This window comes from Chiroxiphia lanceolata, chromosome 10 (genome assembly GCF_009829145.1).
Source record: "Chiroxiphia lanceolata isolate bChiLan1 chromosome 10, bChiLan1.pri, whole genome shotgun sequence".
Classification (NCBI taxonomy): domain Eukaryota; kingdom Metazoa; phylum Chordata; class Aves; order Passeriformes; family Pipridae; genus Chiroxiphia; species Chiroxiphia lanceolata.
Window position 1 is genome coordinate 21208402 of NC_045646.1, and position 122501 is coordinate 21330902.

At 52.9% G+C, this 122501-nt stretch overlaps 7 protein-coding genes across 10 annotated transcripts; 4 read left to right on the top strand and 3 right to left on the bottom strand.

Annotated features, from left to right (window-relative positions):
* Positions 1-5695: 5695 nt before the first annotated feature.
* Positions 5696-22312, bottom strand: TRA2B (transformer 2 beta homolog). Of its 4 annotated transcripts, none has more exons than XM_032697849.1 (10): positions 22122-22246; positions 15534-15811; positions 15130-15263; positions 11727-11889; positions 11278-11466; positions 10366-10481; positions 9529-9612; positions 7120-7182; positions 6609-6682; positions 5696-6100 (listed from the first exon to the last, which is right to left on the bottom strand). In XM_032697849.1, the coding sequence occupies exons 4-10, from the start codon at positions 11757-11759 to the stop codon at positions 6090-6092; spliced, it is 570 nt and encodes a 189-aa protein (XP_032553740.1). In that variant the 5' UTR covers positions 11760-11889; positions 15130-15263; positions 15534-15811; positions 22122-22246; the 3' UTR covers positions 5696-6089. The 4 variants fall into 4 exon arrangements, with proteins under 4 accessions (XP_032553740.1, XP_032553741.1, XP_032553738.1 ...); XM_032697850.1 differs by having other exon boundaries at positions 15130-15318; XM_032697847.1 differs by lacking the exon at positions 15534-15811 and having other exon boundaries at positions 22122-22312.
* A 9897-nt stretch (positions 22313-32209) lies between these two features.
* On the top strand, positions 32210-39383 carry CFAP410 (cilia and flagella associated protein 410). Its single transcript, XM_032698375.1, has 7 exons — positions 32210-32345; positions 33874-33892; positions 34521-34567; positions 35267-35496; positions 36638-36809; positions 37183-37276; positions 38412-39383. The coding sequence occupies exons 1-7, from the start codon at positions 32269-32271 to the stop codon at positions 38535-38537; spliced, it is 765 nt and encodes a 254-aa protein (XP_032554266.1). The 5' UTR covers positions 32210-32268; the 3' UTR covers positions 38538-39383.
* A 3452-nt stretch (positions 39384-42835) lies between these two features.
* Positions 42836-49139, bottom strand: PFKL (phosphofructokinase, liver type). Its single transcript, XM_032698288.1, has 22 exons — positions 49001-49139; positions 48371-48444; positions 48199-48276; positions 47921-48110; positions 47569-47734; positions 47440-47484; positions 47250-47358; positions 46856-46951; positions 46672-46764; positions 46247-46372; positions 46094-46158; positions 45873-45936; positions 45640-45786; positions 45489-45559; positions 45312-45399; positions 45038-45190; positions 44782-44946; positions 44550-44611; positions 44116-44227; positions 43936-44035; positions 43722-43827; positions 42836-43636 (listed from the first exon to the last, which is right to left on the bottom strand). The coding sequence occupies exons 1-22, from the start codon at positions 49083-49085 to the stop codon at positions 43489-43491; spliced, it is 2343 nt and encodes a 780-aa protein (XP_032554179.1). The 5' UTR covers positions 49086-49139; the 3' UTR covers positions 42836-43488.
* A 1941-nt stretch (positions 49140-51080) lies between these two features.
* On the top strand, positions 51081-53543 carry PROCR (protein C receptor). Its single transcript, XM_032697891.1, has 4 exons — positions 51081-51219; positions 51345-51581; positions 52473-52739; positions 52821-53543. Exons 1-4 carry the CDS (start codon positions 51165-51167, stop codon positions 52931-52933), a joined length of 672 nt encoding a protein of 223 aa, XP_032553782.1. The 5' UTR covers positions 51081-51164; the 3' UTR covers positions 52934-53543.
* A 5423-nt stretch (positions 53544-58966) lies between these two features.
* Positions 58967-71377, bottom strand: DNAJB11 (DnaJ heat shock protein family (Hsp40) member B11). Its single transcript, XM_032698284.1, has 10 exons — positions 71246-71377; positions 70545-70701; positions 67433-67530; positions 66444-66576; positions 65435-65577; positions 64766-64848; positions 64207-64264; positions 63559-63670; positions 62909-63068; positions 58967-59833 (listed from the first exon to the last, which is right to left on the bottom strand). The coding sequence occupies exons 1-10, from the start codon at positions 71311-71313 to the stop codon at positions 59769-59771; spliced, it is 1077 nt and encodes a 358-aa protein (XP_032554175.1). The 5' UTR covers positions 71314-71377; the 3' UTR covers positions 58967-59768.
* Positions 71378-71600: 223 nt separating this feature from the next.
* On the top strand, positions 71601-81901 carry TBCCD1 (TBCC domain containing 1). The gene is made up of 7 exons (XM_032698047.1): positions 71601-72023; positions 72115-72264; positions 73491-73857; positions 75336-75522; positions 76456-76953; positions 80640-80803; positions 81384-81901. The coding sequence occupies exons 1-6, from the start codon at positions 71601-71603 to the stop codon at positions 80767-80769; spliced, it is 1755 nt and encodes a 584-aa protein (XP_032553938.1). The 3' UTR covers positions 80770-80803; positions 81384-81901.
* A 127-nt stretch (positions 81902-82028) lies between these two features.
* CRYGS (crystallin gamma S) lies at positions 82029-90396 on the top strand. The gene is made up of 3 exons (XM_032698170.1): positions 82029-83612; positions 87980-88222; positions 90083-90396. Exons 1-3 carry the CDS (start codon positions 83592-83594, stop codon positions 90353-90355), a joined length of 537 nt encoding a protein of 178 aa, XP_032554061.1. The 5' UTR covers positions 82029-83591; the 3' UTR covers positions 90356-90396.
* The last annotated feature ends 32105 nt before the right edge of the window (positions 90397-122501 follow it).

Here is a 122501-nt window from a genome sequence, read left to right on the forward strand (position 1 = left end):
AGTCCATCACTCCCAACCCCTCCCCTGCCCCAGGAACCCACCACGCCCCCAAACCGCACCCTGTCACCCCCGACCCCTCCCCTGCCCTGGAACTCACCTCACTCCAGCACCCCCTGACCCCTCTGCCCCAGAACCCACCGCACCCCAGCGCCCCCAACCCCTCTGTCCTGGAACCCAGCACATCCCAGCCCCCCGGACTCCATCACCTCCGATCCCATCACCTCCAAACCCAGCACCCCCAACCCCTCCTTTTGCTCTGGGACCCACCACACCCCAGCGCCCCCAACCCCTCTGCCCCAGAACCCACCACACCCTGTCATCACTCCAAACCCTCTGCCGTGCATCCCACCGCCCCCATCACCCCGACCCCATTACCTCCAAACCCTCTGCCCTGGAACTCACCACACCCCAACACCCCCAAACCCTCTCCCTTGGATCCCACCACACCCCATCACCCCGACCCCTCTGTCCTTGAACCCACTGCAGCCCATCACCCCCAAAACCTCCTCTGCCCTGGCACCCACCACATCCCAGCATCCCCAACTCACTCACCCCCCAACTCTCCTCTGCCCTAGAACCTGGTGACATCCCAGCACCCCCAACCCTCTGCACCCCATCACCCCTGACCCTTCAGGAGTTCCCTTCAGGGACAGGAGGGACAGGGAAATTGTTTTGCTCAGGAACCAAGGTAAAAAAATAAATAAGAAATAAATTCTAATATGTATATATATATATAAAATAAAATGTAATAAATTAATAAATAGAAGATATCATTAAATATTAATTTTTTAAAAAGTAAATAAATGCTCCTTTTAGGAAAAGCAGAGTGTGCAAACCCTTCCCAACCCAGATTCGACTGGGCATCGCTGTGTGTGAGCCCATTGTCTGAAAGGCTCCAGGAGACACCAAACCAGTGCCAGACACTGGAGCACCGAGCTGGGCACGTTCTCAGCCCGCTGGGAAACAGCTCCTGCGGCCTCTGGGGTGTGTGGCTCTGCTGGAGGGTGTCCTCAGGTGACCAGGAGCTGCTGTCGCCACCTGCCAGCAGGTTAAATGACATTTTCCTCTCTCCTTTTTAGAACAAAAGCCAAATCCCTATGGAAGCGCATCCGAGCTGTGACCAGAGACTGGAGTAAGGTGCACGATAATACTGGCTGGGGGGGGTGACAAGTGGCCTCGTGTCCCAGGGACAGTCATCCCTTGCTGGGGCGGGGGGGGGGGGGGGGGTGAAGGGCAGCAACCTGAATCCCCTGGATTTTAAGGCAATTAAAGGACAATTAAACCATCCCTCTGCCACTCTTCCCCTGGCACAGGGAGATGGATGGAGTAGGAATAGCGGTGACGGGAGCTCGATGCCATGCCTACAGCAAAAATAGATGTGGTTGGGCTGTGATGATGCAAAGCCAGAAGAATCCTTCTCCTCCGATTTCCCCGGCTTTGCTTTCAGGCGGCTCCTGCCTGGCTGTCATTTGTCACCGGCGCCAGGGGCTCCCCCAGCCCCAGCACGTTTTTGGGGGTGATTTTAGGCTGAAATGGGTCATTAATGTCCTTTTCAAAGATCTGACCCCCTCAATCAGGTCATTCCTTCCTCCTCAGGGATGAGCTATCGACAGGAACGGGGCAGGGAGCTGCCGGTTCATCGCGTGAGGTCACTGCCACTGGGAAGCAGCGGGAGAAACACGAGGCTTCAGGATTAATGAGTGCCCACGGGATCCAATACCTACTTATGACTCCTCACTCCAGCTTCTGGAGCTGGATGGATCGGAGGAGTCTCCTGCAGGCACCAGCATGAGCTCATCCCCCCCTGCCCCCGAGTTTTGGCCGTGCAGAAAGAGCTCAACAACCTTCCCCAGAGGTTTTCCCAAACCTACGGAGCTGGTGCTCTCTTCCCCAGAGTTTTGGGGGATCGCTCTTGCTCTGATTGTGATGCTCAAGGGGAGTTTGTGCTACAGGGAGGGAGATTTCAGAGCACTGCTACAAAATAGTTGGAGAGGCAGTAAATGGTCCTAAAAGCAGTGCAGGATCCAGCAGGAAAGGGAAAGGCATCTTCTGAGGGCAGCCCTGCAGGAGAGGACATTCCTCTCTGGAAAGGGACGCTGGCATGGAAAGAGTCCGGAATGTGGCAGCGAGACTGATAAAATGGGCAGAAAAACACAAGAGGTTGAAGGAGGATTTGTTTAGTCTGGAGAAGGGCAGGATAACCTGGTCCCTGTGAAGGGCTGCCTTGAAAAAAGAGAAACTAGGAAAAAAGCGGAGTGTTTGGTTGATTGAACATGGGATGAGAAGGAGGTGCCGTTCCTCAGCTGGAGGTTGGACAAACATCTGGGACTCCCACGTCCACCCCGGGGCTGCCCCGAGGGGTTCCTGAGCCTCCTCCAAGCTCTGGCTGGCCCACAGCTCCATTTTATCCCAAGCCTTTGGAAAGCCTGTCTCAGAGCAAGCAGGTTGGGATCCATGAGGTTTCATCCCCCTTTTCTGGTGGACTGGTCTTACTGGGACTCGCACTCAGGGCATTGGTTGGGCTCCTTTGATTTTGGGGAGGTCCTGGCTGGGGCACCTGTGTTGGATCCCTCCATGGATCCCACATCCACAGAGGATGTTGGGAACAGGACAGAGAAGGGTCAGAGTGGGGAGGGAGGATCCTGCCTGGAGCCAGCAGGAAGGATGTGGTGGCTCCAGAAGTTACCCCAGAAGGCTGTGGTTATCCAGCAGGAAAAGCTCAGTGACCTGGCTCAGGAGGAACCCGCCTCAGCTCTCTGATCTATTTTCCCTGAATCCTTAAGGATATTTTTCACTCATTCATCACACAGAGAATCTCAAGAGAGCTTCATCCCACCCTTGTCCTGTCAGGATAGGGAACAAGGTGGGATACAGCTGCTCATTGCTCCATGGGGCTGCAGAGACTACACAGGACAGGCAATGCCTAAAAAAACCTCCCAATAAACCCTGTCCTAAAAATTAACCCTTTTCCTTTCCAAAAGGGCTTGGTTTGTTTTCCCAAGTGTGTTCCAGAGGTGACTCCATGTGCCATGACACGGAGTGGGAGCGGAGCGTGCTGCCGGGGTGGCTCTTACCTGCCCTTCACCACCCTGGGCAAGGCACGAGGCAGATCCCAAATTCCCACTAATCTGGTGTGGATGAACTGTCTGGAATGTGTGTTTTGGCTTTTGGAAACCTCGCAGCGAGCGAGTGAACGGTGCAGCTGCTGCAGAGGTGAGGGAAGAGCATCAAGGACTGGGCTGGAAGGAGCCCACTTCGGCAGGTGGGGTTATCCCTCAGGAACAGCGAGGCTGGGAAAACAATTCACAGTTTGGTTGGAAAACACATCCATGATTTTCAAGCCCTTTGGGAATTGTTTTACTCACCCTTTGCTGGGACATGAGGGAAAATCTCCCAACTACTCACTGGATTTTGGAAGCTTCCAGGTCTGTAACAGTCGGGAATGCCGAGGTGGAGGCACTGCCGTGGCCGGGTCATTAAATTAAGGACTGGGACTGTGTTAATTACACCTGCACAGGGGCCGAGTGTGAGTGAGACAGAACTATGGGAATGATGGACAGGACCAGGAGCTCCTTCCCAACAGGCTCCAAGTTGTGCTGACTCTCTCAAGGGGACCTGCAAGGGACCAAGGTGGTGGAGCGAAGGTCAGAGATGGATACCTAGGAATGCCCTGTGGAGCTGGACCCTTTCTATCCGAGCAGGAAAATTAAAGGATCAGCTTCTCGCAGCTCCAAAGCAGCTCTGTTGGGATGGGAACACTTGCCTTGCCTGTGATGGATTTGCTGGAGCCAAAACAGGAGCTGCAAAATAAATCCCTTGAACCCAAATGAAGGAGCTGCAAGGAAAAATGGGATTTTTAGACCCACAACTGCCCTGATGCTCCGCAGCTCCCTCGAGCGGCACGATCCTGACAGGGATCCTTGTGTCCAGGGCAAGTGAGGAGGTGCCACAGGGCTGCACAGGGACAGGAGCATCTCTCATGCTGGGAGAGGCCCAAACTGCTCCAGAGGAAATTCCACCTGCACGTGTGGAGAGAGACCAGTGGCACAAACATCTCCTGGTTTCCTTTTTCCCCTCCACGTGCTCCGAAGGTTTGTATTTGTCCTGCTCCTGACGGGAAAGCGGGTCAGGAAAGGGCACAGCCTGTCACATCCAGCCAGCAGATGCTGCTCTGGCAGAGGACTCCTCCCCGCCCCGGGGGGATCCAGGCTGGGGGTCAGGATACACTTACCCCCCTCCCCAGGGATAATTCCTGCCTGGCTCCCGGCGGAGCCCCAGGACGCCCAGCCGTGGTTTCCAGCTCATCACATACCACAGCAGCCTGTCAGCCGCGTCACGGGGCAACACTACACCCAGGAGCGGCTGAGCGGGGCTCACCCTGCACACGGAGCCCTCGGAATGATTCAGCAGCAGGAAGCACCACACAAGAGGCTCTGCTGTGGCTGGGCTGCAGCAGCTGCTTCCCAAAGCCCAGGAACAGCTTTAACGTGGATTTTGGGGCTCACCTCGGCACTGCCTCCCATGGACACAACCACGAGTTCTTCTGGCTTGTCTGCATCCAGATCCAAGCCTTCCCTGGCCTTTATGACAAGGACATTGAGGGGCTGGAGTGTGCCCAGAGAAGGGGCTGGAGGAGCTGGGGGGACTCAGCCTGGAGAAAAGGAAGCTCAGGGGGGACCTTCTCATTCTCTCCAACTCCCTGACAGGAGGGGGGGGTCGGGCTCTGCTCCCAGGGAACAAAGGACAGGACAAGGGGAAACGGCCTCAGGCTGTGCCAGGGGAAGGTCAGGTTGGACATCAGGATGAATTTCTTCCTGGAAAGGGTTGTCAAGTATTGGCACAGCTGCCCAGGGCAGTGGTGGAGTCCCCATCCCTGGAGGGATTTAAGCCATGTGGCACTTGGGGACACGGGTCAGTGTGGCCTTGGCAGTGCTGGGGATGGCTGGACTCGATGGTCTTAGAGAGCTTTTCCAACCTAAATGATTCCATGATCCATAGAGCACCATGGCCTGCAATGTTCACACCATCTGGCACATGGATTAGGGACACTCTCAGCACAGGAACCATGTGACACATTCCAAGGAATGTGTCAACAGGAGCAACAACTCAGTCCTGGATGAGCCGTTATTGCTCAGACAGTTAAAAATAATCACTGCCCTGATCCCATTGTCCACTCAGGACAAGTAAAGACAGGGAAGTTTTTACAAATACCTGGATAATTTGTAAATCCCTGACACCTGGTGTGGTGTTGTTGGTCACCTCCTCTCCAGGCAGCTGCAGCAGGCAGGGCCTATTCCTTCAGTCCCCTGCTCCATGTGATTTATCAAACTCCTCGTGAGAGCAAACATAGAAAGGATTTTCTACCCTACATCCACAGGTAACATCATTTTTGAGTCCAGGAATGACTATAGTGTTATTTCTAGACAACAACCCCACATTCTCACGATGAACCAGTGTGGAAAGCTCCTCCAACACAAGATTAAAAAGTAATTAGCTCACAGATCCAACTGCACAGATTCCCAAGTGAGGGATTCAGGGCTGATTTTAGAAGTGAGAAATGGACTTGAGAAGCACTTTAAGTACAATTTTTTTTGTGGGACACCAAAGGACTGGCTGATCCTGAAAGGCATGGACAGCACTTGCCCTGGGATTACCTGAAGGATTTTGTTTTCTTGGCAAAAATAAGTAGGAAAAGAAAAAAACAAACTTGTTTTTGTTTTATTTGTCACTTTCGGAAAGCATTTTACACAGGTTTGGATCTTGGGAGTAACTTGGAATCAGTAGAAAAACCTAACTGCACAGTTTTTGTCTTTACAATAGAAACCCTTCAGGAGTCAAAATGGAGACTAAAAAAATACATGCAAAACATACTCCTTCCAAAACACAACTGAAAACAAAGCACCAACTACACAAATACGCAGGATGAAACAGCACTGAACACCACAGAAGTCATCCTCATAAAAGGTGTCAAAGTCACCTAATTCACTAGGCACTGTCACTTGGTTAAACAGAGGAGACAATAAAAAAATATTGTCCACAAACTTGCAATTTCAACTCAAAGGCTGTAGCTAGAAATTCCGTGTCATGCTTTAATAGCGACCTGGAAGAGAAAACAAACACAGTAAAACACACTGTCAGACTTCAAGGACTGAGAGATTTGGAACTAAAGCTCGCTGCCCCCCTTCAAACCTGCATCAAATTCCAGAGCCTCATGTCCTGCAGGTAACCAAACTCCTGCTTTAAGAGAGTTCTGGAGGAAGGAACAGGACCTCAGCCTCAAAACAAGTGCTGTTATCTTGTTTATTTTCTCCAAACTAAATATCTGCTCTGTGCTCAAGGCTGCCTGTTGCTCAGTTCCTTCAAAAGGAACTGTGGTTCAATAAAGGAACCAAGCTGAAGTCAATCCTTATGGACACAAAAGCTCAAAAGACCTTCAGGGAAAGGGGAAATTTGCTTTCGAGATGTGAACTCTGAGATTAGGCCAGGCCAGTTTGGACAGGGCTTGGAGCAACCTGGTCTATGGAAGGTGTCCCTGCCCATGGCAGGGATGAGCTTTAAGGTCCCTTCCAACCCAACCCAACCCACCGCAGGATTCCATGAGTACTTACGAGGTGAGTAGGATCGGGATCTGGACCGGGATCTGTAGCCCCCTCGGCTGTAGTATGGGGACGGTGACCTCCTCCTGGGAAAGGGGGGACAACAAACAATCCCTTTGTTAAACCCAGCTTTATGTGGACACCTCTAACCCCACCCTGGGCTTGGGAATGCACTTGGGAAAACTAATGAGCACAGGAAGAGTTGATCAACATTTCCAGTGGGTAACACAGCGAAGATGTGAATTGTCTAATACCACGTCTAATGTTATTTTTGACTCTTACAACAAATACAACCTCTTGCACTCACAATTTGCCCACATGTCACTTTAGTTTCAAGTCAGGAGCATCCTAAACAAGCAGGGCAAGACAAATCCACCTTAGCTTTTAATCTGAATTATTTGTCCAAGATGAAGATTTATTTGACTTGCAGTCGCTGCTACAGCCAACCCACCCCAAACCCCTCCAATCCAGGCACTCCCAAGTTTTGTGTTTCCTTGCCCAGTTCCACTAATCCAGTAAATACCTGTAAAACTGATCCCTGTCCTGAACAGCTCTCCAGCCTCCTCCTCCACCGCCGCCTCCTCCTCTGTGAAAACAAAAGCAGAACGACTCTTAAGAATTTGAAAAATAAACAAGAAGTTCATTGTACAAGCAAAAAACATCATCAAGGGTATGAAAATGATGTCAAGGCAAGAAAACATTGGTTCCTGCACCGGATGATGCTGAATTACTTCGCTGTGTTCATTTTTACCCATTTAAGGCAGGCCCCCTTTGAGTTAATGATTTTTTTTAAAAGTAGCAAGATCAACTCACTACCCCGAGGACAAATGTTGATTCCAAGGTGGAGGCAGGAACCCCCCCCCCCCCCCCCCCCCAATATTTTCACACTTCAGTCACATTTAAACAAGAGCTGAGGTACAATTTCTCCTTGTATAGAACACAAACAACTTATTATTGCATTTAATATTAAGTGGTTGGACTGGTACCTCCTCAGACTTAAAAGAGCAAAGCGTTACCAGAAGGAGACTAAATCAAGCTTAAAGTCTTCTCCAGTTGTGGTTTGGTAACTGGTTTTAAGGTTAGTCTTTAGCTTACAGATACTTTTCCAGGCAAAATTAAGCCTCCCATGGAAACGAGGAGAAGTTTTAACAGGACAATTCCCATCTGACACTGTATTTCCCTTAAGGTTTTATTTTCACAGAGGGCAGGGAAGGCAAAGGAATTGTTACTAATTGAATTTTCAGGGTGGGGTATGCTATGCTTCACTGCATCTTCAACAATTCCAAGCCTCCCTTCCTCAGGGAAGCACTCATGACACCCCAACACTTCTCTCTCCCTCATTCTCCCTCACACAACCAGGACAAGAGAACAGCAGATCCTGATATTTTTAAAGCAGCCACATGAGGCATTTGTGGCTCCATATTCCTGGAATCATGGAATGGTTTGGGCTGGAAGGGACCTTAAAGGCCACTTTGTTCCACCCCCTGCCACGGCAGAGACACCTTCCACAGAGCAGGTCACTGTCCCGGGCTGCAGCTCCTGACCCCGTGATGGCTTCTGGTGACACCTCACAAACATCTGACCACTGGTCAGGAATGAAAAGGAACCCCTTCAGCACTGAACATCTGGGCTCCTGCCACATCTAACCAAGGAAGAAATGACACTCGAAGAGCACACAAGCAACAGATCTCAAGGACAACCAGCACACCCCGACTGACCCTTCCTGAGACAATGACGAAATCTGAGCTTGGAAGAAGTGCAAGACAGATGGTGCAAAACTCTCACCAACCACTGCAGAGCCACATCTTTTGCTGTCCTTAGGTGTCTTTATTCTGATATTTACATCAGAATGCCACACAAAACCAAGGGAAGTGGGAGAAGTAAGCTGGAAGCACCATTTAACAGCCTGGGTAGCACCAGACTATGCTGTATGTCCTTCCTGTGCCCCAAGACCCTCGTGAGCTGCTCCAGTACTTTGGTTAATTACTTTTAGCACATTAAGTGAGGTGAAGTTTTAACTATCCCAAGCAAGTTTCTGCACCTCGTGCTCCAAAACAAACTAGATGACTGATCCAAGAGCCTTCTACCACATCTGAAAGCTACACACCAATGGTGGCAAAGAATCCAGCTATTTCCATGAATACATGGCTGCCATCAGGGAACAATCCTAAATCCACCTGTTGCAGAGGCATTAAAGCTTTGCAAACCACTGGGAAGCACTACTACACAATTCTGCAATTACAGGAATGCTTGCTGATTGCAGGCAGAAAAAATAAACTCTTGAATTTGTGTCCAGCTTAAGAGCGTCCCAGAAATTGTGAGGATTCCACAGGGAACATTCTGGAAAATGCAGAGGGCAAACTTCTCCATCACTAGCACCAATTACACCCCAAACTTGTTTACACACATATCCAACTTGAAGAGGTATGTTAAAAAAGCTTTGTAAATGCAATTGTCCAGTAGAAAACAGGTCTGTTACAATCCCCAACTCCTTATTTTTGGCAACATTTGAGGTACCGTAATTATCAGCGGGAGATACTGGGGAGCACTGCAATTTCTTTTTGTGTACCACACTCTGCTCTATATCTAAGCTGGCACTGTAATCCCAACTCAAATATCAGATCTGCACCGTCTCAGCGCTAACAGATGATCCAACCAAAGATTCTTCTAAAATCAGAGTACAGAAAACACACTTAATGCAGACCCAGAAGACATTAGGGACTGAATCACGGCACGAGTTAAACACCACAAAGTATTTCTCAGTGTGACCGACGTGATTTGTCATTTTGGTGACGATTTCACAGGAAGGTTCCAGAATGACAAGTGAGTGCAAAACTCTTCTGTCACACTTACGTAGGATGAACTGATGCCTGTGCAGGTAGCTGAGAAAGCAGAAGCTTCCAAAGCAGTGAAATCCCCCCGAGCCCCTCACCTGTATGACCTGCTGTAATAGTCCCTGTCGTCGTACCCTCGGTCGTACCCTCTGTCGTAGTAATCTCGTCGTCGGGAGCTGCCACTGAGGAGGGAGAGAGGGTTGTATTTTATCAGATATTAAACATTCACATGGTTTGCAGTCAGCTAAGTTCATATTATTTAAACTGGGTTGTGTTATTACCTCCCACCCTCACAGCTGAAAAGACCAATGTAGGTAGGAACAGAACTACTTAAACAATTGCTTTTTAAACGCTTGAACTTTCAGCCAGGTCCTTTCCTCTCTGGTCTGCAACCTCTTAACCTCACAGGCACAGGAGGAATTTCATTCTGTGACTGCTCTTCATTCACTCTGAACTCTGAGCAAGCTCCTTTTGAATGAACTTTCTGATTACAAAAATAACCTGCAGTCTCAACACAACATCAACATCACCACCAGTGAGCTGAAAGTCTTGGGAAATCAATTGGGGAATGACTTGGGAAAACAATTTACACTCTTGGCAACTGGAAGTCAAAAGTGTACTGTGTGGACAGGGGGAACTGCTAATCCCAAATATTAATGGAGCCACACAGCTGCTCCACCAGCATTTGTTCATTCACTCTTGAAAACCTGAGCTAACAAAGCTTAAAATAATTTAGAAATTAAAAAAAGACATGTACTGTAGACTTTTTGAATCTAAAGAGCTGGAAAGAGATGCAGTAGTGAGGCAAAAGGCTGATAAACCAAAAAAACCCACTCAGAACCAGGTGTCTTAAAGGGGAAACAGAACAATTCCTATAAAACACAAGGCAATTAATCCTGGTTTGCAAAACAAAAATCCCCACACAGGTCACTTACTAAGTGGGTCTTCCCATGTAGATTCCAGGGGTGGGTGTGTGAGGTCTTTTTGTTATGGAGAAGTCTACCCGGATCCTTCTTCCATCCAGCTCCATTCCATTGGCACGTTCCTTTGCCTAAGGAATGATAAAATACCATCCAGCTGTGGGCATGAACTTTGGTATCAACACAGATTTCTAACCATTGCTCTAAGTCCTAAAAAGACTCCGTTTGGAGCCAGGTCTGACTCACACTTTCTGCATAACACTGAACATAAGCCATAAGACCATCTGGACTTAAACATCAGTAACGACTGAAAATGTAATTTATGAGCCATTAAAAGCCTGAAAGGAACATAATTTAACAAGTGTTGCAGTGCCTCTTAATAAGATTAAGAAGAATCTTTGAACATGCTGATGTAGGGAGATGCAACTACTCCAGTACACAAGAAGCAGCAGTTAACAAAGAGCACTGTTATGCTGATTTAAGTGTTTTCTCTCCTCCAATACACCCCTAAAAATATCCATAACCATGAATATAATGATATCAGAGTCATAAGTAAATCTGAATTGAAGAACTCAAAACAATTGTGGTATTTTTCTGCCAAGTAGCAGGACCCACATCCAAAGCATCCACGTGGAAGCCTTCATGCCAGATGTGGAACAGAAGACACTGGAGAGTTTCAGGAGTGGGATTTATGCAGAATATAAGCCTGGTTCTAGCCCATAAGCACACAGCTCTGCAAGGCTGGCACCGGTGTAGGATTCTACACTGGGTGAGTACAGAATTCCCTGTTCATTCTGTAGCACTCACAAGCCCAAATTCCATGACTGTGAGATGCCAAGCATTTCACAGGTCCCGAGTTTGCCCAGGTGACAGAATAAACACCTGTGGAAGTGAGAGCCCACAAACATTCCCCAGCCCCCAACCTACTTCCTTGGCATCCTCCACGTTCTCGAAGTACACGAAGGCAAATCCCCTGGAGCGCCGGGACTGCTGATCGTACACGATGGAAACATCGGCAATGGGCCCGTACTTGGAGAACACTTCTCTCAGATCCCTTTCTGTGGTGTAGAGGCTCAGCCCAAACACCCCGAGACAACAGTTTGGGTCAGGATTTGCCTAAAGGGAGGGACAGACAGAGATCAGAATGAAACAGGCTGTATTTGCAGTGCAGGTTGTGACTGTCAGGGTTTCAAAATAAAACAAAGATGGGGCCAAGATCTGGGCTGGGCTAATGGAGACACCATCACAACAAAGCCAGAGGAACACAAGCCTCCTCTCACAGAAACCCTTTGTGTTCTCGGGGTACAGCACAAACCAGCAGGCTGGGGGGCTGCAGGCTGTGCCCAGCACTGGGAGTCACTCCTGAGCACACATACCCTGTTTCCAATGTGACGCCTCCGAGTCGACATGGGGGAGTGGCTGTGGCTGTGCCGGCGCCGATAGTCCCGACTGTACGACCGGCTCCTGGATCTCCTGTGGGAGCGCGACCGGGAGCGGGACCGCGTGTAGTGTCTGCGGGAACTCCTCCTCGATCTAGATCTGAGGGGACAAAGGTACACTGTTGGCTTGGTTTGGGGCTTTTAACCCTCCAAAAATACATCAGAGTCACAAACAGCTCATTTTCCCAAGTCCTGCAGCCCCACACGCTTCACTTATAAACAATTTAGTCACTACTCACAAAGACTGTTAAATATTCACTGTTAAGATTCCTGCAGGAGCCTCTCCTTGATTTTACTCAGCTTTTAACTTCCTTTAACAAGACTCTCTTGGTTTGACACAGTTATTAGAATAGTCAGAGTTTAGTTAAAGACAGGTGGGGGGGCTGTCTTTTAAAACTTATCAGATAAAGGGAACAGGAGTATGGTTTAACATTAAGCCTGCACCACTGCAGAGGGGGCACTGAAAAATAAATACACCTTTAAAGTCTGGCAAACAGCCCTGAAACAGAGCTCAACACAATCTGCAGGAATTAAGCTGCAGTAGCTCCTTTACCTGCTGGTATTTCAGCAGTTATTTATCACTAGTTGTTCATCAATGTTGACACGTTCACACTCCAAGTGTCTTCAGACAAAGGTGCAACTGCTCACTGATTTTCTTTTTCCCCCCAGGAATGTTTTCTGACAGCATAAGCTCCCTGGACATGAGGTTCTGGAACACTTCCATTCCTTCTCCCAGACCCTCAGCCCTCCCAAAACAGCCAATCCTAGGGGAAAAGCTGGGCAGGCACTTCCACTGGGATACTCTGCCTGCCCTTGCCCTGTGACACTGCACTGAATAACCTGCATTCCACACCACTCCCAAGAAAAATCCCTGCAAGGCTAAGAAGTGCAGTTAGCAGTTTAACAGCCAATGGATCTAAGTCATAAATTGTTGATTTTTAGGCCCTTGTGTCTTAGATGTCCTTCCTCCAGTTCCACAGCACCACCACACTGGCACGAATGAAGCTCTGAACCTGAACTGGTTTCTACTCCTGAGCATTTAACAGCTTCTTCCACAGCCAGGATTTCTCCCCACTTGTCACCAGACAGCCAAACTGCAGGATAGATCTCCTGAAAAAACACCTCCAACCTCACCAGCAGCGAGCCAGATAAGCTCAACTTGAAATATATATCCATGCCCAGGAGAAATTACTGCAGCATATCCCATTACAGCACTTCTAACTATGTATTTAGAACGAAAACATTATTTTTGGCAACAGAAAGTTTACCAAAAAAAAAAAAAAACCAGAGAACTTCCCTGAAGCTAGGAAGACAGTAAAAAAAAAAAAAAACCAACAAAAAACTGAAATAGTAATAATAATAAAAGAAGTTGCACACATGCACACAGCCACGTTTCAGCCAGATATAGGAAAAAAAAAATAATTAAGGCAAATACAGAGTCGATATTCCAGGTACCAGAACGGTCCAGCCAAAGATAACAAGCTGCACACTTCAATAAAAGTAGATTTTTAAATCAGATAGATCCACACCCCAACTGATAAAAACACCAGGACACAGGTTGGTTCCCAAATCAAAGTTTAATTTACCAAGCTGGTAACTCAAAAATACATTTGCAACAGAAACTACCAAGAAACATGAAAGTTCTCACAGGGTTATTTCTCTGGGGAGAGCCAGATTTAAATGATGTGCCCCTGACCACATCCCAAGGTGCGACAGCACTGAAGAGAGATTAAAATACAATGTTTCTAAATATGTGCCTTGACACAATTCCACCCAAACCTGCTAAAGAACACTAACCCTGCTCTACAATTCCAGTATTTCCAGCCATAGGCATCTTCAAGACAGCTGTTAAATGCTCAGGAAGCCATAGTAGTCATAAACTGCTACTTTTGGTCATCAGAAATTATAAAGTCAGTTGCCAGGGTATTTAAGACTGATTTCTTGTAAAAGTAAATGATTTGCCAGGTCTCTGGTGAATTCTAGATCTTGCATTTGCTTCTCCAGAATTTTATACAATTTGTGATTGCACTCTTACTCAGTGTGATGGTTATCCTGCAAGTGGGAAACATGGGTATGGACTCCCTGGGGTCACGGATTAAGGGGCAGAAGGACATGCTGGGTGGGCTCCTGACTTTATTTTAAAATCAGAAGGTTCCCCAGGTGTGTTTTGCAGCCTCCACCCCCGAGGTTTTCAAACCCCAGCTGGACAAAGGCCTGAGAGCACAGTCTGAGCCTAGAGTTGACTCTGCCTTGGGCAGGATCTGGGACTAGACCCTTCCTGACCTGCCCTATCCCTCTCTCACTGCTGGCACTTCCAGAGGTCCCTCCAATTCCATCCTCTCCAACGGTGCTACTCCACCAAGTGTTTATGAATTTAATTTGACACATTTGTTCCTGCACTCCAGGGACTGCCAAGTGCATGATTTCACATTTGTGACTGTGCCTGAATTGGACAATAAACCTCGTTCTTCTGCTGTCAAAACCTCCCAGCCATTTTCCTTCTCACAAAAGCCTTTCACTTTGATCTTGCAAGATCTAACACGGTATTTGTGATTGCTAACAGCACAAAATCTCCCAGTGTCACCATCCTTCCCCCAGGCTTTGGCAGTTCCCTGCTTGTTCACATAAAAAAGTAAGTTGTGAACAGCTCAAGTGGAACCCCCCTCTGCTAAACCCCACTTTATTTAACCTGAATGCCTACAAATGAGTAAAAAAACCATCAACACCTTCATTTCTGCAGTCAGCACTCAACCATCAGCTCTTTTAGGAGGAACTCTGCACCCTGGTGAGTGCAAGGAGAGGTGATACAGTGCAAAAGGCACGTTCACAGGGTGTGTTTGTGCTGCCATGTAACAAATACAATGAGCAGGTTACTTTCTCTGCAACTCTCTTGGGGAGCTTGGAAAGCTGTCTAATAAAGTTCCCTAGCCTGTTAATTTTCAAGTTAAATTAAAGTATCTAAAAGGTCAGACTGTTATCTCTGCAACTGTTTTTCATTACCCACTCCAGGAACACCATGAGAAAACGTAATGTGACCTAAACTGGGCAATTCTAAAAAGTTCCTACCACTCCCTGCTCAGAAACAACTCAATACTCCAAGAGGCACTTCCAAAGTGGGTCAGAAGGGATACAAACCTACAGAGCTGACTACCTCCTGTGCAGCTGACTCTTGGAAAAAGCTGCAAAAATACCAATCCTGAAACCACTGACGCCCCTCTGCATTCCACGGCCACAGATCCCTGGTAACTGCGGGAGCAGAACCGGCTGAGTTGGACGTCACCTCGGACTTATAACCACCTGAGTTGTGAAGAGGAGGAAGAGGTAAAAGAAGCCAACTCACCTGGATTCAGACCTGGATCTAGATTTTGACCTGGAGCGCCTGGAATCCTCCTTAGAGCGAGATCTTGCAGGGGTGTGTCTCCCCGACTTGCCAGACCCATGAGCACTTCCGCTTCTGGAAGCAGAGCGGGATTCCTGCACGCAGATATTGAAAGCCTAATTTGGACACAATTCCTCGTTTACCTCAGGGCTGCAAACAAGCTCCAGTGAAATCAATGGAAATATTCATTGCTACGTGTCCGGGCAGTTGGATTAGCACTGCCTAGATTGTTAAGGTGGTTTTTTTTTTTTTTTTTTTTTCCCTGGTAGACACTTCTTTACCCTGCATGTACTTTTGCTATTAAACAGATAATGCATGCATGTTTAGCAAAATATACAGGGACACATAAACAGACTAGTAATTACTTAGCGTAGTGCTTTCAGATTCCAGATTACTTCTTATCTTAACTTCATTTTTATTCCTTTTCTTCATTCTTCCGTTTCAAATTCTGACTTCTTTCATCTTCCCCACTTCACACAAATTGCTCAATATTCTACAAGTGGGACTTCTGGTCTGATAATTAGCATGCATTCACTTTCTTTTTTTTCAAATTTCAGCTTCACTTATTCCTGAGCTTCAAATAATTCTCATTTATAAAACTTGTCAAATGGCGACTTCCGCATTTTCCTTCTTCAACATTAACCTTAATAGAAAAAGAACAGGATGAAGAATATTTAAGAACTCCAGGATAAAATCTAGTGCCAAAACTGAAACTAGAAAAAAAAAAATGTGCTGTGGACTTTTACTATAAATGCAGTTTAAGGATTGAATCTACCAAAACCCTACGATTTTATCAACAGGTTCAGTCAACTCAGTTTAACTTAACACTAAGCAACTGAATTTGCTATTTATGCCTGTATTTAATATAGCAAGTGCAACTGCATCAGCTGAGTACCTCCTAAGGAATTGTAGCACCAGGAAACTCAAAATAGTTTGCACTGTCAGCCACATACTGAGACAAACTCCACAAGAAGTGAGCGCAGGAAGGTCCTGCTGCCCACTGCCCGCCGTGCTCTGGAATGCAGAAAGCACAGCGTGGGTGGGCCTTCAGTGAGCTACAACTGCCTGAACCCGGGGCCATCCTGCAGCTGAGGGGAAGGTTTGTGAGGACACACAGCCTCAGCCGCCTGCACAGCGGGGTCACACACCTGGGGTTACACCCGGGGGGTCACACACCCGAGGGTTATACACCTGGGGGGGTCACACAGCTGGGGGGGTCACACAGTTGGGGTTATACAACCGGGGTCACACACCCGAGGGTTACACACCTGGGGGGTCACACGCCCAGGGGGTCACACACGTCACACACCTGGGGGTCACACACCCGGGGGGGGGGGGGTCACACACCCGGGGGGGGGGGTCACACACCCGGGGGGGGGGGGTCACACACCCGGGGGGGGGGGGTCACACACCCGGGGGGGGGGGTCACACACCCGGGGGGGGGGGTCACACACCCGGGGGGGGGGGGTCACACACCCGGGGGGGGGGGGCACACACCCGGGGGGGGGGGTCACACACCCGGGGGGGGGGGGGTCACACACCCGGGGGGGGGGTCACACACCCGGGGGGGGGGGGTCACACACCCGGGGGGGGGGGGTCACACACCCGGGGGGGGGGGGTGTCACACCCAGGGTTAGACACCCGGGATTACACATTGGGGGGTTACACACCCAAGGTTACACACCTGGGAGGTCACACACCCGAGGGTTACACACCGGGGGGGGGTCACACACCCAGGGGGGGTCACACACCCGGGGGGGGTCACACACCCGGGGGGGTCACACACCCGGGCTTTGTGCTTCCATGGGAATCAGTTTTTTCCACCACCCAAAAACGTCCCACACTCCAACAGTGCTCTGGAACCACACCCCACCTGCTCTGTTATTTACTGGTAATCTTCTTTGGTACTGAGATAACCTAATTAGCAGTTTCAACTTATATATTTTTATCTTTAGATCAGTGTAATGCTTAGCTTCAGTCACATGCCTTGAGCACTTGAACAGACTAGGAGGCATTCTTAATTTCAAGGTATTAGAGAAAATTTAAAATTCAGCAAAAATTCTACTTCTTCCTAAAAAATAAGTCTACATTTAGAGTAAATTGTGATGAAAAACGATCATTAATGACACCACAGTATCAGATTTTTGTCAAAAATCCCTTGTTTTAGCTGTGCAACATCTCAAACTTGAGCAGTAATTTAACAGGAATCCTGGACTGAGCATTTAAAAATTCATTTGCTAACTCAAAATTAACCAGGCTTAAACCACTTCCATACAACTTAACCCAAATTTTAGCTCTTTACCATTCCCAACCATACAATATGGGGGGAAGGGGGAAGTGACTTACAGGATAAAGCAGATTTTCAATTAATTCCAAGAGCAATAGAAATTACCCAAAGTTGTCAAGGCCATACTCTTTGTTCAAATTTTTAAGGTTTTGTTCTAAACTACAGCTGCCCCATATACTGACCTGCAAAGGGCAAGGCAAACACTGAGAAGTAATTACAGTTACAATTTGCAGATTTAACCTAAATTCATTACTACCTTCAAAAGGAAACATTCCACAGAGATGAGTTCTGGGTTAATGAATTAATTTAGCCACAAGAAGCCATAACTCCTAAAAAGTTAGACAAAGCAAGATTCAAGAAGGGTTAAACCCCAAAACTAAGCAGTTCTTCCTGTGAGGAAAAATACTTCAATTCTCAAAAGGTAATCTGGGCAAGACAGAAGGAGCTGTGTCCAAATACAGGGGCACTTGAGGCTGGAAAGGACAGGAGAAATGCAGGATGAGAGGGAAGCAGGGAGCAGTTTGCCCACAAATACACCCCAAACCCTTTGCAGAACTTTTAGAAGTCAAAAGCTTTGAAGAATCAGGAGAGAATTGGTGAGTCTTCATTTATTTGGTAGTTTTTCAGGCAATATTCGCTGTATTATGTTAACATTGATGTGGGATCTGGACAGGGCAGCAGAAACTTGGGAAGAAAAATCCTTAGGACAACTCTCTCTCAAATCAGAAAACTGAACTGCTGGCTTATTTTCATCCAGCTCCTTTGGACTTCACAGCATTTCCCAGTTTTTAAACATCCACGTTTGGTTTCTAGATTCTCCCCAATCCACCACATTTTACAGGATTATGCCACTTCTTTATTCCAGCCTCGAAGGAATTCGTTGCACCTCACCTGCTCCGGACATCACTAGGACTGGTAAAACCCCCCAAAATTTCCCCAAGTTGTCACCCTTCCCACCCCCAAACCCCAGGAAATCCTCCCTACCCAAAATTCCATGAACCAGGAGTGTGCAGCACTCCAAACTTAGTTCACACCCCGTTACCCCTGAGGCTTCACACCAGTCACTCCCTCAGCTCACTGAAATTGGAGTTTCTCTTATCTGGTTTTGACGTCCTTCTTATTTTCTTTTCCTACTTTTTCCTCTTTCCCTCTGTGAATTTTAAGTTATTTAAAAATGCCAAATTGTCTCCTGTGATGCCATCTGAAAGAGGGAAGAAAGATCCCTCTTTATCCTGCCTATATTCCAGCACTGCTGGTCAGCAGATCGAGACTGGTGCCACTACTAAATGATCTTTTTTTTTTCTAACCTCAAGTCTGTCCAGTGTGAATTTAAAATCCCACCAAAACCCTCCATCTTTACCAACAGTTCTTCCCCTTCCTCAGGCATTCCTGGAATTCAGGTGGAAGCCCTGAAGTCCAGGCTTGGGGTTTCCAAGTGATTCTTTCCAGACTTTAGGCACATTAAAACCAAAGTGTGATACTGCAGGGATGGTATTTTGAGCAGCTCTAAGGACATTCATAAAGAATGTTACAGTGCTCCAGGAGCAGGGAATGTCACATAGCAGGATAATTTGGGGGGCAGGAGGCAGGAAAGGTTTCCATGGGCAGAAGCAGTTGGAAGGCCTGTGATGGCCATGAGTTCTTTGCACTTCTCAGATCCAGTTTTTCCTCACAGGGATGCAAGGTACAGATTTCAGTCAATAATATAAGATAGAGAAATAAAAGTATTAGGGCTTTTATAATCAAAGATCCCTATAAACTTATGTATTTCCACTTTCCTAGAGAAAGGTGCAGCCTCACATGTCACATCAGATCTGCAGCCCATTTCTCCAAGGTGTGTCTGTGCTGACTTCACATTCCTCAACCTCTCCACTATGGAATTTAGCAACTGAGCCAACAAAAAACCAACAGCTTTTGCCTCTCTTTCCCCCCTCCCCCCCCAAGGGACACAATCACCAGCTCAGATCTCTGCTGGGGGTGGCCTGGAGGGAAAAGCAGAACCATCCCTTTCCACAAGTTTCCAAGCTCCACAAAAAAAGACAAGAATGTGTTTTGCAAAATCAGGGTAGAGCTTCCTCCCACCACCTGTGCTGACCCTGGGGGCTCCTTCAGTGCCCCAGACTGGCAGGGAATTAACCCAGCAGCAAACCCCAAATGATTTTCTGACAGCTTTGGGTACTGAACCAGCCCCCCAAGAGGTCAGATCAAGTGCCAGCTGGTGAAGGAGGAACACAGGGAATGATCCATCCATCCTTTTGGAGGCATGGAGCTATCAGCCTGTCTCTAACTTTCTTGAACTGCCTCCCCAGACCTCCCTCTTCCACAATTCAGTAATAAAAGTCACCATTTTTTAAAAATATATGATTTAAATACCTTTTAAGTTATCTGCAAATCGAGCATTTACACCATGCACGTCACTCTGACAAAAAAAAAAATACACACAAATAAAGCCCTGACTCCTACTGAAGTTTCTGATCACAAATCAACCCATCACTATCAGAATTAACTAATTCATAAGAGACTCTATTTTTCCATTTAACTTGACTTTTCCCGACCCCTCCAAGCCTGAATCCCATGAAACTCTGTGAGAACAATTTCAATGAAAACAAAACAAACTTGGAAACCCCTGGCATTGCAGCACAGTGACAGTATCTGAAGCACATTCCAGCATTTGAAGTATTGGTGGCATTTAATAATTTAGTTTCTTCAGTCACAAAGTTTCCCACTATGGAGCATAAGCTGTAAAAGAGACTTCAAGTGGGGTCTTTTTTCCTTCTTTCATGTTTTTCTTTTTAAAACTGACATAGAAGCCAATTTAATTTTGTGTTGCTGCTGAAATACCAAATCCCCTTAGTGGCAAAAGCACCTGGAATTTCTCCTTCATCCCCATGAGGACTCAATCCAGTCAGGCCTGCAAACCAATGCAGCTGGAAATGGGATAAGAAAAGATCCAGCTGATTGAATCCCCAGATCTGACCAATTGCAGGAACACTACTGCAAGGGAGAGAGCAGGAACACATTTTTCAGGAGCACAATTCCTGGCCTGAAACAGCTTTACAGACACTTGTAAAGTCCCATCCCAGATTATTCACCCAAACACTGACTCTACTCTGCAGAGGCTTCAGCTTGGAAAAGTAGAAAAGCCACTGACTCAGTAAAATAAAAGCCTTAAATATGCAACAAAAATTCCTAAATAACAGTGGCAATAGCGTTAGGAAAGCCAATCCCTGCTCCAGTCTGGAACAGCAGGCCTGGAGCTCGTTGGTTTTAGGTTTACAAACATGTCCACTGCATACAATTCATCTATTTAAAAATCACAAAAGTTCAGACAAAACTAATTTTAAGCCTCGGCAAAAACTGCCTGCACAGGGTTTATGTATTTCTGTTTTAAATAAAAATATAGAAAAGCAGCAAGACAGCAGTTCCTGCCCCAAAACCCTGCACGGTGATGTTTCACAAAGACTTTGTGACAGAAGTTTTAACATTTCCACTCGTTCTGACCGAAAACACAATGCAGGTTATCCTGGCAAACTTTTTAAAGATTAAACTGGTTTCCAGTCCGACTCGCACAACAATTAAAAAAAGCAACTTTAAAAAAACCTGACACCCAAATACCCACCTTGAGCAAATACTCCTCCCTCACTAAAAACACACCAGTGACACGAACACATCAAGGGAGGAGAACACTGGGGGTAGCACAGCTCTGTTCCCTAATCCCTGTCTTTCACCATTCATTCCTATTTTTAACTTCCTAGAGACCAAATTTTTCCAACCTCACCTGCCTTGAAGTAGAAACACTCCTGTATCACACCTTATTATAGTGAATTAGTATGAAAAAGCCATATTCTAAGGAATCCTAATTGCTCAGAATTACTACATTCTTTAATATTTTTTGTCACCTCCAGTTTAGAATTTAACTCATCACCTCCACAGCTCCCTCCGATGCTGCAGCGAGTTAAGAAGTTAGAATTATGCTGAAAAAAACCCCAAAACAAAGTACTGACCCCAATTTAAAGGAAAACAAGGCTGATCCACTAAATAAAAAGCAACTAACTGTTAAAGAGGTCATCCGTACTGCAAATGTGCATCACAAACGTGAGGCTTAGCAACTCGTCTACTTCGGTATTAGTACAAAACCCATCCAGACAGTGAGATCTTAAGAGTAACTGTGAGGTCTGAAAGAATATCTGCTGCAGGTTTCACAAAGCGAGGGGGTTGCCTTCGACTATTAGGTTTAAATAAGAGCCCGAGCCACCCGGATGTGAGGCAGGAGCAGAGCTGTTGTTGTTACAGGCGACAGGCAGCAAAAGGCAGATAACTCAGAAAGTAGCTCCAAGAGCGGGCTGGAAGGCGACTCCGGAGAGAGGAGCGCAGGATTGCCGCTGCTCAGGGGCGGGACGGAAGGCGAGGGGCCCCTCAGGGCCCGGAGCCGCCATTTTGTCCCTCCCGGGTGCGCGGTCCCGGCCCAAGATGGCGCCGGGCGCCTCACGCGGGGCGCGCGGGGAGCGGCCCCCCCAGCACCGCCGCCGCCTCGCCCGCCCGCCAGCGGGATACGGGGGACACGAGGAGGGGGGGACGCGGGGGCGGCCATGCCGCCTGGAGGAAAGGGGTTAAAAGGGAAGGGATGGGGCCCGGCCGCGCAGCGCGCTCGGGCTCCGCGTATTACCCGCTCGCCGTAGTTCTGCTCCCCGCTGTCGCTCATCGTCCCGTCCCGCCGCTCGCGTTCCCACTCCCGCTCCCGCTCCCGCCGCCGCCGCCCCGACCGGACCGCACCGTCCGCGGCCACAACTCCGCCCGCACGGGAAGTGACGCGCACGCGGGGCCGCGCGCGCGCGCCCGACGGCACACAGGACACGCCCCCTCACGTAACGAGGCCACGCCCCCTACTGAGACCGCGCCCCCTCGATGAGAAGACCACGCCCCTGAGCTTTGGCCACACCCCCGTGACTGGGAGGCCGCGCCCCCCCGGTCTGAGACCCCGCCCCCGCGCTACCTCCCGTGGGGGAAAAACCACGCCCACGTATTGGGCTGCGACCACGCCCCCTATGAGGCCACGCCCCCACGCCGCTGACCTTGCGGTGAAGCCCCGTCCTCTCCGCCCTCAGGTGAGGCCTCCTCGCCCGTGAGGCGAAGGACACGCCCCCGAGTGCTCACCTGGAGGTGAAGGCCACGCCCTCAATGAACCCCCGCCCTCGATAAGGCCCCGCCCCCGGGGAAAGCCCCGCCCTCCGCTCCTCAGAGGGAGCTTCGACTGTGTCCCCTCGCCCTCCGTAGGCTGTGGAAACCGCTTAAAAACCTGACTACAAAGGGCTTTTTTTGAGTTTTAAGGCGGCAGTTCAGCGCAGGTGGGGAGAGGGGAGTGGGATGTTTCTAACGCGCCCGCTCGAGGGCAGCAGAGCCTCGCCAAGCTAGCGTTTTCCCTCGGCCCTTGGAGTTACTTCTGCATAAAACAGTCCAGTGAGGAGAGGCACAGACACCTTTTCTCCGTCACGGCTGTTTTCTGTCACAAACAGCACCAGTAAGGCACCGTCACCCTCAAAGGCTGTGCAGGGATTAACCCTGGACACCCACACACAGACGACTGCCAGGATTTAAAGCATACACCTCTGGTTTAACCAAAACACCGACTTATTCTGTGCTTCAAACCACAACACTGCACGAGGCTTGGAGTCTGGAGACAGGAGACATCCCAGCTGCTCCGCTCATCCCAGGGAATCCCTGGTTTGGGTTGGAAGGGGCATTAAAGCTCATCCCATGGGCAGGGACACCTTCCACTATCCCAGGTTGCTCCAAACCCTGTCCAGGCCTGGACTAGGCCTGACCTATCTTGGAGTTCTCATCTGTTTCCATCAGCTTTGACACTCATGAGAAGACACAACCCAGAGGCTGCTTGGCTGCCTTCCCTCTCTCTCCCAGCCCCAAGAATATGAAGGTGAATTTACCAGATAAAAGATGAAGGAGAAAGTATTTTTGCAGCTTTTGCTGGTTTAACCCCACATGGGGTTTTTAATACCACAGGGGTTTTTTTATGTCACTTTTCAAGGGTTTCATCTCAGTGCTTTACAGCATTACAGGGTGTTACAGCACAGTTAGTGACACAGTTAGTGATCCGGAGCCAGAAGGGACTCACTAGGAATATCTCCTGGTGGATGTGGTCCACCTCCTGGCTCTGCACAGCCCCAGCAATCCCACCCTATCCCTCAGAGGATCATACAAACCCTCCTGGAGCTCTGGCAGCCTTGGGGCTGTGCCCACTGCCCTGGGGAGCCTGGGCAGTGCCCAACCACCCTCTGGGGGCAGAACCTTTTCCTGAAATCCAACCTGACCCTGCCCTGACACAGCTCCAGCCATTCCCTGGGTCCTGTCCCTGGTCACAGAGGGCAGAGATTGGTGCTGTCCCTTCTGAGGAAGCTGCAGACCCCGGTGAGGTCTGACCTCAGTCTCCTCTTCTCCAGCTGATCAGACCAGGTGGCCTCAGCCTTTCCTTTTGTTGCAGGAAGTTTTTTAATGGCTATTTGTGTTCCAGCCCTTGGTCTGTGTTTACAAATCTAGGCAGTCCTTGACCCTCAGAGACTGTAAACCCAAAACTGCCCACCACCCTCACTGCAGAACAAGGCACTGCCCACCCCTCCTCGAGCTCTTCCCCCTCACCAGGGAGAGTGAGAAGACACTGGCAAGCATAAATCAGCTGGAATGTCCCAGGAATGAGGGCCCCTCCCCTGTCCCAGTGGTGGCAGGCATTCCAATGCTCATGAAAATGCACTGAGCAGAACAGGGCTCAGGGGAAGAGGGACAGCTGATCTGAGTGCTCAGATCATTCACATTTAAATTTGGGTAACCAAGAGCTAGAGAAGCCTCCCTCCCTACCTTTCAGGAACACCTGGGGCTCTGCAGCAGTGACACAGACCTGTGAGATGATGCCAAGGGGATTATCTCCCTGCTCCCAGCAGCACCCAGCCTTTCCTTTCCCTTCATGTTGGGACTGCAACTGGATTTAAGAGATATTTTTTGTTTGCTTAGGCCATTTCCAGCTTGTATTCCCACGTGAACGTGGATTTGGGGGCCTCCTGGCCGTGTTCTCCACAGCAATATTCCCATCAGAGTTTATAAAACCCCCTCGTGCAGTTACAGTCACAGTCTCTCCCTCAGTCAGTTCACAGATGACACCAGGTTGGGTGGGATGTGGATCTGCTGAGGGCAGGAAGGCTCTCAGAGGGATCAGGACAGGCTGGATCCATGGGCTGAGGGCAACGGTGTGAGGGTCAACAGGGCCAAGTGCCAGGTCCTGCCCTTGGGTCACAACAACTCCCTGGAAAGCTCCAGGCTGGGGTGGAGGGGCTGGAAAGCTGGGAAAGGCCCTGGGAGTGCTGGTGACAGCAGCTGGGCACGAGCCCAGGTGTGCCCAGGTGGGCAGGAGGCCAAGGGCACCTGGGCTGTGTCACACCCAGAGTGGGCACAGGCCCAGGGCAGGGATTGTCCCCCTGTGCTGGCACCGCTGAGGCCCCTCCAGGGCTGTGTCCAGTTCTGGGCCCCTCAGTTCAGGAAGTACATGGAGGGGCTGGAGTGTGTGCAGGGAAGGGAACAGAGCTGGGAAGGGGCTGGAGCAGCAGGAGGGGCTGAGGGAGCTGGGGGGGCTCAGCCTGGAGAAAAGGAGGCTCAGGGGGGACCTTCTGGCTCTGCAAGTCCCTGACAGGAGGGGGGAGCCGGGGGGGTCGGGCTCTGCTCCCTGGGAACAAGGGACAGGAGGAGAGGGAACGGCCTCAGGCTGTGCCAGGGGAGGTTTAGATTGCATATCAGGGAAAATTCCTTCCTGGGAAGGGCTGTCCAGCCCTGGCACAGCTGCCCAGGTCAGTGGTGGAGTCCCCACCCCTGGAGGGATTTAAAAGCCATGTGGATGTGGCACTTGGGGACATGGGATAGTGATGGCCTTGGCAGTGCTGGGGGATAGTTTGGACTTGATGGACCTTATGGACTTGAGTGCTGAAATGCCAACATAAGGAGCAATTTCCAGGGCTCACAGTGCCTTGTAGAGACAGTTCCTTTTGCCAGTAACACACATTCCATGAATACATTTACATGGGAATTGGGATCCTGCTGATTTGCAAATCAAAGTAAAATATGATGTTTCTTCATACAGAATGTGTGATGCACGGGAAGGAGCCTGGAGGGATCAGGATGATATGTCCCCCACTCACAAAGAGACCATAAACATGGAAAGAGGGCAGAACATTGGAGTCAAGGTGGGCCAGGAATCTCCTTCTTGCCTTATTCCTTGGGAAAAACCCCCACAGATTTAGTGAAGCAGAGCAAAGGGAGCCAAAACACTGTAGTGAATTTAAAAAGGATCAGGAGAAGAGCACAGGGAGGTACAGGGAGGCAGAGGGAGCTGAGCCAGCACTGTACTCTCCACTTGGATCTGTCAAGGACAACGACACCTTGCAATGAAAATGTCCCTTGCAGCCCAGTTGTTTCACCTCTTAATCCTGCTCCTTTCTCACATCCCCCTTTAGTAACTCAGTGTCATGGAAGAACAAAGATTAAGTGGAGATTAAGAACATTTAAGTGAAGATTAAAGATTAGGAACGAAGAGTAAGTAAAAAGTCCTGAGTAGGAAACCCGTTCATGGCAAGAAGCTGCTGTAACAGCCCCCAGAACAGCAATTTCCCTCCCTCCAGTCATGTGTAATCCCCAAAATTGATCCTGAGTGGAGCAGAGTGGCTCGTGCCTACGCTGCTGAGGTCTCTGGGCTGCTCTTACCGCTTCCAAATCAACTCCAAATCAACTTTCCAGCTGTGCCTCAGCTGGGCAAAGCACTAAAGTCCACCCATGGGTCCTATTGAGACTGAACTTTTGATGTTAATTTTCCAGGTTTTTTCCAGCAGATAATCAACCAAAGGGGAAAAAAAATGTAAAAAGAAAGGTGGAAATGCCTTAAATTCCTGATTACAAGTGCATTTAATACTGTTTCATAAACCCACCCCCACAGTTTCTTTCCAGGATCGATGGAATGAGCGTCCCCTGCTGTATTTGATATGTTTACCATGTAAAAGGCTCGCTTAAGGGGTGCTAATTTAGCTTTCCTGTACTGAACTGCAAGTTGTGAAAAAATCCACACTTCTGAAAGTTATGGAAAAGCGTTTGGCGTTTTTTTTTCCAGCGGCGCACTCTGATCCCGACATGTCCGGAGCTGCAGACCAGCCTGGCAGCTCCCGGCTTCCCTGCTCCTCTCCTGCCCCCGCACGACACCCGGACACGCTCCCAGAGCGCACAGACACCACAGTTGGGAGCGAGCCAGCTCGGGAATCATTAGGGAACCTTTGGCAGCTCTGCTGCCAGCAGGGACAGACAGTCTCTCAAAGAGCTTTTCCGTGGCAGCGTGTGTGGCACGTTTTCCATGTGAGCTCCCTCTGCCATCCCGCCAAGCCCTTCCCGGCTCTGTGCTTCCCAAAGTTCTGCCACACCGGCACTTGTGCAGCTCCTCGCTGGAGGGCGACTGGAGAAACGATCCAGCTGGGACCTTTATCCCTGAGTGCTGGCTCTCCTTCCTGCCGAAAGAGCAGATGGAAACGAGCGGAACAGAATCGTTTAGGTTGGAAAGGTCATCAACCATAAAAAAGTCCACCAAGTTGTTCCCTGGGAGCAGAGCCCGACCCCCCCCCCCAGCTCCCCCCTCCTGTCAGGGACTTGCAGAGCCAGAAGGTCCCCCCTGAGCTTCTTTTTCTCCAGGTTGAGCCCCCCCAGCTCCCTCAACTGCTCCTGCTTCTCCAGACCCTTCCCAGCTCCGTTCCCTTTCCTGGACACACTCCAGCCCCTCATTACTTGCTCTGTGCAGTTGGCTGTGATTTCCTTTTGCTGTGGGTGTCTGTCTTGGGAATTCATTGTTGGCTGAGCCAGGTCTTGCCTGTCATGAAATCCCTTGTCCTAGTCAGAATGGAGCTGTGCCGTGTCCCTGGGTGGTTCAGATGTGGCCATGGTGAAGCAGGGCTAGTGCTGCTCTGGTCATGTGGGAACACGTGGGGAGCAGAAGCTTTCCCGGAAATCCTCTCCAAAGGCTTTTTTCCAAAAGTTCTGCACAAGCTCCTCTATTAACTTGGCCCAGGAGTGCCCACCTGCCTCTGGAAGTGTCTTGCAGACACTCTTGGCTGTCTCCTCAGAGGGGCTGAAGAGGGGATGCTTCCCAAAGTGAAAGCTGACAGAGCCTGGTGGTATCTGGTGCCGTTCCTGCCTCCATCCGTCACGTCTCCGTGATGACACGAGTCTTTTGTTGGCTCTTTCCAAGCTCAGCATTTCCTGCCAACATCCAAATGGTGCTGCTGGACCCGGAGCAGTGAGGGCTGCCCAGAGGGAATGTCCTGTGGGTGGAATATCTACTGGAGAGCTGCCACGAGCAGAGCATCCTCGGAACCACAGCGCGGTCAAACTTGCCGTGACGCTGCACGGGAGCAGTTACAGGAACAACTTGTTGCTCAGAGATGAGACATTCTCAAACACATGGGGCTTTCCTGGAGATGTCCCAGTGGCTGCCCTGGAGAGGAGGAAGTAGACCCCATCTCCAGGAGGGCTGACCACCTCGCTGGGATGCCAGGAGGATAGAACTGTCAATGCCTCCCCCAAAGCCATGCTGCTCCTTCTATCCCAGTTAACAGCTCTTCCTAACCAGGACGGTGCTAGGTAGGGATCAGCTTCTGGGAGGCATAAAGGTGCTGTCAGCAGAGTGGGGTAGCACCAGGAGAAGTGGCTCTGGTTGCCCCTTGAGCTTCCAGGACTCAAAAAGGAGGTATCCATATAGGCACTGGCATCTCTACGGAAGTGTCAGCGAGTTCCAGCTAATAGAAGAAGAAACCACTCCATGCAGGACCTGAGGGAACAGCTGGAGCTGTGTCAGGGCAGGGTCAGGTTGGATCTCAGGGAAAGGTTCTTCCCCCAGAGGGTGGTTGGGCACTGCCCAGGCTCCCCAGGGTGGTGGGCACAGCACCAAGGCTGCCAGAGCTCCAGGAGGGTTTGGACAACCCTCTCAGGCACAAGGTGGGATTGTTGGGGCTGTACAGGGCCAGGATTTGGACTGGATGATCCTTGTGGGTCACCTCCAGCTCAGGACATTCCATGATTCTATGATTCCATGATTCCATGAAGGCAGACACCTCATCAGTGATGGTGACAAACAGGGAGAGCTGTGGAGCTGCGGCTGCTCCCAGCAGCAAGGGCAGGTCACCACTATCACTTCAAATTCCCTTTGTGTGACTCACACCCCAACAGCAATCCCATGCCACATCCAGGGAATGTTTGGTTCAGTAGCCAAGAAGCTCGGAGGTTCCAACACTTCCTTCTGAAGCTCTTGTGGGAATCACAAGTGAGCTGTGAGATTCTGCATGGAGCAATCACGGGTCACAGCAACCATTCTGGTCAGAAATGAGAGCTTTTCTGAAAGGAGAAAATACATACAAGGGTCATGTGCAATAAATTGCTTTCCTGGGCCTCCACAAGGCAATTAAACAAGTGATAATGGGGTCATTGTATAAAATACTGATACAGAGCTGGAAAGGGAATGTGTGCTGCCACGTAGCGCAGACCTGACTGAAGGTACTCCAGATATGACCCCAAGTGTGCAAAGAGCTTTTTGCTCTCTAGCTCCCACAGACCAAAGAAGTGACTACAATCCACCACCAGGAATTAGGGGTGAGGTGGGACTTCATCCATCCCTGCTCTGGAACACTGAAAGATTGGATAGATTGAAAGATCCAGGAATATGGAAAGATCCAGGGCTGTGAGCAGGACATGGATGTGCCATGGATTGTAGGTGATCCTGATGAGGCCACGTTGTCCCAGACCTCAGGGCTTCTCCTGTTCCTCTCTCCATGTCCTTCTCAAGTTGATACACATTATTTAACCTCTCTCCTTTTAAAAGACCAGGGAGGAGGTTTGCCTGAGGTGCTTATTGATGCTACTTGCAGTATGAAACTTGGGAATAAAATTGATTTTATTTAAATAACCTGAATGAAACAAACGTTTGTGCGTGGATCAGTCCCAGCAGAGTGTCAGAGCAGACAGTGTACAGTTAAACTGATCGACCTGTGCTTTTGCCAGCAGGATGAGCACAAAAATCTCTCCATGGCATCTAGAACAGATTCCTTAATCTCCTTAATTTGTCTCAGGGACAGGCTTCACTGTCAACAGGGCAGCAAAGCACGGCTGGGGTTGGGATTGCACAGCCGAGTGGTGGAAAACATGCTCAGGTGTTTCCATATTCCACTGGAACTGAAAACAGCCTGGGATTTGGAGAAGTGTTGCAATGCCATGGACATTGGCATCCCTCAGATTCTGCAGCTGCCCTCACTGAGATACAGGCAGGCACCCAGATCCTGAGTCTCAGAGGCACCTCATGCCAGCTGGGATGTGGACAGCTGTGTACAGAAAAGCCAGGAATTCCCAAAAATTGCTCCATCTGCCTCCAAGTGTGCATATCCAGCTCTAAAATCTCATGCACCCCCTGTGCTCTGGCCCCCAGCCCGGAGTCCCGGCTGTCCAGGGGTGTGACAGCAGCCCAGTGCTGAGAGAGGAGGGAAATGCAGTGGGATGATCTGCCTAACCCAGTTATCCACATTTTTCCTGAAAAGTGCATGCCCGTTGATCCCAATAAACACATTGCTCGGCCCTTCTCTTTTCCAGGCGTGTGGCAATCAGGAGGGAAGGGAGCTCAATGCCAACCCATCTCCTCTCTCCACACAGGACCACAAACAAGGGTTCACTTCCAGCATGTTTCATAGAATTATGGAATCGCTAAGGCTGGAAAAGCTCTCCAAGATCCTTCAGTCCAACTGTCAACCCAGCACTGCTGTGTTCCCCACTGGCTCATACCAGGAATACTGTAGCAGCAGGACCAGAGCAGTGATTGTCCCTCTGCCCTGGGCACAGCTGAGACCCCTCCAGGGCTGTGTCCAGTTCTGGGCCCCTCAGTTCAGGAAGGACATGGAGGGGCTGGAGCGTGTGCAGGGAAGGGAATGGAGCTGGGAAGGGGCTGGAGCAGCAGGAGGGGCTGAGGGAGCTGGGGGGGCTCAGCCTGGAGAAAAGGAGGCTCAGGGGGGACCTTCTGGCTCTGCAACTCCCTGACAGGAGGGGGGAGCCGGGGAGGTCGGGCTCTGCTCCCAGGGAACAAGGGACAAGAGGAGAGGGAACGGCCTCAGGCTGTGCCAGGGGAGGGTCAGGTTGGATATTGGGGAAAATTTCTTTACTGAAAAACCTGTTAAGCATTGGCAGGGACTGCCCAGGGAGGTGGTGGAGTCCCCATCCCTGGAGGTGTCCAAGGAATGACTGGTTGTGGCACTGAGTGCTCTGGGCTGGGGGACAAGCTGGGGACTGGGCACAGGCTGGACTTGATGGTCTTGGATGGCTTTTCCAACCTCAGTGGTTCTGGGATTCTGGGATTATGTAAACCATGTCCCCAAGTGCCACATCCACACTCCTGATTCCTTTCCATTGGCACTGGTGCACACAAACACTAACACAATCAACCAACCACCCACCAGCCCCCATCCCACAGTTGCACCTGGATAAGGTGCAAACACACAGAAAGACACTGGGAAACATTGCATTAATGCCTTTTTTTTGGACTGTCTTTGCTAACCACACCACTTCTCCAGGCCTTTTTATTCCAGCTCTCCATTCAATCACTGAAGCTGCTGTTACACCCCTAAAGATACAAACTGTGTCATAAGGTGGTGTAGAAATCCAGGAGTCCAGAATTGGATCTCTGAAGGACTTTGGGTCTGTAAGAACGAGTCCTGAGCTGCTTGACTTCTGACTTTGGTTCAAAGGTGAGCCTTAGTTTTCTTGTTACCCCACAGGATAAGAGCAGTAAGAAACTGTTGCACTCTGTTCATCATTCCTGAGAGAGTAATTAACTCTTACTTGTACAAAACATATTTTTCAAGGGTTGAACTATCACCCTTTGGAATGTTTAGGAGTTGAGTGAGGAGAACCCAGTGAGAAATAGTTATTATAGAAAATGTGGATATATTTTATTTATGCACACTTCATTCATATATAGATATAGGGATACACTTTACCCATATATAGATGTAGGGATACACTTCATACATATATAGATGTAGGGATACACTTTACCCATATATGGATGTAGGGATACACTTCATACATATATAGATACATAGGGAGATATAAGGATGTATGTGTAAAGTCAGATATAAATTTACACACTCATGTGTGTTATTCCAAGGGGGAATGGGTTCGCATTGAAAAAGAGTAGGTTCAGATGGAATATCAGGAAAAAATCCTTCCCTGGGAGGGTGGGGAGGCCCTGGCACAGGTTGCCCAGAGAAGCTGTGGCTGCCCCTGGATCCCTGGAAGTGTCCAAGGCCAGGTTGGACGGGGCTCGGAGCAACCTGGGCTAGTGGGAGGTGTTGGAATGAGGTTGGAATGAGGTGATCTTTAAGGTCCCTTCCAACCCAAACCGCTCCACGATGGCTCTGTAATACAAACATACACCCACAAAGACGCAGCTGTGCGTACAAACCACGCTCTGAACAAGACATAATTAAACGACTAATCAGCTTTACACGTAAATATGAATAAATGACTCAAACGGCGCCTTTTGCGCGGCCGGGCCGAGCCAGGCCCGAACGGGGCCCGTGGGGGCCGGACCGGGAGGAGGCGGCGGCTCCAATCCCGGAGGGGGCGGTGGCTCCATCCCGGGAGGAGGCGGAGGCTCCATCCCCGGCGCTCCGGAGCCCGCCCCGGCCGGGCGGAGCCTGAGGGCGCCGGTGCCGCCCCTGGAAGCCGGCCTGGCCCGGCCCGGCATGAGGCTGAGCCGGGCGGCCGTGCTCCGGCAGGCCAAGGCCGCCGCGCTCGACGGCGTCCGCCGCCTCAACTGCTGGTGCGCCGGGGGACCGGGAGGGGACGGGGAGAGAGGGATGGGGAGGGCACGGGCAGGGATGGGGAAGGGACAGGGATGGGGAGAGCACGGGGATGGGGAAGGGACAGGGATGGGGAGAGGACAGGGATGAGGAAGGGACAGGGATGGGGAGAGCACGGGAATGGGGCAGGGACAGGGATGAGGAAGGGACAGGGATGAGGAAGGGACAGGGATGGGGAAGGGACAGGGATGGGGAAGGGACAGGGATGAGGAAGGGACAGGGATGGGGAAGGGACAGGGATGGGGAAGGGACAGGGATGGGGAAGGGACAGGGATTGGGGGAGATGGGCAGGGATGGGGAAGGAGGACAAGGATGGAGGGGGGACAGGCAGAGATGGGGAGGGGAGACAGGGATTTGGGAGACAGCAGGGATGGAGAAGAAGGACAAGGACAGAGGAGGGACAGGGATTGAGAGGACAGACAGGGATGGGGAGAGGGGACAAGAATGGAGGGGAGACAGGCAGGGATGGGGAAGGAGAACAGGCCTGGGTGTGGCTGAGGGGACAGTGATGGAGGGGACACAGGGATGGGGAAGAGGGACAGGCAGGGATGGGGTGAGGGGACAGACAGGGATGGGGAGGGCACAAGCAGGGATGGGGAAGGAGGACAAGGATGGAGAGGGAACAGGCAGGGATGGGGAGGGGAGACAGGGATTGGGGGGCACAGGCGGGGATGGGGAAGGAGAACAGGCCTGGTTGAGGCTGAGGGGACAGTGATGGAGGAGGCACAGGGATTGGGAAGAGGGACAGACAGGGATGGGGAGGGGGGACAGGGATAGAAAGGGTCAGGCAAGGCTAGGTAAGGGGGTCAGACAGGATTGGGCAGGGGGGGAAAGAATGGAGGAGGGACAGGCAGGGATGATGTGGAGGGTCAGGGAGGGATGGGGAGAGGGAGCAGACGGGTAGATGAGGAAGGACAGCAGTAATGGGGAAGGGGAACAGGGATGGAGGGGAGTCAGGGAGGGATGGAGAAGTGGGACAGACAGGGATGAGGAGGGGGGACAGGGGTGGGTGAGGGCAGACAGGCAGGGATGGGGAAGAGGGGCAGGGATGGCACTAGGGAACAGGGAGAGATGGGGAGTGGGGACAGGAAGAGATGGAGAAGGGGCATGGGGAGAGATGTGAGAGAGGCAGGGATGGGTGAGGGTGATGAGGGATGGTGAGTGGGGACAGGCAGGGATGGGTGAGGGGGGCAGGCAGGGATTGGTAAGCAGGAACAGCAGGCGTGAGGAGTGGGGACAGGGAGGGATGGGAAAGGGGGAGAGGCAGGAATGAGGACAGGGCACAGGGGGTGGGCCTGGGGGTCAGGCAGGAATGTGGCTGGAGGGACAGGCAGGGATGGGGCTGGGGAGGCACAAGCAGGCCCGTGACAGACTCTGCTGCAGCAGTTTGGTGGGGCTGGGCAGGGGCTCAGGCTGTGCACGGGGTGTGGGGGGAACAGGGGGTGGCTCACGCTACCGTGTCCCCCTGACCCCCCTCTCCTCCCACAGGGGCAGCCACCTGACAGATGTAAGTCCCAGAGGAGCCAGCGAGGAGCCCCAGCCTGCGGAGCCTGGGCCAGCAGCCGGAGCGGGGACGGGATGCAGGGGGTGGGGGTGGCAGCATTCACGCCTGGGGTTGGACTGGCCCCGTGCCAGTGAGCTGCAGGCCTTTTCAGGGCTGATCAGCACCTCACACCATAAAAAAAATAACAAACCAAAAGGGACTGCTGTTGTTTCCAAATTGGAGAATTTCTCTCTGAGGCCTTGCGTGAGCCCCGGACAGCAGGACCCTGAGTTCTGCCTCGTCTGTTTGGGACTTTAGATGAGGTTCTGTTGGTAGGAGAGGGCTGGCAGAGGTGAGAGGGGCCTTTCCTGCCTGTGGAGGCTGCAGAGTTGCTGGAGCAGAAGAACAGCATGTTGCTGTTTGGAGTCTGTGCTTCCACTCCTGGGGAGAGAGGCCGGAGGAGCTGCTGACTCTGCACTCACTGTGGCAGCAAATCTCTCTGGTGGTGTTAAACTTGGGTTAGACTGAAGCAAACCTAAATTCCTGATTGTGCTTTTTGTGATTTTAGTTGGGTTTATTGTGATTTCAGTTGGGTTTATTGATATTTTTTCCCACCTGTGCCAATGTGCTGTTTCTGTCTCTCCCTGCCCAGATCTCAATATGCCGGGATTTACCCAACATCGAGGTGATCACGTTCAGGTGAATGCCAGGCTGCCAGCTTTGGAGAGGGCAGGGAAATCACCTTTTTCCTGGAGCTTATTTTCTTCCCACCTCGCTGTGGTTGTGTGTCTGAGCTGCCTGGCTCTTCGTGCCCCATTTCTCATGCAGCATGGCTGTAGAAATGATTATTACTCACTAGCTCCTCTGCACCTTCCCCTTTGCTCCTCAAGAAAATAACCCCTGTTTCAACAAGTGTTAAAACTCCATTGTTAAAGTCCCATTCCATAGTTTGGATGGGGATCATCGTGGCCTCTGTATGTGGCCTATTTGCAGGGTGCTTGTTGAAATGCTTCATGGATCTCTCAGAGCTTTTCCTTTCCATAATACACGCAACTTTTCACCCATCCTAGGAATCCCATGGAGCCAATGCTCTGCGAAGTGGAGCTTGGGACTCTTGTATGGCTTCTCCTTTGGTGGGTCTGAGGAAGTGCCACAGGAAAGGGGGCAGGTCTGGGGGAAGCAGAGGCTCTTTGCCATCCTCAGCAGAGGAGCGCCGGCTGTTTTAATTCTGCCCTCTGTTCACAGAGATAAAATGCCACAAGCCACGGGCTGAATATCCCTCACCCTGCTGTGCCAGGGCGAGGCTGTAGCAGGAAAAGGGGCTGGTGAGGCTGTAGCAGGAAAAGGGTCTGGGAAGGTGCAGGAAGGGAGGGATGGGCTCTGACCGTGTCTCCGCAGCGTGAACGGCATCTCGGACCTCGAGCCTCTGACGCAGTGCCGGAACCTGAGCGAGCTCTACCTGAGGAAGAACAACATCACGAGCCTCAATGAGCTGTTCCACCTCAAAGGGCTGCCCCGGCTGCGGGTCCTGTGGCTGGCAGAGAACCCCTGCTGCGGGCAGGACCCCCACCGCTACCGCATGACGGTGCTGCGCAACCTGCCCGGCCTGCAGAGGCTGGACAACCAAGGTGGGTGTGGGCAGGGCACCAACAGCCCTGAGCCAGGGGAACTGGAGGCGGTGGTGTGTTGGTTCCTCTCTTTGAGGCATCCTTTGATTTCTCCTTGAGTGAGGATGTGGCAGAGGTTGAGTGTTCCATCTAGGAGATCCAATGTTTCTAAGCTGTTTTCCCCCTTCCCCTTTCCCTGCTCCCTCTCCTCCTTCCATTCCCCCTCTCCCTTCTCCATTCCTATGCCCTTCCCCTTTCCTTTCCCTTTTCCCTTCTTTCCCTTTTCCCCTCTCCTTCCTCTCCCTTTCCCCCTTTCCCTTTTCCCTTTCATCTTTTCCCTTTCCCTTTCCATTTCCCTTTCTGTTTCCCTTTTCCCTTCTTCCCCTTCCCCCTCTTCTTCCTCTCCCTCTCCCCTTTCCTCTTTCCTCTTTCCTCTTTCCTCTTTCCTCTTTCCTCTTTCCTCTTTCCTCTTTCCTCTTTCCTCTTTCCTCTTTCCTCTTTCCTCTTTCCTCTTCCCTCTTTCCCTTTCCCCTTTCTCCTCTCCTTCCTCTCCCTTTCCCCTTTCCCCTTCCCCCTTTTCCCCTTTCCCCTTCCCCCTTTTCCCCTTTCCCCTTCCCCCTTTTCCCCTTTCCCCTTCCCCCTTTTCCCCTTTCCCCTTCCCCCTTTTCCCCTTTCCCCTTCCCCCTTTTCCCATTTCCCCTTTCCCTTTTCTCCGTTTTCTCCCTTTTTCCTTTCCCTTCCTCTCCCTCCCCATCCTTTCCCCACACCAGTAGAACCAAGAGCACCTCATTATAGCTCAGGCAGTACCACTAATTAGTGGTTTTTTAGGGCTGTCTCCTTTGCTGTGGCCAGACAAAGGTTCTGCAACTGGATCTGCTGTTGTAGAAAAGCTTCTCTGTTTTTTTTTTCTATCTGGTAGCAGCAATTTGGTGGCTTTTGCAGCCTTCTCCAGAGACAAGAAATAGGAAAGCATGTTTGCATCCCTCCCTGTTACCCTCCTCTGAGAGGCTGGGGATGGCTCCCAGCGTCCTCCTGCACGAGTTTCACTGCAGGAGGAGGGTGACAGCAAAATGCCGGAGAATTCCTGGAGCAAACCCCTTGGGTTATGTCTCCCTGGGCTGCTGCAGCTCATAGCAACAGGCTTTCGTTTGGGCTTTTGCAGCAGTGACAGAGGAGGAGCTGTCCCAGGCCCTGGTGGATGGTGTGGAGATCACGGCCCCCCCAGCCCGGAGGAACGTGGAGAACGGCTGGGCCGAGTGCACGGAATCCAGCGCCGCCGGATCCACCGCGGAGCCCGGGAGCGAACTGCTGGGCTCCAGCCTGGACGAGACAAAGTGAGGGCTCACTTGGGAGCTGCTGGGATTTCTGGGCTGAACTCCTGTGTGGCATGAAAGGACCCTGCTGTTCCGAGGGCCGGGCCCGCGGCCGGGGGGGGTTCCCGTTGTTCCAGGTGCCGTGGGGAGCTGTGCTGTGGAATGGCACCGGTGGGGCTGGTCCTGTGTCTGCCAGACAGGCTCTGCTGTGCTGGGTGACTCGAGTGTGTCAGCTGCATGTGGAGACAGGGATGGATCCTCTCTGATCTGGGAGCTCCATCCGTGCCCAGAGTCCTCCAGCTGGATACTCCCTGCATGTTTGCCCATGATGGATTGGCCTGCCAGAGGAAGATTCTCCCACCTGGCCATAATAACATTTGCCCTTTTGTTTCAGCAAAATTCGAGAGGAGCTTGATATGAAGCCTGTTCCCAGGGATAAATATTCCTCCTTTTCCCCTCGAGAGACAGACTGCAACCGCAAGAAGAGAGTGAGTGTCTTTTAAAGACCAAATTGCTTTTCCTGTGGAGGACATGAAGGCCCTTGGATGTGTCCAGAGGGGAACAGCTGGTGCCAGGGCTGGAAGGAGTGTCCAGGAGCACCTGAGGGCTCTGTGTTTGTCTGGTTTGGAGAGAAGGAGGCTGAGGGGCCACCTCATCCCTCTCTACAGCTTCCTGAGGAGGGAGTGTGGAGAGGGAGGTGGTGAGGTCTTCTCTCTGGAATCCAGAAATAGGACACGTGGGAATAGTCCAAGGCTGTGCCAGGGAGGTTCAGACTGGATATTAGGAAGAGTTTCTTTAGCAAGAAGGGGGGTCAAACCTTGGGAAGGGACTACTGAACTCGAACTTTAGGTGGTTCCTCAGCCCCCTCTGTGGTGTAGCCCTGGATGAATCCCATGGATCTTGGTGGTTCCTCTGGGAATTGCTGTCTGCTGGGCTCAGTGCCATCGCATCGATCTAAACCACACTCTGCTTCTCTCTCGTATTTGTTGCCTAGAGCAGCACCACAGGCTCTGACCATTAAAGAAGGGGGAAATGGCCTCAGGTTGCAGCTGGAGAGGTTCAGGTTGGATGTGAGGGAAAAGATTCTCCCTAGAAGGACGATTATTTAGGCTGTGGAATCTCTCCCTGGAGTTTTTCAAGCCGTAGTTTGACAGAGCCATGGCCTGGTGTTGGCAGCGTTCCTGCAGCGGGGGCAGGGCTGGGCTGGGGACCTCTGAGGGTCCCTTCCAGGGATTCCACCAGCTCTCCTCACTCCTCAGAGCAGAGGGCTCCTGTCCTTCCCCATCCTACACACACTGCAGAGGGAGGGCGGCCGCTCCTGAAAGTGCCTTTCCCTACGGAAGCCAGGCTGGAGCGTGGCCGTGGCCGGGAGCCAGAGGTGTGTGGGCAGCTCAGCAGGACTGGGTGGATGGGTTGGTCCTGCGTTCCAGGCTCCTCACGTGCCACAGCCTCTGCCTGTGTCTGCCCCCGGGGCTCGATTGTTCCCTCCTGTGGCTGCAGGTGGCTGCTTCCAACTGCTGCCGGTGGTGGTGGTGGTGAGGGAGTTCTTAGAAAGAGCAGGGAAAATCCAGTGTCCATTTCCTGGCTGGCTTGTATGAAGCAGTGTCTGTCTTATCCCCACAGAACAACGTCCTAAATGCCATCCTGCTCCTCATGAAGGAGCTGGACGCCGAGGGGCTGGAGATCATCCAGCAGACGGTGGTGAGGAGGCTCCAGGCCTTGCAGAAGAAGGAGCTACAGGAGGAGTGAGGGTGCCCATGGCCATTCCAACCCTCCCTGGAGCCCCAGCCCTGCGGTGCCATCCTGCCCACACAACCCTGGCTGCAGCCAAAGCCTCGGTGCTCCCGCTGTGCTTCCCGTGGGGAGGGGCTGGGGCGGGAAGCTGCTGCTGGCTCCTTCTCCGGAGCTTTCCTGCCTGGGGAGCAGGCTCTGTTCGTGTTTGTATCCCGTGTCTTTGGGGCTGTTGGATGGGAACTGCAGGCAAATCAGCAAAGCAGGAAGGAGCAGGGCTGCAGCCAGAGGTGCTGTGTGATCCAAGGGGGTGGCAACTGGAAAAGTCACCGCTCGTGGGCAGCTCCCACTCAGACCGACCCTCGGCCAGCCTGAGGTGTGTAGCAGCCTCTGGAGGCAGTTTCTGCCACAAAGATTTGGTTTTGTGAAGTCTGTCAAGGAGACATTCCCTGAGATGATCAGTAAGAACCGTCTGGTGCAGGTTGTGAAGGTCAATGTCAAATTCTTAATTTCTTTTCCAAGCCCTGACTGGCTTCCTCTGTTCACGGCCAGTGCTTCCTTTAGCACTGCTGTGGGGGTCAGGCAGACCAAAGAAAACCTTGGAGCAGCCTCAGTGCAACACAAATGACTCCCAAATCCTGGATGCTCAGCTGTCCTCTCACCCCCACATTCCCTGCAGGCATTAGAGCAGCTTAAGGAAACATCCAAGTGAAAGGGCCCTGGGCGGTGCTGCCTGCTTTGCCCAGACATCAGGGGTGGGCGTTGCTCTCTAACTGATAAAAATACATTTACTAAGGTTTTATAGAGCTGTTAAATACAAGCTAAACTGTTGTGACATACCAAATAAACCCAATTATCCCTCGAGGCCGTGTATGTCGTGGCTGGGGGCACTGCTCCATTACCTCTGGTTCACGGGGCACATTGTGAGCCCTGTTGAGCAGGAGGAGGGCTGGGATCCCTCACATTCCCGCTCCACTGGGCCTCTGAAATGGTGATCCTGCTCCCAGCAATGCTTCCCAAGGGCACGGGGTTTGGGGAACCTTCCTGCAGCCGCAACGAGGGCGGGAAGCAAAGGAGAGGGTGAGGAGATCTCAGTGCAGAGCCACCCCGGGCGGGACAATGGCCCTGAGATGGGACACGAGCCAGGCCCTGGCACTGCACTGTCCCTGTCCCCTGTCCCCACTGTCCCTGTCCAGTGTCCAGGCCATGCTGCCTGGAAGGAGCACTCATCAGGGAGTGTCCAACAAGCCTCTTTGCCTGACCTCGGTGGGAAGGGACACAGTTTGACCCTCGTCACTTGGGGGGTATTTTCTGATGCCTTTAGCTCCTCCAGTGACCTCATTTGTTTCCTTCTGCGTTAAATCCAGCTGCAGTTGTGTGATTTATGATGTCCCAGACTTCTCTTGACAACCAGGGCCCGGGAGACTTGTCCATCATCCCCTGTGCATGGTGTTCTGAGGGCAAGTCCTCTCCCAGGCTCCTGGCCTGTCCGTGTCGGGGAGCAGGGGAGCTGCTGGACCCCTCCAGGTCTTCTGGGATGAGAGTGATCAAAGGCGTCATCGTGGTTTGTCATCAGGGCTCGTTGGCCGTGCGGCTGGTGGAGCAATCGCCACGGCCTTGAGGACACTCTGACACAATTCCTGGGAAGTTGGGCTGTGAATCCCAGGGCAGGAGCACAGCTCTGCCTACGTGCCGTGCTCGTCATCCTTGGCTGGTGCGGGTGCTCCCGCTGCCCTGGCTGCTCCCCACGGCTCCTCGCAGTGTCCCTGCAAACCCCGGGGGGAGGCTCCTGCCCTTCCCTCTGGCCCTGGCAGCCTGCCCTCCGCTGCAGGAGGCTCCTGGATTTCTGTTCTGCCCTCAATTCAGGGTGGGCTGGATGTGCCGGCAAGCCTGGGAGCACAGTCACGTCCCCTCCTGCTTAGCCTCTGCCTGCCCATCTGCCCCCTGGAATTTGGACCTCCAGGGGTTTTTTTGGGTGGAAATGAGGTATCAGGGCTGCAGTGACTCCGTCCCCCAACAAGCAGCTGGTCTGACACCCCTGTCCCCATTCCCACCCCGAACCTGGCTGCTGCAGGGCTGTGCTGTGACAGATTTTCCGTGTGACCTGCTCTCACCCTGCCCTGCCTCAGCAGGGAATATTGAGCGGCGAATGCAGATGATTCCCAGTTGTGGAAAATGCCAGTGGCTGTGTGGATCCAGCACCACTTCCCTTCAAACCACCCTCAGGGCCTCTGGGAGGCCGATGGTGAGGCAGTGTGGGGTCTGTGGCTCAAGGGGGTCCTGCTTGGGAGTGGGTTGGGGCTCCTCCAATGGGATTGGCCCATGGGATGGTGGAAGAGCCCTTTTCTCACCCAGAAAATAGAGATCCAGGAGCATCCAGGTCCCTGCCTGGGGTCCCCAGAGCAGATACTCATCCAAGAATAGCAGCAATGCCACCTCCATCAGCAATACCTGATATCCCTCCACAGCTCCAGCTCTGGCAGGGGAGAGACAATTGTTATCGTCTTCCTCCAGAGCCCAAAATGTGGCCAGTTAGGGGAAAGCACTGAAATTAGGGGATCATACACTCATGGAATGGTTTGGTTGAAAAGGGACCTTAAATCTCATCTCATTCCACCCCCTGCCATGGGCAGTGACACCTTCCACTAGCCCAGGTTGCTCCAAGCCCCGTCCAACCTGGCCTTGGACACTTCCAGGGATCCAGGGGCAGCCACAGCTTCTCTGGGCAACCTGTGCCAGGGCCTCCCCACCCCCACAGCCAAGGATTTTTTCCTGATATCCAATCTAACCCTGCCCTCTGGCAATGGGAAGCCATTCTCCCTTCTCCTCTCACTCCAGGCCCTTGGAAGTAGTCTTTCTCCATCTTGTAGCATCTTCAGGCACTGCAAGGCCACAATTAGGTCACCACAAAGTTTCTCCTCTCCAGGCTGAACAATCCCAACTCTCCAGCCTTTCCTCCCAGCAGAGCTGCTCCAGCCCTCTGACCACCTTGGAGCCTCCTCTGGACTCTCTCCAGCAGCTCCATGTCCTCCCTGTGCTGTTCCCCAGGGCTGGAGCAGCTCTGCAGGGGGGTCTCCCCTGAGGGGCAGAGGGGCACAATCCCCCCCTGCCCTGCTGCCCACGCTGGGGGATCAGCCCAGGGCACGGGGGGTTCTGGGCTGGTTCATGTCCAGCCTCTCCCCCACCAGCCCCCCAGGCCCTTCTCCCAGGGCTGCTCCATCTGCTCATCCCCAGCCTGGAGTGATCCCGGGGCTGCCCCGACCCAGCTGCAGCACCAGCCCTTGGCCTTGTTAAACCTCAGGAGATTCCCAAGGGCCACTTCCGGAGCCTGTCCGGGTCCCTCTGGATGGCCCTGTCCCCCAGGTGTGTCCCTGCACCCTCAGCTCGGGGTCACCTGCAAAGCTGCTGAGGGTGCCCCTGATCCATCCTCTGGCTCATTAATGCACATCTTAAATAACACTGCTCCCAGCACAGACCCTGAGGGCACCACTGCCCACTGGTGTCCACTGGGACCCTGAGCCACTGACCACGACCCTCTGGATGGGACCATGCAACCACTTCCTTGTCCATCTGACAGTCCATCCATTGAATCCTTCTCTCCCCAGTGTAGAGAGAAGGATGTTGTGGGGGACCATGTCCAAGGCTTCACAGCAATCCAGATAAATGACTTTATAATCCATATAAATGTCCTCTGTAGCCCCTCCCTTGTCCATTGATGGAGTCACTCCACCACAGAAGGCCAGGGGGCGAATCAGGGGGAACTTTCACTTGGGGACAGCTCCGTGGGGAGTACAAAACAACAGCATGTTTGACTCAAAAGCCTGTGATGCATCCTGGTGCTGGCGCTGTCCTGGAGGCTGCAGCCATCAGCTGGAAGCCCCAGGAGGAAAGTGTCCTGGGAAAGGGGCTCCATGGAGCTGTCTGGAATGGCTGAACACGCGGAGCGTGGCCAGACCGGCACGTTTGGCAGGAGCCCTGAGAAAGTGCCTCAGCAAATGCACTCAGCGCCTCCATAAATCACTTGGGCACGTCCCTTGAAGGTGGGAACGGAGTGATTTTCCTCTGGAATTGCAAAGCCTGCCCGTAGAGGATGCTGACCTTGCCCCTACTGCGGCCCAGACAGCGAGAAGCTGCCCGCAGTCCCACTCTCCCAGGCTTTGAGGATGTGCAAAGCCAGGAAATCTCCTGGCCCAGCATTAATCCAGCTTGGGAAAACCATCTGGCTTTCCTGGCAGGGACTGTCCCCCCCATCCCACCCCCAGCCCTGCCATCCCTCCCTCCCCCTTGGCGCTCAATGACCACTCCAGGCAGGCAGGTTTGGCTCCAGCAGGTTTTATCTCTAGAGGAGGAGGAGCAGCACCACGAGCAGTGCAGGATCCGGGGTCACGGAGCAGCAGTGAGATGATGGACACGGCACCCGGGGCCGCGCGGTGACGTTGCAGCCAAGCGTCATGCAAGGGGGAGAGGGGCTCGCTGGGACCCCGTGTCCAGCCCTCCTGACACCCCACGGGGATGGAGCTTTCCCAGGGCTCAGGGGCAGCCCCAAGCCTCGGGGAGCAGCTCTGGCCTCTCCGGGATGGCACCGCATCCTCCTCACCCCCCTCCCGCACGCGGGGCAGGCGAATACAAAGCAGCAGCAGTGGTTGGCTCAGGCGGTCAGGCCGCTGGACAAGGACTTAAAATACCCCATGATTAAATAATAATAAACTATTAAGGGAAGATCAAGGGTCTGGGCTGTGCAGCTGGGCTCAAGCAACACCTCCCTTCTGCACCTGCACAGGGACCAGACACCGCACCAGTGATTTGGGGCAGGATTGTGCCGTTCTGGGAGCTGGCACCAGGCTCTGCCTGCTTTGAGGGGTCGGTGGCAAAGCTACAGGGCTACTGAGAACAGGGGGATGCAGCGCTCCCCGAGCAGCACTGGGGGGGGCAGAGGACACAGAGGGGGCTGTGGTTTGGGCTGGTGGCACTAGAAGCCCTTCTCGATGCTGAGGGTGCGGCGGGTGACGTGCTCCATCTGCCCCGAGATGTACTCAGTGAGGCTGATCTGGTAGTTGGCGAGCATCTTCAGCATCAGCCGCAGGTTCAGCCACCACTGCTCCTGGGGCAGCCTGTGCCTGCATGGGGAGACACGGTTCTAGAGGGGACAGCCCGGGAATGTCCCCCTGGGAGCTGGTGAACCGCCAGGGCACGGGCACTTACTCAAAATCTGTGACTTTCTTGAGCTCTGTCACAGGGCTGAAGGCCACCACCTTCTTCCGGAGCCCGATCACGCAGGCAGAGTCCCCCGAGTTGGCAAACACACGCCCTGGGAGGGGACACGGCCGACCTTGGCCACCTCGCCGGGAGCTGAGCCCGGAGCAGCAGCCACCGGCCTCCCCCACGCCCACCACGGGACCCCCAGCCCTCGGCTCACCCTTGCTGTAGACTTGCTGCAGCTTCTCCGACATCCACAGCACCGCCTTCACTCCCAGCTTGGTCCCATAGTTGCGGTCAAAGGGGGTCGGGGCTCCCCCCTGGGGACAGAGAAATGGGGCTGTCAGGCCTGTCCAGCCCACGGGGACAGCGGTGGCCCATGTTGCCCTGTCCCCTGTACCTGCTGGAGGTGGCCCAGGACGTTAATCCTGCAGTCAAAGATGCCTTTACCCTCGGAGGAGTAGAGGTTGTAGAGGAACTCGGTGGTGTAGTGCTCATGGCACTTCTCATTGCTGGGGGGCACAGGGAACGGGTTGGGGGGCTGCTCCTTACTCTGCCATTCCCTGTGCTCCCCACAACACCTTTCTCGGCTGCTTTGTTCTCCCTGAGGCCCAGAGCCCTGGCCTGTGTGCCCAGGGGGATCCTGGGGCCAGGGTGGGGACAGCTGTGGAGGCATCCCATGCAGGACTGTCCCCACGGCCGAGTGTGCCCACCGTGTCAAACCTCACAGTGCCCAGGGGCCCTGTCTGGCCACGGGAAGGGCTCAGCTCCGGCCTCGCTCCCCGCCACGGGGCTGGGCTTTGCAGTGACTGTCCCCACAGGTCCCCAACTCACCGCAGCACCAGCCCTCTCTGGATATCTGTCTTCATTTTGTCAGTCAGGTGCTCCACATTGGCCTGCAAGATGAACACCAGGATGCTGGCCCAGGTCCCTCCAGTCCCCTCCGCCGGACCGAGGCACCACTACCATCAACCCTCGGCCATGCTCCTCCAGCTCCTGCCCTGCCCTGCCCTGCAGCCCTCCCTTCCCCGATTTTCCTTCTTCTTTCAGCCAGAAAGCCGCTCACCTTCAGGTCGTGGATGGTGAAGGGGTCTTCATAGACGTAGGCGGCATCGGCGCCCACGGCGATGCCGGTGACGGTCGACAGGTACCCGCAGTAGCCGCCCATGGTCTCCACGATGAACACGCGGCGTTTGGTGCCCGAGGCCGACTGCTTGATGCGGTCACAGCTCTGCACCAGGAGGAGGGGGGGGTCACACCGGGAAAACCTACCTCTGCCTCCCAGGGCTGGGAGGTGAGCTGCCCCCCGGCCCGGCCCTCACCTCCATGGCCGCGTTGACGGCCGTGTCGGAGCCCAAGCTGAAGTCGGTGCCGGGCACGTTGTTGCTGATGGTGGCGGGGATGACGCACATGACGATGCAGAGCTCCTCGTACTGCCCGCGCGCCTCCACCAGCTGCAGCACCCCCTCGTACGCCTGCGAGCAGGGACGGGGAGATGCCAGCCCCGCAGCCAGCCCCACCTCCCAAAAGCATTCCTTTGGGATGCCCACAGCCCGCCCTGGCCCCCAGGAGCCAGGGCTGAGGGTCCCCCCGCACCTCGAACCCGCCGATGACCAGCAGCCCCTGGATGTTGAACTTCCGCACGTTCTCCACGATCTTTTCCATGCAGGTCTTGGGCAGTGTCCTGTGGTGGTGGGGGGGAGGAGAGATCGTGGTGGTGAGGACAGGGATGTCACCTCCCCTACACCCCCTGTCCCCCAGGGCTGCACTCACCGCTTGGTGCCCAGCATGGACCCGCCGCGTCCCAGCCATCCCGCCACGTCGTGCCAGCCCACCTCGCGGATCTGCGGGCGGGATTAGGGGTGGGAAGGGCACCCCATCACCCCCGTCCAAGCCCAAACCCACCCCCTGGGACACCCCTTACCTGCCCCTTGGCCAGGCCCTCGAAGCCGTCGCTCACCACGTAGATGGTGTGTCCCTGGCAGATGCTGATGCGCACGGCCGAGCGCACGGCCGCGTTCATGCCGGCGGCGGGGGCTCCCACGTTCAGGATGGCCAAGCTGAAGGGGCTCTGCGGGGACAGGGAGGGGCACAGCACATCCATGCGTGTCCCCAAGGTTGGGGGTGGTGTTCCCTGATCTCCTCATCTCCCCTCACCTTCTCCTGCGCCGGCTTCTGGTGCGCCAGCAGCTTGTAGATGTTCCAGTTGTTCTCGAAGCTCCTGCAAGGACACGGTGAGGTGTCCCCAAGGTATGTTTGGACCCTGGGGTGGGGTGGGGGGAATACCCTTCTGGCTGTGGGAGCCAGCGGTTTCCCAACAAGGAGAAGCCCTCATCCCATAGGGATGTCTGCCTCAATCCCCAATCCCTGCTGCTCACCCCCCACGGAGCTGGATGGCCTCCTCAAACCTCTTCTCATCCATGGCCTTCTGCACATCCTTCGTCTTGGGGGCAAGGCAGAGACACAGCACTGTGACAACCACACCTGTGGGGTGGGGAGTGGGACCCCCACACCAATGCCCCGGTACTCACCACCTGGACACACTCCATGAGCGGCAGCCGCACCGACTGGTTCCCGGAGAGGCTCACCACACACGCCGGTGTGTCCGGCGTGGCCTCCAGCAGCGCCATCACTGCCTCCATTCCCATCTTGCTGCTCTGCAAAGGGACAGGGGCACCCGTGACACCGGGGCCACCAGACCAGCTGGGTGGGATGCTGGGGGTGCTCCCACAGGCTTGGAAACCACACGGCTGCCGATTCACAGCCGGAGAGGTGATGGTTTTACTCAAAAACCCCATGAATTCTGCAGGAAATGACAGGGAACGGGCACATGGCTCTGCCTGGCACAGCAGGGCTGAGCCCATCAAGCTTCATCCCAGCTGGCAAGTCCTTTTCCACGGGCAGAGGGGTGGCAGGAGCAGGGCTCCCCCTCTCCCTGTCCTCCCCCGGGACCTACCAGCACGCGGTCGAAGGCCGAGGGGGTCCCTCCGCGTTGCACGTGGCCAAGGACAGTGACGCGCGTGTCGAAGCCCAAGCGCTGCACCACCAGCTGCAGGGGAGAGGGGGTGTCACGCCGGGGACCCGCTAGGGACCCACCGGTCCCCGTGGGCACCGGAGCAGGCGGCAGAGAGGGCACTCACGTCCTTCACGTAGTTGGAGGAGATGGGTTTCCCGCTGCGGTCGATGGCGCCCTCGGCGATGATGATGATGTTGAGCCGCGACCCTCGGCTGCGTGTCTGGCACGAGGGGAGGGAACTGAAACTCCCGGTGGCCGTGTCCCAGCACCCTCCCCTCCCTGCTGGTGGCCGCTGCCCCGGGGGTGGCTCAGGTCACGGGCAGCCGAGCCCCCGCCAGCGCTGCCCCTGGCACGCGAGGGCTGGATTTGCGCTCGGCTGAGTGCCCCGGCTCACAGGACAATGGCGGCGGCTCCCGAAGCTTCGCGGGGGCCGGGCACTGGCCCGAGGCTCAGCCCGGGCTCCTGAGGGGAATCTCCGTGGGGAAACAGGAGACAGGACTGTAGGAGACCCCCCTCACCTCCCCCAGCCTCTCGCACATGAGGTCCTCCCAGCCGTCCTCCGGAGGGGATTCAGGGATGAAGAGCCAGTCAGCGCCTGAGGCCAGGCCGGACACCAGCGCCAGGTACCTGGGGGGACACGGTGGTGGCAGCCCCGAGACATGACATCCCACATCCCATCCCACCGACGGGCTTCCCTCGGGGCCTTACCCGCAGTGGCGACCCATCACCTCCAGCACGAACGTCCGCTGGTGGCTGCAAGGACACGGGTGGGAGGACATGGAGTGGGTGTGATGCCGGGGGGAGGCCCAGCACTCCCCCAGCGCCTGCCCTGCTCACCTCTGCGCTGTGGTGGTGATGGCGTCGATGACCTCCATGATGCGGTGCAGGGCCGAGTCGGTGCCGATGGTCATGTCGGTGCCGCAGAAGTCGTTGTCGATGGAGCCCACCAGCCCCACGATGTTCAGGCGGCAGTTCTGCCGCGCCACCTCCTCGCTGATCTGCCCTGGGGGGGGGGTCACAGCCACCACACTGGTTATTCTGGGGCGCTCACATCCCCCCCGTCACCAGTGGAGCAGTGTGGGAGCCCAGCCCTCCTCGGGGTCACAGCAACGGGGTGAACCTCCAGATCTCAACCCCGCTCCGACGCCTTCTGCGCTCACCCGGGGGCTTTGGGAGGGGGTTCACCCACCGTCTCGGACCAGCTCGTCCAGCAGCCCGGCCCACTCGGAGCGGAAGATGTCAGCGCCGGTGAGGCTGCCGTCGCCGCCGATGACGCACAGGTTGGTGATGCCGTGCTCCACCAGGTTGCGGGCGGCGCGGAGCCGCCCCGCGCGCGTCGTGAAGGCCTTGCAGCGGGCGCTGCCGATCACCGTCCCGCCCTGGGGGCACAACGGGGGCACGCGGCTCGTCACCCGGACTTGGGGAGCTGGGATCTGGGGGTCCCACGGCCCCACCGGTGACCCTCACCAGCTGGATGATGTTGGAGACGCTGAGCCAGTTGGCTTGCTTGATGTTGTCGCCCCCTTCCACCAGCCCCTCGTAGCCCTGCGGAGAAGAGCAGGGTGGAGGTGAGGGGTACCCTGGCACGGGGGAGGTGGGTGCCTCCCACATGTGACAGGGAGCAGGGGGGTATCCCAACCTCATAGATGAGGAACACCTTGGCTCCCACGTATATCCCCATGCGGGTGACGGCGCGGACGGCGGCGTTCATTCCTGGAAAAGCGAGATGTGACCTGGGACGTTCCGTGGGATCCTGTGCCCCACGGGGGGTGGGATCCTGTAGGTGACCCTGAGGGGTCCCCTCGACTAGGGTGAACCTCGTGGGACCCTGAGCCCCACAGGAGATCAGATCCTGCAGGTGACCCTGAGGTGTCCCCTAGAGTGAGTGGGACCCACGTGGGCTGAGACCGGGCAAACTCCACGCACGGGTGGGAGCTGTGGATGAGCAAGTGGCCGGGACCGAGTTGCTTATCGGGGAAAAGAGACCGGCCCCTCCGTGAGGCTCCCCCCGCGGGCCCGTGCCTTGTCCCAGGGGTGATGGGGACGGGGAAGCGCCGCGGGCGGGACGCACCGACCCTCCCCCGTGGGGGCACACGGGACGGGGGTGTCCCATCCCCGCGCCCTAGGGCGCAGCGCGGGCCGCGGTCCCGTGGACTCTGGCCCCGGGCGGTCACGGACAGGGGTACGGGCACGGACACGGGCACGGACACGCGGGGAGGCCCGGCGGCCTCCCCCCCACGGGCCGAGCCCCCCGCCCCGCCGGGCGCACCTTGCGCGTCGCCGCCGCTGGTGAGGACGGCGATGGCCATCCCGGCCCCCGCCATCCGCAGCCGCTCCAGCTCCGCCGCCGCCATCGCTGCGCTCCCGGCACCGGCAACGCCGCCGCCGCCCCGCCCCGGGACACGCAGGGACCGCGGACACGCCCCGATGGGGGACAGGCAGGGAACGGGGACACGCCCAGGAACACGCCCCGGGACACGCACGGAGCAGGGACACGCCCCGGGACACGCCCCGTCGCCCGGAGCGGCGGGCAGGGTACGCGTCGCGCCGTATCGCGACATAGTGCGCCATGTCGTGCCGGACCGTGGGGACATCCCGCGCCACCCCGTCCTGTGTGAGATGCGTCCCAGAGTCCTGAGGGAACTGGCGGACGGAGCTGCCAAGCCACGCTCCAGGTTATTGGAAAAGCCGTGGCAGGTTAAGTCCCAGGTGACTGGGAAAAAGGAAACGTTGTTCCCGTCTTTAAAAAGGGTGGAAAGGAGGAGCCTGGGAGCTACCGCCCCGTCAGCCTCTGTGCCTGGGAAGGTCATGGAACAGACCCTCCTGGAAGCTCTGCTGAGGCACAGGGAGGACAGGGATTCAGGACAACCAGCACGGCTTCACCAGGGGCAGGTCCTGCCTGACCAACCCAGTGATCTTCTGTGGTGGAGTGACTCCATCAGTGGACAAGGGAGGGGCTACAGAGGACATTTATATGGATTATAAAGTCATTTATCTGGATTGCTGTGAAGCCTTGGACATGGTCCCCCACAACATCCTTCTCTCTACACTGGGGAGAGAAGGATTCAATGGATGGACTGTCAGATGGACAAGGAAGTGGTTGGATGGTCCCATCCAGAGGGTCGTGGTCAGTGGCTCAGGGTCCCAGTGGACACCAGTGGGCAGTGGTGCCCTCAGGGTCTGTGCTGGGAGCAGTGTTATTTAAGATGTGCATTAATGAGCCAGAGGATGGATCAGGGGCACCCTCAGCAGCTTTGCAGGTGACCCTGAGCTGAGGGTGCAGGGACACACCTGGGGGACGGGGCCATCCAGAGGGACCTGGACAGGCTCTGGAAGTGGCCCTTGGGAATCTCCTGAGGTTTAACAAGGCCAAGGGCTGGTGCTGCAGCTGGGTCAGGGCAGCCCCGGGATCACTCCAGGCTGGGGATGAGCAGATGGAGCAGCCCTGGGAGAAGGGCCTGGGGGGCTGGTGGGGGAGAGGCTGGACATGAACCAGCCCAGACCCCCCCGTGCCCTGGGCTGATCCCCCAGCGTGGGCAGCAGGGCAGGGGGGGATTGTGCCCCTCTGCCCCTCAGGGGAGACCCCCCTGCAGAGCTGCTCCAGCCCTGGGGAACAGCACAGGGAGGACATGGAGCTGCTGGAGAGAGTCCAGAGGAGGCCCCAAGGTGGTCAGAGGGCTGGAGCAGCTCTGCTGGGAGGAAAGGCTGGAGAGGTGGGATTGTTCAGCCTGGAGAGGAGAAGCTCTGGGGTGACCTGATTGTGACCTTGCAGTGGCTGAAGGAGCTACAAGAAAGATGGAGAGAGACTATTGACGAGGGCCTGGAGTGAGAGGACAACGGAGAATGGCTTCCCAGTGCCAGAGGGCAGGGGTAGATGGGATATTGGGAAGGAATTCTTCTGTGTGAGGGAATTCCCACCCCTCATCTTAGCTCCCCCGAGTGTCACCCCCTTCCAGGGAGGGGGGTCCTGGTGCTGGATGCCCACTCCAGGCCTGGTGGGTGTGAGGCTGCTCTCTCCATCCCTCCCCCATTCCCTGGGAATGGTCCCCATCACCGTGTCCCCACTGGTCTCCCAGGGGAGCAGGATGGACCCTGCCCAGCCAAGGGATGGGGAAACTGAGGCAGGCACTGGCTGCTCGCCCAATTCCCTCTGTCCCGAGGTGATTTGGAGCCTCATCCCGCATCCCGGGGCGCTGCAGTGCCCGGCATGTCCGGCAGGGAAGGGGTGCGGGTGGGTCGGGTGAGGAAATGGGAGAGACCTGGCTGGAGTCCCGCTCTCCTCCTCCCACAGCCCCACCTCCCCGGCCGGCTTAACATCCCATGGGCCAGCCCGGGGCCACCATTCCGTGCCCACCGCTGTCCCCACGCCGAACTCCCGGCCGGGCCAGCCTCGGGGCCACCGTGCCGTCCCCATCCCCGTGCCCGTCCCCGCGATGCTGCGGCTGCTGCTGCTCTGCGGGGCCCTGGGCTGCGGGGCGGAGCAGGCGGGTAAGGCAGGGGGACGGGGTCCGAGAGCTCGGGGTTGGCGTGGGGGGACACGGGGGGTGGCGGGGGGTGGGCGCGGGGCTCGCGGGGGTGACGGGGCGGTGCGTGATGTCCCACGTGTCCCGCAGCCCCGCTCACCTTCACCATGGTGCACTACACCCGCGTCTTCGAAGGCAATTCCCTCTTCTGGGGGAACGCCAGCCTGGACGGGCGGCTCAGCCACGTGCTGGAGGGGCACAATGTCACCCAGGTGCTGCCGCTGGAGCCGCCCGACGCCTGGGCCCAGCGGCAGAAGGACGTGACCACCTATCTCAGCAACTTCAGCAACCTGGTGAAGCTCTTCAACAAGGAGAGACCCATGGACTGTGAGTGGTGCCCGGGGGGCACTGGGGCGGGGGAGAACCCTCTGCCCTGCCAGGGCACGGGGATGGCTCTGCAGGGACAGGTGGGCAGAGGGGTGGGGACACGACCATGTGCAAAACCTCTCTGTGGGCAAAGGGAGCCCTTCTGTGGAGCCGGGAATTTCTCATCCGGAGCCTGCCCTGAGAACGGGGTGAAGCTCAACCTGCTGCTGCTCCTCGGGAAAAGGGCTGGGACTGCAGCTGGGGGGTACAGTGAGGTGTAAGTACCCTGCCTGCATCCCACCTGTATCCCACCTGCACCCTGCCTGCATCCTGCCTTCTTGCTGCCTGCTTCTTGCCTTCATCCCAGCTGTATCCTACCTGTACCCTGTCTGCATCCCACTTGCTTTCTGCCTACTCCCTGCCTGCTCCCTGCCAGCATCCCACAGCTTTCCGGGAGCAATGAGATGCTGCTGGTGATGGTTTCGTGCTCCCGCACCTCTCCACAAGCCCAGTTTCCTCTGCTGCTCCTGCCCAGGCTGTGCTTCACCTTCCTTTTCTTCCTTACCCCCAAAGCTGTTCTTCCCCAGCTCCACATTTCTGTACCTGTTCCTTGGGGAGCCCTGTGTCACCGCAGGGTCTCTGGTGTGACACCCCCACGTCCTGGTGTCCCCCTGCTCCCTGGGTGCATCCATCCAGGAGAGCAATGGGTGCCCCGAAACCCTCTCATCTCCATAAAACTAGATCTGTGCTGTTGGGAGATAAGGGAGGGAAAATAATCCCGGCCGCTAGAAAAGCCACTGAGGGGGAGCAGAGCCGTGGGTTGGGTCGGCTGTTGCAGGGCTGAGACCGTGAGAGCTCAGGGCACGGTTTGGGTGGGAGCTGGTGACCCCGTCTGTCCCTCTGTCCCCACAGACACCCAGAGGCTCTGCTGCCACCTCGGCTGCCACCTCTTCCCCAACGGCACATCCCACAGCTTCTACGAGGTGACCCTCAACGGGACGGCCTTCCTGAGCTTCCACGTCCCCAACGCCACCTGGCAGCGGCGCTGGCCCGGCCAGCACCAGGTGGCCGCCTTTGCCAAGACGGAGCTGATGAAGTACCCCATAACCACACAGCACCTGCAGCACTTCCTCAACACCACCTGTGTCAGCATCCTGCAGGCTCAGAGCGCCGGGACAGGTCTGGGCTGGGGCCGGGGCTGGGGCCAGGGATGGGTGGGGTGACCCCGGTTGTCACCTCCGTCCTTCTCGGCTCTTGCAGGAAAACTCAGCGTGCGGTCGCGCGCTCCACTGGTGCTGGGGCTGATCCTGGGGACCCTCTGCTTGCTGGGCATGGCCGTGGGGATCTTCTGGTGCACGGGAGGGAGCTGCTAACGGAGCTGGCAGCTGTCCTGCGTCACCCCATGGACACAGGGGATGGACCCATCATCTCCCTGTGGATCCGTCATCTCCCTGTGGAGGCAGAGAATGGACCCATCACCTCCCCATGGATCCATCATCACCCTGTGGAGGCAGGGGACAGACCCATCACCTCCCCATGGACATGGCAAGGGATGGATCCATCATCTCCCCATGGATCCAGCATCACCCTGGGGAGGCAGGGGCTGGATCCATCATCACTCCGTGAATCCGTTGACCAAGCTGCTCCCCCACAAGGGATGCACGTCCCCAGTGCCACGGGCTTTGCTCCCAAGGGACACCAGTGGCTTCCCTGCCCTGTCCCAGCTGGACTGACGCCCCCAGCAGCCCCTGCCCTGGGGATGCTCCCCATGCTGGGCTGGCACGATGTACTGAGACTCCACAGAAACACACCTGGCATGGATGGAAAAATGGGGAAGAGGGGGGTGGTGGGGAAACCAGCAGGAGAAACAGCCAAGGAATGGTTAAAAGGATGGAGTTAAACCCTCATCTATCCCTGTTCCAGAGGGGTGGAGGGAGGATGTCACACCTTGTGTAATAAAAGCACCCATCAACTCCCACTACACCTTTGGCTGCTCTCATTTCCCTCAGCAGCCCTGTTGGGGGCTGTGGATCCATCACAGGCTGTGGATCCATCACAGATCCATCATGGATCCATCACAGGCTGTGGATCCATCACAGATCCATCACGGGTCCATCACAGGCTGTGGCTGCCGGTGCCAGTCCCAGTGTCTGACCCTGGGCTGTGCACTGAGTTTTCCAGGCCTCTGGAAAGAGGCTGTTGGTGTTTGCTGGAGGGGTTTGCAGCTCCTGAGCTCGTTTCAGCCTTCCCCCGGCTTTGGTTTGACTCAGTTAAGTCACTTTCCCACTGTTTTTCATTCCAAGGCCAAGCACAGACAGCTGTGAGGGCCAGTTTTCCACAGTCCAAGTCCCAGCTAAAAACTCCTCTTGACTGTTTAAACTTTGGTTGTATCAATAATAAATTCTTGGCCTCGTTTCCCTTTCACCCAAAGGAAGATTTTGAGCTCTCCTGCTCATCTCCACCTCTCCAAGGACAGGAAGGGCTGGGGATGAGCCAGGAGCTGGCTGGGGACAGTGGTGGAGGGGACAGCACAGGAGAGAGGAGCTCTCCCGCATTAACTTCCAGCTCTTTCCTTTCTAAACACCCTGTGAGCAAGTTGGGATGGAGGAAGAGGGGAAAAGAGATGTGGGACAGAGGGGATGGGGAGATGACCCTGGGAGTTGTCCTCTAGCAGGGATGGAGAAGGAGGTGTCCCAAGCCCATACCTCATCACCCTGGCCCACGGCCATCCCTGAAGCAGCCCTCGCCTCCCCAGGCTCCAGGGGCAGGGACTGGCGTGTTCCCCACCCTGCGGAGGCTCCGAGAGGCCGGAGAATCCAAAACAACAGGGCTGAGGCACGTGAGCATCATCGCCTTTGGCAGGAGCTGTGCTGAGGGACAAGCACTGCCTGTCCCTGCCACGGGCATCCAGGGGTTCTGAAGGTCACACACAGTGGGTTTGCTCCCCATGGAGGGATAAAATCCCCTCCAGTCGGGGGAAACGGCCACATTCCCGGCTCTGCTTTGGGTTTCGGACTTGGGGCATCTCTGCTGCCTGCACGTATTGCATCGTGGTCCCCAAGAGCCAGAGGGATTCTCATTCCCAGTCCCCCCCTCCCTGGGCTGCAGCTCCTTGCTCGGGCTGGGATTGCAGAGAGCGGATCCTGTGGGATCCCCACGGCTGCGATGGAGCCCTTGGATAGCCGGGAGGGCACCCAGGGCAGACCCAGGCTGGAGAAACCAGGGAGGTCTGGAATAGCAGGTCTTGTTTTGCTTTTTGCTTCTGAAATGCGTCATCTTTTGGACAGATGAGGAAGCCTCCACTTGGAGCAGCTCTGGAAAAGCCTCTTTCCTGCTCGCAGGCCCCCCGCGCGTGTCCGTCGCAGCAGGAGAGCGCTCCAGGACGGAGCCGACTCCGCTGCTGGTCTGGAGTTCCCACAGGGGGATGGGGCAGCACCTGGCAAGGGGAACCCCCAAAACTGCAGGACCCCAGGGAACAGCCTCACCTCGATCTGTGTCCAGGGGCAATGCATCCAAACCTTCCACCCCCATCCCTTCCACCAGCATTGGTGTCCCACAGGGACATGGTGACGAGCTGCAGAGGGGTTGTGGTGGCAGCACCCACTCCCAGCACACTGTAACCCCAAACTTTCTCCTCCTCATCCCAAACCTCCCAAAATTTCTCTTCCTCACCCCAAAACCCGCAATTGCCTCATGGCGGGGCCACCAAGGTTGTGGCAAGCTGGGGACGTGCGACCCGGCTGCCCCAGAACTGGGAGCTGGGCTCCTGTTCTGTCACTCTTCCAGCAGGGATCAGCTCCCTGGCAGCTGGCAGCCACATGTGTGGCCCATCCTTTCCCAAATTTGGCCGTTCTTCCGCCCCGGATCCCAGCTCAGGACAGTGTGTCGCCGCGGATCTCGTCAGCCGTGGGGGTTTTCCATTTGCTCCTCGGGGGTTTTTCAGGTCCTGGTTTGTTCTGTACACAAACCTCTGGCAGCTTTCACCAGCCCCCGGAGTGAAGCATCCCGGTTTTCTGCAGGGATTGCCGGGCAAGGCTTTGTTTTGCACGCATGGTTTCCATCACTCCGCTATCGCTGCCTTGGATAAGAGCTCAGATAAGACCTTGATCCCTGCCCCCTGCTCCAGTCAGACCAGTGAGACCATGCCCACGTGCCAGGAAAGAGCTTTTCCCTTCGTCTCCAGCCCACGGGAGACTTGGATGGGGTGGGAAGGTCTCCCCCCACCTCCAGATTCCCTTTTGGACATCAGCTCCCTCTGCAAGGTCGGCACCTCCATCCGTGTCCTTCAGGAGACTTCGTGCCCTAGAGCCAAAGGGCTGGATGGCTCCAGGAGCTGCCCAAACCTCCTGTGCCTGCTGGGGTGGGGAGGGGGAGAAAAGTGGGGCTGATGGGATCCATCTGGAAGGAGGAAGGGATTATCCCTGTAAACACCTCTTACGCACTCGGAGCCTGCACTGGTGTCATTGTGGCTTTTCTGGACTAAACAAACCACGTCCTTCCAAATTCCCGGAGGTCACAGTGTCACAGCCCCAGATGTTTGAATTCTGGGCTTTGGGACACCCTTGTTAACCCCCAGGGGCTGCACTGGGGTGAGGGGATCCGCTTTTTTGGGGGGGATGGAGACTGTTTGGGATCTGCTTTCTAGCAGCCTCCTGCTCCCACATGGAAGCAAGCGGCTCCCTGGAAATACAGCAGAGGAAAGGGCTGTGCTGGCCAGTCCCTCCTGGCAGGGCAGGTGGGTGCCCATCTCTGCCCTCTTCCCTTCCTGCTCACCTCCCAGGTGAGCTGCAGGATGCAGGAGAAAGCTGGCCAGGAGCAGGGATGCGCGGGTGGCAGCCGGGATGAAGGCAGCGGGATCCCACCCATCCCACCACACCTCCAGGCCCATGGGCTGTCCTCTCCCTGGGCAATCCAGGGATTGGCAGGGGAGCTGGGATGGGGGCTGCTAGCTCAGGTTCCGGTGAGGAATCACGACCTCACCTTCCCTTCCCAGCTGGAGGCTCCCATGGCAATCCCAGGTGCCCTCAGAGCAATGTTCTCCTGGCACCAGCCCCCTCTCCCTCCTGCCCTCCCTGCTGGCTCCGGAGCAGGAAGGTTCAGACACAGATGACTCAAAAATAACACGATTTTTCTTTGGAAGAACCCAATGCCTTCCTGAGCTGTACTTCCAGAGAAGTTCTCATAGGAAAATGGCTGTTTGGGAACACTTCCCAAACACTTGCTGGACTTGGAAGCCTCTGCGTGGCTGAAGCCAAATGGAAGCAAACTCCCACCCCTCAGGATCCCCACACTGAGGGCTGAAGCTCCTTGGAGCAGCCCCAAAACCTCAGCACCTGGTCTAGGATGGGGAATGTGGCTTTAGGTGCAGCCAGCCAGGCTGTGGAGGGAGAGGAGACATGGATAAGGCTGCAGGGCATGATGGAAAAGTAGATCCAAGCCCTGTTTTCGCCCCCATCATCAACCTGCTATGGAATCTTCATTCCATCTGCTCCTTCTCCTCCCCTGGGATGGGAGGGATCTATCCAAAGGGTGGGAACTCAGCGCTGATGGAGGTGATGACATCTAAAATCCAGCCAGTGGTGAGGCCCTGGAGGTGATGAAAACCATTCCCTTCAGGAATAAACCAGGATCCCATTTCAGCCAGGCCTCCCCAAAGCAGCACGGGAACGTGTTCCAAGGACAAGTGTTTTCCTAGAAGGACTGAAAAACACACCTCTATCCTCACCTTTACAAGGATCCAGGGTAAAAGAGAAATTAGGAAATTAGGGTTTATTTGGTCCAGTTTGGGAACAGCATTGCTTAGGAAGGGCTGGAAATCCAGGCTGTGCGTGACAGAATTCCCAGCTTGGAGATTCGCGCTGTCCGGATCCTTGTTTGGTCCCTGACCAAGATGGGAACACATAAACCCCCCGGGAAGCATTTATAAGTATAAAGGATCCAGAAACCTGTGGAAATGTTTGAGCAAGCACTGCTGTTGCTGCTGGGAAAAAGCCTGGAAGCCCTGGAAGCTTTGTCTGGAGGTGGGAAAGGCGAAGGACACCCCCCCACAGCGGGAGGGAAAGGATGGAAGGAAGCAGGGTTGTCTGCTTGGAATTTGGGGCTTTTTTTCCTGTTTTCCTCCTTGCTGCTGTACAGTTCAGGGCTCTGCAGCCATTGTTGAGCTCCCCGAGGAGTCCAGCCCCACAATGCCATAAAAACAAACCACAGGAAGGAAAGGGATTAGCAGGGAAAGGAAAAGCAGCAGCGGGAACAAGGAGCCAGGCCCAAAATAAACCCACTGGCTGCTGCTGGGGGTGCAGGTAGGAAAGGTTACAACTTCTCCAGGGGGAAGCTGGGACTCTGGAGTGAAATCCCAGCTTTTTGGGTTTGTTGCTACAGGTGAGCACTGGCAGCAGGGTTGCAGGGGGCTGGAATAACGGGAATCAGCCCCGTGCACAGGGATACGGGAAGGAATTTCTTTGAAATCGGAGGTTTCCTAGAAATCTGAACTGAGGGGGAGCAGAGGCAGAGCTGCCCTGCAGCACCTGGAAAAGGCTGGGCAGCCGTGGGCAGAGGGAGCAGCCTCAGCTGGGAATACAGCTTATCCTAAGGGATTTTGAGGAAGACCAGGCAGGGAGTCCAAGGGTTTGGCATCCCGGGCTTGTCTCGGCCCGCTGGGCTCTGCCAAGGCAAATGGACAAAGGATCCAACAGGAAAACTTCCCAGTGCCGCAGCTTCCGCTGCGTCAGCTCCCGCTGGAGCCCAGGGCTGGGTGGGACGGGGCTGGATCCAGGGCAGCAGGGATACAGGGGCTGGACCAAGCTGTTCCCACCTCACCGAGCTCTTCCAGCTCCCAGTAAGGAAAATAAACAACAAACCGAAAACAAAACAACCTGGAGGCTCCACCTGCTGCTCCCCAGCTCACAGTTCCATGTGGAGGCAAACCACATCCCATCCACTTCCCCAGAAAGGGAATGGGGGGTAAGGCAGCAGCTGGGAGGATCCCACTTTCCAGCCCCCAAGAGCCCTGAGGGAACGGGAAGGAGCGTGGAGCCAGGTGGGGGTCGGGCTCTTTTCCTGCATAACACACAACAGGAGAAGAGGAACCAGCCTCGAGTTGCTCCAGGGGACGTTCAGATTGCATAGGAGGGAAAACTCCTCCCCTAAAAGAGCGGCCACACATTGGCAGAGCTGCCCAGGGCAGTGGTGGAGTCCCCACCCCTGGAGGGATTCAAAAGCTGTGGCACTTGGGGACATGGGTCGGTGGTGGCCTGGGCAGTGCTGGGGACGGTTGGACTCGATGGGCTCGGAGGGCTTTTCCAACCGAAACGATCCCAGGATTTCTCTTGCTGCCTACAAGAGGGAAGCAGGGCCTGGCTGTCCCAGGGAAAGGGCTGTGGAAACACATCACCAGGGAGGTTTTGCCATTCCAACTCAAACACACACTTTATTTTCCGTCACCTGTCCCGTCCTCACGGAGGACAGAGCGCAGGAGGGGGGAGCTTTTCCAGTAAATGCTGGTTACAGGTGGGGGAAAAGAGGGAGAACCAAGGCCATGGAGCCATTCCCAAATCCCACCATGACCCAGGAGTCTTTGCTAAGCTGGAGCAAGGTCCAGTTCCAAACCAAGTGTTGAGTTTTGGGACAACAGGACTACTTGGTAGTTAAGAGAGTCCACAGAGGTCTTAAAAGACTATTCCCTCCTTTTCCAACCATTCCCAATCCATTCCCAAGAGCACCAGTATTCCTGCCCCAAAAACACAGACTTTGAACCAATACCACACCCCAGATTCAGAGGGGAAGGGCTGGGACTAAAAACACCACCCCGAAGCAACAATATTTTGGAAGAAATGGACACAGAGGATGTAAAAAGCAGGAGCAGCTCTGAAAATATGTTGAGATGGTCGAGAAAAGTCACATCAAAATATATTTAAAAACCAGAAATTCCAACCTGCATGGAATTTAAAACTCCCTTCCCCACCTCTGTTTTCCTGCTCAAGGAATCTCTGTTGTTCCAGGACGTGGAACATGATAGGCAGCACCAGTTGTGTCCTGAAAAAGTATTTCCCCCAACTCTGAGCACTTCCATCATTTACAAATTAAAAATCAGCTAAACCTCAACCACTGCCCTCCCCCCCCTCCCCCTTTTCCATTCTCCAGTGGAAAGGAGAAAAAAACCACAAACAAATCTGACTTTGCAATTCCAGGGAAGTCCAATTTTCCCAGGCATCAATATCCCTGCAATCCGTTGTACACCTTCTGCACAGGTCCTTGCTTCAACAACTGCTTGAGACCTGCAAGGGAAAGGACAGAGTGAGTGAGCAGGGCCCAGAGGGGGGGATGCCTCCTCAGATACACCTTCCTCACTCCTGAAATCCCAGGCATCAAGCATTTCAAGGAACTGACACGTCCCAGGACCTGGCAGGATCAAATTCTTACCAGAACAGGCTAAAAGAGTGAGTCAGCCCTTAAATCCATAAAAGCTCATCTCCTGGGGCTGGCAGGACAGGGAAGGACTGGCAGGTCTCCACTGCTGCTGAAAGGGCAAGTCCACCCGGAGCAGAGGAAGCAGAGTGGGAAGAATGGATACGTCACATTGTTTTTCCAGGGATTAAGGAGGGAGTCCCCTCTGATTAAGTCAGTTTGGTCACTCAGTGCCCTGGGGCCCCTCAGGGCATGGCTCAGACCAGCAGCAAAACCCTCAGAGCCCCAGGAGGGGCTGCCAGGACCCAAAACCAGGGGGAACTCCCCACACCAGGGGGAACTTCCAAATAACTTTCACTAAAGGAGGACATGGAGGGGTTGGAGCATGTGCAGGGAAGGGAACAGAGCTGGGAAGGGTCTGGAGCAGCAGGAGGGGCTGAAGGAGCTGGGGGGGCTCAGCCTGGAGAAAAGGAGGCTCAGGGGGGACCTTCTGGCTCTGCAACCCCCTGACAGGAGGGGGGAGCCGGGGGGGTCGGGCTCTGCTCCCAGGGAACAAGGGACAGGAGGAGAGGAAACGGCCTCAGGCTGTGCCAGGGGAGGGTCAGGTTGGTCATTAGTAACTAAACCAACCAATTTACTTGTACAGAAGAAAATTCCAACCTTTCAGGCATGGAAATCCTTCAGGAAATCCTGCTAAAAGTCAGTTTGTCTCCCTGCAAACCTTGTCCCGCTTGTCTGTCCTTAACTCTTTTTGGCTACACATTGTGCCACCCTTTAAAACCAGGAATTGGATGTATAATTGCCACAATAGCTCTGTTAAAATACTGGAAAACTGGTCTGGAAGTAGTAACTGGAATCAAGAGGGCTCTCTGCCAGGTGAGAACTATTCCTGCTGATGGGCAGAGACTCCTGATCTCTTTCCAGAAACAGGACAAAGCAAATCTCTCTTCAGGAGCTGCTGATCATTAGGGACAGGTCATTTTCCAGGGAGAGCAAGGTAAGTTCACTTCCTCTCTGCATCCAAAAGAGGCTCCAAGTCACTTCCTGGCTGGTGAGTGAGAGGATGTGGCTCCTGGATGTGTGGTTCTTAGAAAGGAAGAACAGGGCTGGAGAAAGGGGTACTCCAGGAACACCAAAAAAGTGGGATTAGCACCATTCCTGCACCTCGTTTCCTGCTACTCTCAGCAGCGAACAGGATATTTCAACACATATCCAAGGTTCAATCAGGAATTCCAATCAGGAATCCTGGCATTTGGTGCTACTGCACTTGAGGCATTTTTTACTGGAGGCTGAAGGCAATTTTTACTTTGAAATGTTGTTGATACCACCAAAAAGTGACAGAGCCAGCTCTGCCCAATTCCACTGGCAGGAAAGAAAGGATTATTTATCTTATTCCAAAGCTCAGTGGTGCTCTTGGAGCCAGAGTATCTTCTGACAGCCCCAGCAGCTGGACATATGGTTAGGAGATAAGAAATCAGGACCACAGCCAACAATAAGGAAAAAAGGAGTGTTTTGAATTCTGCAGCCCAGTTTTCCTTTGGATGTGTCCACTGAACCACTGCCACAGAGCCGGAATTGACCTATTCCCTCATAAAACTCCTTCAGTCACTGGATGTTCAGAGATATCCAGCACACAGGAAGGCATCTGACTGCCTACCCAGTCACCTTCCCCTGGGAAATGTGGAATTGCTTTAGGAGGGAGGTGCTGGAGAAACACCCTGTGCCCAAACACACTCATGGCAGCACGGTCACCCCTCTGCTCCCGGATATCCGTAAAGGTGTGGGAGGAACTGTCACAGACACGGAGGCTTCTGTCACTGCTCCTTGCCCAATGTCTTCCAAAGTGCCAAGAGCAACAGCTGGAATAACCTCCTGTGTTTCAGAGGTGCTGTTGCCTGATGAAACTTCTAGAAGGGCAGCTGAGCCTGGAATGAGACTCCACAGGGACGTGGCCACTGCGCTCTGTGAGATACCCTTGGAAGAAGTAGGAAAGCACAGGGATAAAACCACAGCAGGATCACCCAAAGCACAGCCCAGGGGCACAGCCCTCCCAGCCCAGCCAGCTGCAGGAAGGGCCACAGAACACCCAAAGCTGCAGCCACCAACTGGGCTGCCCGTGGCAGCTGGCACGGCGTGGCCAAGGCAGCAGCGAGAGCCACAGGGCTCAGCCCACCCAGGGCTTGGCTTCCCTCCATAAACTTGAGGAGTTCAGGAAATCCACTAAAAAAGCACCTTCAGAAGAAGCCCTGGAAGAAGTTCTTGGGATAGGGATTTCCTGAGGAGCTGCACTGGTACATGCCAGGAACATCTTTGCCCCGTGGCAGAGGACAAGGCCCTTGACGCCCACTCTGATGCAGAGCAGAAGTGACCACAGAGGCTGCTGCAGCAAAGAATTCCCAGCAAGGAGTAGAGGGAATCCTGTCAATTTTAGGATTTCTACATGGTTCATCAAGCTTCCATTTGAGCACTGAAGCTGAGCAGCAGATCTCTCCTAGAGGGAGTAGGAGAGAAGGAGGTGTGGAGAGGAACAACCCTTCTCCTGACACAGCCTGACATTCCTTACCCTCGACAGCAGAGGGATTCCCACAAGTCTTGCCTCCAAGAAAGTAGCAGCAGGGGCTGGAAAATCCTCCTGTGATCCCATTCCAGCAGAGGCAAAGCAGAGGCTAAGCCCAGCCAGATGGCCAGCTCCAAAACAAAGCACCTGCAAACTTGCCAAGTGCTACATTCCAGCAGCAGCACATCCCAACCTCATCTGGCTCCCTACAGCTGCAGCAGCCAAACTTCCCTGCTTCCCAGGGAAATGGGAGTTCAGCACAGGGCATCAGCCAACTGTGTTATGTTGTACAAGGGGCACAGGCACAGGAGAGCCCTCCCTGAGCACTCCAGCCCCTGGATCAGCTGTGCCAGGTTCTTATCAGCTCTGGTGGGCTCTGAACACCCACCTTCCCGCTGGTCCGGGGTCAGCTGCTCCTTGGGGAACTCCACATCAAAGGTGATTATTAGGGAGCCTTTGATGTTGTTGTTATCAAAGTTTGGAAGACCCTCTCCCTTCTTCCACAGTTTGGCGCCGGGTTTTGTGATTTTATCCCGAGCAACGTGAACCTGGAGGGAAAAGGAATTTTAGGACATCATTAGTGTTGCAGAATCACAGAATCCCAGAATCACTGAGGTTGGAAAAGACCTCCAAGATCATCTAGTCCAGCTTGTGACCAACTATCACCTTGTCACCCAGCCCAGAGCACTGAGTGCCACGTCCAGTCGTTCCTTGGACACCTCTCTAGTCATTCCGTGTTGCGTGTGTGCACCCCAGTACTCCAACACCCTTTCCAACCCTCTGGAAAGCTCCAGCTGATGTTGGAGATTTGATCCTTTGCCAAAACCTGTGGTATCAACGGATCCAGGCAGGACATGTGCCAGAACTAACACCAGCTGAGACAGCATGGAAGTGAGACCCACACTTGAGAGCTTGTTTTGGCTCCATGGGAATTGGGCTGGAAGGTTCTAGCTGAGGGAATACTGGATATAACCAGACTCTGAGCAAGCACAGGAGATCTGCAGGTAGCTCTGGGTTCCACAGCACCTTGGGCCTCACCTTGTGCCCATCCAAGTGGGCAATATCCATCTCAAAGCCTGTCAGTGCCTCGACCAGCGAGATCGTCACGTTTGTGTACAAGTCGTCTCCTCTCCTTTCGAACACTGGGTGCCTGTGGAAATGAGAGACATTGAACTTTCCTCCTTCCCCAGAGGGGAAACAGGTCCTTCAGCGTCTTCCCTTCTCTTTGGGAGTTTGGAGAATTCACAAATAGGAGGGGAAGTGAGGAATGAATCAAATTTAGCCTCATTTTCCTGTGCAGGATAAGTACTGCCCAATGCCCTTTCTATTTCTAGGGCAGGGAGTGCTGAGGAGTGACAAGAAGTGACTCACACAACGATCTTCTCAGTAGTGAATTTCCTTGCAACAGGGAGATGGTGTATTTGTGGAAAAAGGAGGTATTTCATGTGAATCACACCCGCTGAATTCAAGCCAAAAAGATTAAGATGCTTTGATAACCCCACTTCTAACAAATCCAGCTACTCCAGCACCATCAGGGTTGGACGTCCTGCACAGCCCTGAGTGCCAGGGCTGCACCAACACGCTGCAGGGCAAGCTCCATGCCAGAGTGGGCAACACTGGCCAGAAAATGCCTTGCAAGCTGCCTTTATAGTCAGCAGGAAGAGTCTAACTAGGCCAGGGACTTACTTAAGAACTTTTATTCGGAAGCGCAAATCACCGGGCTCCCCATCCACGTGGGGTTCACCTGGGAGAGAGAAGGAATTCAAGGAGATAGTTATTTTTTTTTCAGGAACAAGCAGGATATCAAACACAGACTTGCAGCTGACATGTTAAAGGAAAAAAAAACCAACTAGTTGATCTTTAGATGAATAAAACTCTGCTTAAATATATCTAAAAGACCTTAGGACTCTCTGGGTGTTGCGTCAGCGGGGTCACACCTCTCTGCTGCTGTGGAAGACCTGCCTGTGTGTCAGTGGTGTCCTTCATCTCCCTGGGCACAGGGGACTCCCCCACACACTCAAGCCTGGAGCAGATGCTCCTGCTCAAGTGTTACCTGAAACATCAGACCTGGTGCTGGTTTAGTGCCCGTCCCCACTCCCAGCGAAGGGATGCTCCTGGATTTCAGCACGTGCAGAGGACACAGCACTTCCAACCGCCACAAAGTGGGGCTTGGACGCTCCCAGTGCCATGGAGAACGGCCTTGAATCATGGAAACGGAGCAGGCCAGAGCTGAGCACACACCCACCTTCCCCAATGAAGGGGTACTCCATGCCATCCCTCACCCCCGGCTCGATCTCCACCTCCAGCGTCCGCTCCTCGTTCACAAGCCTGAAAATGGGAAGAGCAACCCAGCGCTAAGTTTTTAACTCTATTTCAACTTTATTCCAGCTTTTTATGTGTGTTATGGGGTAATGGGAACACCCCCACAAGCTCACACGTACTCTTGCCTTGCTCACATCTAAAACTGGAGGGTCAGTGCTGCCTTTTTTAGGTGCTCAACCAGTTGGGGGAGGCAAAGTTAAAAGCTCCTAAATGCACAGGCAGCACCTGGATGTGTGACCACAACATGGCATTCCTTTCCAGCTCTTCCCAGCTGGAAGCTGCGTGCTTCCCCAAATGTATTGAACCAGATTTAGTTGTGGCACTGCCACTGCAGTGTGACTGTGCAAGGAATAAAAGGCTGGAAGAGGAAAGTGGGGAGCTCTCCATCCAACAGAGCTCTGCTGCAAGAATAAAGACTGGCCCATTGAAAACGAGGAACCTGCGTTAGGACTTCCCACATTCCCCAGTTCTTACCGGGAATTCAGGCACTTTCCCCCACCTAGCGGCCAGCTTGGGAATAAACATCTCTATATTACTCGGTAAAATCATAGGATTTAGGGTTCTGAGCAGCAGGGAAGAGCATTCGACTCACTTGACGTTGGGACACTCATCACAAACGACCTCCTGGGTCATCTGGAAGCGCCCAGGCCCCAGCTGTGTTGTCCTCATCTCCTGCCGGCAGTTGCATTTCCGTTTGCCCGGCGCCTGTCTGGCCACTGGCTTGTTCCTGACAACCTGCAGGGAAGAGGGAGAGCTTGGTGCCAGCACTCCTGGGGCTCCACAAGGCTCTGGATTTCTCAAACAGCCTGAACACAGAACGGTTTGGCTTGGAAGAGACCTCGAAGATCATCTAACTCCAACCCAGCGCCACGTTTTCGTGTGTGACCTCAGCAGCACACCCCGAGTTTTCACCTTGTGGTCACACATTAAACACCAGGAAAACTCTCTCTGACACCACAATTGCCATTTCCTTTCCATTTCCTGCACACCTTTTCACACAGGAAAGGGAACACTGAGATGGAACACCTCACACTTCGGTTGTGACACTTCCCTGTCCTACAGAACAGGGAAATTATTTGGGGTTCCCCAAACACCCAAAGCACAAAATCAGTCAATGCCAACACCAACGTGCAGAACAGGAGGGATTGTCAGCACCAGAAATGGTACTTGCTTAAAAGAAACAGCAATTTTCACATACTTTTCCCAATTATATAATCCAAAAACTTGCAGTGACACGTCTGGCCACATAGAGAGACCATGAAAAATCCTCGGTGTGGTTTTGAAGGAGTTGCAAAGTGAATTTGAAGCTTATGAACAGGCCCTCAAATATCATTAAATTCTACACCTGCACTAAAAAAGCTCAGCTAGTGACTGACAGCCAATAAGTAAGTATTATCCCACTTTACAGAGACACAGCCAGACGGAAAAGGTGGATAAATGTGTAGTTTCTTCAGTAAACTACAGCAAAGAGCACCACAACACCCCCCACGGGCAGACACTGAGAACAGGAGCATCTCTTGGAGCTCTGTTTTTTGGGGGGAGATATTCTGAGCACTGGTCAGGCACCTCAAACCTGGCAACACTCTGGGAAGTGAACTTACTTCTACGAAGTTCCCTGAATACACCTCCTCCAGTGTGACCTCCAGGTCCACGATGATGTCACTCCCTCGGGGAATGTTCCTGTCCTGCTGGCGAGGGTTCCCTCCAAACATGAATCCAAAGTCCCCAAAGAAGCTGGAGCAAAGCACATGGGGTTAGTTCAGGAAGGAATCCTGGGCAAATGCTTCAGTCCCCCTAAAGAACAACCTCCTCAGAGTCCTAAAGCTCCAGAGAAAACTCAGGAACCTGCAGTGTCCTCCTCCAGGACACTTCAAGCAAAGGAGCCACATTGGAAAAGTTTCCTGTATTACAGAAACCAGGTTTGGGAGCAGGAACATCTCAAAATCTGCCCAAGGGAAGTCCCCTCTGATCTGCTCAGCTGCCACTACAAGGTGTAAACTCTAAGTAGGTTTGTTTTGTTTGAGGACAAAAGGGATGAGGAAAAATTCCTAGAAAACCTGTACATTGTCCCCCACAAGCAGTGCAAGTTCTCACCCAGGATCACAAGAGATGAGCAACTACAGGAATGACTTCAGGAAGTCTGTGCCTGGCTGATCCAAAGGGGCAGAAAATCAGGTGCAGGTGCCTTTGGACTAATGCTCTGAATTGTAGTTGCTTTGTTGCTACAGCAACACTTTGCAGAAGGGGAAGTGTCCCCAAAGGGCACACGAGGTGTGACAACAGGTTAAACCTCAGTCATGCACTTGGGAAAGTCCCCACATGTTTGATGCAGGTGCTGCACCTGACAAATCACCCACAGGGTTGTCCATGTGGGAAGTCACCCCTGGTTCCTGTTTGCTGCCCTTGTAGTGGGGAGTGGTGCACAACCAAAGGGAGAATGTCACAGGGGACACCCACTAGAAATGTATTTCCTCAAATGCTCCATCTCACAGCACATCAGTGACCTGGACGGGGTAAAAACCACGAGCTTGAGCATCACAAAATCAGAGCTGCAGCTGGAGAACAGCCTAAAGTGGGAAAAGCTCCTTACTGGGAGAAGATGTCTCCGTGGGAGCTCTGGTGCCCGTCCTTCAGTCCCTCCTCACCGTAGGCATCGTACTGCTTCCTCTTCTCCTCGTCTGACAGCACCTGGAAAACACATGGAAGCAGGAAAGGCGTCACCTGCAGCTCAGGGGAGTTGTTTAACAAGGCTCTGAAGGCCACAGGACTCTGCACTTGGGGACAACCAGCGAGGCTTTATGTCACAGAAGCCTTGTCTAGGACTTGCTTGCTGCGCTGGTCTAGAAAAGTTAAACATTTATCACTTAAACCCATAAAAAATTACATTCAGTTTATTAAAACAACATGGAAAATATACACACTGAGTTTATCTTAAATATTAAAAACAAATTAGAAGGAATAACTCAGATCCTACAAGGACACACTGAAAAAAACAATCATATACCACCATCCCTGTGGCTCAGTCAGGACTTTTAAGACTGTGAAGCACCAGTTTTAATTCTGAAGTTTTGATCACACTTACTATTCCTTTCCCTGTTGATCACATTTGGGAAGGTCAGAGTTGCCAGGTGAGCTTCCAGAAGGCTGGAGAGGAGTGGGAACAGGAGGACAAGTGGCTAAACCATGAAAACCAGCCTGAAATTTGGGGTGCCTGGAGAAGCTGTGGCTGCCCCTGGATCCCTGGAAGTGTCCAAGGCCAGGCTGGATGGGGCTTGGAGCAACCTGGGCTAGTGGAAGGTGTCCCTGCCCACAGCAGGGGGTTGGAATGAGATGGGTTTTGAGGTCCTTCCCATCCACACCATTCTGGAATTCTGTGCAGTTATAAATGCCAGCAACAGGGACAAAACCACTGGAGGCCTCACGAGTTTCACTCAGCGGGTGAGAGTTCAATTTTCCCTTTGCCCCTTGAGATTTCCATGGAAACTGCTCCCAAACCCATCCTGAGACTAATGACTACATGCAGAAGGGTCTCAGCTCCCTCTCCTGGGATCAGTGTCCTTCCTAATGGAAACAGTTGCATTCAGACCAGGCAGCTCTGGGCTGGAATCAACGAGGCCGTTAAAAGAAAGACATTGAGGAGTTCCATTAACTTACATTCCCCACAATTTTTTGGGAAAGCTTTGCCATAATCAACTCCCCAAACCCTTGGCAGTGGTGCTGCCAACAGAGGCTTTCTGGTGAGGAAAATCCTGGTTTGGGTTCTAAGGGACACACAATCCTGGCTGCATTTTGCCCCAAACCCTCAAACCAATCCACTGCATCTCCCACTGATTTAACAGGAGGATTCCCAAGCTGTCCTGGCTAAAGAGGGAGACAGAGACCTTCCAGGGCATCAAAACTTTCTTCCAAACCTGTTTTCAGAACCACACAGGTCAACACTGGATTTCTGATTTGATTTTACAACCGTTTCCTCCCCAGTTTTTTAAATAAGAAGAATAATCTCAGCTGCTGGCAAAGATTTAAACAAACTGGGAAATTTAAACAAACTTGAGGAAGAGGTAGAAAAATCCTTTCCATGCATGAAGTGCCACCAAATGTGACAAGATCCCAGCTCACAGGAAGGACACCAAGCTCACAGCTGCAAGAGCTGCTGCAAAAGAGAGGGAAACACTTTTTTCCACCAAAAAAAAAAATCCTTATATTCCCTGGTTGCCCAGGGATGGTTCAGTTTAAGTCTGAACTAAGAGGCCCCAGCTCTGAGACAAAACTAAAGTGAAGAGTTTTCTTTCTGATCATGGAGAAATAAATTCCAGCTGGTTCTCTCACTTCCTCATTTGCTTCACATTTGGATACCTGAGGAGCAGGGGAGCACCAGAGATGGAAGCAGGAGCCAGGCTGCAAACCCCTTCCCTCTGCACTGGGTTCCTCCCAGAGGATCCCAACCTCCCACCCAACCAGACTGCTGGAAGCACTGCTGGGAATTTTTGCTGATGGAATTTCGCAACACCACCTTCCAGGGTCTCTCTGCTCCACAGGGAACAGCTGGAATCCAGCAGTGACAGAGGGAGGACAAAAAGGACAGAAAACATGGAAGAAACAGGTCCTGTATCAACCTGCCCAAATTCCATTGGATGGAACTACAGCCAGGGAAAGTAAGGCTTTGACTTTAAGCCTTTGGGCCATGAGATAACCTATGTGTTATTTATTAAATGTCAGGGATCACTTACATCCCACAGTATTATCATGGAAACAGCAGGAATTCTCCTGTATATGCGACCCATGGTTATTTTTCCCACTGAATTCCCTCTAAAAGCCAAGCCTTTCACCTCCCATCAGCTCAGACTAATCCCAGCCAGGCCCTACACACACACCTGTCCCTGTGCAATACTGGGAGCTGCTGCTGCTCCATTTCTGGGAATAAATTCCCAAGAACTTTAACTTGGTGCTCCTCTATTCCTCCCTCAAATTCCAGACAACTTTAACTTGGTGCCTTGGCTTTCTCCTGGCTGGGAGAGGTGTTGGATTGTCCTGTGGCAGGAGGAGCCCTCTGAGCAGCCTGGCAGCATCTGGACTTTGGGTTTTATAGGGAAAGTGCCTGAAATTCCAGGTGGGAACAGGGGAATAGATGGAATTTGATGTAGTAACGAGGGAAGGATGGAAATTGATGGGGAGGGGAGGAAGGGAAGGCAGGAATTTGATATAATTGTGGAATGTCCGTGTCCATGGAAGAGGGTGGAGTGAGATGATCCTTGAGGTCCCTTCCAACTCAGAGCATTCCATGATTCCAGGAGAATAAAAAGTGTAGGACAGAATCCGAAACAGCAACAGGATGAAGATGGAATTTGATGAGAGGAGGAGAAGGAAGGAAGGGAATTTGATATAATTGTGGAAGGCCCCTGCCAATGGCAGGGGGTGGACTGAGATGATCCTTAAGGTCCCTTCCAACTCAGAGCATTCCATGATAATAAAAGATGTAGGATAGAATTCAACAAACTGACAGGGAGGGCATGGAATTTGCCACGGTGACAGGAGGAGGATGGATTGCACCTGCACCTTATGGAACAGCCTTCCCATTCCCTACATTCCCTTTCTCATTCCCCTACAGAATGTTACAGGATGGATCCTCCCGAGTCTCCCTGGCTCCACGAGCCCCCCTCCACCCTTCCCGGCTCCAGAGGGACACTCCCGGCTCCAGGTCTCACCTCGTAGGCGGCTCCCAGGTCCTGGAACTTCTCCTGCGCTCGCGGGTCGTCGGGATTCCTGTCGGGATGGAGCTGCAGCGCCAGCTTGCGATAGGCCTTCTTAATGTCCTTGATGGATGCGCCGCGGGAAACCCCCAGGATCTTGTAGAAATCCCTCCTGCAGGGGGAGAGAGAGGAAGGGAGAGGGAGGGGAAGGAGAAGGGGATGGGAAGGAGAGAGAAAGGGGAAGGGAAAGGGAAAGGGAGAGAGAGGAGGTGGGACACGCAGAGAGAGAGGGAAGACAAGGGGGAGGAGAAGGCAGAGGAATGGGAAGGGAGAGAGGAAAAGGAGAAGGGGATGAGGAGAATGGGACAGGAAGGGAGAGGGAATGAGGAGGGAAAACGGATGGGAGAGAGAGGGCATGAGAGACGGGAGAGGGAAATGGGAGGGGGGAAAGGGATGAGGGAATGGGGTCAGGGGATGGGACGAGGAGAAGCGATGAGGGGAATGAGATGAGAGGAATGAGATGAGAGGAAGGGATAAGGGGAAAGGGATGGGGGGAAAGGGAGGGGGGGAAAGGGAGGCGGGAAAGGGATGGGGGGAAAGGGAGAGTGGTCCCGTCAGCGCCGCAGCCGCCGACCCCGAGCGCGAGGGGGCCGGCGCGGCGCCGAGGCTGAACCCCCGCACTCCCCAGTGCCGCGGGCGCGTCCCAGCGCACTCACCCCGCGGCGGCCTCCCCGCAGAGGCAGAGTAGGAGGAGGCAGAGGCGGCCGATCCAGGCGGGGGCCATGGCGGGGCCGGGCCGGGCCCTGAGGGAGCGGCGGCGGCGGCGACTCAGGCCCCGCCCCCTGCCCGGCCCCGACCAATGGGGACGCGAGGTGCCCTCAGGCAGCCAATAGAAGCGCGGCACCGCGAGCCGCCGGCCAATGGCCTGCGCACACTTCAGCGCCGCCGGCCAATCGCCGGCCGTATCGTCACCGCTCAGCGCGACGCGCACGCCTCGCCGCCACTTCCCTCCGTGCAGCCAATCGGCGCGCGAGTCGCTTAGCCCCGCCCCCACGCCGGCGGGCGCAACCAATGAACGGCGGCTCCGGCGCAGCAGAAAAGGGCCCGTCTGGGTGGTGCCCGCGGCGGAACCCGGAAGCGGCGGCGGCGGCCATGGCGGCGGAGGCGGGCTCGGTGCGGCTATGGGCGCGCACGGAGCCGTTCCTGGTGGGCGCTCTGCCGGCACCGCCGCCCGCCCGCCTCGCCCCGCACTACCTGCGCAAGGCCGCCGCCTACGCCCGCGCCAGGGCCGCCCAGGGCTGTTTCCCGCGGCTGCGCTGGCCCCGCTGGCGCCACATCGCCTGCGGGAAGCTGCAGCTCGACCGCGACCTCGCCTGGCTCTACTTCGAGCTTTTCCGCGGCCTCCTCGAGCCCGACCCACCCCGCCGCCTCCGCTGGGCCGAGGCGGAGGCCTCCTGTGCCAGCGCCGAGGAGCTGGAGCGGGAGCGGAGCAAGGCAAGAGCGCAGAGCCGGCCTAAGGCAGGGGGAGCCCAAGCCCAGTGTAAGAGGGGGTCCTGACTCTTCCTCCTCTCTCCCTGCTCTCCAGCTGTCCGTGGACACGCTGCAGTTCCTGCTGTTCCTGTACGTGCAGCAGCTCCACAAGGTGTCCCTGCGCAGGTCCCTGCTCGGCGACGAGTGGCCCAGCCCCAGGACCACATCTCCCGGCTTTCCTGGGAAATCTGCCGGTGGGAATAAGGTACCCCTGCCTGTGGGATCTTCCACGTGCAGGAGCTTCTCCCCTGTTGGGATCTGCCCTGAGGGGGTCGGGAAGGGGCTGGGTTGTTCTCTCCAAGTGCAGATTCCCTGTTCCATGGTAAATGAGGCAGGGTTGCTGTGTTCTCTGTGCACTTAATAAAAAGTTTTTAAAAAGTTTTCAGTGAGGCTTTCCTGGAGTCCAAAAGGCAGCTGAAAATTCCCTGTGAGTCCTGGCAATTCTCCTTTTAAGGAGCAACAGCCCCTTTGCTTTTTTCCATTGTTCAAACAGGAGACTTTTCTCATCTTCATAGTTCCTTTCATGTGCTCCAGTGGGAATATTGGATCCCAGGGTGTTCCCTGGCCTTAGGTTCTGTGTCAGGGAGGGGATTTGGTTGTTCAGCTGGAGATCAGCCACGTGGAAATGCTGTTTCCTTTTAAATCACTGCCAAATATTTAGGAAGGAGTGGGTTGGATGTGTCCTGTGGGCAGCTCTGTGTGGGAGGGTGAGTTACAAATTGGCAACCGCAGCTGCAAACCTCTGGAATTCTGGCATGGATGTGCTGCTGGGAGCTGGATGAGCTGGTGGAATGTAGTTGGGACCAGCTGGAATCATTTAAAAGAGGAGCTGGGCAGCTTTATCCTTGAACAGATGGTGGTGAGGACAAGACGTGTTCCTTCAGCAAAGCTTGGCTTTATTAAACTCTGCTGTAATTCCAGTCTCCTGCTTTTTTTCTGGGCATGAGTCCTTTAGGATTTGAACTAAGGATTCTTTCAGAGGCCATTTTGTTTATTGGAGAAACGACCCTCAGCTTTTTACCCTGGAAGGTGACACTTTTATCCTGGAATCCTGGCCCAGCTGGGCTTTTCCAGTGGAGCAGCTCCAAGACCTTGCCTGCCAGTTATTGATTTGTTCCCTTCCTTCCAGTGCCAGCAGGAGCTCCCTGGATTTGGGTGGGATTGGGAGAGAGCCCGTTGCTGCTTTCTAGGATTAAATATTTGCCGCTTGACTTAGAATAAAATGGGGTTTAATTTTTGGGGGGTGGTGGCTTTGTGTGCCTTGGAAGAGCAGGAATGAGCTCTGTGTTTGACACGGAGTTTTTAATGATTCCAGCTTGTCCCAGCCTTTGACATTCCAGAGGAGTTCTGAGCAAGATTCCGGGCTGTGCTGCCCGTGCAGCTTCCCAGCCTGGAGCACTCACCTCCCCCGTGTCTTCCTGCCTCCCCCAGAACTGGAATGACCAGGAGCACCGAGCCTTCGTGCAGAGCCACCTCCTGGACATGCTGGAGCTGCTGCTGGAGCCGGAGCAGCTCTCGGCCTCGTCCCACTCCAGCTCCAGCAGCCTGGTGTCCCTGGAGGCCGTGGGTGCCCTGAGCCTCCTGCTCGAGGGCTCTGTGGGTGCTTCCCGGGCGGTGCTGCCGCTCCACGAGCTGGCCCTGTGCCCGCCCTGCCACCCCCACAACGGCTTCTCCCAGGGGGCCAGAGCCTTCTCCCTGCCCCGGCTGGAGAGCTGGATCCGCTCCTGCCTCACCGCCAACCCCTTGGGAATGACCGCCTGCATCCGGGCCGGCAGGAAGCTGGCGTGGGCACAGCAAGGTGGGCACTGGGAGGCATGGATGGCTTTGGGAATGTGGGAGCAGGTGGGAAACAGGAATCTAGGGGTGTGGGAGCAGGTGGGAAACGGGAATCTAGGGGTGTGGGAGCAGGGGGGAAACGGGAATCTAGGGGTGTGGGAAAAGGGGAGTGTGGGGGAAATAGGAATCTAGGGGTGTGGGAAAAGGGGAGTGTGGGGGAAATAGGAATCTAGGGATGTGTGGGAAAAGGGGAGTGTGTGGGAAATGGGAATATAGGGATGTGTGGGAAATGGGAATATAGGGATGTGTGGGAAATGGGAATATAGGGATGTGTGGGAAATGGGAATATAGGGATGTGTGGGAAATGGGAATATAGGGATGTGTGGGAAATGGGAATATAGGGATGTGTGGGAAATGGGAATATAGGGATGTGTGGGAAATGGGAATATAGGGATGTGTGGGAAATGGGAATATAGGGATGTGTGGGAAATCGGGAGTGTAAAAATGCGTGAAAATAGAAAAAAACTTATGGAAAAATAGAAATGTAAGAATGTGTGGGTAAATGGGAATGTGTGGGAAAAGGGGAATGTGTGCAAAAATGGCAATATTGAAATGCGTGAAAATGGGAAAATAGAAAAAAATATATGGGAAAATAGAAGTGTATGAATATGTGGGGGAAATAGGAATATGTGGGAAAATAAGAATATAGAAATATGTGGGAAAATAGAAATATATGGAAAATAGCAATGTAGGAATATGTGGGGTGATGGGAGTATGTGGGAAGATGGGAATATACAGAAGTATAGAAAATATGGAAAATCATAAAAATCTAGAGAAAAATGGAAATATAGAACATATAGAAAAAGAATTATGCAGAAATAGAGAGAAATAGAAAAATACAAACATACAAATTTAGAAATACTGAAAGAAATGTAGAAATACAGAAAAATAGAAATTTAGGAAAAAACCCCTGGAAACAGGAACTCAGCTCCTCCTGCTGAGCAGGGATCTGGCGGTGGGTGGGAACTGGTCTGGCTTTCCTTGTCTCCAGTCCAACCTCTCTCCTGCAGGGACATGGAGCCACCTCAGGAAAGAGACACTGGCTCAGTGTTTCCCTGGCTGCAGATCCCAGGAGGGGCCGTGGATTAGGGAGCCCAGGGAAGAGCTCAGGGATTGTGCTCTAGGGGGAGCATTTCCCTCGTTTAAAACACGGAGTTTTAAACCTGCCCTCAGGATCTTCCCGCCAGGCCGGAGCCTTGGGTTTGGGAAGAGACTTCTGCAAGTGGAGATCTCTTGGGGCCTTTGGCTGCTCCTGAATAATCCTGAAGTGGTTGGGCTCTTCCAATGTCTCCCAGTGTCTGGAGTTTCTCAGTGCCCTGAGCTGTTGCCCTGCCCAGGGGGCACTGGGGGTGGTGTAGGAGGTGCCATCCTTGACGTGTGGGGCTGGTTGTTTTCCCGAGGGTTGCTGGGCAGTGAACATCTGTGTGCTTTGTTCTGCAGTTGAAGGAGCAACCAGGAGAGCCAAGATTGCCTGCAGTGGCCGGGTGGTGCCCGAGGTGTCCCCCATGGTGATCATGAGCCAGGTGTACAAGCAGACCCTGGCCAAGAGCTCGGACACCCTGGTGGGGGCTCACGTGAGGATCCATCGCTGCAACGAGTCCTTCATCTACCTCCTGTCCCCCCTCCGGTGAGTTCTGGTTCTCCTGGGAGGCACCTGCAGTCTTGGAGGGCCAGTGGGGTCCTGGCCACATCAGGGAGAGTGCTGCCAGCAGGTCAGGGGGTGATCCTGCCCCTCTGCTCAGCCCTGTGAGGCACATTGGGAGTACTGGGTCCAGCTCTGGGCTCCTCAGGACAGGAGAGACAAGGAGAGCATCCAGTGGAGGCCACAGAGATGAGGAAGGGACTGGAGCATCTCTCTGATGAGGAGAGACTGAGGGAACTGGGCCTGGTTAGTCTGGAGAAGGGAAGGCTGAGAGGGGATCTTATCAATCCCTACAGATATCTCAGATATCTATACGGATATCTCAGATACCCATACAGATATCTCATTGATCCCTACAGGTGTCTCAGACACCCACACAGGTGTCTCAGACACCCACACAGGTGTCTCAGACACCCACACAGGTGTCTCAGACACCCACACAGGTGTCTCACCTGACAGGGCATCCCATCAATCCATACAAATATCTCATTGATCCTTACAAATATCCATACAAATACCTCCTCTGAAAGGGAATCTCATCAATCCATACAAATATCTCATTGATCCATCCAAATATCTGAGAGGGGTTCCTGTCAATCCATATAAATATCTCCAGGGCAGGTGTCAGGATGGTGCCAGGCTCTTCCCAGTAGTGCCCAGTGATAGGATGAGTAGCAACGGCCATAAACTGAACCACGAGAAGTTCCACCTCAACATGAGGAAGAAGTTCTTCCCATGGAGAGTGGCAGAGCCCTGGAACTGCCCAGGGAGGGTGTGGAGTCTCCCTCTTTGCAGACATTCCAAACCCACGTGGTTCCCGCGTCACTCGCTGCGGGCGACCCTGCCTCGGCAGGGGGGTTGGACTGGGTGATTCCAGAGGTCCCTTCCAGCCCTGACTGTGCTGTGGTTCTTTGGCAGCTCCGTGACCATCGAGAAGTGCCGGAGCAGCACGTTCGTGCTGGGCCCCGTGGAGACGTCGGTGCACGTGCAGAGCTGTGACGGCGTCAGGGTCATGGCGGTTTGCCACCGCCTGTCCCTGGCAGCCACCACCGGCTGCACGTTCTACACTCTGACACCCACCCAGCCCCTCATCCTCTCGGGGAACCAGGCGGTCAGCCTTGCCCCTTTCCACACCCACTACCCCATGCTGGAGGACCACATGGCTCAGGTGGGCTTGGCCACTCTGCCCAACTACTGGGACAGCCCCATGCTGGTGTGCAGGGAGAGCAGTGACACGGGTGTGTTCCGCCTCCTGCCCCCCTCGGACTTCTACACCTTCGTGATTCCCTTTGAGATGGAAGGAGACACCACGGAGACGCCGGGGGGGCTCCCCCCGGAGTACCAGGAGGCTCTGAGGCAGCGGGAGCAGCGGGTGCAGGTGTGGCAGCGCGCGGTGAAGGAGGCGGGTCTGACCAGGTGAGCGCTGGGCCCGGCAGGGCTGGCTGAGCTCAGCCATTCCCGAGGCTTCCTGTGATGTGGTTCCATAAAAATGCTTTAAGGAGGGGTTGGGTTGGGTGAGCCGTGTCCTGCAGGCCAGTTCTGGGGCGTCAGTCGTTAGCAGTCCCGGCTGGCAAAGTGAGAAGGGAATGCTCACACTTGTAGCTCCGAGTCATGGAATTCCAGGATGGTTTGGGTTGGAAGGGACCTTAAAGGATGTGTTGTTCTACCTGCTTCCATGGGCAGGGACACCTTCCGCTACCCCAGGTTGCTCTAAACTCTGTCCAACCTGCCCTTGGACACTACCAGGGATGGGGCAGCTACAGCTTCTCTGGGCAACCTGTGCCAGGGCCTCCCCACCCTCACAGGGGAGGATTTCTTCCCAACATTCCATCTAACCCTGCCCTCTGGCAGTGGGAAGCCATTCCCCTTGTCCTGTCTCTCCAGGCTGTTTTCCAAAGTCCCTTTCCAGCTCTCCTGGAGCCCCTTTAGGCCCTGGAAAGGGCTTTAGGTCTTCCTGGATCCTTCTCTTCTCCAGGTGAACACCTCCAGCTCTCCCAGCCTGGCTCCAGAGCAGAGGGGCTCCAGCCCTTGGAGCATCTCCATGGCCTCCTCTGGGTTTGCTCCAACAGCTCCACATCCTTATTATGTTGGGACCCCAGAGCTGGAGGCAGCACAGCAAGGGGGGACTCACCAAGTGGAGTAAAGGGGGCGAATCCCCTCCCTCACCCCGCTGCCCTCACTGCTCTGAAGGAGGTGCTTTCTCATCGTTGCATTTTCCCAGCTCATGAGGCTGCAGGGAAAGCATTCCTGGACACTGCTGAGGGCTGAGGGCAAGGATCCACCCTGGCAGGGAGGGTTTATGACTCTGGGCCTTCCCCACTCTCTGTTCTGCTGCCAGTGCTGTGGGCAGGGCTGGGTGTGTGCCCTGAACCACATCACTGTCCTGCAGCTGCCTGGAATCCCTCTCAGCCCTCCTTCACCTTGAGATTGAAGCTTTAAATGACTGTCCCATCCCTTGTTGAGGAGAGCTGGGAATGTGCCTGTGGATCATGGCAGCAGATCAGTCCGGAACAGGAACTTGGAAATTCCTCTTGGGCTGATCCCATGGAATCCTCTGCCCAGCTTTGTTTGCAAGCACATTTTGGGGGTAGAAACCCCATTTCAAACATCCATTTGTAAAGACTTGATAAGAACAAGTTTTGTTCCCTAAACTGAGCTTAAACTGTGTAGGTTTTTTTTCTGTTCTGTGCTCAGTTGCTGAGTGGTACCAGGGTGTAACTGAGTGCTGATAGCAGTGAACTGGGAGGGGTTTATCCCCTGGGAAACATGGAATAGGAGGCAAACAGTCAATGCTTCCCCTTATACCAGGCTGAAGAGTTCTGACCTGTTTGATGATTCCTGGTTTTGGAGGAGCTCCCTCCGCTTCCCGTGTTCCTTTCTGAAATCCAGGTGCCTCTGTGCTGAGCATGGAGGAATGGGCAGTTTGAAAGAACTCTAGACTGGGAGAGAGAAAGGATTCTGGGGCGGGATTTTGCTACAGGAGGAGGGTGGCAGAGCAGTCCTGACCCAGAGGTGGGGACAGAGGTGTGAAAACCTTCAAACTCCCAGCCCGGAGTTGTCAAGAACAGCAGAGAGCAAAGAGGCTGGAGTCATCCCTTGTGTCCATCAGCTCATCCAAGGTGCTTCCCCCTCCAGCTGGGGTGCTTCTTCCCCCCTAGGGTTTTGGGAAGGTGTTTGGCCTGTCAGAACTTTCCTGTTAAAGAAATGTGAGGAAACAGGGATGACGTGCTTAGAGTTGCCATCCTGCAGTCGCAGGAGACAAGACCTCACTCCTGGAGTGGCTTATTCCATAAAAGGGGGGAAAACTGTGGCAAGTTTAGAAGCTTGTTGAAAAGAAAGTGGGCAGCTGACAGTGGAAAATGTCTCTCTTGTCTCCTGCAGACAGGGAAACAACTGGGGAGACAAGTAGGAAGCTTAGAGCAAACAGGATATCGGGCTTGTAGAAAGGAAAAAGCCGCCGTGCTCGAGCGGGAGGTGAAAGGGAATGTTAGAAATAAGAAGACGTCTCTCAAAAAGTTGAAGTTGTCTGAATGAGGAAAGTGGGGCAAAAAAAGAATGTAAATCCTGCCAGGCTGAAAGTAAAACCCCAGTAAGACAGGAGCAGTAAGACAGCTTGAGGAGCAACTTGCAAAAGCATAAAATCCTGTTTATTCATTTTCCAAGCGTATCAGACAGAAAGTCTTTCAGGGTCAGTAGCAGATCAAGGTAGAGAAAAAGCACTTGGAGAAGATAAATCCATAAGGGAAGAAAGAAGTGGCTGCCTTTGTGTTTGCTGGGGAGGAATTTGGGTTAGTTCTGTCCCAGAACCCTGCTTTTTGGGGAATGGCTCCAATGGAATCTGTACAAAGAGCAGCCTTTAACTTGGAAAAAAGGGGTGGGTACACAGAGCTGAGGGGGACAAAAAGGAATAGAATCATAGAATAGCCTGGAAGTGACCATAAAAATCCAGCCAGGTTCCACCCCCTGCCATGGGCAGGGACACCTTCCACTAGCCCACGTTGCTCCAAGTCCTGTCCAGCCTGGCCTTGGACACTTCCAGGGATCCAGGGGCAGCCACAGCTTCTCTGAGCAACCTGTGCCAGGGCCTCCCCACCCTCCCAGGGAAGAGTTTCTTCCCACTATCCCATCTAACCCTACCCTCTGGCAGTGGGAAGCCATTCCCCTTGTCCTGTAGCTCCTTCAAGTATTGAAAGGCCACAATCAGGTCACCCTGAAGCTTCTCTTTTCCAGGCTGAACAATCCCAATTCTCTCAGCCTTTCCTCACAGCAGAGCTGCTCCATCAGTTTGATTATCTTAGTGGCCTCCTCTGGAGCTGGTTTCCTGCTTTTCCCAGTACAGCATGGGATCAGCACATCAAATTAGGAATGGGTTCAAAGCAAACCCACATAAAATCTCCAGAATATTGTAAAATGTTCATGTTTTATTTGTGTTCAGAAATGAATTGTGTAAACTCATGGAAAAAGTCCAGCAGGGGCTGCTCAACACCTGTACCACTTTTGGCTTAACAAATTCCAGAGGTGAGCTGATCCCAGAGGGCTGGGATGCTGGTCTGGAGATGCCCTTGGGCATCTGAGCAGTGCCAGGGAGCCTGAGCTGTGGAACACCCTGTGACTGCTGGGCTTATCAAAACCACCCCAAAAGTTAATTACCAGCAACAGGAATTATTTGAGAGGTGTTTATAGGTGCAGTTTTTTTCCCTGATCTCCATCCTTTCTCTTCCAGGTGCTGTCAGAACAGAATTTTGAGTCCTTAGTGCTTAAACATTGGTTACTAATACTCCTTTTTCTCCCTTTTCAGACAGTTTTTAATATGTGCTCTGAGAGGTAAGTGGAGGTAGCCCTGTGGAGCAGGGTGGTCGTGCTGGTGGGATGGGGAAGTTTGTTTGGCCCCTCTGACTCCACCAAGTTCTGCCTTTAGGGTTCATTATCATCATATTCCCTTGGTAAAAACCTTCTATTCCTGGTCCAGAGGGTTCAGGAGCCAAGCCTGGCTCTTCCTGGTATATCTGGAGGCTTGTTTGGGTAGTGCAGGTGAGGTAGTAGCATAACACTATGAATAAATGTGATTTTTCCATACTTCCCTGTTGATCTTTTGGCTTCAGGGATCAGAGGAAGCGGCTCCAGACGTTGGTAGAAAACAAGTTCTACGAGTGGCTGGTGCAGACGGGGAACCGGCAGCAGCTGGACAGCCTTGTCCCCCTTGCCATGGGATCCAAGCAGGCAGCAGGATAACATCCCAGTCCTCAGCACAGAAGGGAGAGGAAGGGTGAGTGAAAGGCCTGTTCCTCCTGGTTCTTCTCTACCTACAAGAACTGTTTGCGTGCACGGCCAAGGCAGAGGCACCAAAAGCAGGAGGCTGTTCAGTGAATGTTCTCCCCAAAGCCTTGCATTTGGTTTTAGTTCTTATTTTGTTGGCAAAACCCCCTTTTTCAGTGGAAATCTGTGTCCTCAGCACCTGCCTTGTTGTTAAGTTTGGTTTGTTGGAGACATCTGTAAAGGCACAACATGGGCATGTTGCACATAATGGGATGTCCAGGTGGTTGGAATAGCTGCTCTTTCAGAGGAACTGTGTGGATTGATGTCTATTTACCCATCTCACCTTTCCTAAAGAGAACTGGGTGAGACTGTGGCTAATTCTTACAGTGAAACTTTGGCCAAGTCTTGCTTTGTAGTGTCTCTTCCTGAGCAGAAGTGGTTTAGGAGCTGGAGATCTGCCCTTATCCCGCTTCTCTGCCATGACATGTTTCAAACCATTAGAAAGTTGGTTTATTTTTTTATTTGGTCTCTGAATCCCTTTTTCTTTGCTAGTGTTGGGCGTAAAATGTGCTCCTTTTATTTTGTTCCAGAGCTCAGGGAACAGGCAGCAATACCCCCAGCCCAGTTCTCATTAAGACTTTGTGGCCGTCCTGCCTGGACCCGCTGGATCCAACACCCAGCCTTGCACTGTCTGGCTGCTTTAGGATTCCTGATCCCTGCTGCCTTCCCAGGAATGTGCTGTAGTTATCCTGTTGGTGACTGAGATGGCACTGGAGGATGATGAGTTGTGCCTTGTTGTAGAGCTGTCCTCATGGTAGGTGTCCATGTGTGCAGGTGTCCAGCACACCAGGGATGCAGGGCCCTGGGCATCACCTGCATTTCACGGTACAAACCAGCTGCACTGCTTTTAGAAATGTGAAAAAGAAGTGTTTGATTTTTTTTTTTTTTATGAATGCAATCTGGTAGGTTTTTTTAATATGAAGATGGCATTAAGTGATGGGGTTTTTATGGGATGAACTTTTGTAAGCGCTGGGATTTTGTGGAATGAACTTTTGTACATGGTTGCATTGTTTTGACAAATGTCAATAAACCAGAGTTCTTGGATAAACCTGGCACCTGTCCTAGGGAAGGGGTGGTACCTGTACAGTGGGTGTTAGAGAGACACAACACCTTTAATCTTAATGAAATGGGAACCAGTCAGTGAGAGAAAAATCCTGATTTCTTGCCAGCCATGGAGCTGAAGGGTTCAAAGGCTGCCCTGGCTCAGGGTTTTGATACAGACACTGTTGCTGCTTTCCATATTTCTCATAAAGAATATCATCTTGGCTGAGCACCATTCTCCTGTGCTGGTGCGAGCTGTTATAGGAGATGTACTTGTAGCTGAGCACCTAAATAAACTCAGAAAACAGGGAAAGGCATTGCATGGATGAGTGGAAGCAGCAGCTGGTGGTGCCTTTGGAAGAGCTCTCCAAGCTGAGAGCCAGAGGAAGGCACAGTGGTCTGTGTGCACAGCTTCAGAATCCTTCTGAAGGTCTCCAAAGGCTCCTGGGCTGGCAGGTGAGGTGAGTTTATTATATTTATTACATTCACGTGAGGTGAGTTTATAAGATTTAACCAACTTTTAAAGGAGGGATGTGCGAAGAGACCACACCTACTGATAGGACCTGGCTCGTGCTTGAACTGTGATCTTCATAAAACAGCATTTGGGTTCAAAAATGAATAAATTCAAGCGAGAGCAACAGCAGTGGGTGATTGGAGGCACCTAAAATGGGAAGAGGAGCTGCTCTGGGCATGTGTGCCCCGGGCTCTCAGATCTGCCCGCATTGAGCGGAGCTGCTGTTGCGAGAGTGCTTGTCCTGACAGATTTGAAAGAGGGGGCTGCGTGTTTCGGGCGCTGCTGTGCCAAATTCGTGTCCCTTTGTCTCCCTAAGCCTTTGGGCTGGGGCAATGAATAGCTGCAGAGGTGGTTTTTCATAATGCCCTGGCGGGGGGGGGTGGGTGTGGGTCAGCCAGCCAGCCGAGGCCTCCCCGCCCCCGGAGTGTGGCTGCAGGGAAAACGCCTCTGCTCCAGCCTCGGGTGCTGGGGGGAGAGTTTGGAGTTGGATTTGTGGCACCTGCAGAGACAATCAGGAGTTTGGGCAGCATTCTTTACTGTGGGATGTGTGGGATCGCTCGCCACGCATCCTTCTTTCCCTCTGTGTCAGGTGCTGTTGGAGCACCGTGGATCAAGCTGAGGGTGTCCCGGGGAAAGCTGCACAGATGTTTCCACTGAGAGCTTTCAGTCTGTCAGTGCAGGGCTGTGCTTTGCAAGCCTGTGGTGTGTGCCCCGAGCTCGTTTTTGTTATTCCTTAACTGCATCCTTCGCTGCACAGAACATTCCCTGAGAAATAGTGTCCCCTCCTTAGGAATGGGGGGGTGGTCCCTTCGATCCAACGAGGATTCCTTCTGCTTTAACAAGCTGGGGAAGGGAGGGAGCAGCCAAACTGCCCCCCGTGCTCCCGGGCTTGGCAGGGGGCTGCGTGTTTTGAGTGCGTTTGGCAGAGTTTTGGTGTTCTGACTCAGCAAATGGTAACAAAGGGAGGATGGCGAAGCCTTCCTTTATTCCATAATCCTGTTTGCTTTTCTGGAAATCGGCTATAGCCTCAGAATCACTGACTCAATTTTTGGATCCCATTCTCATGACAAAGCGGCTGTCTGGTTTAAAACAAGCCCGTTATAAAAAGGGCACCTCGGCTCCTGGCTGTTTGTAACAGCTCCTGACATTCCTCCGGCACAGGGGAGCTTGGCTGGAACGGAAAATGTCCAGAGCTGGAACCAAGGTAAGTTGATTTGCAGTATATTCATCATTTTGGATGAAAGCTCAGAATTTATCAGGGATAAGCTGTGGAGAAACTTTGTTTTCCTTGCTGTGCTGACAGCTTCCCCCTCTGCCAGTGGGTGGGCAAGAGGAGAAGCCTCAAATCCCTCCTCACGTGGAGGGGAGCCCCTCCCAAGTCTTCTCCCAGGTTTTGGCTGGTTCCTCTGGGTGGGGCTCTGCCAGAGGATGGAGTTGAGTGCAGTGACTGGTGAGGGGACATGTTAAAATGGTTTGAAATCAGCAGGAGCTGATGCCTTGTGAACTGGGGGCAGAGGCGCTGGGCCAGCAGGGAATGCGACGAGCTGGGTTTGCAGAGCGGAGTCTCCTGGAAGGCTTCCTTGGGCGAACCTGACTCCCAACAGCTGCAGCAGCTGCCACATCCCTCTTCCATGGTGGAGCAACAGAAAGAATCCTGAACGACGGCCGTGGCACCAAAGGGAATAGCATTCCCTGTGGGATGTGAACCAGCCTCGGGATTCGGTGGAATCAGCAGGGCTGAATTTAAACCGGACAAGGAGGTAGATCAGGAGGCTCAGCTTCAGCTGGAGTGCTGTGTCGGGTGGGGATCCAGCTCTGGTGCCGTGTTCCTCAGCCTTGAGTTGAGCAGAGCTGGTTGGTGACCTCGTGGCAGGGTTGGGACCAGGCAGGGAGGAGCAGCTGGGACAGGGAAGGAGGGTGAGAGCCTTGGAATGGTCGCCAGTTTCCCCCATGGAATGTCAAACACCTGTTAAGAAGCTGTGGGCAGAGGTTCTAAGTTTTGCTTTTGGGTTGGATTCCTTGTAACCTGTGGAGGCTGGAAGACCCAAGGGGGTGTGGGAGGCACAGTGGGTTTGCAGGAACCGGGCGATGCTGTGGAAGATCTGGATTCGGTCTCGGCTTCTCCTCGTTCCTCTTGGCTCTGCCCTTGGCACAAGGCTTGGCTGTTAGTCTGGAGATCCGAGGAGGGTGTGCTGGTGGCTCTGGGGTCTCAGGGGTACAGTCTTTCTGTCCCTGTGCCTAAAATAAGTGCGGGGGAATTGTAACTGCTCCATCCTGGAGTCTCCTGTCCCTTGGAGAGCCTTGAGCACAGTCTGCCCAAAGCTGTGTCCCCTCCCAGTGTGCCACAGGAATCCATGGATTGTGTGCTGCTGAGGTGCAGCAAGATGCCCAGGAGGAGTTATCTTTTCTCTATTCCGTGCTCTTGTTTAGCACATTCCAGGGAGAAGAAAAGCACAAAGGAGAGAATTAAACACCATTTCTCACAACCTCAGCGAGTGATCTACCCTGGAGAGGGGTCACTGCTGGCACAGAAGGCAGTGGGCACTATTAGATTTGTTTTTAAGAGTTTCCTTCCAACTGAGCTGCTGTTGGGAAGAAATATGTGATAACTGAGGTGAGATGACCTAGGGAGTAAGAGTTTTACTCCCATATGGAAATTCTGCTTTGGCAAATGTGGCACCTGCCAGGTAAGCCCCAAAAGGGAAGGTTTGGGTAGAGAGAGGTTAAATATAAGCAGAGCACCTTGAGGGTTTTACTGAAGGAAGGTGATTTGCCTGGGAGTGAGAGACTGGAACTGAAATCTCTGACTGTGTCATTATTCTACGGGTGAAAACATCAGCCTGCTCCTTTTGTGCCTGAATCCCCGAGGAAAACTGGGATGAGAAGGTCTGAAACGAGTTGAGGGTGTGTGCAGAGGGCTGTGGTGGAGAATGGGTGGGCAGGATTCCCCCTCTCCTTAAGTATTCCCAGAATAAACCAAGGAGCAGCGCTTTGGTTGGTCACGGTCCTGTGGGAAAAGCCTTGATGTGCTCTTGGAAAATGGTCTCCTGGGAACACCAGGGAGCTTTGCCAAGGTCCAGTTTGGCTGCGTTAGCCTGGGTGGGGAAGGAACATCATTAAATCCCGGAATGGTTTGGGTTGGAAGGGATCTTAAATCCCATCCGGTCCCACCCCCTGCCATGGGCAGGGACACCTTCCACTAGCCCACATTGCTCCAAGCCTCATCCAGCCTGGAGAAGGACACTTCCAGGGATCCTTCTGCCTGGAGACCAGACCCATGGTCTTACAGATGTTGGGCAGAGCTCATCGACAATGCTGGACACTCTGCATGGACAAGGGTGGGACTGTGGATCAGAGCTTGGAGAATGAGTTTGGAGAGGGGGAGAACTCCTCAGCCATCCCAGTGGTGGATAATGGCTGAGCTGGGAAGAGATGGATCCCTGCAGGGTTTTACAGGGATGCTGTGGCTTCCTTGACCCCTGACTTCAGGAAGAGGCTGATGCTGAACCTCCGTGAACAGGGCTTTTGGGGTTGCCTCTGGGTCATGCCGGCAGATTTTCCAGATGATGCCTCTGGGGACAAAGATCCAGAAACGGGACCTGGAAAATGGCAGCGGGTTGTGGCCGGGAAGGCCTGGCCGTGGTCAACTGCCCAGGAGTGGCAGTGTGGGAAAACGGGAACTGAGCATTGCAGTGCACACCTGTCACAGCCTTTATTCCCTGCAGGAAAGGTCGTAGTGATTCCCAGCTCTCCGTTGCACGAAGGTGGGAAGAGCTCGCTCAGGAGGGAGAGATCTGGGGACAGGTTGTTTTGTACTCACCAACTGCTTCGTGATGGGAGATCAGTCCTTGAAATTAAGAGGAAAATGTGAGGGAAATAACATTATCCCAAGAAATGTCCACTGACATGAATCCTCTGGCAGGGCCAGTCCGACTCCCCGGATACCTGATCAGGCTGGTGGGACACCCTGACCAAGCAGCTCCAGGAAAACTGTGGCTGACTTAATTCTTAGCACAAAATAAATGATTAAAAATAAAAAGCGAGCGAGTTGTCCCAGTTTTGGGTTGGAACCATGACAATGAATGATGTTTTTGACAGCGAGGCTGTTACCAGTAGCCAAAGCACCATGGGTGAGGTACAACCAGCCAGGAGCAAAAGGAATCTTAATACCCAAGCTGTGGAAAAACCATGGGGAAAATGGATTCTGGGATACTGAATGTTGGGTGTTTAGATCTCTAGAGCATCTGGTGTGCCGAGCAAGCAAGGGATGTGTCAGGATAGATGTGATGGCTCAGGAACCCTCATTGAAAAGAGTGGCTCTTGATGAACAATTGTCAGCTGAGATGATGTAAAAATGGGGCTGGAGAAAGGACTGGTCTGGTCTAGGGCTTGGCAATATTCCATGAAGGGGTTTTTAAGGAAAAAATGGGTCACCTCTCCAGGGCTGGCTGGGTGATGCCTTGGGTGAGAGGAATGGCATTTGCTCACCAGCTCTCGAGATCATTTCCAAACAGGTTGTGATCAAGTCAGGATAAAATGTCCCTAAACAAGGTGCTTTGGGGTCAGCCTGGCTGTAGAGCAGCTCCTGGGAAAGAAATGTGGTGATGGATTGGGAATTTGTCAGCTGTATTATGGGCTTGCAGCAGAACAAGCCAACTGCAAATGCAATCCTTGGTTGTCCAAAGATCTCTGGTACTCCATGTCCATGGAATGCTCCTTTAGTTTCTCTTGGCACGGGCAAAGCTTGTGTGATGTCCAGCTTTTGGCAGTGAGTTTTGAGAAGGGAGGTTGTGGGTTGTTGGAGCAGGAACAAAGAGAAGGGGCTGGAAGGCATGGCCTGGGAGGAAAGGTCTCACTGCTGACACTCGGTGAGCCAGTATAAGGGAAATCATGGAATCATGAAGGCTGGAAAAGCCCTCTAAGGTCACCAAGTCCAGCTGTTAACCCAGCGCTGCCAGAGCCACACTAACCCGTGTCCCCAGAAATGCTGCTTTGTACAGTCTGTTGACTTCTCATGGCTCCCTTGGCCAGAATTTAGTAACTCCTGATCTAGAGGAGGTGGGAGGGAATTATTTTTATAGAGTTTTGCTGGAAACAGGGCAGGAATTTCACCAAAGGAGCATTGGGTTGGATTTTTCACAGAGACAGTGCTCAGCCATTGGAATGGGCTGCCCAGGGAGGGGGTGGAGTCACCATCCCTGGCAGTGTTGAAGGTGAGACTGGATGTGGCATCAGTGCCATGGGCTGGGAACCACTGTGGTGGTGGATCAAGGGTTGGACTTGATGAGCCCAGAGTTTTTTTCCAACCCATCTTCTGTGATTCCAACCCATTCTGTGATTCTGTGACTGGGACAGAATGAGGGGCTGGGAAAGGCAAGACCTCGGTGGCAGCCGGAGGCGCTGGGGCCAGGCTGGTGGACTGACCGCAGTTGGTCCTGCTCAGGGGTTGACCCTGATGATTTTTGACATCTTGAGGGCTCCGTTTTCAGACGTTTCGTGCCACAACGAGGCTGGAATAGGGACGTGCTGGGATGAGGAACCTCCCCTCTTCCCTTCCTCCGCTTGTTTCAGGTCACCTTCTATGAAGACAAGAACTTCCTCGGCCGCTACTACGAGTGTGACAGCGACTGCCCCGACTTCCACACCTACCTGAGCCGCTGCAACTCAATCCGTGTGGATGGAGGCACCTGGGTGGCCTACGAGAGGCCCAACTACGCGGGGAACATGTACGTGCTGACACACGGCGAGTACCCCGACTACCACCACTGGATGGGCCTCAACGACCGCCTGGGCTCCTGCAAGTACATCCAGATCGTGAGTGTCGCCTCTGCCCGACGGCTGGGGGGATTTATTTATCAGGGATGGGTGGCCCCCATCTTCCTGGGGACCCGTGGAGAGGGTGGCTGTTGGGGGGGATTTGTTCTTGCAGTCCTGCTCTGGGAATGGCAAAATGTTTGGCGAGGGGAGAAGGTAAATCTTTCCCGCTCTGGACTGCAGATCCCTTTGAGTGGGGGTGGGTTTCCATAGGAACATCAGCCTGGTTTCATCTGCATGTTCCTTTAGGGACTTCGGTGTCCGGGAGGTCGCTCCAAGGTTTGCCTTTTCCCTGGTGTGCTGCCAACTGATCCAACTGATGGTGGGCACAAGGCCTGTTTGCAGGAGCATTTTTTTTGAGGGCCAGTTTGTTCTTCTCTGGCAAACCAAGGCTCCTTTCTGATACAGGGAACTGGCTTTCAGTGTCATCAAACCCCTCTGGGCATGGAGAGACAAGCCCCAGGAGTAACCCTGGAGTGCCCAGAAGTGGGAGGGATGCCTGGAGCCCTCTTGGGCATGCTTGGAGCAACCTGGTATCTCCTGGTTTTAGGAGTGTGTCTCCCAGCTGCAGCACAGGAGCTGTGCTCATCCCCTCCAAAATGATGATGGGGAGAAAGGAGCAGAGGGAATGATCCTTCTGGATAACCTCAGGGGAGAAGCACACTTTAGAACTGGGAATGTGGATGGAGTGTTGGTTGGTGCTGCTGCTGAGGTTTTGCCAGCAGTGGGACAGACACTGGTGATCCATGTGCAGCTGGCTTGGAGCACAGCCACCAATTCCCACTGCACGGAGCAGGTCTCACAGCTGAGAAGGGGTTTTCCTTTTCTGTCTGGGGGTCTAACACCTCTCTGAGCCTGTTCTGGGTTTGAGCCGAGTCTAAATCCCTTTGCAGAGGGCAGGGAGAGTTTCCAGCCCCTTCGGAGCACTGATCTGGCATAAGAGGTGGAGCCAACACACGTGGGAGATGTAACACAGCTTCCCCCAGCAGGATGAAATGTGGGAGCCTTATCCTGCACATCCACCTGGTACCTGGCTTTCCCTCCTGCCCTGGGGGAGACCCTGAGACCCCGCAGAGCGAGGAGGGAGCGGGCTGGGACGGCCGGGGAGGTGGGGGAAGGGGTGTCCAGGCAGATGCAGATTAAAAGCTGCCGCGGTGCCTTGGGGCGGAGCAGCGCTTCCAGTCCCGGCGGGAAACACCCGCCCTGCTGCCCGACGGCCCCGCTGGGCTCAGCAGCTCGTTAAACTGCTCGCTGCTGGAGGAGCCGGGCATGGAGGGGGGGTCTGTCTCTCCAGACGCTCACAGGGGGTGGCTGAAGGGCTCAAGCCTGCCCGGGATAGCGATCCTGGCACTGCTGACCTGGCCTTATCCCTGTCCCTGCCTGCAGCCTCCTCCCCGCAGAGCCAGGGCTGGGATGGGCTTTGAGCTGGAGCTGCTCTGCTCTGGCTTGGTGCTTCTGTACCCTCTGTGCACGTCACCATTTACCCCCCTGCCTCCCCCCGGCGCTTTTGGGGTCTGATGCGAGCTGTTCAGCCCTGACCTGGTGTGCTGGGGGGTGGTTTGGACCTGACTGTGTTTGAGTCTGACTGTGCCCCAGCTCTGCTCCCACGTGCTGGTGACTGTCAGAGCCAGGACACAGGGATACCTCTCTCCCACACTTGGTCATCAGGTTGCCCAGAGAAGCCGTGGCTGCCCCATCCCTGGAAGTGTCCAAGGCCAGGCTGGACAGGGCTTGGAGTAACCTGGGCTAGTGGAAGGTGTCCCTGCCCATGGCAGGGGATGGAACTCGATGATCTTTAAGTCCCTTCCAACCCAAACAAAGCATTCCACGATTCCACGACTTTCTCTCCCTTTTTTCCAGCCGAGCGGAGGCCGGGGCCACATCCAGGTGTTCGAGAAGGGCGATTTCGGGGGGCAGATGTTCGAAGCCACCGAAGACTGCCCCTCTGTCATGGAGGAGTGGCACATGCGTGAGGTGCACGCCTGCAGGGTGCTGGAGGGCGTCTGGGTTTTCTACGAGCACCCCAACTACCGGGGCCGGCAGTACCTGCTGCCCAAGGGGGAGTACCGCAAGCCCGTGGAGTGGGGAGCGGCCAGTCCCGCCGTCCAGTCCTTCCGCAGCATCACCGAGTGAGCCGAGCCCGTGGGCTGGGCTGCCACAACCCCCCAATAAACAACTGAGTCGCTCAGCTCCTCCTTGTCCTGCTCATTCCCGGGATCTGCGCCGCGGGTCTTCCTGCCTTTGGGGGGCCGGGGTGGAGCTGAGCCCGCTCCAAGCAAAGCAACCCCCGCCAGCCCCGAGTGCCACTGTCTCTGCTGCCATCCCCTTCCTCCATGCCCCTAATCCCCTCCGTCCCACTGCTCCTCTCGAGGGAAAAACCATCTCAAAGCTGGAGCTTGTGCCCCAGCATTTGTCCCAGTGCTCCACCGGACTGGCCCACACATCCCCAGTTTTCAGGGCTGGCTGTGGGTGGCTCGGTCTGTTGTGTCTCTGGGGAGTCCCTGCCGGCTCTGCTGCTGCTCCACTCTGTCTTGGGAGAAGGGATGAAGTTTTAATCCATACCCTGTGCCCCCCTGGAGACCCTGAGTAGGCAGCAGATGTCCTGTTACTGGAGGAGTGTGTCCCTCTCGTGATGCACGGGGCCACGGGACTGGGAAAACATGGGGATGGGAGCAGGGATCCCAGATGGAGCAGGAGGGGAACAGCCATAATCCCCATGGGAAATGCTGCAGACCCGGCAGCCCTGTCAGGCAAAGGGTGTCCCTTGTAGGTGGGAGCTGAGGGGTCCCCCTGCTTAAACTGGGGCTGAGCACTGCATGAAGGCAGGCAGCTGGAAGCAGGAGAGGGGCTGGATGTAGGATAGAGGCAGGGAGTGCCTCTGAGAGCTGCCTGGGATGGGAGGTGGCTGCTGGATGATCTTGAAGGGCAGGGAGAGCTCCTCGGGCACCTGAGACGTGCAGGAAGCAGAGGGGACTGTTGAGCCTCCAGTTTGCCAACAGGAGCATCACATTTTTCCCAGTGCTGCTGGATGTCAGGCTGGTCCCATGCACAGTCTCCCGTGCAGGAATAACGGATGTCTGGGCACTCTCCCCTGGAGATCTGCAGCCTGTTTGCACATGGAGCCCAGGGGCCTTGGGATAATGCCGCTGGATGTGGAAGCAGAGCCCTTCCAGCCGCGCTCCGGAGTCTCTTCCCAGTGATGTATGAGGTTATTACGGAGCAGGAGGCAGGTTAAGTGATGCTCGTCAAACCTCGGTACTGCCACCCCCCGGGAATGCCAGCAGGGAACGGGAAGGGGCTGCCAAGAGGAGCAGCTCCCACTCCCTGGACTTCCCCCAGCACAAAGCAGGGCTGAAGAGACTCACCTTCCTCCTCCTCCTGCTGTCACCCCCCTCCCTCAGCCCCCTGCCCCATTCCAGCCCTTCCCTGCAGAGGGTGGTGCATCTTCCTTACCAACTTCCATCCCTCTTCCATCTCCATCCTGGATCAGCAGGATGCAGATGATCTGGCATTAGAGTTCTCAGCGTATTTTTCCCCAAAATATTCCCTCAGGACCAACCAGCTTCCAACTCCAGCTCCCCTTTTCCCCCTGGCTCCCGGGAAAGCTCTCCAAGTGTCTCCAAGGGCAGCAGCTCGAGCACAGCCTGGCTCTTGTTTCTTTTTCAGGGAGCCTGTTGCCATCCCCATTTTGGATGGAGGATCTCCTGCAGGCAGGCGTGCTCTGCCCAGTGCATTTCCAGCCATGTCCCCCCCCCGGATTTTGGGGAATGCTCAGTTGGGAAGTGTGTTCCCCACCCTACATCCCCTGCAATGGGATTTGTGGGTGTCAGACCTGCAGTGGGCGGGTTTGGGGCACATCCACCCCAGAGCATTGGAAGAGCCAGACCTGGATCTGCTTTACCCCTAAGGCAACATTTTCCGTGTCCTTTCCTTTCGCTGCTGATCCACCCGCCTCAAAATCCCAGTTATCCCAACTCTTCCCTGCTCCTCCTCGTCCTCCGGGCTCTTGCCCTCGGGTGAACGTTGAGTTGCGCCCGCAATATTGGCAACCAACACGAATAGCAATAAAATGTTCTACTTGGCAGGGGGTTTTGATTATTATTTTTTATTTTATTATTCTTCTGGATGACTTTTTCCATCGGGGGCTCCCTTGCCATGGCAGCACAGGGAGCAGGACGCCCGTGGAGATGAGCGGGGAGCGCAGGCAATCCAGACCCAGCCTTGCTGATGCCGGTTTTTCCTTGACAGCTAATTTCCATTTCCCAGTATCAGGGGGTCTGCTCCGGTAATTGGCATGCAGATTGTGTCCGTGGGCCTCTTAGACACGAGCAAAGACTCTGGTGTTGGAATAAGCCAAGCCCAGGCTGATGGATGGGGTGTAGGGAGGTCATGGCGAGGGAGGATATCCAGGTGCCCGCGCACGCACACACCTACGAAATTCCCCATTCCGTGCCCTCCCCCCATCCCTACTTTCTTTATCCAGCAAACTCTAATCTATCACATTGCACTGAGACAAATCCTGCTCCATTCCCCTCTCTTTCCTTTTTCCCCTCTAAGGGAACTGTGATGGAACCTGCTCCTGGATTTCACAGGGAGATGGTGCAGGAATTAAGGCGGGGCCGTGCTCCATTAGCAGTGGGGGATCACACGGAGCTGCCCCAGATGTTAATTACACTTTGGGAATTAATTGGTATAAGGCTTTGCTCTCCTCCATCGTCTGTAATCCGGAGGGTCTGTGAGGACCTCTGGAAGCAGAGACTGCCTGGCTGGTGTCTGTCCCCCCCTCCTCGGCCCCCCCAGTGCCGGCTGTGACCGAGGGACACAGGCCTGGAAATCTCAGAGTCACCTTCACTTCCATCCCCTTGGTGCCCAAAGACCTGCTGTTATTTTTTCCTCTTTTCCTTCCCGTGCTGCCCTTCTCCAAGCTTTTCCTCCAGCTGCTGGGGAGAAGCAGGTCCAGGTGGGATGGGGGAATGGTGGAAGGTGGCTCTGTGTTGAAGGAGGAGAGAATGGCCCTGTCAAAGCTGGTCATTCTCAGGGGATCCCTTTCTCCTGCTCCCTGACCCATCTTTGCTGGCCCATCCCTTCCCTCCAACTCTGGGGACAGATGGGAGAGCCTCAATCTGCCCCCACAGCACCTCTGCTGCTGAAATGCCCTCAGTTCTCAAAGGAAAACGGTCTCCAGTCTCCTCCCTCTCCTTTTCCACCTTGGACTGAGCCTGATGAAATTCAAAAGCTGCTAAAAAGCTGAGGGGGGGCTTTGTGCTGGAGGGCAGAAATGATATGCTTGGAAATGAGGAATATTCCTCTGAATGCTGCCAGTTTGTTCCTTTTTCTGAGCCGCCTGGCTGTGGCCCAGCGTGGGACGGGGTTATCTCGGGGATGGAGCTGCACATCCTCGAGTTCCTGCCTGGAGATTCCTGCACGGCCCCAGTGGGACACTTCTACTCAGCTTTGCCCTCCCCAAAATTGCTCCCAGGCCCTAATGGTGGGACATGGAGCTCTCACCACCCTGGTGTGACACAACCAGCCCCACACTCCCATGTTTTCCCTTCTCTTCCAGCGCCCTCAGGACTTTGTGGGTCTTGCTGTTGCTGATGCTCTTCGATCTCGAGGCATCAGCAGCTCGATGCACCTTTTCCCTGCCATTAATGGATGAGACACAGCCTCCCTTCAATCCCACCCCTGGAAGGGTTCAAAAGGCACATGGATTTGGCAATTTGAGGTGGAGATGTGGCAAAACAAAGCCATTCAAGGCTTCTTTGGTAGGACTGAAAGAAAAACAATGTTTTCATAACTCCAAAATTAATTGGCTTGGGGTTGGATGGAGAAGGAAGAAGAGATGTTTAAACCCTTTTCTTTAAACTTTTTTGATTTTGGGTCTTGTTTTTAGCTTAAATGGTGGGCTTGGCAATGCTGGGGGGACAGCTGGACTCGATCTTAGAGGGCTTTTCCAACCTAAACAATTCTGTGATTCTATGATTTCATGATGCCATGATTCCATGATTCTGTCATTCTGTGATTCCACAATTCTATGATTTCATGATTCTGTGATTTTATGATTCTGCAATTCTATGATGTCAGGATTCCATGACTTTCTGATTCTCTGATTCCATGATTCTAGGATTCCTTGATTCTATGATTTCTGGTTCTGCCATTTCATGTGCCCATGATTGTCTCCTGCCATGATTCCATGACTCAGGGCAGCACCCCACTGCTGCCTGCTTCCCTTGGAGCGCTGCCCTGCTTCCCACCATGTCCTCCCTGAATCCAAAGCCCCTGGTTCAGGGATTCAGCCCCCACCTTCTCCCCTACCTGGGCAGTCTGAAGCTCCTCCCCAGTGACTACAGCACCTGTTTTGGGAGTGTGGCCCTTCCAGATCTCCTGTTTCCCTCTGTTTCATGTACAAACCACCCTCTGCTTTCCCTGTTGGCCCCAGGTGAGAGGCAAAGCTTGCACGGAGCAAAGGGATCAGGATGCTCAGGACAAGCTCCTTCCATCCTGCTCTGAGCTTGGGGGAAAAGTCTGGCCCAATTCTGGGCATGAAGAGCTCCGGAGCTGGTTTTTATCTCGCACACAACCATGTCAAGGAGAGGGAAGGAGAGGAGAGGGAAAGGGAGAGGAGGCACTTCCCAGGGCACCGTCCTTCCCTTTGCCAGCGCCCGGCAGAGGGCAATCGAAGCAAATGGAAGAGACGAGACCTGGCGGTGGATGAGCGAGAGGAGCAGATTCCAGGAAGCGGAGGGATGTGCAAGAGGCTGTCCAGGCAGAGGGATGCGATGAGGGGAATGTGCGCCCGGAGCGCTGGGCAGGGAGCGGGGCTGGAGCAGGGCTGGAGAAGGAGGTCGGAACGAAACAGGGCAATTCAAGGCTATTATTTTAGGAGTTGAAGTGATGCTTTTCTAACTCCAAAATTATTCTCTTCGGGGTTGAATGGAGAAGGAAGGGGCAATATTTAACCCCTTTGTTTAAACTTTCTTGATTTTAGGTCAGTGTTTATGAAAAGTGAGCACCTTCAGCAGATGGTGCAGGGAGGAAAGGGTTGGAGAGTCCCCAGCCTCGACTATATTCCACCTGACCCATTGTGTGACTGAGCCCAGCTCTGTTTCTGGATGCTTTGGTCTCTCAGAAATCAAATTCCAGCATAGCCACACGTGCCTGGGGGGAAACATTAGGGAAAAGTTGGGCAGAGCATCTCTTCCACCTCCCCGCTGCTGGACCAGCTCGGGCACTGCTTGGCATGCTCCTGCTTGGCTTGGCAGGTATTCCCAGCCTGATTTCTTACATATCCAAGTTTCCTCCCTATGGTTTTCCAGCTTCTATTTTTTTTGTGTGTGTGGTTTTGTTTGTTGGTTTTGTTTGCTTTTTTTTTTTTTTTTTTTTTGGTTATTATTTGCTTGGTTTTGTCATAAACTGCTTGGAATCACAGAGGGCTGTTTTAGCAAGGAAAGCTTCCCATGGCATGAGCGTGATCCTGAGCTGCCCTCGCAGCCAGGACGGGGCACCGCAGGGAAGTCTCTCCTGGCAGGATTCCCTCGTGGTCTTTTTTTTTGGGGGAAAACCAGCAATTATTTGAAAAGCTCCCTGCGGCGGGTAGCAGGGGGTGGCAGGGAGCAGCTCCTGCCTGGATGCGGGATGCCCAGGAGGGATGGACACCGCAGCAAGCATCTGGGGGGGTTATTTGGGCAGACCCTCAGCGCGGTGCTGCTGCTGAGCTGCGGGGCCTCAGGGAAAAGGACGTTTTTTGGGAGTCCGGGGCAGGCTTTTTGTCGCGATGCTGCTTCTCGGACGGGGCACGAGCGGTCTTTAGTGTTAAAGGAGAAGAAGGAAGGGGCTCCACCACCTTTCCCAGCAGAGCCCCCCCACATTGCCTCGCTGAGCCGAGCGCGGTGCGATCTCCCCATCTCGGCGTTATCTCCCCATCTCGGCGTTATCTCCCCATCTGCCTCCTCTCCCGCCGCGCTTCCAGACGCTCCTTGTCTCGTCTCACCTTCCCAGAGAGCCGGGGGCAGGGCCGGCTGCCCGGACTCCCCACCGGCGATCTCCCCGGCTCTCATCAGCCCCCGGGAGCCGGGACCGAGCCCCGGCTCAGAGTCAGACTCGTTCCCGGCAGGGTGGGCGCGGCCAAGGTCGGGCGGTGGCGGAGGCAGGAGGGGACCCCGCTGTCCCCCCGCGCCCCCCGCTCCAGCCGCTCCCCCGGGCAGCGCCTCTCCCCGTTTATTCTCCAACATTATCAATTACATTTGGATTATTATTCCCTCATTGAAGCCCAAGTGAGCCGCAGACAGCTATTTCCTAATGGGGAAACGTTACGGGCAACTTATTAAGGAACAATGCGTCATTAAGGGGGGAGAGCTTCAAAGGCTCCTAAACGCGTTTCAAAGGACACAATGCGGGAGCGGCTCCTGCCATCGCGTGTCTGGGGGACACGGGCGAAATTTGTGACAACGAATAGACCGGGCCCAATGTAATTAACTAATTCTCGATCAAAGGGGTTTTAGAACTGAACGGTCAGGGAATTCAATTATGGGTTTCCTAATGAAGCACTCTGTGCCAAGGCACGGGGATGTTTTCTCCTGGAAAAGCAGGGCTGAGGAGCAGGGCTAGGATTTCCGGGGAGGTTTTTGGGGAGAGGAGCACCAGAAAAGCTCATCCCGGGTGGATTTGGCGCAGGCAGATCGAGATCACGGAATCGTGGAATCACAGGATGGTTTGGGTTGGAAGGGACCTTAAAGCTCAGCTCGTTCCACCCCCTGCCATGGACACCTTCCACTAGCCCAGGAGCTCCATCATCCGGGTGCCCTGGGATGACCATCTGTCCTGCAGATATCCATGTACTGGGACACGGCCCCCCCTCCCTCCGAGCTTCGGCAGACTGACAACCCTCTTGGAGCCAGGGCTGGGGGATGCGGCAGAACAGAATCAGCAATCTCCTGATGCCCTAAAGAAAACCCGGGCAGGGGAGATTTCCTCATCTGCTGCCTCAATCCAACCTCTGGCAAAAACCCCCATCGTTCTCTGTTTATGAAAGAGCATCTTCTAGTCCTCCACGAGTTTTCTCTTATTACAGAAAGTTGGTTTGCTCACTTTACAAAGGGAAATGTATTATGAATTTTCCCTTCATTCTCCTCCTTTTTTTTGCCCCGTTTAACAACCGATTTGTGTGTTGCATGAAAGTTACACAGTTCTTTAGATGCGTTTGCTATTTTATTTTCTTTCATTCAAAAATATGTCAGTAATCTTTTTGTTAACATGAAAGATAAAGGATTAGTAATGCAAGATGCAGTTTTCTTGTAACCTTCTTGAAAGCAGACTATAGTTTCTTATCTGGCTCTAACATTCATTTTCCTGAAATGAAAAAAAAAAAAAGAAAAAAGAAAAAAAGAAAAAGGACTTCTTAAAATGAAATAAACTCTATTCGACTCAGATGAGCGGCGCTGGCAGAGGAATTTATTGCAGCTGCACTGAAGTTCTGCTGCAGCACTGAGGACCTTCCCAAGAAAACAGGGAACAGGCACATGGAAAATGCTGCTGGGAAGAGAAACCTCTGTAGGGTCACAGAATCATAGAATTGTTTAGTTGGAAAAGCTCTCTGAAGTCATTGAGTCCAACCATCCCCCAGCACTGCCAAGGCCACCACTGAGCCACGTCCCCAAGTGCCACATCCATATGGCTTTAAATCCCTCCTGGGATGGGGACTCCAGCACTGCCCTGGGCCGCTGTGCCAGGGCTGGACAACTCCTTCCATGAAGAAATTTTCCCTGATGTCCAACCTCAACCTCCTCTGGTATAACTTGAGGCTCTTTCTTCTCGTCCTGCCCAGACCAACCCTTGTGTCGATCCCCCGAGATGTGCCCGTCTGGGTGCCTTTGGCAGCTGTGACATTTCCTTGGACACATCCAGGATGTCCCAATCTGGAGATGGGCCACCATTTCCTGGGCTTGGTGCTCACTGAAGATGCACTGAGAAGCTGCCAGAGAAGCTGTGGAAGCTTCCCATCCCTGGAAGTGTCCAAGGCCGGGTTGGATGGGGCTTGGAGCAACCTGGGCTAGTGGAAGGTGTCCCTGCCCATGGACTGGATGAGTTTTAAGGTCCCTTAAAACCAAAAACATTCCATAGTTCTATGATTTTATGACCATGGCTCATTGGCAAACAGGGATTTGCAGCACTAGCAGCCTCTGGGAACTTTTCTGAGTGACACTGGGTCTCCAGGAGGTCCCACCTTGCATCACCCCACCTGCCTCGGCTCAGAGCTTCCCTTCTGCCCTGCTGAGGGGAGGCAGGGAGAAAAGGAGGTGGAAAAACCCCAGGGAGGGGAAAAAGGGGGATGGGGACAGCACAAGGGGCTTCCAGGGACCAGCAGATCTTCAAGCAGCACCTGCTGAAGCCAAAAACTTAATTTTCATGGAATGGTTTGAGTTGGAAAGGGCTTCAAAGATCATCTAACGCCAAAGTTGATGGAGCTGATTTCTTTGTAGGTGCAGAGGGGGAATGTAAACCAGGGGTGAGCAGGGGCTGGTTTTCACAGCACCAAAATCCTCTGATAAGTCAATAAAACCAGAACAGCAGGCAGGGAATGCCCTAAGCCAGGAGGAGAGGGGGCCATGTGGGTACAGCAGGATGCCCCCCTGCCCTGCCCACCCTGCTGCTGCACCAGCCACCCTCTCCCCCCAGCCCAGCAGCTCCTCAAGGGTTAAATCCCTGTATAAAAAGCTGGATTTCTTGGCAATTAGCTAATGGGTCCTGAGCATATAAACTGAGGTGCTTTCCCCCCATCAGGTGGATTTGGTGAGGACTGAGTTGGCCTGACAAGGAGCCAGTTTGTTTATAGCCTGGTTTGCAGGGAATGCTTTGTTTTGCTCCAGAGAAACCTGATATTTTCAGTTGCAGAGGGGGAATAGTGATTCCTGTTGCACAAAACACAGATTGCAGGGCTTAACAATTAAATAAAATAAAGAAGAGCATCATCCTTCGTGCTGAAATCTTTGCCTTTAGTTTTTAATGGGCCTCTTGTCCTGTGCCAACAGATCTGTGGTTTCATTTGAGGAAAAAGTGTGTTTTCATATCAAAGGAGCCCCCCCTGCAGTGACCCAGCCTTCCCTTCCCCCTCTCTGCCCCAGCACACATGGTATTTTAATATTTCATATATTTCATAAGCTTTTATGCTTCTAAAAGAGAAGTGAATTTGTGGAGAGTTGAGCTCTCCAGAGCTGTACTTCAGAGCTGGGAAGTAATTCAGGGTGAAGCCTGTATTAATCTCAGGTGAGAGAGATATTTAAATTCAGGCTACCAGTGTGAATATAAAATGGGGATCTCTTTACAAAAATTTCAAATTGTAATATGCAAAGCTTAAAGAAAAGAAACCCCAAGGGAACAGCTTTCTTCTAGAACATTTTGTTCCAACCATCATCTCTTTACCTTTATTTTTTTATTTAAAAAACCCTCCCTTTGCCATTTTGTATTTTTAAATTAAATCTTTCAGTTTTTAAAATGAAATTCTTTATTGCTGGGAGAGGGTGACGGGGGAAGGGGGGGGGGGCAGGATGGAAGTGCCTGGCTGTGAAAAATGGTGTATGGCCCCAAATTTTAGCTGGAGCAGGAGGAATAGTGACCAGCAGGAAAATAAATCCCTGTTTGGTCGGCTCCTTGTGTCCTAAGGAATGTGGGGCCGTCTCCCTGCTTGGGGGAGGCTGCCTGAATCCTGTTTTGGGGGAGAAATCTCTGCCTGGGGGGAGGAGAGAGGCAGCACTGGGGTGTCCAGCAGCAGCACTGGGGAGCACTGGGCTGAACTGGTCTGTCCCCATCAGTGCCTGGTGCCCACTCAACCTTCTCCTTCCAAACAGACACGTTTTTATTTTCAATTTGTGATCCTGGGCAGCAGGAAAGTTCTTTGAGTGCATTTTGGTAGGGATGGGGATCGGTTGTAGATGTCTGTGCCTGGTGTAATGAGCCAGCACATCCCAAATCCCACAGAACTACTCCTGGGAGAGGCCTTGATTTGCATCCATGACAAACTCCTCGGGCTGCAACCGGCTCCCAGGTCAGGAGAACTGGTGACAGATGACATCCTATTATCAGCTCTGTCAATTAATTAAATTATACATTATGCTTATGAGGGTGATATACTGAGCCACTCTAGATTAAGTGTTGCAATTAAGTCTTTAATTTCTATTTAATAAGTAAGTTATTATATGTTAATAAAAGATCAATTAGTTGCTGAAAGAGCATTGATCCAGGTACAATGAGGGTGTCAGGGACAAATCAAGCTGACACAGAAGGGACTGGGGTGACACAGGAGGGACTGGGGGACTGTGCACAACACATGTACAATCGGGTTTTTATACAGATGAGCTGGAGTGGGCAGGAAGGCATCCAGGTGGGATTGAGATGTTGCTCTGTGCAGGAAACCTGGCTCTCCTTGGGCTGGGATAATCAGGACAGACTCAATCCCAGAATCACAGATTGGTTTAGGTTGGAAAGGACCTTAAATCTCATCTCATTCCACCCCCTGCCATGGGCAGGGACACCTTCCACTGGCCCAGATTGCTCCAAGCCCCATCCAACCTGGCCTTGGACACTTCCAGGGATCCAGGGGCAGCCACAGCTTCTCTGGCCAACCTGTGCCAGGGCCTCCCCACCCTCTCAGGGAAGAATTTCTTCCCAATATCCCATCTAACCCTGCCCTCTGGCAGTGGGAAGCCATTTCCCATCATCCTGTCCTTTCATTCCTTGTCCAGAGTCCCTCTCCAGCTCTCCTGGAGCCCCTTTAGGCACTGGAAGGGGCTCTAAGGTGTCCCGGGATCCTTCCCTCCTTCGGTCCCAGCGGGAACAAGCTGTTCCTGGATGTGGGATGACCCTGAGGAAGGATATTCCAGCAGAACTGTCCCCAAACCAGCTGCTGTTCCTGCTCCCTCCTCCCCAGGCCGGGTGTCAGGGTGCCTTTCCCTGTGCCCGGCACAGCCCCACCGGGACCCTGAGCTTCCATCTTCTCATTCCCACCGGGACATTTCGGGGGAGCCGCGGGGAGCCTGCGGCTGAGCTTCCAGGGGGAGAGGAGAGGAGGGAAGCGCCGGGCTCCGGCAGGATTCCAGCTGAATATGGATGACATCATTATACGGGTGATCCTTTCAGCAGGAGCGAGCCGGGGTTTAAAGCAGCGACCTACAGCATACAAATGATGGGTTTAAAGGAAATAAAAAAAGAAGTGATTTGAATAGCAGACATTTAGAGAAGAAAAGCTCCCCCCCCCCTTCCCATTCCTAATATCTTCCGACGGGGCAGGCGCTGTGCTTTGGAAAAGAAATTAAAACACTCCTCCTAAATACACTCCAGGCAGGAACAATGGCAAAGTTAAGAAGGTTACGAGACTTAGTTGTCCCAGCAACATGTCATCAAGTTGAAATGAGCAGGAAACACAGATAACGGGAGAGAAAGAGGAGGAGGAGGGGGGAGGAGGAGAATGAAAACCACAGGAGGAAAAATGCCAAGAGATTGAGGAAGAAAAGGGAAACCCCTTTTTATTTGCTGTTTCGTTAGGATGAATCTGATTTTATAGTCTCTAAAAGAGGCTAAAATATAATCTCCTTTTGTGTAATGCTCGTGTTAGGAAAATGTGTCATCAGCAATTCTTGTGTGCACTACAGCAATAGTCAGAAAATTAGCAGGGATATTCAAGGCAGGCTACAAAGAAAAACAAACAGAAGACTCACATTTCCCACACGAGCTGTCATTTAAGAGCTTTTTCAACTTTTATTCACCTTTTTGATTGTCCCTTATGGTTTCTCTTCACTGCAGCAGCAGAATTGGGGGTTTCAAAAGGGAGACAATGCAGAGAAGGAGGTTTGAGATGTGGCTCTAAGGGGCTGGTGAGCCCAGGGCTCTCTCAACCCTTCCAGCACAGTGGGTTTTGTGCTCAGAGCTGTTTGTGAGTGGAGAGAGAAAGCATGTGTGGTGCAAACCTGGCAGGGGACAGAGGAATGGGGAAGAGAGAGCAATGAGAGGCTCATCTGAGCCATAATCCCTAACCTGCCCAGTCAGACATGGGCTAGTTGTCCTTATTGCAGGTGCCACCCCAGTGCTGGGGCTCTGTGGCACAGCCACACCAGTTTGCTTCCTTTCTACAGGTGTGAACCCCAGTGCCACAGGAGTTTACAGGTTTTGGGGGACATCTCTCTGTGTGTTGGTTTTGGGGGGCCCCAGAAGGACAAGTGTCGACTTCACTTTGGCTTCTCCCCCCTGGAAATGTCCAAGGCCAGGTTGGACAGGGCTTGGAGCAACCTGGTCTGGTGGAAGGTGTCCCTGCCCATGGCAGGGGGTGAGGTGGGATGGGCTTTAAGATCCTTCCAACCTAAATAATTCTTTGAACACTTTAATTAAAATAGTAATTAATCAGTCAACCAAGTGGTTGCTGTAGGAGGTTTGAGCTGCTGAGGAGTGGCTGCTTCCTCTGCTCCCAAAAGGAAGGCACTGGAGTGGTTGGCAGCTCGTTTGGTTCCAAGGGAATATTGATACTGGAAGAAGTGGGGCTGAACTGGGAGAAACTTGAGCTGAGTGCAGGACCCAGTTCCTGATGGCACAACAAAGAGGCTGGGGAGGAGCTGGGAGGAGCCCCCCTACCCCAGCTCTGACTGCAGCACCCCCAGACTCAGCCCTTGCTGGAGAGGAGCGAGTTTTAGGCTGAGTGATGGGAAAACAGCAGCACATGGAAGGATGGGCTTGATGGTCCCAGAGAGCTTTTCCAGCTCTGTGGCCCTAAGCTGGACTGAGGAACACAATTTTATGAACTACTTTTAAAAATCTTGACCCACTTTTTTAGTGTGTGGACCCCCAAACTCGTGACACCCCAAAGTCCCTCAGCTACATCTAAAACCTCAGCACTGCGTCTTAGTTTGCTCCATGCTGAGGTAGTTTTGGTGCTTGTACGTGACATAAAACCACCCACAATTATTCTGCTCTCTGATAAACATCTCTCCTCTCTCCTTCCCACCCTTTTCTTGCACAAAAATATTTATTTGTTGTGCTTTTTAAAAATTTTAATTGTCTTTTGCTGTGGCTTCTTGTTGTGGATTATATTTTAAAGCAAGGCTTGGTTGAGTTAATTGATGGGGAACTTTGCCTGTGAGGATTCTGTAATCCTTGGCATTTTATCTTTGCAATAATTGCCATGTTTGTGATTATTTCAAAGGACTAAGGAAAAACAGACAACAAGAAAACAAGCTCATCCACTCCTATTTTGCAGCTTCTCCAGGCACCTGGGTGGGCTCCTCCTCCACAAGATGTTCTCTGCACAGCAGCTCAGGAGGGCAAACCAGGCAATAGGGTGAGGTGGTGGGGAAGGGTGAGGACCTGGGGGCCTGGAGCACAAAGCAATGACATGGAGATCACTGAGGGCCTCGGTGACACGGTGACACTGAGGATTGGGGGTCTTCTTTCATCTTGAAAAACTGCCTTTTTGGTAAAAAGGGTCTCATTCGAGTGTTGGTCTCTGCTCTCAGGAACAAGCGACAGGACAAGAGGGAACGGCCTCAAGTGGTACCAGAGGAGGTTTAGATTGGACATTTGGGAAAAATTCTTCCCCTAGAGGGTTGTCCAGCCCACCCAGTGGGGTGTGGGATGTGAGGCCAAACTGGAATTCGCCGTGGGACATTGGGGATGAAACCATACTGGTGTTTGCTGTGGGATACCAGACATGAGGCCACGCTGGTGATGGTACCCTGGACACAGGGCCACACTGGTGATGGCTGTGGGACGTCAGACATGAGGCCATCTGGTGCTGGCCATAGAACACTGGACACAAGGCCACACTGGCAATGGCTGTGGGATGTTGGACACAAGGCCACACTGGCAATGGCCATGGCACATTGGACATGAGGCCACAACGGTCTTGGCTGTGGGACATCAGACATGAGGCCACAGGGGTATTGGCCATAGGACATTGGACACAAGAACCACACTGGGGATGGCCATGGGACACTGGACGTGAGGACACATAGGTGTTGGGCATGAGGCCACACTGGTGTTTGTCACGAGACACTGGCCATGAGGCCACGCTGGAGCTGACCATGGGGCACTGAACGTGAGCTCACACTGGCACTGGCTGTGGGACACTGGCCATGGGGCACTGAACATGAGGTCACACTGGCATTGACTGTGGGACACTGGCCATGGGGCACTGAACATGAGGTCACACTGGCATTGACTATGGGACATTGGCCATGAGGCCACGCTGGAGCTGGCCGTGGGGCACTGAACATGAGGTCACACTGGCATTGGCTGTGGGACACTGGCCATGGGCACTGAAGGTGGAGACACAGTGGCATTGGCTGTGGGACATTGGTCATGAGGTCACATCGATGTTGGCCGTGGGACAGTGAGGATGAAACCACACTGGCGTTGGCCCCGGGACACGGGACATGAGGCCAGGTTGGTGGGACACGGCCAGGCAGCCCCGCCGGTGCCGTTTGCCAGGTGGCCACTGGAGGCTGCTGCTGTCCTTGCAGTCACGGCAGCTCCCGCGGTCCCCGAGCACCCACCGGGCTCAGCCCAGCCCGGGCAGCAGGATGAGCTGCCCGGCCCTCTCCCGGCAGCCCGGGGCTGAGCTGGGAAGCATCTTGTCTGTCCTTCCTTCCTCGGAAGGAGAGAGGCTGGGAGGGGATGCTGGGATCTGGGGAAGGGAGAGGCATTTCTGTGCCACTGTTTGATGAAGCAGGATGATCTTTGAACTGGTCAGCGCCCAGGTGTGGTTTTATAACAAGCACAGGCTTTTCAATGCTCTCTGTGTATTTTCTGAGATTTGGAAACCGTTAAAACAAGGGTCACAGCCCCGGTATTGCAGATATGCCTGGCATAAAGCCAGGGCCCCACGTGTGCCAGTGCCTCTGGATTGCCCTGAGCAGGCTCACCTGGGGCCCTGCCCCACACACCCAGCTGCCCTGGGTTCAGCAGCTCTATTTAAGCCCAGTTTTGGGTGTTTGTTCCTGGTTTGGACCATGCTGTAGGTGCCTGCCCTCCAGCCTGCCCTCTCTCCTGGGTAGGTCTTGAGTGCATGTTGTGTTTAGATTGTTTCTACCCCACCTTCTGAGAGGTCTCCATGGATGGACTTGGACCTGGCCCAGCCCTTTGCTGTACCAGGGGCTGCTGGAGGAGCTGTGCCAGCACTGGGTGGGCTCTGTGCTGTTGAGGGACTGTGCTGTGCTGGGTGAGGGCACTGCCTGTGCTGGGGTCACCCTTGGCTCCCAGCTCTTCCCACCTTGCCCAGCAGGACAGCCCCTGCCTGGGAGTACTGATACAACCTGATTAGAACCCCACTGCTCTGTGTGGCTTTGCTGGTTTCCCTTCAACCTAAGAAGCTCCCACTACTCGGAAATTCATGGATGAGGAAGGTAATCCAGATGGGGCACACTCTGGAAGCAACCAGATTTAAAGCTTGGGTGTGAAGTGAATTCCAAGCCAGACATTCAACATAAAAATCACAGGTTGGTTTGGGTTGGAAGGGACCTTAAAGCCCAACTCATTCCACCCCCTGCCACGGGCAGGGACACCTTCCAGTAGCCCAGGTTGCTCCAAGCCCAGTCCAACCTGGCCTTGGACACTTCCAGGGATGCAGGGGCAGCCACAGCTTCTCTGGGCAACCTGTGCCAGGGTCTCCCCACCCTCATAGTGAAGGATTTCTTCCAAATATCCAATCTAAATATCTCCTATTTAGTTTAAAACATGGAGAGACCTGACTTCTCCCATGAACGTGGCTTCACCCATGTTTCTATTTTCCAGCTGCTTTTTGTGCGTGGTTCATGTAAAATCTGGTGCTTTTGGTGACATCCCATGGGAACAGAGGTCGTCTGAGTTCCATGGTGTTATCTGGAGAAGCAAGAAGGGAATGATGTGCTGGTTTCTAAGAGCTTCCATGGATTTGGTGAGTGCAGAGCAGGCAAATCATAAACATCACATAAAAATTGTTGCAGATACAGGGGCCACAAAGTCCTTAACAGATTATGTAGCTTGTAAGGGTGCTGGGAATGTGCATTTACCTGCTTGGCTGTAGGGACAGTGTTTTTCATCATGGGCTGGGAGGGAAAAACTTCCTGAAAGCTGCCAGTATGTGCTACATTTAAGGAAAACACTTCCATAATTCTCCCTGCTATCATTGGGGTTTTGGTGATTTCCTTTGAATCAGTCCTCTGGGCTTTTCTTGCCTGTTGTAATCTGCTCAAACCCTTGGAATACATGGGAAAACTCCTTAAATTACACAGGTCTCACGACTCACAATGAAATGCTTTCAGTGCATGGAGTCTGCCAAGTTTTCAGCAATCACAGGAGATGTTTCTCCCCTTCTCTAAGTGTCCTGATGGTCCTCTTGATATCAACCTCTCTGCATGCCCTTGGTTTGATTTGCATCATCCCCTTGTCTGGGTTTGGGGGTGGGTTTCTGTTCAGTGGTGTGAGCAGGAAGGGGGATTTGGGGGCTCTCCAGCCCCTCTGTGAGGCAGAACTGTGCAGGATTGAGGGCTCAGGGCACAGGAGGGGGCCTTCAGCAGCCCAAGCAGACTGGATTAGCTCCTGGCAATACTTATGGGGTCATCCCTCTCCTGCTGCTGCTTCCTATGCTTGTTCCTGGTGCTAAATCCACAGAAGTGACGTGACTGCAGGAGTGGAGCTCAGCCCAATCAGCTCCTAAGCCCAGTTGCTGAAGTGCTGTGTTTTCCTAAACCTGTAAGGGCTGGAATTGCTCAAGACACTCCTGAGTTTAAGACCTACCCAAAACCTGGGCAGTTGTCCATTAAAATCAGCTGCTGTACCTGGAAGAAAGCAGTGTCAGGGTTGTCTCTGGGCCCTGATCCTTGGGATCACCTCCCTGTGGTGTTGGCACCAGGGAAAGGGGTTGAGTGAGCTGCTGGGCACAGATCCTACAGATCTGCATGAGATGGGACCGACAGACATGGAACCATAAAGATTGGAAATCACCTCTGAGATCGAGTCCAGCCATTGGCTCTAGCAAAGAAAACTGAGCTTTGCCCAAAGTCCCAGGATGCCTCAGCCCAGGTGTTTTGGGAATCAGCCTCCAAAACTCAGGCATTTGGGTGCTGAAGGGTGGAAATGGGTGCTGCAATGCAGAGGCTGAATCTGGGAGAAAAGGAGATGTTTTGTCTCATGGAGAAGGATGGTAATTGAAGAGAGAAGGGTGTCTTGGAGTGTAAATCCACAGGGCAGGTGGGAGAACAGCTAATGAGGAACTGGAGGGTCTGAGGCCACGTTCTTGGCACAGGTTACAACTGGGAAGGGCTGGATATTCTCTCTTCAGGTCCTCAAATTGTGGGTCCCCCCTAACGAGCAGAAAGAGGAGGAAGGTCATTGATTCCTGCCCCCCTCTCTCAGCTGCAGCTGGATCCCAGAGGTGTTTAGTCCACCATGGCCTCTCTCATGTCCCCAGACTTGTTTCCAACACCTGTAGCAAATCTATGATGCCCTGAGCTCTTTGTGCACTGACCTGCTGAATTTCTGGCTTTGCTCCCACAGCTGATCCCAACTTGGAGGTGACCAGGGAGGGATTTTATGAGTAAAAATAAAATGGGCTGTTGCAATCAGTGCTGAGAAAGATTAATTGTGACACAGAGGTTCACGTGGTAGCTCTACCAGGCCATGAGAGACTCACTCCTTCCAGCATCTCCCTGCCATCTCCATCACCACAACAGAAACACTCCCTGTAAGGAAAACCCTGGCATTGGAGGCAGCTGCTTTTCTGGCAGAGGTGTTGTTTGGTTTGTGTTTTTTTCCCCTCAGTGGGAGAAATTTATATGCAAAATGATGGATATAACTGACTCCCTGCCTTCAGGGTAAGAGCTAAAAGAGGTGAGGAAGGCGTGGAGAGCTGTGCTTGGCAAGGTGAGACACAGCACAGGAACAGGTTTACAACCCTTTGTATCCCAGAGTCAGGGCAGGGTGATCCTGGGAAGGGAGCAGGTTTGGGATGGACAGCAGGGTGTGTTCCTTTGCACTGTGTATATTTGAGCTGCTGGCTCTGATGGTGCTGGATGATCATCCCATGGGTGTGCTGGGTCTTCCAGATAAGTTCCTGGTTACCTTGGTGAGCTGCTGTCCTGTTTGGCCCAAATGCTTAAGCCAGGCCTGAATGGGTGGTCTCTGCTAGATCCCAGTAGTATTCCAAGTGTCCCAGAGCTGCAAATACTCTTGGAACATCAAGGGGAAAATGCAGGGCATTCCCTGGAAAAGCCTTGCTATGCCAGCCCTGCCCCTGACCCCACTCTTTGGATGCAGAGCTTGCTGCTGGGAGTCCTTAATGTTGGTGGTGCTTCATCCTCCTGGAATTTGGATCTGGCACACGGGGCCTGAGCCATTTCCTGGGAGCCTCAAGCACTTGGGCAGCGTTTCCATCTCCCGGCTGCCAGGATTTTCCTGCTTCCCGGGTAAGCAGGAGGAGCACTCTAGAAATTCTGGAGACGGGGACACTACAGTTTGGAAGCAGCAGCACTGGGAGAAGAAACTGTCCTTTCTTTCACCAGAGTCAGTCCTTGATCACCTTCTATCTTCCATGTGGGGAAGGCAGGGAGGGAAATCTCATTAAAGCCCTTGCTGTTGGGAATGGTTGGATATCTCATTAGAGTGGGCAAAATGACTCGTTTCCTCTCTGCAGGTTTTTTTTTTTTTTTCCCCCCAGGAACTCCGTGGAGGGAAGGAATCCATTTCAAAACAAATCTTCTTGCCTGCAGGACACACTGTTTGAGCACCAGGATCCCATCCCAGCACCCGGGGAAGAGCCGGGCGGCCCTTCCCGAAGGGAAACCATCCTAATTACGGGAATTTGGCTTTTTGGGTGTTGCTTCATGTGCCTTTTCTCGAGCGTGAGCACCGAGCGGGGACGGATGGGGCTGGAAATCGTGGGAAGAAAGAGGAGGAAGAGGCGAAGTGGGGGGTGAAGGTCCTTTCCCAGCACCCCCCCCCCTCCCGCAGCCGGAGCTCCCGCCTGCACACGCAATCCCCACGGAAGCGCCGCGCTCCTGCCAGGAGAAACTTGGAGGGGGGGGGGGGGGAGAGGCAGGGAGAGACAGCAGGCACACTTATCAAGTGGCTTGGACCGTAGCCGATTTGAAATATTACTAACCTTGCATTTTCAAATTTGATGCACAACAACCAAGATGCTAATACTTTCCTTAGTTTAGAAAAAAAAATCCTTTCACCCATCTCTTCTAGCCGAAGATTAGGAGAGAAGCTTTAAGAAGATTTAAAAAAAAAAAAAAATCAACTTCTGAGCAGCGGAAAAAATGGTTTGTGATTCAGGGGCTCCGGGCAATTCATCATGGAAATTGGGTTTCTTAGCCGACATCATGTGAATCCTTTCGGCCCTGTCAACTTTTTAATACATTACATTGAGAATGTAAATCGTGTTGGTGAGGGGGAAAGAAGAGGGGAGAAAAAAAAAAAGGAGAGAGAGAGAGAGAGGAAAAAAAGAGAGCTGCTTCATTTTGGGTTTAGAGGGGAGGCAGCTTGAGGCCTGTAATTCATATTAACTAAATAATAAGGCTAAAAAAACCCCTCTCTAAATATACAGATGTGTATAGACACCTAGGGAGGGAGGGGGGAGGGAAGTGCAGGAGACAGCCCAAAATTGAAACCATTTTATCCTTTTGAAGGGCGAGTATTTGAGAGGGGTTCGTTATGGATTTATTTTTATTTTTTCTTTCTTTCTTTCTTTCTTTATTTTATTTGGGTTTATTTTATCCCTTTCTCAGCTTGAGCTCGTTCCTCCATCAAAGGGAAGAGCAAAACGAGTGTTTTGGAGGTGGAAGAAGATGGAGGAGAGAGAAAAGGGGGAAAAACTGCAGCAGTGTCTGGGATCTTTTTGGAGTTGGGCTGGTGTTTTTTTTTTTTTTTTGCTCACATGCTGCATCCTGGTGATTTTGATTAACTCTTTAGTGGGAGGTGAAAGCTCCTGGTGATTTTTTTGCTGTAGTAGAGGGTGTGAAAGTGAAGCTCTGGATGGTGAGTAGCAGGTGGTGCCGTGAGATCTCCGAGGCTGGACTTTATGGATTCTAAAGCATGAACCTCTCGGTGCGTTTAGTCCCTGGAAACATCCTTTGGGAGGTTCACTCTGAGCTTTATGCAGCATAAACTCCAGCACAGGGCTTAGCTGAGGGGGCTCACAGCTGCCTGGGAGGTGGGGAATCTTCACCAAGCACGTTCTCTTTATAGCTGGTGGCTTCTCCTGTGCCTTGAAATGCTCTTGGCATTAGAAAAGTGGGATTGATCATCTGGAAGAGGCAGGGAAAACATGTTGTCTGACCTTGTGGGGGAAAACAACTTGATTTTTTTTTTTTTCCCATTGGATGATTTTCAGGTGTATTTTATACCAGTCTTGACATAATTCAGGGTGGAAGGGACCTCTGTGGGGCTCTACATGGATGTCCTGCTCAGAGCTTGCTTCTGCATCCAAATCCTCTCTGCTCAGGGGCAACTCTGGGAGAAGATGGGGAAGGAGATGTCGAGAGGGATAAAAGGAGATGGGACAAAGAATGATTAGTGTCAACACAAATTGTGAGCATCAACTTAATCATGTGAGAATCGAGTTGGGCAGAAGGCTCCTTAGAGAGGGGGAAAATGGGGAAAATGGTTGGAAGTGGGGCTTGGAGCTGGAGCACACCTAGGAAGATCAGGGAATCCAGCCTATTTGGGCTGCTGAGGACTTCCTGGGAAGCATCTGAAAAGATCAAACCACTCTCAGAAAAGCCAGAGGGATGTTTCCCCCCTGGAATGCTGCTGTCAGTTTGGGTGGCTGGTGGGAAATAAAGACTGGGGCACAAGGGACAAACTCCAAACTGCAGCTCCTTAAAAAGGGTCCTTAGTGGCTGTTTCTGGGTGTGTGTTAACCAGAGGAGTTCAGCTCTTTCCAGCTGATCACATCCAACACTTCATCCCTCTCCCTTGATGTTTCAGCCATAACAGGAAGGAGGGAGCACTTTCCACCTCTCCCATGGTTTAGCACTGGTGCCTTCCTTGCTTGGCATCTGCATAAGTCCTGAAATACTGATGTGAAACAATTTCACTCTACTGAAATAGTGTTGTAAAAACACATATAAACCCTGAATGCTTCTATTAGGGTTAATAACCTCAGTTTTATTCCTCTTTTGCCTGTGAGAAATCAGGTGCCGCTTCTCACTCCACGTTTGTAGGTCAGATTTGCAACACGAGTGGCAGCAAACAGTGCTCCTTCTGTTTTCCTGGAGACATTTGCAGGTGAATTTGTGGATCCACACGTGTAGACTGTGCAGTTATGCAAATTGGGGGGTGGGGAGGGGGTTGATGTTAATAATGCACAGGGAAGAGGTTGGGTGTTATTTTTATGCATAAGAATATTCCTGTGTCTGACTCTACTGAATTTCCAGTCGAGCAGCTGATGTCATCGATGTATTATTCAGTCTGATGCTGGTACAGCATTTCCAGAGGGGCTTTCTGGGCCTGGTGTCCTTCAGAAATAATTAATTTCCTATTTTCTCCTGCTCCCAGGCCTGTACTTCTTCACAGCTGCAGTTCTGCTCCTTGAAAACAGTCTCGTTCCCATCTGGGCATCACACCTGTGCCCAGAGCCTGATCCTGGCTGGCTGAGTCCTGCCAAGAGCCTGCTCTACCCCACCTTTAGAAGGCTCCAGAAGGGTGAAAACAACACCCTGTGGGAATAGACTCAAAAATATTGGAGTTGATTCATGTGATGGTGTCCAAGGACTTTTGAACTCACTTCCCTGAGAGGGTGGGGAGGCCCTGGCACAAGTTGCTCAGAGAAGCTGTGGCTGCCCCTGCATCCCTGGAAGTGTCCAAGGCCAGGTTGGACGGGGCTTGGAGCAACCTCGGCTAGTGGAAGGTGTCCCTGTCCATGGCAGGAGGTGGAATGAGGTCCTTTCCAACCCCAAGCATTCTAGGATGGAAGCTTCATTGATGGAGTCACCTCTGAGGGTCTGAAGAAATGATTTTCAGCCTCTCTGTGGGTCAGAGGGGACCAATCTCAGCGAACAAGAAACCTTTTGGCAGCTTCAGGTTTGACCTGCAAGTGGTGAAGGATGTTTGGGCAACTCCCTGCTCAGCCTCAGACACATCTTCACCTCATTCTGCACCACTCTGGTACCTCTGCCCCCAACACCAGTGACCTGCTGAGCATCTCCCTCCAAAGGGACCCTTCGCATCCTCGCACGTGAAAACACTCATTCCCAAGTCACTACCAGGAAAACTTCAGGCAGGCTACTTGTGGTTTTTTTCCCTCTCCGGTGCCTCAGTCCTCACCTGGCACTTGCTCAGGCCGTGGAAATGAGCTGTTGAGGCTGTCAGGGCTGTGCAGCACATAATGAAGAGCACACACGTCCATATATACATCTATCGTTGTGCTGCTGTGGTTCAGCTTAATTAGGACATCACTCAGGCAGCTGGGACTGAGCCCAAGCTGCAGAGCTGGTTTTTATTTGGGTTTTCTCCTTTCGGTTTTAGTCAGATTCCCAAGTGAACGAAACAAAAGGCTAATTGCTTTTGGATTTTAATTACCACTGCAATACCTGGGTTTATTGTCTGAGTTGTGTTTTATAGGTGGCGAAAGGACACCGCCAGCGAGTGACAGATTCCCACTGACAACAGCACTGCTCAGGCCAGAGGAATCCTTTGCAGCGGGATCCAAAGGACACCACATGCTTTCATTTGCTAAACTCCTCATTTTTTCGTTGTGGAATGTAACTTCAAGGCTTGGCTGACTTTTAAACATGATATAATTAAGCCGAAAATGTGTTCATAAAAAAAAAAAAAAGAGACAAAAGTAGAAGTGCTTTATAATCCAGAGTGTTAAGTCTCTTCAAAATTCCTTGGATAGTTACACTGCTGCTTTATTTAGGGGTGACACAGCACATTCCTAATACTTAATCCCCAAGTGACTCTTGACTCACTGTGTTCCCAGCTGTTTGGTTCATATCTGGTTATCTTTAATGCCTTGGTCCCTATATGTTTCTCTCTGTTTCCTCCTTTGCCAGGTGGGTTATTCCAAGGGTTTAAAATAGGCAAATTGTCATTCTACATAATTTATAAAAATATTTTATATCATTATTTTCTATCCTTCTGTATTTCCTTGTCTGTGATGTCCTGAAAGAACAGTTGCAGGAGAAAAAATAATTTTTTAAAATGCTCCTAAGCTTTCTTTTTGACAGGTTGGGAACTCCAGATTTCTTCAGTGGTCGAAGGGAATTGGAGCGACCAGGTAATATATTCAAAGTGTATTTATTACAAATATCTCAATTTGGAAGTAATGTGGAGTCTTAAATAATTCCATATAACAAGTCTTGCACATCTGTAAAGTGAGCAAAACAAGGAACTCAGCTGAAGGGCTTTGAGGTTTGTACTTCAGATTGAGAAGAAATAAGAAGTGAATTCATAGTTAAATGAACCATCAATTCCTGACAGACCTTGGGCAGGAGTGGAGGGTGGATTTGAGAGGAATTCTGATTTTTTTGAGTGTAAGTGCAGGGAGTCTGTGGAAGGACAAAGCTGCTTCTGGGTTGAGACCCATAGGGAAGCTAATTATAATATTTTCAAGGGTTTAAGATTTATCTGTAGGGAATTCAGAAAAAGGGTCATACAGGTTTGAAGCAGGGAGTTGTTTTCAGCACAAAACTCAATTAAAGACTTGCAGACCACTTCCCTTAGAAATCAGTGTGGAACACTCAACATTCCACTGGGTTTCTTTGGAGATCCTCTGCTGAAGGTGGACAAGTCCAATGATTCATGGTATCACAGACTCGTTTGGGTTGGAAGGGACCTGGAATATCACCCAGTCCCACCCCTGCCATGGGCAGGGACACCTCCCACTAGCCCAGGTTGCTCCAAGCCCAGTCCAACCTGGCCTTGGACACTTCCAGGGATCCAGGGGCAGCCACAGCTTCTCTGGGCAACCTGTGCCAGGGCCTCCCCACCCTCCCAGGGAAGGATTCCTTCCCAATATCCCATTCAACCCTGCCCTCTGGCAGTTTGAAGCCATTCCCCCTTGTTCTGTCATTCCAGGCCCCTGGAAATTATCTCTCTCTGTCTTTCTTTCAGGCTTCTTCAGGTCCTGCAAGGCCACAACGAGGTCACTCCAGAGCCTTCTCTTCTCCAGGATGAACAAGCCCAACTCTCCAGCCTTTCACCTGGTTTTATTTCAAGACTGGCAGTGAGGGGACACTCAGGCACCTTGAAATAATTGTGTTTGCTCCCACCCTGGTGCAGATCCAAATCCAGAGCTGGTGCTGTGCTGCCTCAGTGGATGACTTTGACAGAGTCCATAGAAATCTTTGTTGCCTTTTCTGTGGTTGTCCCAGAAAAGGGGACAAACTTTTGCTTGTCTCAGTCTTCTGGTTTTAGGCCAGAAGGACCAAGCCTGACCCCAGGCTCTCTGCTAACTCTGTGCATTTAAGGGCAGAAAACAAGATGTGTGGGATGACATCCAGCCTTTCCTCTCTGCAGGAGCCAAAGTGAGACTTGGTGACAGGAGGAGAGGGAACGGCCTCAGGTTGTGCCAGGGGAGGCTCAGGTGGGACATCAGGAGGAATTTCTACCTGGGAAGGGCTGTCAGACCTTGGCAGGGGCTGCCCAGGGAGGTTTGGAGCCCCCAGCCCTGGAGGTGTCCAAGGAAGACCTGGCTGTGGCACTGAGTGCTCTGGGCTGGGGAGGAGGTGGGGATGGGGCACAGGGGGGGCTGGATGGTCTTGGAGTTCTTTTCCAACCTCAACAATTCTGGGATTGTGGTGAGGAAATGGACTCTGCAGATGTGGACAGTTGTGTCCTGCTGGTTTTGTTTCCTTCTGCTGAAGCTCTCCATATACCAGCCCATGATGGGGTTTGGGGTTAATTAAGATTGGGTGGGATTTATAATTAGTGCTTAATTTTTATACCATGGACATGACCCGAAGGCTGTGGTTGGTCTTGGCTGTGCTGTGACAGGAGTGGGATGTGTCTCTTCTCCCACCCCTCTGTCCTTGAGAGCCCCTCTCACCTCTCCCAGTGCCTCCCAGCAGTGATGGTGTGTCCTGGCAGTGAACCATTCCCAAATTCCTAAATGATGCTCTGAGTAACACGTGGTGAAGTTTATTCCTTTGGGAAAAGGGCTCTTTTTATAACCTCTGTCGCTGGATTCTCTCTGACCAAATGTGAGAGCTGGCATGATTTGTGTCAACAGGATGAACTCTGAGACTAAAACATGTGATGACCCTTGAGATGAAGAGTCTTGGATAAGTGGGGATGATGGAGTGGGATGTTCTGGAGCTTTGTGATAAACCAAGAGGGAAAACCAGGCAGCTCTCTGTGACTGTTAGTGCTGTGCCAGTAAATCACATGAAAACAGAGAGCAGAATTTCAGGGTTTAAGGATAAAATGAAACACCAATTATTTTTAATGTGTTAGGAGAACAATGTTGAGAAGTTGTTTTTTTGTTGAGGATTTAACTCACCAAGGACGGAGCTTTTCCTGAGGCAGAATTAGAACAAATTTTAAACTGTTGAAAACTTCACTAAACCAAGTTTTTCAGCTTTCAACAGTTGGAGTGAAGGTTAAAAAGATGTAAGTTTTATTTGACAAGGCAAAGACAAACTTTTTGCTATGAAGAGAGATTTAATACATTTATAGTGTTCTTATACTTGCTGGTAGGAACCAGTGAGACCTCTTGCTTGTACAACCATCTTGGTTGGTCTAATAAAAATTATATCTCAAGGCTTTTCTTACTGAATAGTAGGAATTTTTAACTGAATAGTAGGAATTTTTAACCAAAAGGAAATGTTGCCGTGGGGAAAAAAGTCTCCCCTAAAAACCACTTGGTGAAATCATAACTTTTAATTAAGAGAAAGAGAAAATATTTGAATGGGAAGGATGGGATTTGTTGGGTTGTTGCTGTGGACTTTTCCAGCTGAAGAGAAAAAATGTGGTTAATTCATAGAATTAATCTGGGCCATTATGAACTGGTCAAACATATTGATTGATCCAAAATGCCACAAATCAAACAATACACTTTCCAATGCCATCAAATGCAAGGTCAGATATTGAGAAACAAAAGATATAGAAAGCACCGATGTGCTCCAGGAGGTTATAATTTAGATATATCCCAGGAAATAGTGAATTTGAAGGGATTTCTTGTCTTCCTCCTTTCGTTCTCCTGAAGCACAGAGGGTTTTGTGGCACCTGGTGCAGAGATTTGAAGGAAATAAGGGAAATGATCTCCACTCATGGAGCTGGGAAGATCCTTATTGAAAGGCAGCGCTTGGATTTGGTCTTCACACTCCATGGGGGGGGCCCAAGAAAACTGGGGGTTCAGCAAAGCCCTACCCATGAGATGTAGAATGAGCACGTTCAGGTGACTCAGAGGAGGTTTAGAAGGTGTTTTGGCTGTGATATCTCAGTGTCAACACCTGCACCTGGTACTGGAGGGGCCTTTGCTCTGACAGACCCCTCACTCCTCACTGAACTCTTTCAGAGTGCTCAGGAGATGAGCACTGCATTGGACTTGAGCGTGCTAAATTCCAAGGGACAGTAAGATGCTGGCAGGGAGAGGAATGAACTGCTGGAAGGGCCTCTCCTGAGGAGCAGTGAGTCCCTCCCGACTGCCTGGCTCTTAATTCACACCCAAATGGCTTCGGAAAGGTCCCTCAGTTCAGCCACTGCTGTGGAACAGGCTCTGGTGTCTGAAAGGTGGAAATCCTTTTGCTGCCACACCTGGGAGGTGAAACTCTGACCCTCATGGCCAACACAGCCTTTTCCATGCTCAGCTCCCACTCCAGCTCCTGTGTTCAGACACAAACCCACGCTCCTCTCCTTTGGCACAGCTCTTCCCTGGCACCGAGAGGGAGAATCTCCTGAAGACACTGGGATTTAATGCAAAATGATTTACCAGATCCTGGACCCAGGGAAATATCCTGGGTGAGAGATGTCCCTGTTCCATTTTAAACTGTGTGTGACACGAGTGGGCTGTAATCCCTGGGAGTGTGAACACCCTGGGTCCCTTATCTGGATTTCAACCTTGGTCACCAGCCAGGAGAAGATAATACATCCAGTCAGACTCTTCCAACACCAGTTCTATACTCACTGTGCCTCAACCTGGCTTGGAGACAAGTGTTTGAAGTTATTTTTCTAAAATTGAAGGGGTTTCCTGCATTGGGGGTGAATCCTGCTGAAGATAATAAAGCTGATTTCACTTTCTAACCTTAATCCATAGGTCTCTTCCCGGCAGCTGGAGTATCCAGGAGCTGGCAGAAGGAACTCTTGGCTGTGCCAAAAAAAGCACAATGTGTGAAGGTGGTAAGGCTGAGGCATCTCTACATGACAACAACTTGGTAGTACTTTCTTTACAATTCTTTCATTCCCATTTTCCCCTCGCTTGTCTCCTCTTTTACATTTATTTTGCTTTTCCTCTTCCTGCTTCTCTTTTCCATTCTTGTCTTCCCTTCCCTCTACTCTCTCTTGCATGTATCAGCCTTTCCTGCCACAAATCAACCCTATTAGGAACACCAAAGGGATTCTTACCAATGGCCTCCCTTTGTGAACTCTCTGCTTTTTTTCCCCTTTTTAATCTGCAGTGTTCCACATTATATTGCCATTGATTTAATAGACCACCATGAATTTTACTGCCTGTCAAACAACAGCACAATTATTTTGAGTTCTATTGTGGCAGAGCTTGACACCCAGCTCTGGATCACTTTACACTTTTCACCCTTGCTAGAGTGCACTTGAAAATCCAGGATAGCATTATGTGGGATTGCAGGATGGCATTTTGGGGGCATTGTTTTCATTTGGCCATTTGGGGGATGGAATGAATTGGCGGTTGATGCACAAGGTCTCCCACCTCCTGGAGTCTGGAAATGTCACGTGGAATGTGGAAGCTGTTACAGGGTGTTAAAACCCCAAACCAATTCCCTTCTTCCCTCCTGCTGCTCCCAGCTCCGGATAAATGAGGTGGGAAGGACGCTCATCCTTCCTGTTGGTTCCTTGTTTGTGGGCTGATCCCAAAAGCTCCCCAGGCAGGGTGTTGAGTCCTCTCTTGCTGGGCTGTGCAGGGTGCTCTGTGCTGACCAGCAGAGCCCTGATCCATGTGCCTGGAGGGATGTTCCCCCTGGAGAGGCAAAAACTGTCGAGTAGTTTGAGAGCTGATGTTGGCACTCACCAGCGTGCAGCCGATTTCTTACATGGAACAATGAGTGGATTACAGCTGTATTAAAATAAAGGAAGGATTGGCTAATTCAGGATGAATCAGCCCTTTGTGTCCCTGGTTAAAGAGCTCTTCTATCATTTCTCATGCCCAGGATGAATTGGTTTTCAGATGACAGGGATAACGGGTTGAACCCATGTTGTTTCAGGGGCTGCACACGTGCAGAAAACCCCCAGTTCTGATGTACTTAATGAATAGTTTTAGGAATAGAAACAGGTTCCTTGGTGGAAAGTGTGCACTCACTTAGAATTAAATGATTTGCCCAAGATCACTGAGTGAGTCTGAGTTGGGTCTGGGACCTTTCTCCAGTGTCTTCCAGTTTTTTTCCAAGCGTTTTCCTCAAGAGGTTTTTCTCTCCCTGCTGAACTTGGTCCTTCCCCCGGTGAAGTGTTCTCCTGGAGCTCTGGGACAGGTGGGTTTGGGTTGTGAGCGAGTACAAAAAGCTGTTTTGATCATCCAGATTGGTTATGGGCTTTTCCTTTTATGGACCTTCCTCTTTTCTAGAAGAGCTCCTGGTTGCATTGAGGGCGTAATAATGTGTGGGGATGCTCATCCTTCCCAATCCCTGAGTTAGGGCTTTGGGAGAGGTTTGTTCCACCTGTTCTCTGCAGAGTGAGCCCCATTCACCCAAAAACAGCTGCTGGCCCCTGGCTGTGAGTCAAGAGCTCCCTCTGGGCTCCTCAAACCTTCCCCTTTCAACTCAACACACTTTTACTTTATGCTGAGAAAAAAGGCTTAATTCCCTGGGATAAGGAATACAATGATCCATAACAACTAGGGAGGAGAGAGAAAAATGCTCCTATATCCCCTTGGCCTTGCAGTAGAGAAGGTTTATTACCCCTTTCAGGAAGGTGGTGGTTGGAACACAGACCTTGCTGCTCTCCATTACACACAGGGCTCAGATTTGTCCTGTGGGGGCCAATATTTGTCCTGGTTTTGACTCAGGGTGGGAAACCCATGGGCAACATTAATCCCCCAGGGAAGTTAGGTGCAGAATGCTCTGCAGTGCCTATGCTGAGAACCAGGCAGAGCAGGCAGATCTCTGGGCTTTATGACCTCTACAGAAGTGGGATTGAGCCCAGGTCTCAAAAATTTAAAGTTTAAAAAGTCCAGCACCCTCCTCCCCCAGCATTGTGACAAATATGCCTTGTGACCTGTTTTGGAGATCCCAGTCAGGCAGAATAATTAGGTGGCAACCCAATTTATTGCCTGCAGCCCTATAAAGCTCAGGGAGTGCTCTTTCAGCCCTCAGCTGGTATTTAATCAACGCATCATAACTTTTATTAAGCTAAAACTCAGTGCTTCTGAGATACTAAATTTAGAGTGTGCCTGGAAACCAGGGCCGTTTTTGGTTTGATTTACATATCCCAGCATCATGCAAAATGGGGATAGGATGACAAGGAGCCTGGATTAGGGGCTTGGGGTGCTTCAGGGAGTTTTGTCCTGCTGTGAGACCTCTGGGACATCAGCAGGCACAGGATGGTGGGAAGCAGGTCCTTCCAGAGGTGTCTTCTGCAGCACTGGCCCACAGGCAGGGAAAAATGTTTATACCCCTCCCAGGAAGTAAATTCCTGCCTCTGAAGTGCTGTGTCTGAGCTTTCCTGGACATCCCATGACACCTCTCCCAGGGCAGGGGTTGGAGTCCCTGTCCCTGCAGGGATTTCAGAGCCCCGTGGATGTGGCACTTGGGGCCATGGCTCAGTGGTGGCCTTGGCAGTGCTGGGTGGAGGGCTGGACTGGGTGATCTCTGAGGCCTTTTCCAACCTAAACAATTCTACAATTTGGGCATCTCCTCTGCCCTCCCCCATCCCGGTCCAGCCTCCCCAGTGCTTCCCAAAGGCAGCCTGTGTCCCCTGAGCTGCCTTTGCCCGGGGCTGAGGTGGCAACCAGAAAGGAATTCCAGGGGCATCCGGGTGCCAAATGCCCAGGATGGGTGGTGGCAGGCCTGCTTAGCCCATCTGTGCCCAAATCACCCCCATTCCTGGGCTGGCCAAGCAAAGCTCTGTGACAAACTGCCCAGTGGGACACCCACATCCAGCTGGGAGGGATGGGGAGCGTGAGGGAGTGACAATCACACCCTGCTTTCTGAGTTTACAGCAAGACTCCCAGACCAGCCTTAGTTTTGCCAGGGACTGAAAAACTTTGCCAAATGTTAGAGACTGGCTTAAAATGCTAAAAGCAATATTTAAACCCCATGGAAATTCTGAAACAAGGGTGTTATTAAAGAGGAATTAAGGACAAAAGAGTTGCTAATATCTTCAAGAAAAGGGAGAATTAAGAATGTTTGGGTTCTAAATAGTATTAGAATATTAGCTGAAGCCCAGAAATGAGGTTTATCTGTAAAACATTGTATCTGAGAAGGATTCAGTTCATGGATGAGATGATGATAACTTGATTTCAGGCATCTTGTAACACGTTGCCTTTTGCATCCTGGAGCTGGGAGGTCAGGATGGTGTTTGTTGGGATAATTTACAAGATAAAAAGATAAACCACCAAGATGGCAAGAAACAGGACTAGAAAACAACATAAATACCTTTTAGAAAGAGCACGAATTCTGTGGACGTGAGGACGATTTTTTGCCTTTGGAGCTGCCTGGTTCCACTGGAAAACTGTGGAGCAGGGAGAGACTGACTTGTTTCTCTTCTCTGTATCCATTGCAGACAACACAAAAATGCAAGAGACTCACTTGCTGGTTGTCCCAGGGGCCTAAGCCATCATTTATATATAAGATTAAGGTATAGTTTCCCTCTGCCTGGGGGAGGTTGGAGATGGAAGGAAACCAAAGCAGCCCTGAGGCTCGTCTTGGGCAGAAGATCCATCCCTGGAGGCCAACAGGCAGTGTAAGGTCATCTCTGCATCCCATGGCTCTTGTAGGTGGTTGGAAGTCTTTCCTGATGAGTACCACTGGCAAAAGCTCTTGCCATTAAATATATTCTTTAGCACGTGGATGGTTCCTAAACTGAGCCATAATTATTGGTGGAGCTGGCAGTGGGACCCATAATTCAGGTTGCCAAACATTTCCCATTAAAAGATACTCTTTTCCAGTGCCAACATGGAGCTGTTCAGGCTGAGATTTTCAGTTGCAGGCTGTTGGCTCGGGCTGGCCTTTGTGTATATGAATATGTGTGTGTGTGAGAAAGCAGGAGGAAGATACAGTTTAGCCAGATCCAGGGAAAAGGCATTGTTTTATAGTTATATGAGGGGAAAAAAATCCAACACCCACATTGTTGAGAAATTCTGGCTCTTTCATGCTTTATTTTTACTTTCCCAAGGATTTGAAATTTGACTTTGGGACAAATCTGTTTTTTTTTTCCTCCTTCAACCTCTCTGGTTTTGACCAAGTCAGATGGCTCTGCAGATCTGCTGTCAACATGAGGAGAAGGTTTGCCCTGAAGTTTGTCTGGAGCTTGCACAGCCCCAGGTTCCAGGTAGGAAGGAGGGATTCCTCCTTCCCAGAGCAGAGCAGTGCCTGTTCTGTGGTTTGGCTCTGGAATAACAAGAATTCAGAGTGGATTTCCTGCACCCAAAGTGTTTCCCCAGCTGGCTCACAAGACAGGGAGGCAAACACACACACACTGATTGTGTGGGATAAGGGATTTCTGGGCAGAGGTAGGAGGGGAATGAAGAATAAACCATCCAAGGAGATGGATGGGCAAAGGGTGTCCGTCTGTTCAGTGTGGTGAGTAAATCCTTGGAAGGTCTCACAGCTCCCACTCTTCTCACCCAGACAGGTTGCAGAGCCCTGAGTGCCCACATCTCCTCCCCTGAGATCAGAGGTGGACTGAGGTGAGTCCTGAGAGCAGGAACTACTTTTGGGAAGCATCGTTAGAAGCATCACTTTTACCCCATTTCCAGGACTGGGGAAAATCTTCCCTCTGAATCTTCTCCTCCCCAAAGCACAGCAGGTCACGTGAAATTTGCTGTTTTGGCTGTAATGTCAAAAGTTGTTCCCAGCTAGAACCCCTTGTTTAGGTGTTTTGTTTGGTTCAGCTCTGTAAACAAAGCCTCCAATGGAAAGATTTGGTTTTCGGGCAGTGCAGGGCTTGAACATGGAGCAGGAAGAGAGGTCTGAGG

What these genes read in the sequence shown, in the direction of transcription:
- DNAJB11 (XM_032698284.1), bottom strand. Translation starts at nt 71,313, where the DNA reads ATGGCCCCCGCCTGGATCGGCCGCCTCTGCCTCCTCCTACTCTGCCTC. An exon ending in ACCTGGGAGCCGCCTACGAG is followed by an intron (nt 67,531 to 70,544) that starts GTGAGACCTGGA and finishes TGTGTTTTCCAG; the next exon opens with GTGCTGTCAGACGAGGAGAA. An exon ending in CCCACTTGGATGGGCACAAG is followed by an intron (nt 63,069 to 63,558) that starts GTGAGGCCCAAG and finishes TTTTCCCTCCAG; the next exon opens with GTTCACGTTGCTCGGGATAA.
- CFAP410 (XM_032698375.1), top strand. Translation starts at nt 32,269, where the DNA reads ATGAGGCTGAGCCGGGCGGCCGTGCTCCGGCAGGCCAAGGCCGCCGCG. An exon ending in ATCGAGGTGATCACGTTCAG is followed by an intron (nt 34,568 to 35,266) that starts GTGAATGCCAGG and finishes GTGTCTCCGCAG; the next exon opens with CGTGAACGGCATCTCGGACC. An exon ending in TCCAGCCTGGACGAGACAAA is followed by an intron (nt 36,810 to 37,182) that starts GTGAGGGCTCAC and finishes CTTTTGTTTCAG; the next exon opens with CAAAATTCGAGAGGAGCTTG.
- PROCR (XM_032697891.1), top strand. Translation starts at nt 51,165, where the DNA reads ATGCTGCGGCTGCTGCTGCTCTGCGGGGCCCTGGGCTGCGGGGCGGAG. An exon ending in CTGCGGGGCGGAGCAGGCGG is followed by an intron (nt 51,220 to 51,344) that starts GTAAGGCAGGGG and finishes CGTGTCCCGCAG; the next exon opens with CCCCGCTCACCTTCACCATG. An exon ending in CAAGGAGAGACCCATGGACT is followed by an intron (nt 51,582 to 52,472) that starts GTGAGTGGTGCC and finishes CTGTCCCCACAG; the next exon opens with ACACCCAGAGGCTCTGCTGC.
- CRYGS (XM_032698170.1), top strand. Translation starts at nt 83,592, where the DNA reads ATGTCCAGAGCTGGAACCAAG. An exon ending in TGTCCAGAGCTGGAACCAAG is followed by an intron (nt 83,613 to 87,979) that starts GTAAGTTGATTT and finishes CGCTTGTTTCAG; the next exon opens with GTCACCTTCTATGAAGACAA. An exon ending in CCTGCAAGTACATCCAGATC is followed by an intron (nt 88,223 to 90,082) that starts GTGAGTGTCGCC and finishes CCTTTTTTCCAG; the next exon opens with CCGAGCGGAGGCCGGGGCCA.
- TRA2B (XM_032697847.1), bottom strand. Translation starts at nt 22,157, where the DNA reads ATGAGCGACAGCGGGGAGCAGAACTACGGCGAGCGG. An exon ending in AGATCCAGGTCTGAATCCAG is followed by an intron (nt 11,890 to 15,129) that starts GTGAGTTGGCTT and finishes TTGTCCCCTCAG; the next exon opens with ATCTAGATCGAGGAGGAGTT. An exon ending in TACATGGGAAGACCCACTTA is followed by an intron (nt 9,613 to 10,365) that starts GTAAGTGACCTG and finishes CTCCCTCCTCAG; the next exon opens with TGGCAGCTCCCGACGACGAG.
- TBCCD1 (XM_032698047.1), top strand. Translation starts at nt 71,601, where the DNA reads ATGAACGGCGGCTCCGGCGCAGCAGAAAAGGGCCCGTCTGGGTGGTGC. An exon ending in AATCTGCCGGTGGGAATAAG is followed by an intron (nt 72,265 to 73,490) that starts GTACCCCTGCCT and finishes TGCCTCCCCCAG; the next exon opens with AACTGGAATGACCAGGAGCA. An exon ending in GCTGGCGTGGGCACAGCAAG is followed by an intron (nt 73,858 to 75,335) that starts GTGGGCACTGGG and finishes TTTGTTCTGCAG; the next exon opens with TTGAAGGAGCAACCAGGAGA.
- PFKL (XM_032698288.1), bottom strand. Translation starts at nt 49,085, where the DNA reads ATGGCGGCGGCGGAGCTGGAGCGGCTGCGGATGGCGGGGGCCGGGATG. An exon ending in GTGATGGGTCGCCACTGCGG is followed by an intron (nt 47,359 to 47,439) that starts GTAAGGCCCCGA and finishes GTGTCCCCCCAG; the next exon opens with GTACCTGGCGCTGGTGTCCG. An exon ending in TCCATGCTGGGCACCAAGCG is followed by an intron (nt 45,400 to 45,488) that starts GTGAGTGCAGCC and finishes CCACCACCACAG; the next exon opens with GACACTGCCCAAGACCTGCA.